Source organism: Rhinolophus sinicus, chromosome 2 (assembly GCF_057876585.1).
Source record: "Rhinolophus sinicus isolate RSI-liver-muscle chromosome 2, RSI-T2T, whole genome shotgun sequence".
Taxonomy (NCBI): Eukaryota; Metazoa; Chordata; class Mammalia; order Chiroptera; family Rhinolophidae; genus Rhinolophus; species Rhinolophus sinicus.
The window spans coordinates 178,028,637-178,149,898 of NC_142502.1; the positions used below are offsets into that span (position 1 = coordinate 178,028,637).

Below are 121,262 nucleotides of genomic sequence, written 5' to 3' on the forward strand. Positions count from 1 at the left end.
GGATGGAGCCTCCATAAAAATCCCTCGAGTATTGGGGAGCTTCATGGTTGGTGCAGGGTGCAGGGTGGAGCTCTCCAACTCTACGGGGACAGAAGCTCTTGCATTGGGGACCTGTCTGGACCTTGCACTGTGTACCTCTTCATGTGGCTGTTCCTCTATTCTTTCGTATATCCTTTATTATAACCCAGTAAACATAAGTGTTTCCTTGCATTTGAGCTATTGTAGCAAATTATCAAACATCAGGAGGGGGTTATGGGAACCCCTAATTTATAGCTGGTTTGTCCAAAGTACAGGTGATAACCTGGTACTTGCAATTAGCATCTGAAATTGGGGGTGGGGAGGGCAGGCTTGTGAGGCTGAGCTCTTAACCTGTGGGGTCTGCACTAACCCCAGCAATTAGTGTCAGAACTGAGTTAAATTGCAGGACACCTACTTGATGTCTACCGAAAACTGGAGAATTGCTTGGTGTGGAAAACCCTCACATTTGGTGTCAGTAGAGGAAACAGGAGTTAAAAAGAGCTTGAGAATAGAAATGAAACGAGTGTAGAAAATGAAACAGACTACGGCTTTTAAATAACTCATTGATACATGGAGAAGACAGTGGAGAGGCAATAAGCACATAATGTGGAATCTCCAAAGAAGAAGAGCAAGACAATGGAACGGAACAAACAGTGCAAGAAAATGTTCCTGAAGTAAAAGGCAACTTGAAATACCAGGCACTAGGAGAAACTGACACAAAATGGTCACTGTTGAGATGTGTTGAATGTTAAAAATAAACCATATGTCTTCCTCTTTCTCTTCCTCTTTCTTTTCCCTTTCCCTTCTAATCAATTCAGTCCAAACGTCACTTGGTGGCACCAAGCAAAATAGGCATGTATGTAGGGAGAGGGGGAGAGGTGCCACAGCCCCAAAAGTAGTAGTGTTGGAGCCTAAGCATAGTAAGGAGGACATCTGGATAGAAAAGTGCAATGGACAGAATGTTTGTGCCCGCCCCCCAAATTCTTATGTTGAAATCCTGACCCCCAATGTGACAGTATTTGAATATGGGGTCTTTGGGTGGTATTAGGTTATGAAAATGAAGGCTTCGTGAATGGGATTAGTGCCCTTATAAAAAGGACGTCAGAGAGCTCCTCCGTCTCTTTCCACCATGTGAGGGTACAGGAAGTTGGCTGTCTGCAATCTGAAAGCGATTCCTCCCAAGAACCCAACCGTGCTGGTACCCTGATCGCAGACTTCCAGTCTCTAGAACTGTGAGAAATAAATGTCTGTTGTTTATAAGCCATCCAGTCTATGCTACTTTGCTACTGCAGGCAGAACTAAGACAAAGAGTGATCTGTTCTGGGATGTCGGAGGCTAAGTGGGGTAGGGAGGATGCCACATAGGAAACAGCTGGCTGGTGCGGGGTGTCACAGCCCAAGTGGGGTAAGGAGAGTGCCTCTGTAGGAGGGCAGCCTGGCATGGGGTGCTGATGGGTAAGGAGGGCTTCTGCATGGTGGGGCACAGGGTGTTAGAGCCCAAGCAATGTGAGAATGACCTCAGCGCAGGACGGGGGGCAGTCCAGCGTGAACTGCTGCGGCCTGACTGTGAGCTGGGGCAGTGAGGAGCAGCCAGGGTAAAGGGCTGTGCATACTTAGCAACGGGTTATCAGGACCAATGTGTAGGTGGCAAGAAAGGCAGGCAAGGAGCCATGGGAGATAAGATGGAAGTGTAGAACACTTCCCCGAGCCCAGACTTGGGAACCAGGGTGCCGAGCCCAGCATAGCACACAGTGCTCAGCCTGACCAGGAGGCCACAGGCTGCCCAGACCATGAGCTGGCGCCAGGGCTATTCACAGGGACCAACACAACTGCAGAGGCATGATTAGGTACACGGTGCATTGCTGGTCAATCTCCCTCCCTCCTCAGCGTCCCACCCCTGGGCTTTTGCTGATACCCTTTCACTTCCATTTTTTTCCCTTTGCTCCATCACAGGACTTCAATAGAAACTGCCTCTAGTTGATCAGGGGTAAGTGATCTGAGCCACCTGCAAAAGTTAATGATTACAGCAGCCCAGGGGTGTTTGAACCAAAGGAAAGCAGGCTACTCTGAAGACCTTGGCTCTGGCCCCAGCTGCGTCTGGCACCTTAGTGACCCAGACCTATGTAAATGCAGGACAATTCAGCCCCGTTCCAAAAAGAAGAGGTTTTCATGCAAACTTCTCCTACTCACTCTCTAAAGCAGCTGGTACAGAACTAGCTGAAGAGGATTCTGCACGTAAAATGTAAACTCCAACCAATTGTAAATGGAAAGACAGTGATGTGATGTCATGTGCATATCAGCAAAGATATCAAGAGGCACTCTTTCCAGGCCAGACAGCGTGGGATGAGGGACACAGATGACAAAGCCTCAGAATTTAGGGTGAGGAAGCTATGAACAGGACCAGGACAGAGATGTTTTCGCTAATCATATCTGACTAAGGGTTTCACCACTTCCATACTATGAAGAGAGTGGATTTAATGCCAGAATGCCATTCTAGAACAGAGTCGAAACAAAAATTTCTGCGACGGTGGATACGTTCTCTATAGGCACTAATACAGCAGCACTAGTTATATGTGGCTACTGAGCACTTGAAATGAGGTTAGTGCAATTGAGGAAGTGCTTTTCTCATTTTACTTAATTTGCATGGATTAAAATATTTCCATAGGCCCATGTGGTTAGTGGCTACCATACTAGATAGTCCAGCTCTACACAGTTTGTGGTCATTGCATAATTGACTGCTGGTTTCTTGTGTTATTTTGGTAGTTTTCAGTTGTCTCAGATAATTACAAAATTATTTTTGTGTAAATATTTTTAGTTAAAGAGCCCTTCTTATTCATGTAGGTCAACTTTGCAGAGCTCTGGAGTCCTGTGTAGGCAAGTTAAATGAACTCAGCTGCTAATTGTGGTCCAGATGGAGTCCAGAGTGGGCAAAGCAAATGAGAAACCACTCCCAGAGAGAGGCATCATTGAAGCACAATAATGAACGACAGCTATCTGGGTGTTTCTTCCTGGTGTTATGAAGGGCTTTGTGAATGGGTAAAGTGCCATGTAGATGTTTCTACTGGAGAGATTTCTGCCAACGATCCCATTCCTACTTGAACCTTCTGCACAAAAGCCTATCAGACAGAGATCTGAAGAAGAGGTGGCATTGATTGTCCTCTTCAGACCAGCACCCATGGGATTTCTTATGCACGGGGAGTAACAGAGCCAGGATAGCGAAGATGGGGAAAGCGAATATATGGGGAGTGAGGGGATAGAATGGGATCAACAGGAAAGGGAAATTATCTGGTGTCTGAGGTAAGAAACCAGCAATTTCTTGGGCCCCCCTAGTAAGAATTTATTAGTGTATAAACAACAGGATCCCCGTTGAACCCCAAAGGCTCAGAAGCCTTTTGGAGTCCATAAATCTATGGGAAGATGGGGGTTTGAGGTGGGTTGACACCATAGGTCAGCAGGGCCTCTGCCCTGAAGAAGCTGGTAGAAAGTAAGGTTAGAGCTTAGAACTGCCAAGCAAGTAATGGAGGAGGGGAAGAACCAGCTTGGGGGCTCCATGGTCTGAGAAGACCAGGGAGGCTGAGGTCTGTTGGCTATGGCAGACCGAAACCAGTCCTCCCAGAACCATCTCCCACCTGTCATACCTAAGTGTCCTGCAGCTTCCGTGGGGTCCCTGTGAAGCCCCATTGCCAGCTTGTCATCACTCGTACAAGGGTGCAGACTCTGCCTGTGGCCCCATCAGCTCTCAGCAGTGGTGCTGGGAGGAAGAAGAGCAGTCTGGGACCAAAACACTTTGCTTCAGACAGTGTGTTTTACTATAAGCCTCACTGGCTGCTGTCCCCTGTGTAAAACACAAATCCTGAGTACTTCACAGGAATCCTGTAAGTATAACCCAGAAGTTCCCACTTCCCATCAACCCGCGGCTGTAAATTCAGGGAGTCAGATGTCCTGCTCTTGTTCCCACTCATCCACTCGAGGCTCCAAGTCCCTGCAAATTCCCCTCGAGTGTTTTGGGGAGATCTCAGGCAGCGCCTCATGTGTGCGCATGAACCAGACTGTCAGCGTCAGCCACCTCCTGCCCTGCTCTCCGCCAATGTGCTCTGCTCACGATGCTGCAGCAAGAGCATCTCATCTCTGCCTCATCACAAGCGCCCCCCATGAAAAGGCAATGTCTGTCCCAAGAATACTCTCTTCATGTTTCCAAAGCTGCTGACTGAGGAGGAGCCAAGGTGTTGGGCCCCAGGCAGAAATTTCCTTCATTTTGTGAAATCTTTATAGCCTGGAGTAACCTGCTTGTTTCACCCAAATGCCCAGATCTCAGCAACTTGCAGCTGCCAAATAAGGTCATTAAAAAAAAAAAAAAAGTAACCTAATTTTTAATAATGATAAGACCCTCCTTTACCTCACAGCTCCCTCTCTCTGAGCTGGAAGCCCAGTTGACAGTGCCTCCCTTTGGTATTTTGAGGCCCTCAGAAAGGCTTGCGCGGCCGGCATTTACTCTTCCTTGTCACTCACCAGCTTCCCCTGCCTGGAGGACATCCCCGGTGCCCAGACTCTGCAAACGACAACCTCTGGCCAGCCCTGCAGCAGGTCTGGGTTGTCTCGGAAGTTCCATGTACAAATGTGCTGAAAAAGACGAAGTGCTGTACTCAGAGTTCAGAGGGTTCCCAGACAGAAACTGAAAAAGCTGCAAGCCCACAAGATGCATCTCTCCTCCCCTGAGTCAGAGAACAGCCCCGCTGAAAGCATCCCCAGAGATGACCCAAAGTAGTGTCCTTATTCTACTTGTAAGGGCAGCCCCAGCCCATTGGGCTGGTCACCACCGGAACTCAGGATGGGTTGCGTGGGCCAGGCAGGGAGCACCAAATCCTGGAAACCAGATTGCATCAGCCTTTCTGTGTTCTGAGCCTCATCCAGCTATTTCGTATGTACACCCAAGTGTTTACAGGTGACTTCACCCCCTCCGGTTGCCAGAGAGAAGATAGCCATTGCAGAAGTCCCGCCACTCCCAGAGTCCTGTAGGAAATCTGAGCTGGGCCTGTGGCCGCTGTGCCTAAAAGTAAACGGGTGAGGCCAACCTGTAAGACCACAGGGTTGTCATGACCCACTGATGATTCTGTGGCTCTTCCATTGCCCTCCAGGACTTGGCACCCAGGGGACCTCTTCCAGTGTCAGACGGGCCCTGGGCTCAATGCTTCAGCGCCAGAGTCAGGGCTGAGCTCCATTAGAAACTCCCACCATAACTGGCTTATAACTTGTTCCCCTTCTATCTCTACCAGAGACCTCCTCACCCAAATACCCTGCCCTGAAGAAACATCTTTTTCCAGTTTCTGCTTCCCCACCAGGCACAGCCATCTTCCTTGCCCCCAGCATACCACAATGCCAGTGCCCAGGGCAGCTCCAGGGTGGAGAAGGGAGAGAGACTGTCAGCAGGTGGAGCTCTGGGTCCAGAGCACAGGGCAGCAGGTGATAGAGATATCCCTCCATCTCTCAGGGATTTAGCAACAGTTAGGAGGAGGGTCTGGGGGTCCTCATGACGAGGAGCAGTGACGGAAACCTCCAGAGGCTGCCCCGTGCCTCCTTGACTCACCAGCAGCCCGTGACACAGGCAGCGTTGAACCTGCTGCAGGTGGAGAGGCAGCAGATTCTGCAGGTGGAGAGGCATCCCTCCGCTGCCTCCCCCATGGAGAAAAAACAGAGGACTCTGAATTGAAGGTGGTCTGGGCCCTCTCCTGAGCCAACCTCAGCCCCTTGCTGTGGCCCTGTGGTCCATATCCCAGAAATCTCCAGGTCCTAGAACAGTCCTCAAAGGCCTAACACAGTGTTTGGCACATACTCAGTAAATATTCACCAAATGAATGGATGACTCTGAAAGTAAGGCCTGCTTATTTGTAGCTGCTGGTTTCATGGCAAAACAGCTTTGCAGCTTCCATATCCTCTGTGTATCGGCGTGATGCCCCATTCCCCTCACTGTCTCAGTCCCTGTCTTTCAGCAAGAACTCTAAGGGACTGCCGCAGTGTCCTCTCTGCTAGTCTTGCTCAGCACGGACAGAATCAGTGCTTGGGAGGCCCCCATGATTCTCATTTTTACTAGTCTGGGCAGAATCCTGCCCTCACTCCTGTCAGACTGGTTTTGAAGGCTCCATTTCACAGGGCCTGCACTTCTAGAAACATAAACACTTCACAGTGTCATCTCTCCCACTGCTCAACCTTACTTTCCCGGGGCAGCTGCCCACTCTGGTGAGGACAGAAACAGAACTAGATAGCACTCTCACTGACCATGTCTCTTCAGAGGACCTGGAGGTCATCCCTATAAAAGCTTTTTCCCAGAGACACTTAGGCAAGCTTGAGGAGCCACCTTCCCATGAGGAGTTCATTCATTCATTCCACACATATTTCTTATGTATTTACCACATATAGGAGCTGGGGTACAGCAGTGAACACAAAAAACGTCCCTGCCCTCACAGAGCTAGTGCGGGAAGACAGACCATAAACAAACAGATAATACCGTGGGCGGTGCTACGTGCCATGAAGAAAAATCCATCAAAGTAAGGGGATACAGAATGGCAGGGAAAGACGTAAGTGTGTGTGTGTTATCTAAGGAAGAGTCTTCAGAGGTCTTCCCAACAAAGTGAATTTGAGCAGAGACATGGAGGAAGTGAGGAAGTGAGCTATGTGTGACTCTGGGGGGGAAATGGTTCAGAAAGGGGAATTAAAAACACAAAGACCCTGAAGCAAGGATGCTGGTGTGTTTGAGGAACAGCTAAGTATCCACCATGATTTCAGTAAGGGTGACGGGTAGATCTGAGAGGTAGCAAGGAGTCAGATCACAAATGTCATGGCAAACATTCTAGATTTGTTCCAAGTGACGTGAGAAGGCCTTAAAAGTCTCTAAGCAGAGGAGAGACATTGTCTGACTTGAGTAATAAAAGGAACACACTGGCTCTGGGTACAGAATAGACTAGAGCTGGGCAAGGGTGGAGGCAGGGAGACAAGGCTTTGCAGTAATCCAGCTGAGGGTGGCAGTAATGGAAGTGGTAGGAAATGGATGGAATCTGGATATATTTGTTTCAAAGGCAGAGCCAACAAGGTTTTCTGATGCATTGCATGTGCAGTATTAAAGGAAGATAAAGGTCATGGATGACACCAGGGATGAGTCAGAATGTTGATCTGAGCAAACAGGAAGAATGAAGCTATCATGAAGAAATGCTTTCAGTGCTGGGATCTGGTATTTCTCTGAAGAGAAAATGAAAATCAGGAATCAAGAAAGAGATAGGCCAAGGACCCGGACACAGTAATCATAGTCCACTAAAGAGGGTGACCCTGCCAATGTGCATGCCGATGGGCATGTACATACACAGGGGCACAATGAGGTCATGCCAGTCATGTTGGGCATGTGGGTACATGCAGGTGATCCTAAGGCGTGTGTGGTGGGTGACACTACAGGTGGACATTCAGATATGCATGTACCATGAGGTACACCCAGAAGAATATCATTCAAGTTGCAGCCTGGAAGGGCAGCTACTCACCTCATTTGAACAATGTATGTACTAGATCTTGGACTTGAATAGTCCAATAAAATTCATCCAGCTCTAACATCTGTAGCAAAACCTTGAGTTTTTATTTGGGACTTTGTGTAGATAGTGAAAGGATTAGTTGAAAATGAGGAGCACATAACCCTGGAATGAGAACCACAATCAGTTTACTCTAAATTATCATAGACAATGTACTATAAATGCTGTGCAGAAGGTTCTGATCTTGGCCTTCAGTTTCTCCTCACTTGGAAGCTGGTGAAAAGCCATGAATTAGTGCAGCCAAGAGAATGAATAATAATCTCTCCCTCTTGGATTTCCTCAGTCCAAGGATTCTTCCGTGACCTCCTTTGTGGGAACCATGCTGGGACTGTCCCACATGGTGTAGTCTGCTCTAGGATGTTTACTTCTCACTTCAAACTATATGTTACTGTTCATGGTCAAGGATTCATAGGTTTTAGGGCAGCGGGGGGGGGGGGCTCAGTTGGTTGGAGCTCAGTGCTCATAACACCAACGTTGCCGGTTGGATTCCCGCATGGACCAGTGAGACAACTGAGTGAAGCGCCCTCCACAACTAGCGTGAGGACAGTGGGTTGATTTGGAGCTGCGCTGTGCCCTCCGCAACTTGACTTGGAGCTGATGGGTCCTGGAAGGGCACACTGTTCCCCAATATTCCCCAATAAAAATTAAAAAAAAATGTTTAAGGATTCATAGGTTTTGCTTATGTCTGTATTTCAAAGGAAGTTTTGCTTCTCTGTAATGCTCTATAAAATGCTGAATGTTGGCTCTACCTGTCAACCTGAGACGGCCACGTGATGCGGCAGTCCTGTCGCCCATGTCACGCTGTGCTTTCTCTCTGGGATCCTCCTCCTCAACGAGCTTCGGTGATGGAGAGACTTTGTAAAGCCCCTTTGACACACACACACACACAGGGGACCTCACACTGAGGCTGAATGAGTGGGAAACACTCTTTGTTTCCTCTTCTACACCAACTGAAGGAAAAAACTGTTTCTCCTGCTACTCTCAATACTTCACTTCTGGTCACCAAATGTAGTGACCACCCACACCAAACAATTCCCCAATTCTCTGTGGACAGCAACTGAATGTCCTACAATTCAGCTCGGTTCAGTTCTGACACTATCTCCCTGGGATTATTGTAGACCCACAAGTTAAGGGGAAGACTCATTCCCCACCCCTACTTCAGCTGCCAACACACACCCAGATTGTTCCTTGTGCTTCTAACCTATTGTCTATAAATCAGAAGTTGCCAGATTCCCACAACACCCTCTTTGGGTTCGATGATTTGCTGAAGAGGCTCACAGAACTCAGGAAAATAGTTTATTTACTAGATTATGGGTTTATTATAAAAGGATACAAGTCAGAATAGCCAGACCGAAGAGATACATAAGGCAAGGAGTGGGGGAAGGGGTACAGAGGAATTTCCTTGCCCTCTCCAGCTGTGTGACCCTCCCAGCACCCCCACCTACTCACCAATCCAAAAGTTCTCTGAACTCTGTTGTTTAGGGCTTTTATAGAGGCTTCATTATGCAGCATGTTTGATTAACTCATTGGCCATTAGTGATTAATTCAACCTCCAACACCTCTCCAGAGGTGAGGGATAGGCTGAAAGTTCCAACCCTCTAATTACCTGGTTGGTTACTCTGGCATCCAGTCCCTACCCTTATGGGCTTTCCAAATGTCACTCAGGTATGGTTGAAAAATGACTTACTATGAATAACAAACGACACCTTTATCTCTATTTTCACTGAGGGAATTCCAAAGGTTTTAACAGCTCTGCCAGGAATGGCGATGACCAAATTTATATTTCTTATTATTGTCAATGTAAGCAATGTCCAAACCTGTAGAGAATTTTTTTTACTTGATCCACTATTTATTACATATAATTGAAACACCATTCACTGAAACATAGTACTAACACTGCAGAAAAGGGGTTAAAATCAGGAAAGCATTCATTCTGTAAAAACGAACATGAAAACTGAAGAAAGTTCTTCCCTATATAAATCACATTTTTGAAGTATGCATTTTGTCCCATAAAAAGCCGATTCATTTCCAGTACCATGGCGACCTAGGAAAATATGAAATTACCATGGTTTCACGTAGGGGTCAATTTTCAAACTAGTAGACGTGGGTTCCTTTTTGTCCCTTATTCATGTTTACATTTACCAATGGTCTTACATCACCTTTTAGGATACAGCCCTGTAGAGAATTTTTATAAGATTTTACTTGAGCCAAATTGACGACAATGCTGGGAAGCAAGATCTTAAACGCTCTGGAGAATGACAGTTTGCTGTTTCTTTTATACCTTTGGAATTAAGGAGGAAGCATAAGGAAGATTTCATGAAGGTGGGAGAAAGCAAAGTACAGTATAGTTAACAAGATTATGTGCTTCCTTGAAGGTGGTTACGAATTGGAGGGGTCTGGAAAAGAGTATTATTTCTGGCCTTTCGAAGGTGTTAACTTAGTGCACAAAAGCACAAATCTTTTATTAAAGAAGTTATAGGCCTGGGGCATGACTACACACTATGATCTGGCCAGTTAGGAATGTATGACCAGAATACCCTGTGAGGTTACTTTTGGTTAGATTTCTTACAGTGCCTCTTTTTCATCCACATTATAAATCACAGTATCACAGTGAGCCTACTGCACTACTGGGAAATTTTCTATAATATTTTGTATATATTTTTCCTATGTGAATGCATCTCTAGTTTACTGACAAAATGAGAAAATATAATCTACATGTAAAAATCTCCATTCCTGGCAGTCTATAAAGTACGAGATACCAGTAGATTTTCCTCGACACCATAGACTAATGGTGATTTTTATTTTTGAATTTATGAGCATAATTTGACTCCCTGACTTACCTTCTCACAGCCTCAGAATCACCTCAATGGTATGCAAGCCAGGCTCTGGGAATTATGGAAGTGTGTGGCAAGTCTGAGGTAGTGCCGCCTCCTGGTGCGTTTTCACCTTTGCCTTAGTCAGAGACATTGGCCAGTCATGGATCTCCCTGTCTCCAGGATCTAAACTTTCTTATTTTTAAGCCAAGAAAAGCCCTACTCTCCACCATGCCCAAATGCAAGGAATACCCAGTATTTTCCTCCTGAGACCATAATAAGCTGGGAGAGCCCCACCCTATCCAGGCATGTTTACATTCAGGGAAATGCCTCCGGCTCTCCTTTAATATTCAGTGAGCTCTCTTTCAGGGGTCAATGGAACCTGTAAGATTAGGACAGCACCGGTCTCACGCATAAACATTCAGAGAAGATAAGCAAACCCACAGTTACCATAGCTTATCCAAGCTAGAACAACTGTTTCAAAACATACCACAGTCCAGATGCCTACTGTTTTATTGCCTGTCACGGGAAAACAATAGTCAAGGTTTAGCTAACAGTGGGATCTTTACTTTGTGAAGGCTTTAGGGCAAGGGAGCAACAAGCCACGTTGCTCCTTAGAATACCACCAGAATGACAGAAGGAAATGGTGGAAATGACTTTGAGACTGGAAAGAAAAGCTTTGGAGAAATGTTCTACTTGAGACTGAACATTTCACTTGGAGATCAAGGGATTATTCTATGTTACGTAAGGTCACCAGACTAAGAACATCTAAGAAAAATTTCCTCATAATTTAAAAAATGGGAAATTGATGTAAACCAAGCCTCCACAAACAGACAATTCCTTAAGAAACTGGGCTCAGTCCTGGAAGCGGCAGGGGCCTTCCGGCAGCTACGCACAAGTTGGTCAGGGCTCTTGCTTTGCTCCACTACTGAGATAGGTCTCTAAGAGACCATGCTGCTACGACAGGACAAGCCAGGAAGCAAAGTGGATATGACCATAGTTTGCCATCTTCTAGGACCCTTTTAGCTGACAGATCAAGAAAAAGCCAATGGGAGTAAAATACACCCTTGACTGGATGGCATGGGTCTTGGCAAAAAATGTTCAAGAGAATCTAGGCCCTCCAGCAAGAATTCAACTTAGTGCTGACAGCTTTTTCGTCAGGTTACAGAAAAGTGGCTTAAAACTACAGAAAAATGGCTTAAAACTATATCCAATACTCAAACTACAGCTCTAAAGGTAAGATACATTGGTCCCAGATGAATAAGAAAGCTATCAAAAAGATTTCACTTGCAACAGCTCAAAACAAAAAGAAAGTGTGCCAGATCTGCCCATGGAACCTTGAGTAGCCAGAAAAAAAAAGAAGTGGCCTTTCCACCTTTCCATTCGGCGCATGGGGAGTTGGGGGGGTGGGGGGGTGGGTTGGGAAGGAGCACATCACACAAAAGACAGAGAATAAATACTGAATTAAAACAAATCAATAGGTAAATGATGGATAAAACATAGAATGCAAACATTATAAACCCTGACAAAGCGAAAAATACTATAAGCAAAACATTAGGAAGTATGGGGAAGAGGTAGAAGGAAGTGAAAGTGCTAATTTTCATGCTTTTTAGACTCTTCCATAAGAAAAGAGAAACTCTTTTGACCAATAGTGAAGCACACAGTTTGAAAAAGTTATCCCGTCCTACTAATGATTTTTATAATTTTGTTTAACCTTTGAGAACCCTTTTATGAATCAAGCTCTCTTGCAAAGAAGAAATATACATCTGAGTAGTTTCTTTAGTTATTTCTCTTGTTAAATTCAAGTAAGACTAAATTCAACACAGTGTTTTAAAAATAGCAAGTGCAGATTGACCCTATTCCTGCTACTATCTGTGTAGTTCTCATCAAACCACTATCTGTATCTATGCATGTAACAGTGGTGTTCGCCAAATGTGGATATTAGTATTTCAGTGATATTAAAATTGGGATGACTCAAACTTTTCTGTATTTCTTGTTCTAAAAAAAAATAGTTATAAAAAGAGTTTGTAAGAAGTTTCATAAGCAATCCCAGTGGAAAAGGGGCATTTGCCTAGGGAATATTAAGATGGCATTATGCTGATACGATCTGTCTATACTGGTGGTTTTCAATGGCTACGTTTTATAAACAGTCGAGGAGCTTTCTAAAAATATCAATATCTAGGCTTCGGCTCACACCCATGAAATCAAAATCTCTGGGGTGGGGCCTGGGAGATGTTATATTTTAAATGTTTCCCCGGTGAGTCTGATATGCAAATCGGGTTAAGAACCACTTGTCTCAACAGGCCATGTAGACACATTTGTAAGATGCAACACACGTTACTGGAAAGTCGGAACACTCCTATCATACGCCTCCTCCAGCCCACAGGAGCATCCACAGGACCTGTTACTAAAGAAGAAGGGGAGAATGAATACTCTGGGTAGGATACTCCTGTGTTTCACTGAAAATAAGACCTAGCCAGACCATCAACTCTAATGCGTCTTTTGGAACAAAAATTAATATAAGACCTGGTCTTATTTTACTACAATAGAAAACCCGGTCTTATATAATTAAACAATTATATGGTATAATATAATAAATATAATATACCAGGTCTTATAAGACCTGGTCTTACATAATATAAGACCAGGTCTTATATTAATTTTTGTTCCAAAAGACACATTACAGCTGATTGTCCGGCTAGGTCTTATTTTCGGGGAAACACGGTAGCATTATTGGCAGCAGTCTGAGTTCCCTTGTGGTCATAAAAGGCCTGTCAGCAGGAACTGGGGCATCATGCTTTCTTGTTTATATCCAGGAGAGAGAGACTGGCTCAGAGAGAGATGCTCTGAGTTGACACCTCTTTGTGTCTCACTGGCTCAAAATGGATGACACATCCATTACAGAACCAGTTCCTATCAAGTCAGATGAAATTACTGTGGTTGGTTTACCAATGCTTCTTAAACTTTATTGTGTAGAGGATTGCCCAGGAATCTTGTTAAAATGCAGATTCTGAATCAGTAATTCTGGGGCCGAGATTCTGCATTTCTAACAAGCTCCCCAACGTGATTAGAGTGGTTGTCAGGCTTCAATTACAATGTCCACCTTAACGATCTAATATTTATAGTAGCTGAGGAGTGCATTCTTTCTTTGTAGGTAAATCTACAAGAGAAGCCAATTATAAAGAGAGGGTGTTTAATGAGCAAGGCCAGATTGCAAAGCATGTGTGAAGGCACAGAGTCAAGAAACTGCTCACTGGCTTAGGGAATCAGGAGCTAGAGATAGGGGGAGTCAGATCACTAAAGGGCTGGGCTTTAACCTGTGTTCTGCAGAGTACAAAACCTCTAAGAGATTTTCCATGAAAAAATAAAGTCTTCTAGAATCCAATTTGTTTGGGAAATGTTGCATACTATGTCTCTCTCTTGGATATTTACAACGCACATTTTTATTTTAAAGGTGCAAAGAAGTCTGGTAGTAGCCTTTTATCAATAGAGATAATACCTCATAGACAGAATGGGCTATATAATATGCAGAGCCCAGTGTAAAATGAAACTAAAGGGCCTCTTTTCCAAAAACTATTGACTTTCTAGATGGGGACAACAGAACAGTAAACCAATTGTGGAACCCTTCTAAAGCCTAAGGTCTGCACAGGTCACATGCCTACAAAGCTGCCCTGCTCATGGGGATACTGGAGCATTAAATGAGACCATGTATGGAAAGTGCTTTAGTGCTTGCATACTGTAAGCAGTAAATAAATAAATAACCATGTTATACACATGGCTCTTAGGACTCTCGGTTGTAACAGAAACTCACTTTATCTAGCTGAAGCAAAAAAGCAGAATTTATTATAAGGATCGAGGCATGTGTTACAGAATCCAAGGGTAGAGGCTGCCAGCAAGGAACAGGAAGAAAGGGGAAGAGAAACATTGCCAGGACTCGCCTTTTCTCTCTGAACTCCACTCTTCTCTAAGGGCTCCCTATCCACCTGGTGGGACAAGTCAGCCCAGAGATGCCTGGCTCAACAGACTTCTCAGGGGGATATTGGGGTCCCTTGGTCCCAATTCCGAATTCTGAGGGAGGGAGGGTCTCTGATGGCTCCACCTATTTTCACCTAGATTAAACAAGATTAAATAACTATATAAACTCTTCTGCTATTATCAGCCCAATGGAAGGGGAAGGATAAGGCAGGCAAAATATGTCCATCCCAGTGTCTTCCATATTTACTTGATCATGGGACATTTCTTAAAGTAATGCCTATTAGCACTAAACAGAACACACTTGGGAAATGTAGGTGTGGGTGACAGGAAGCAACAGAATGGTTGAAGAAAAGGCATGAGTGCCAGGAATCAGATTTTCATTTTAGATGGCAGTGATCACAACTAACTGAAGGGAGTGAGACTGAACACGGGAAGGCTAATTAAGGGCCTGCTACAGAAATCCAGACCTGGGAAGCAGAGGAAAAGACTGTCTCCAGAAATATTTAGGAAGTAAAAATCTGCAAGGCTTCACAAGTTGCCTTGGTGGAGAGAGGGGTATAAGAGGAAGAGACAAGGATGGTTCAAAGGACTAATTTGGGGGCACTGAATAGGTGGTGGCACCACCAACTATTGAGATAATGCAAGAATTGGTGGGTGGGAGATGTGTTCCGTTTTTAACATGCTCGGTGCCAGGAAGACTATTCAAGTGGAAATACCTAAAAACCTTAAATTTAGGCCAGAGGTAAAAGCTTGAGATAGATTTCAATGTCATATGTTTTTTGGTAATAATTAAACACTGGGGAGTTCATGCATTCAACACAATTGTTAAACACCGGACGCAGGTCTAGGCACTGGGGAACACAGCATGCACAAGACAATCAATGGTCCCTGTAGGTCCTCGTGGAGCTTACAGTCGCCCAGAAAGATAAGCAAAGATAAACAAGGCACAATGTTTCCTAAGTACAGAATGTCAGGAGAGCCGGGAGTTGTGCAAACCATGGAAAAGAAAACAAGTTGGATGCAGTGCCGGTGCCCTACCACATTACAGCTGTGTGACAGGGAGAGGCCACGAATTGGGTCTCCTGCGTGGAATGGCCACTACCAAAGCCACGGAGCCCGGCCAGGCCGGGAGCACCGGCGTGGAGTCTCCAACTGCGGAGGGGGGTGTGCTTGGCAAGGGCAGGCAGCGAGTAATGAAAATCAGTCACGAGTGAGAATCACCGGCCCAGCAGGAAAGACCCGAGTTTCCTTTGTGTTTACCCAGGCCAAGCGTTGCGGGCCGGCAATTTGCTGAGTTGGCCCTACCTGCCAGGAGGCAACGACTAGTAGAATGACAGTCCATGTAAGGAGTTCACTTTTCCACCCAAAATGCGTCTCCATCGTCTTGCTGCGAGGAGAGGGTAAGGGTGAAACCTAAAGGCCTGGATTACCATCAAGCTTCTGTGGGTACCAGCACCCCGGAAGCAGAAGGCGAGCAGTACATCGCAGTTGGGGGAGAACAATGAGCCACCCAGGAGGAAGCGGGGGGCGGGGGGGGGGGTAAGCGAATTCGGAAGTCGAGGCCCCACGCGGGAAGACAGCCAAAAGCAGCACTCGGAAACACCACGCCTGCGCCGCCCTTGTCGGGCGCGCGCTCCCGCCAGGGGCAGCCGCCGAGCCGAGAACCTGCTGCGAGCCCCCAAGGTGCAGGCGGGGGAGCACACGCCGGAGGAACGGCAGAAACGCGCGGGCGCAGAGAGCGTGCGCACGCGCAGAGCTCCCGCCGGCCGGCGCCGGGAGCGCGGGAGAAGCGTCGGAAGCCACTGAGAGGAGCCGCACGTCGGTGAGTACTTGCCCCCTCCTCCCCTTTCTCCCGGAGTGCACTGCGCGCGCCCGGTGGGCGGGGGGAGGGGAGGGGAGGGGTGGCGGCGGCGGCAGCCATGTTGTTGTGAGTCTCTGTGTCTCACCCTCGGTGCTTCGGTGGTTCGGAGGAGGAGGGGGAGGAGAAGGAGGAGGTGGGGTGGGGGGGAGGGAGGTAGGTGGAGAAAGAAGATATTGCCGCCACCGAAGGCGGAGGAGGGGAGGACGTCTAAGAGCGACGCCGCCTTGTGCCCAACGGTCGGTGTTCCCGGCTGAGGCAGCGCGGCCGCAGCAGCCCCGTAAGTCTCTCCGCGCTTGCTCCCTATCCCCGTCCTCTGGCGCCGCAGGGGCTGGCTCCTCGAGCTTTGTGTGGCGGCCTCGGCGGGAGCAGCCCGCGGGTGGGAGGGCGGACGGGGCCTGCGGGCTGCCCGGGGCCGCTGCGGCCTGGGGCCCGCTCGCACAATGCAGGGGGAGGGGTGCCGGAAGGGGGTGTGCGCCCGGCGTGGGGGGCTCTCGGCTTTCCCGCTTCCTTCCCTCCCCCACGCCACAGTCTCGCGGCGCTTCGGTTTAGGCGCGCTTGGGGTTCGTCTCCGAGCTGTCCGTCCGCCCAGCTCTTGGGTTCCGAAAGGGGGGAGAAGCCGGGTGGATCCAGAGACGCGTGCGAGTTGGAAGTGGGCGAAGAGGAAGAAGTGGGTTTATGAAAACAACCGTGGGAATTCTCGCGGGCCCGAGTGTGTCCAGGAAAAGCTTGCGGTAGACAGGTGTGGGTATGAAAGGAACAGCGACTTGGGTTCGACTTGTTAGGCGCCCTTAGTAAGGAATGTTGCGTTGCGTTGTTTTTTTGCTATTGGAACAGATTTCGGTCCTCAAAAATACGTAAATTAAAGTCAAAGAAAAGATTCGAGGTTTCAAACATTTTAGCAATAGTTTTGTATCTGAATGGGACTACATTTTTGGGAAAACAAATTGTTTTCAAGTTTTATGCCCAAACACGCTTGTAAAAAGTTAGTGCTACTTCTGAGAAGAACATAGCTAGGGAAAACCCACGTTTCTTAACTTAGCTTTTCATTCTAACAAATGTTTAAGCATGGGGGGGGGTATTGCGGACATATTAGCTGTAATGACAATCATATCAGTTAAAATCAGGACTTAGTACTTTGTGAGTTTTTAACTTGTTAAAACTGGAGACAGATTTTCTTTATAAAGGTTTTTAGAGAAATCTTTATTAGACAAAAATGTTTTTACATGCTTAAGAGAAATGTAATGCATGTAAAAGTATTGTAGGTCAACAAAACAGTTTTAATAAAGGGAGTTACCTAACGATTTTAAAAACTTGTTTACTGCTTAAAAAACTTGTTTACTGCTGAGATTCACGTTTAATAGGTGACTAAACCATGTGACCGTAGAGTATTGGAGGATGATTTAAGGAATTCTGGCTAGGAATCCTGTTAAAAGTAAAGATTGATATTTTTAATTGACTAAGTTTCTGTTCTTAGTCTTTCGATATCCTGCTTTTTAAAAATTATTTGCTTCATCTGCAGTCATCGTAAATAGTTCTCGGCATTTTCCTTACTACAAGAATGTCTGTGAAAGTCCAATTTTTGGTGAAATTAAGTTATTTAGAACTGTCTTTTGGTGTCCTCAAGTGTGGTTTTTGTACGCAAAAAACATTTACTTTTAATTAAAAACAAACAGATCGGAATCCTGGTTCTTAAAGTTTGGTATTTTTTAAGTTCATTTTTCATATTTCACAAGTCTAGCTATTTTATCTTCAAGTTAGATTTCCTATTAACAAACCTAAACATCTTCAAACAAAAGTTATGTGTAATTTTAATACAGTTTTCTTAATTTGAGTCCAAAGTTCTCTTAGATGTTCCAATACTTTAGTAAGATTTCAACTTTTTAAAAAGAAGTCTAAATTACTGCCATCAAGGTTGTCATTTTAATAGGCCAATTTTTTTAGGCATTACAAGTGTATAAACCAAATAATGCAGTCTTAACATACACTAACATTAGGATTTTGGTTCTCTTAGATCTTCAGTACTTGTTTGTAAATCTTTTCTGGTGGTGAGACAATTTGTCTTCCTGCGTAGGTACTGTCTTCCTGTGTAGGTACTTATCCTGACTGGCAGGAGTAATTATGATCACAGATTTGGGCCAGGTATGAATCCAAAGCCAATCTTCTCAGTGACCAGACTGCCTCCTTTTTATAGACACTGATAGGATCTTCATGATTTTAAGTTGTATGTGGGTTCCTGTCCCCTGAACTCAAGTTCTGCATACTTCCTAATTCAACGACCTTTAAACTTGGTGGGTTTCTAAGACAGTGTTCTGTATTTTTAAGTTTTCTTAGAACGTGGATATTTTAAACAGCCAAATGTGTCTCATGTGGCTTTGGCTTGCCTTCACAGTTTGAGGCCATTTTACTGACAGGTGTCATTAAGATAAAAATTGTACTTATAACTGGCTATATTGGTTTGTGACAGATTTCTTGATGTTTTTTCTAAGAAGGCATAAAAAATAGTCCTACTTGCTCCAATTGTCCCATCTCCTCACTCTTGCGTTTGACGAATTTGGAAGAGGAACTGATCGAGAATGGCTCAGCCCTTTTCTTTTTCTCTTTGGGAGTCTGCCCCCTGCAGAAAGCACTTTGTTCTGCTGCTTCTTGAGGCCACCAGGGATAGACTCTTCCCTTTCCGGAGGAGGAGTATGGCTACCCAGTGCTACCTGTGACTGGGTTAGGATAATTATGGGGTGTGGTGGTAAGCTCGGTTGGCCTGAGTCTAAATTATGCTTTCCAGTGTAGCTTCATCAGTAATAAAGTAGCCATTTGGATTGCCATCAGTCTAACTCCTGTGTCTCTCACTTCTGAATTCTGATTTTGGGAAATGGTTTCCTCAGACTCTGTCACTTAGATGCTAATAATTTTAGTAGTGATTTTTGTTTAGCAACATAATAGACATTTTTTATTTAAAATTTACTGCTTTTGTAATGGAAAACATGAATTTGCTGATAAATATATTTTCAAGCTTTTCTAGTGAAGCACTATAGCCTTATTACATAGGTGGATGCGTGATAAATGCTTTTTTTTCCCTCAGAGTTTCAGGTAGCAGTTTGTTGAGTGAGAGACATAAGTTTAAAAGGTTAAAATGTATACACATTTTTTTTCTTTTTTTTTATTGGGGAAGGGGAACAGGACTTTATTGGGGGAACAGTGTGTCAATCTTAGTTGCGGAGGGTGCCGTTCAGCTTCAAGTTGTTGTCCTTTTAGTCTTAGTTGTGGAGGGCGCAGCTCGGCTCCAGGTCCAGTTGCCATTATTAGTTGCAGGGGGCACAGCCCACCATCCCTTGCGGGACTCGAGGAATTGAACTGGCAACCTTGTGGTTGAGAGCCCACTGGCCCATGGGGGAATCAAACCGGCAGCCTTCAGAGTTAGGAGCATGGAGCTCCAACCACCTGAGCCACCGGGCCGGCCCCTGTATACACGTTTTAAGAAAGGAAAAAACTATTAAAATTGTAATACTCAATGTATACTGATAACAAAAAAGGAATACAAGTCATGTGTATACATTTTTTTGGCACCCCCGGTATTTTCTTTTCCTTAGTGGCGTTTTCTTCCAGTAACTCAAAAGATCCAGTTTCTTTATAAATGAAAAATTCAAGATTTGCCTAATCAGTCACCTTCCAGAGAGTCATTTTAATTCTTAATGAAATTGTGGTAAATTTTGTCTTTTGGTGACTTTTTAATGAAAAGTTATATTTTACCCTTGTATGGCTCCTTTTTATATTTCTTAAAAGTGCTTTAGAGAATTAGAAAGGATTGGTTATTCATGCATGTTGACAGTTTATGTCATAGTTTCTTTAATATATTCCACCTCTGCAAATTTAGCCACGGAAATCCCACCTGTTTTCAGTTCACGTATCAGATTTTCACTTAACTTCTTACTCTCTTACTATTTTGTCGTGGACAGATAAAAGATTTTAGAATACTGGAAAACATCCAGATGTGTATAACTTCTGTGCATATGCCAGGATTTCACTGTAGCTGTCAAGTAGAAAAACAGGGAAGAGGTGTGAAAGGAGAAGGGAGAAGAGGTAGTTGGTGTGTCAGAATACTTTGATTGCAAATTGGACAGGAAAAAAAGGCAGGCAGTATCACCTACCTAAGGTAAAGTGTATATTGGACTACAAAAATGCTTCCTGGAAGGGAGTTGGTGAAATTGACTATAAAATGGCACTACAAAACCACTTATTCAATACTTGCCTAGAAGAATAAAAGCTGCAAGTGACTGCCAGAGTACATAAAAAAAAATGGTGTGTGTGGGGGGGGGCGACGCTTTTTTACATTTTTTTTCCCTCTTATTCCTGAAAAATGAGTATGTAGAGAACCTAGTTTGGGGATAGTTCTTTGTGGACATCTTATGACGAGTAGCAAGTTCTAGATCTCAAAGTGGCGGTCTCTGATTGTAGGCACTATTTCTGAAAGTTCTTAGTGATCAGTGGGAGAGATAGTCTTAACTTGACTGTATAAGATATAACTGGTTTTCATTCAGATATTAAAGAAGGTAAATGAGTGGTAGAGGCAACATGACCCCAAATTTGTCTTTGTTAGGCAGTCAAATGAGGCAAATTGTAGGTAGAGAAAAATATGGAATGTATTGTATGATTTATTAAATACCTGAAAGAATTAAATACAGATAAAGAGCTACTTAACGTCTTTCGTTTTGGTGACCAGGTCATTTATTAACATATCTACACAGTATTTTATCAGCACTTTTAAGATAATTAAATGCAAAACATTAAGTTTTTTTAAGGTAAAACCTGAATCTTTAAAACCAATTCAACATAAACAGAATTAATATTGGAAGTTTAGAAAGAATGATAACTCCAAGTTTTGCCTGAATGTTTTTTCTTGGCTCTCCTTGCAGTTGCTTACTTGATGAAAAGTAATTGATTGCTTTTCATCAAAGGAAATTTTTTAGGTGCCTTCATTTAACCTCTAAATTATGTGACTCTTCACACTAGCAGAAATGGAGTTCTCTAGAATCTTGCCAAAGATAGCATTGTTTGCTAATATTACAAGTCTGGTTGAGAAGATATTCATGGAGTAATATTTGGTGAACATTCAGTCTGTTATTGTGGATATTTTAAATTGTATCTTTTCATGAAGCTGGACTACCAGAAATTTGCCCACATTTTTTGAGATTTGCAGGCCAATCGTGTGCCAGACTGTCCTTAGATGGTGCTAATTGATCCCTTCCTTGTTCTTTGGAAGTTTGTAGGCAAGTGGAGAGGAAGGTGATTCAACTTGTGATTGCTGTGCAGTACACCAAGTGCCCAGGGGTGCTGTTACAGAAGTGCTGTGGATTTACATAGGTAGACATTGCAGGGGTCAGGAAAGGCTTTCCACAAGAGGTAAAAAGTTCAAAAAGACTTAGGAAAGTTATTTAGACAAGAGATGGGTGAAATGGTCTTCAGCCAGAGAGATGAGTATGTTGTAGTGATCTGATGGGGATAGCAGAGCTTAAAGTGGGGGTAGGAGGAGAATTGAAGAAATATGACTGGAGAGATAGGTAGGGGTCCACCAGATTAAGGGGTTTATCTAATTTGGACAATCGCAAAAGACTTTGGAAATCCAAGATTATAATTTGGGAAGATTTAGACTATATTGTCCTGGAACCCTTACAGAATTACTGTGGAATTGTTTTCCCTGGATTGTGTTAGGAATTAGGTACGTGACTTTGCTTGAGGGACTGACTAGAAAAAGTGAGATTATAAAACCTTTCTTCTACTAAGAAAATGTCATTGACATTTTCTGTTACAACTCTGTCCTCTATAATACTCCATATAAGACATTTCTTTTAAAGCTTACTACTAGAAATAAGGTTACCTCCAAGGAATTGGTATGATTCGTTCCTATGGATAATGAGAATTGTATGTAATATACTGTATACCTTTTATTTTTGTATCTTCAGAAGTTAAACTTTGAATTTACTTACTTTGAATTTACTTACTATTTTTGTTATTCAATATTTGCATCATTTTCCAAATATTTTTGTTTTATTGTTTATATTTCCTATGAGATACTTAGTGTGCCTTCTTCCAAAATTTTTTATTTAAATACATATAAATTTCATTTAAATTATATTCAAGAATATTTCTACCACAGACACTTCTTTGGATATGTAACTTAATACTCCTTGAAACTAATATAGATTTAGCTTCTCTTTCAGACATTATAGGTGTTTGGTTTTCTGTTGTTTTCTAAACAACTTAGAATTTTTTTTAAATTTCAGTATCTTTAGGAAATTGGTTTGGTCATCTCATCTTACTTAAAGGCTTGTTCTTGAATATTTGAACTTCAAAAATCACAATTTATATTCATCACCTAAAATATTTCTCTTGCTTAATTCAAAGATTTGTACACTTCATATACTTTTTTCTTAGACTGTTCATGATAATGATAATAAACTAAATATGTAAAAACCTGTCATGTTATGGTTTTTCTTAGATGCAAGTTAAAAATATTGAAATCTGTTACGTAACTCATGCATTCATTTTTCTTTGTTTTCTTGGAAATGAAATACTGATTTTCAAAATATCTTTTGTGTTAACATATTTACAGAAGAAGGTTATGGTAGTACTTACTGGGTTAAAGGTGAGTGGTTCTAACTCCTCAGAGCATTTACTATGCTGACGACAGAGAATGAACTCCAGAATGACCACGTGCTGAGCTTGCAAAAGAACAAGTGGTTGCTGGGGAGCAGCGTATCTTAAATGTATTTAATGAGAAACCTCTTATTTCGAAGAACACTGAGTTGGTGATTAAGGAACACACTTCGGAAAATTATAAAGAAAATGTCCTTTTAAAACTGCTTTAACACCTGCTGCCTAAAATGATGTTTAGTATCTCCTCCCTGTGTCATATCATGCATCCAAATAACTTTATTTAGTTCTGTTACAACGTAATCAACACTTTAGTTATTTCTCCTTGGTGGTATGTTGATTATAATTGATAATGTGTAACAATTGAAAATTAGTGGATAGCCATTTGAGACAAGTTTTCAATTGTTGAGCATTCAACCTAGTACTAATGCGAACCAAAGATAACACAAAATCTCTTGTACTCGATTCTGTGATAAAATCTCTAAACAGTAAAGCATTTCAACTGTATTAATATAGGACCCTTTAAAAAAATAAACTTTATTTTGCTACCTTCAACAGTCCTTACTACACAGAGAAATACAAAGAGAAAGCCAACAGTATCTTCTTTCCTACCAAAGTTAGGTGATTTTTTTCATACTCTTTTTAAAAAAATAAAAATGGGATCATATGGTACATCTTAGGCAACTTGATATTTTTATTTAATATGTACCTGTTACTATGTTAGTACATACATGTTTAATTTTAATAACTTGTAATATTTAGTGTATGGCTTTTTGTTTTGCCAAGCCATTTTTCTGTTGTTGAATTTGGGTTCAGTTTCCCTTTTTTAGCCGCTATAAGCAAGCAATCCTGCAGTAAATAACATACAGTTCATTTTATCACGTTGGTGCAGTTGTTTATGCAAGGTAAAGTCCCAGAAGAGAAATTACTGGGTGAAGGGTTTTTTTATATTGATTTTTAAACAGAGAAAATGTGTTCATTCATTATGATGGGTAATTAATGCTCTTATGTTTCAATTTTGTATATTATCTCATTTAGTGTTCACAATAATCCTATGTGGGAGGCATTGTTCTCAGTTGCAAATGGAGAAACAGGATCGGAGAGTTCAAGTGGATTGAGTTTTCATTCAGCTAGTTAGGAACAAACATGAACTATATATATTCTAGGTTTTTGATTCTGGTTTCTGTTATACCATGATTACATTGTGATGAATGATACACAACTTCTTAGTTGAAAATCCATTAGGGTATTTGTGGATATATTCCTTAGCTATAGGTGCTGTGGTAATTTATAAGGGTCTCAGTCCAGTCTGCACAGGGAAGCATCACCTGAAGAGCTTTAAAAATGCTAATAGAGGCCGGCCCTGTGGCTGGCTCAGGCGCTTGGAGCTCCGTGCTCCCAACTCCGAAGGCTGCTGGTTCCATTCCCACATGGGCCAGTGGGCTCTCAACCACAAGGTTCCCAGTTCGATTCCTCGACTCCTGCAAGGGATGGTGGGCTGCACCCCCTGCAACTAATAACGGCAACTGGACCTGGAGCTGAGCTGCGCCCTCCACAACTAAGATAGAAAGGATAACAACTTGACTTGGAAAAAAGTCCTGAAAGTACACACTGTTCCCCAATAAAGTCCTGTTCCCCTTCCCCAATAAAATCTTTTAAAAAAAAATACTAATAAAAATCTATGCCTATTTCCCTGCCCAGACTAATTCCAAGCCTTGGATGGATGGGATCGGAGTATTTGTAGTTTCAAAGGTTTCTATCCGGATTCTGGTGCACTGTGGGGTTTGAGAACCAGTGACTTTAAAATAGTGGTGCTCGTATCCCTCAGGAAAGCTTTTCCAAAATGTTAGTACACTTAGTCTTCTGGGACTCAGTTAACAGGTCCTCACTATTATGTACTAAGAAAGGCATATAAGTCTGATCTGTTCCAAATCTTAATGTGTTTTACTCCAGGTGGTTAAACCTTCAGGGCACCAAACTTAGAGTTGGCTTCCCTTAGTAATTCATCTATTCACATTGCTGTTAACGCAACACAGAACTGGGGTATTGTGGCTTTCATTGGGATTTTCTGAATTCAAATCAGCGGTAGTATTGGGTAGTAGGAGTCATGAATGGCAAATTTTTAAAAACCAATTCACCTCTTATTCCCTAACCTGTTGTCAGAGAATACTTGCAAAGCAAAGAACAATTTTATGAAATACTATGAAAATTAGAAATATGTAAATCATGTTTTATCACAGTATACTGTCAAATGTATGATTTGGTTGGCTCCAATTTTTTACACCAGAAATATATCAAAGAGTAGGGCAGAACTCACTTAGATGAAATGGTTAGAAAACTAAGTGCTAAAGACATAAGTGCTATTCCTTTAAATAAGGTGATGAGAGAATATTTGTATCTACAAATTGGATTTTGCATTTTTAAAACCCAAAGTGTTACGATGGTGTGGCTAGGGACACTTAACTGTAGTAGGTATTGAATACACATGTAAATTGCTTTATAATGCCTTAAAAAATAAAAACCCTTAGAAGGTCACAAATAAGGCTAGAGTGAGAATATTTCTATTTTAAGTGATGCCTAGGTTATAAGTCATGAAACATAGTTTATGATAGGTGTATTTATGAAATATTTGTGTTCTACCATGTATAAAGCCATTGATTTCCAAACTAACTTGACTATTAATAACTATATAATGTATTTAGTGATTGTTTTTTAACACATATATACTTTTTTTTTATATTCCTATCTCCCATCCCCTGCCCTTTGGCAACCATCAGCTTGTTCTCTATATGGATCTGTTTCTGTTTTGTTTTCTTTCTTTATTTTGGGTTTTTTTAGATTCCATATATAAGTGAGATCATACGGTATTTGTCTTTATTTGTCTGACGTATTTCACTTAGCATAATATCCTCTAGGCCCATCCATGTTGTTGCAAATGGCAAGATTTCATTCTTTTTTAGTTACAGTTGACATACAATATTACTAGTTTCAGTTGTACGGCAGATTCCATTCTTATTGCTGAATAATATTCATATATGTATATATTTTAAATAGTTTCAAAAATGTAAGTAATGAGTGGGGAATATTCAAGGAGTAAAGAACTATGAAGTGTAAAATAAAAATCATGCATGCTTTTTCCCCCAAATGTGACCACCGTTAACAGTTAAGTGTCACTCTTTCTGATTGTTTTCCATGTATGCATGCATATGTACGTTTGTATCCTGTTCAAAAGTGGGATAGAAACAGACTGTTTTTTACCTTGCCGTTGTACTTCTTACATATGCATAAATACATTCATCTCATGGTTTTTGATGGGTGCATAGTTGATAATTTTATCAGTTTACCTCTTACAGTATCCTTTTTGGTCTCTCATAACTGTTAACGTTTCATTGACCAGTGACAAAATTGCATTACGTGTTTTTTCTAATTCTGATTTAGAGAAGTTTTAAAGTCTAATGGTCATATCATAGACAGTGTTATGAATATGTTGAGAAACATCAATTAAATGCCATGGAATTAAGACAGAGATTGCTTGGAGTAGGTTTCAGTGAAGAAAGTGTCGTTTGAGCTAAACTTTGAGGGATTTATAGGATTTGCACACAAAGAGATAAATGGCAAGGGCTGTCAGGGAGCTAACTGAAATGGTGTAAGCAAAAGGAAGGTTGGGGGAAAGAGCTTTTAGAGAGTTGTATAATTAACATATCAGCTGAGTGATAGTTTTCTGCTTGATTGGTTTGGAAAGGAGCTTGGAACTTTTGGAGTCTTCATTGTATCGACTCCTCTACCATATTAGTAGCTTGGACTGTTAGGGTAGGGAAATTGGCCACAATTTACTTGTAAAGTAGGAATACAATACATACTTTGCTGGATTGTAGTGAGACTTAGATATAATGTGCCTCGTGTGATCTGGCATAAAATTGAGTGCTCTTGTTCTCTTTGGGGGTGGGGTCTGATTAAAAATTCGTCTAAAGAGGTTTGTACTCATTTAGAAATCAGTTTTTAGGGGGAAATTTTCATATAGTCAAAAATAATGATTGAGGAAGTAAGTGACATTAAGTGTATACAATAGCTTGGACCCTAAGTAGGTTAACCTTGTGGAGAATTAACCCCCTTACAAGCTGCAGTATATAAATGTTTTGTTTTCGGAAAAAAAAGGTTTGTCCAAACTGTACCTCTCCTTCAAGACCCAACTTAAATACATGGCTTCACATAGTTGTCTGTCATATTGTTATATGTACTTTATTAAGCTTTTGTTAAGGACATTTCCAAACGCAGAAGGGTACACTGCACCCTTGGATATCATCCCTTTTCAACAATGTATGAAATATTCTTATCCCCATATTTTGCTTTTTAAAGTAGTATTTCAAAGCAAATTCCAGATAACATACCATGTTTTCCCAAAAATAAGACCTAGCTGGACCATCAGCTCTAATGCGTCTTTTGGAGCAAAAATTAATATAAGACCCGGTCTTATTTTTTTTCCCCTTCTTTCCGCCTCCCCCCACACACACACACACTGGTTCAAGCCGTTGTTTCTCAGTCTAGTTGTGTAGGACACAGCTCCCTGGCCCATGTATATGAGCCTTGCGCTCCCCCCGGCTGAGGTCGCCGGTCATGGGTCAGCTGCTCACGCTGGCGGCCGGCCACTCATGGCAGCACACGGCAGCCCACAGCAGCTCATGCCAACCTCCGGCTGGAGCTGTTGTTCACAATCTTAGCTATAGAGAGCGCAGCTCGCTGGCCCATGTGGGAATTGAACTGGCGACTTCGGTGTTAGGAGCATGGCACTCCAACCACTGGGCCGGCCCTACCTGGTCTTATTTTACTATACTGTAAGATGGTGTATAATGTAATGTAATGTAATATAATTAATATATATAATTAATATAATACCAGGTCTTATTAATTTTTGCTCCAAAAGACACATTAGAGTTGATTGTCCGGCCAGGTCTTATTTTCGGGGAAACAGGGTACTAGTTTAAGCATATCTTTTATTGATGAGGACTTATTTAAAAGTACAATTCTTTTGCTATTATCACAGCTAACAACATTCCTTAATATCTAATACCCATTCTATATTTAGATTTCCCTGATTTTCTCAGAAAAAGTATTTTTTGTAGTTGGTTTGTTAGAATCAGGGTTCAAACTAGGTTTACACAGTATTTTGGCATTTAAGCCTCTGTATGGTTCTCTCCTTTTAAAATTTCATGTGGATAACAGTGAGAAGAGATGATTTTCCCCCCACATTCTGGATTGGGTGATTACTTTCTTGTGTCATCTGTTGATTTTGTTCTATCATATTTCTGATTAACCAGTATTATCTAGATCTAGCAGCTTTATTAGATTGAAATTTAGTGTGTGGGTTTATTTTTTTTTTTTGAGGCAATAATTTTTCATAGGTGGTGGTGCTGTTTCATACTACATCATGCGAAATATAATGTCTGCTTCCACTTTTAGGTTGATAGCATAGTAAATAACAAAATAACGTTAATTTAGAAACACTGCTTTTGGGGTCTTATATAGCTTTGTCATTCATATGTATCTTTGACTCATTAGAGCCACTGTATCTAACCGTTTTATAAGTATGTCGTCTTTGTTTTCATCTAAGTTATTTGATCTTCTCTCAGGTGATAATCTAAAAGCATCAAAAACTGACACTGATTGAGATTGTGTAGTGTGTAGATCTTCTCTAGGAAGTATTTTGTTTTTCGAAATAAGGAAATTTCCCTAAGTGGTATTTATCAAAGTAAATCAATTGAGAGAATGACTTGTAATACAAGAGACTTTGTAAGGACTCAAAATATATGGTGATTCTCCTTTGAAAAGATTTTAAAGAAAAAAATATCTTGCATTATATTTGCATATGTGTAAGTATCTGTGTATTTATCCTTTTTTGCTTCCTTGAGAATATCCCTGAGATTTATCTTCAAAGAGCTAAAGTAGACTTGCACAGAAGTATTTGGTAAATTTTTATTTATTGTCTAAATGCTGGTGCTGAAATAACCTAATTTTTGATCTTAGAAGATTTGAGCCAGGGTCTTTGAAGAGTTCTAGTTTCTGGGAGTCTGTATACTGATAACACTGAATTTTGCCAAATTTCATTCAAAACATAAACCTTGACTTTTCCTTAATATAGTTGAGTCAATAATGCTGTTCTTTATGCTAGTAAAACAAGCATGCATAATTCCCCCCGTGAAGTGCATGGACAAACAAGTAGCAATTATCAAAAAGTATTGATGTGGATATTGGCTCAACCACTAGCTAAGTGACTTGTCCAACACCCTTGGTAAAAGTGTATGACTCAATTCATGCCCCCAGAAAAATAAATTACTAGGTGTTGATGGTGATCAGTAGAAACTTCTAATGTTAAATCTTTGAAGGCTAATGGTCTACTATAAATACTTAAACCTGGATTTAGGTTTACGTTTGTCATATGGATAAGAAAAGGCATTGCTAAACAAATTTATTTTGGCGGCAGATTTGCAAAAGTGACTTAACGTGCTGAAAAGACGAAGGTATTCTTTAGGACTTTAGCACCTGTTTGTAGTGAATACTATTAATGCTCAATGATTATGCTCATTAAAAACAGTCCAAGGAGGATGGCTACCAAGAATGTTTTATAAGTAGCTTAAGTTACTCTTTGTACTGACTTATATTTATGTGACTTACATTTTCTTGTAATTTCGTTGTTTTTGTAATTGATGCACGAGGTAGCAAACAGCCACATGGTATTGGAGCACTAATTTGGAGAAGTAGTGCCAATGGGAAGTTGCTCTCATCGTTTTATGTTGGTAAATGTCTTCAAGTGGTACAAAGTCTGAGCAAAAGCTTTGTTCATTGTCTCTTAAAATGAGCATCATGTACTCATACTAATATGTATGAAGACATTTGTAAGTAGTCACACTATACAGAGATTAGTCAATTTAATCTGAATTTACATTTCATAAAATGTAATTTTTTTCATTCAATATGGAGCATTTAGATGGCTAAGAAAGTTACTAGTCCCTTTGACCTTAGAGTTTAATTTCTATGGCCTTAAAATAAAACTAATTATGTGAAAACACAATTAGTGTCATATGGTGGGTAGACAGTGCTTTGAATACCATTTGTTATGGCTCTAAGTGGGTTTCTGCCTGACTTAGCTTCCTGTTTATGGTAGGCATATGGTGAGGGATTGGATCAGATGCTCTCTGAGAAAAGTTAGTGCTCTTAATGATACACATGTACTTACTAATGCATATTCTTGGTTCTTCACACAAACTATAAACCTTTTCAATTACATTAGTACACATGAAAACTCACAGGACTTAACCAAGTTATTTGACGTGCTTTATCTATTTTTTTCACATAATTAGTAATGCTTCTTACAGAAAAATTAGTTATTACAGCCATACTCCTTGGAGATATTTTCGGTTTGGTTCCAGACTACTGCAATATAAAGCAAGTATCACAATAAAGCAAATAGTGATCTTTTTGTTGGTAGAGGGTCTTGCCTTCAATTTGTAGAAAATACAACATCTGTGAAGCCCAATAAAGGGAAGTGCAATAAAATGAAGTATGGCTATACTGTTAGATTTTAGAATTTAATAAAACATTGTGTTTTTTTGCTAGGAAACAACTGTAACCTCAAAAAACGGTAACTTTTTAATTGCAGTTTACCTTAAGATTACACAGGGTCTTGGCCACGGAAAAGGTTCTATTACGTATCTTCTATATTAGCAAATACAAATTGTTTTTTAAAGGAAATAATATTGGGAAGTTTCATGGCTGAATAAGGCAGACAAAAATTGCAGACTCTATGCCTCAAGCCATACTGTGTGCAGTGGTGCCTGGGTTTTCGAACGTAATCCGTTCCTGAAGACCGTTCGAGTTCTGAAACGTTTGAAAACAGCCAACAGCTAGGCCTCAGGATCTTGCACTGGACTTCAGAGGTGTGTTTGAAAACCGAAGCATTTACTTCCAGATTTACGGTGTTCGTAAACTGAAATGTTCGTCAAGGGAGATGTTCGAAAACCGAGGTACTACTGTATAATATAATTCCTGGGTACATTGTAAACATAGTCACTTGGGTATTATGTAACTGGTTGCTAGATAGTCTGTTGCTTGTTAGAAGAAAAGATTGTTCTTTTTCTCCCTGAGGTCTGAAGTTGGTTGGGTAAAGTTGTTGAATTCATGACCAAATTCGTAGGTTTCCCTTGCTTTCAGATGATGCCAACATTTGTAGCTGCATTGGACATAGATTGGCATTTTGTAAAAGTTTTAGAGCCCCACTTAGTGGCACATGTGGGACCCTGCCCTTTTACTTTATTGTTCCTATAGAGGTTATTGCAGGAGAATTGAAACAGTTTATTTTTTTTCAGTCTCATTGTTTTGCCCACTTTTCCTCCATTTTCTCCCTTATGTTTGACATAAATGGTAACACCCTAACCTAAGCCTGAGTTTGAGTCTCGTTGTGTTGTGTTTTTTTGTTTGCATTAAAGTCTTTCCTTTGTAATGTACTTGGTCATTTAAAGAAAATAATAAAATCACCATTTAAATGTGAATCTGAAATCCGTATTCATTATAAAAAAGTATGTGTGTGGATAGTATAAATGAAAAAGTTGGAAGCAAAGCCCTGGTGCTTTTTTGGTTTCATCATATTTGAAAGTGGATTGTCTACATTTGAGTTTGTTTGGTTTTTTTTGTTTGTTTGTTTGTGGAGCAATCAAGACAGTAAATGCACTAGAGCAGAGGTCTGTAAACTATGGCCCACAGGCCAGCTCTGGTCCACCACTTGTTTTTGTTTGGCCCACTGTCTAGGATTGGTTTTAGGTTTTTAAATGGTTGGGGGGAAATCAAAAGAGGAATAATTTTGTAACACATGAAAAATATATGACATTCAAATTTCGTTGTTGTTTATAAAGTTTTATTAGGACATATCCATGCTCGTTCATTTTGATACTGTCTGTGGCTGCTTTTATGCTAAAAAGCCATAGTTGAAAAGTTGCACCAGACACTCACAAAGCCTAAAATGTGTACTGTCTAGCTCTTTACAGAAAAAAATTTGTTGACCCTGCACTGGGGCATGATGACCACAAACGTGAGAATTGATCCATAGAGCTAAGAAACCTCTCACATTTATCCAGAGGTTCTTTATGACCTCATCTTTTTGGACCACACAGATGAAAACCTGGAAGCAAAAAAGGGCTTCAGTAAAACGCCAGTGCTTTACTCTTGAGAACATTTCTTAAGTCTACCACTGTTTCCTTTTTTTAATTAAGAAAAATCTCTCTCCTTCCATTCATAGATTATACAGATTTATTATGGAAAGGTAATAAAATACAGATGAATGAAAAAATGTGTGTATTCTGATCATTTAAGGACTATGTGGATTTTGGTTTATTTCCTTTCAATCCTAACATTGCTATATAAGCATTTTCGTAATTACAAACTCAAATATTTTTAATAGCTACATAGTACTCCATTTTATAAATGTGGTGTATCACTTTACTATTGCAGGGGAGCTGTGCAGTTTACAATTTCAGGATCTGCAAGCAACGCTACTGCAAACATCTTTGTACATAAAGCTTTTTTATAGTTAGGTTTTATTCTTTGGATTGATTCCCAAAGTTGGGGAGACTGATTCAAGGGATATATACATCTATATATATTCATATGATGCCAAATTGCTTTCCTAAGAAAGGATTCTAATTTTAGAATGTGTAGAGGTAGTTTTCTTCTTAAAGACTATACTATGCTTGGATACCTGAGGCTACAGATTACTGCAAATTAAAAGCAACCTAATTAGAAAGGTACTAGGTTGGTGTGAAAGTAATTGTGGTTTTTGCCATTGTTTTTAACCTTTTAAACCACAATGACTTTTGCACCATTAACCTTTTAAACCGCAGTTACTTTTGCACCAACCTAATAGAAGTGGTACTGTTCAAGATCAGGTCCAGTGATATGTAACCTGAGCAAGGCAGGAGGCTGAAATAATGACAAAAGAGACAAATACTAAGAATCCTAAGAGCCTTAGAAAGTACTGTTCCTTCTAGAGTAGTCTGTAATGATGCTCTTAATGACTAGTATTTGGTGAGCACTTTTTATTAATAGCTCACAAAGCATTTCTGGATACATTTTCTCACTTAGCTTCACAACAGATAAGTAAATTAAGATTTAGGTTTTAGACAGTTTGCAAAAAGTAAAACCGTCAACTCTATTCTGAATCTAAGTCACATGTCTATTCTACCACATACATACAAAATTTGTCCATTATGCTTTCTTTAGCATAGCAGAATAATAATCTATCTTGAGCCACTTCCATCCTAAATAATAAAATCCTTATGTTTTTGGCCAGAATAGAGCAATTATCTTAAGAACAACCTGTTCTCAGGATACAGATAAGTATGATATTACAGCGAAGATTTTTATAAAGTGACTAATTGGTATGATCTTTGTACATTGAGCCCAGACTTCATGGGTTAATATCACTTAGCATATGTTTATAAATTGGATTATGAAGTCAGAATTATGTGGATACATTGTCACGCTGGTAGGATTTAAATTTGTAGCATTCATAGGAAATTAGAAGGCTGAATAAATATTAGGCGATTCCTGATAACATGTTAGTATCCTGAAGCTTTCAGATGATTGGCCATTAGATTTGGAAAACAGTTAATGTTTGGAAGAAGTTGAGGCTGGAATGGAATGGGAGATCTAGAAAATACAAGGGCAATAAAATGTCAGACTTAAGAGAAAGTGAGATCACAAATGTAAATCTAAAAAAATATGAGCCTAGAGTCTAGGGCAATATGAAGTCTTATGAAGTACTTACAGAAAAAGGAATGGACTTTGTCCAAATTTAGGGAATTTTAAAGAAACATTTAGAAATCAAAGATGGTTAAAGCAGACTACTAAGACATTAGTATGAATTGTGTCATATTAAGATTGAGAACTTTCTGTGGCTATGAAGTGGTGGGACACACTAGGACCACGATTCCTTTTGATATGAGGGGGGTATATAAATATTGAAAATACATGTATATAAAATTTTACACACACATGTGTACGTGTTGTGTGAGAAAAAATATTTTGATCTCAAACTGGGTTTTGCTTTAAAATTCAAAGTGTCATGATGGTATAGAGATATTTATTATATCGTAGGTATTGAATGTGTGTGTAAATTGGTTCATCTACATATGTTATAAAACCCAGGATACAATGTTGAAATTCTTGCTTTAAATGTGCATATGTAATTTGAAAGAAATTAAGAGGAAAAAATAGTCCTTTGTACTTATGCACATACTTCCATTTTTGGTGCTCTTCATTCCTTCCTGATGATCTGAATTTCCATCTGGTAGCATTTCCCTTTGGCCTGAGGAATTCTTTTAAAGCATTTCTTGAGGTGGAAGTCTGTTGTAACCAATTTTCTTTTTATCTAAAAATGTCTTGGTTTTAGCCTTTATTCTTGAAGAATATTTCCATCAGATAAAATTCTAGTTGGGCATTTTTTTCTTCTTTCAGCACTTTAAGGTCTAGTCCTCTATGTTCTGGTCCCCATTGCTTCCAGTGAGTGGGAAGTCAGTGGTGATTCATACCATTTTCTCTCTTTATGTAATGTTTTTCCTCTAGCTATGTTCACGATTTTCTTTTTAACTTCAGTTTTCAGTGTTTTTTATTATGACGTGCGTGGGTAGGAGTTATTTTCTTTTCCCTATTTGTCTTGCCTGGGGTTCACTGATTGTCATCTGCAAATTTTGCTTTCATCAAATTTTGGGGAATTTCTGGCTGTTGTTTCTTCAAGTATTTTTTCCAACCCATTCTCTCTTTTTTTCTTCAGATTGGAAATCTGTTGATCTGTCTTCAAATTCGCTATCTCCAATCTGCTAAGTGCATCCAGTGAAAATTTTTTAAATAGATTTTTCAGTTTTAGAATTTCCATTTGGTTATTTTTATAGTTTCGCTTTGCTGAAATTTTGTATACTTTCATTCATTAGCATATTTTTTCTTTCATCTATGATCACAGTTATAATAGTTGTTTTAAGATCTTTGCTAATTCTAACTTCTGGGTCATCTTGGGGTCTTTATTAATTGAGTTTTCCATTTCTACATATGTATAATAATTTTGGATTATGTTCCAGATTTTGTTTACGTTTGAAGATACTCTAGATTTTGTTTTATTCCTATGGAGAATGTCGGGCTTTTGTTTTCATGGGACTCAAACTCTATAAATTCTTTTGACCTCTGTGGTGAGTCAGCAGCAGACGTTTTGCTTAGTTCTTTTATAGCCTTAATTGAGCTACTTGGAGTCGTCCTACACATGTATATAGTTCAGGGATTGTCTAAAACTCTGAGCAGAATTTGGTTGCCTCCTTTATGAGACTTCCCTCCTCAGATTCCAGCAGTTCTGCTTGCACCAAACTCTGTGCTTTGGTTCTTCGGGCCTTTTAAGACTGGGGTCTCTAGGAATTTTGGCACCTCACCTCCACCCCCAGGCCTGTCCTTAGCCAAAAACAACGTTTTAAAAAACTGTGCCAGTCCTCTCTTCTAAGTGTAGGCTATCCTCCAGTTTGCTTTTTAGTTTTCCATTGCATTCAGTTGTTTCTTTATTGTTTTATTTTTGTTTATTTTGTCTGGAGTTTATATCCTTATTTGTAGGAGGGTTTGGTCTGATTGGAGCTACTCCTCCAATTACCAGGAAACATATCAGACTCATTTAAACTCTTTGAAAACAGTGATCATATTTTAACTCATTTTTTTCCTGTACAAAATCATGCACATTGAAGATGACCAGTACAAGCTTCCTGAATTAATGGAAGGACGAATGAAATGTTAACTTTGTGAGAACTGTCAACGAATCCAGCTTTTCTAGCAAGAGAAAAGAATAGCTGGTTTGCTATCCATGTATGTTTGATGTATTTGTTCATGTCTTGCCCATTTTTAAATTGGGTTGTTCTCTTTAAGTTTTTAATATATTCTGGATACAAGTCCTGTATTGGACATATGATTTGAAAATATTTTTCTCCTAGTCTGTGGTTTGTCTTTTCATTCTTTTTTTTTTTCATAGAGCATGTTTTTATTGATGAAGTCAAATTTTTAGACATCAGTTTTGCTTTTGATAGTGGTCTAAAAACTCATTACCAAACACAAGGTCACATAGCTTTTCTCTGTTTGTTTTTCTAGAAGTTTTATAATGTTAGGTGTTACATTTAGGTATATGATCCATTTTTAGTTAAAGTATAAGGTATGTGTTGAGGTTCTTTTTTTTTTTTTTTTTTTTTTTGCATATTGTCAGCTAGTTCAAGTACCATTTGATAAAAATATTGAAGCGCTTTTAATAATCTGTCTTGAATGCTTATGTACCTGGTACTGTTGTGTATTATGTTACCTAATTCAGTTTTCATAACAAGCCATGTGGCAGCTACTGCCGTTACGTTCCCATGAGGAGATTGAGGAAAAAACAGTTTAGGTTACTTGTCCAGAGTTACAGAACTACTAGCTGCTAGAACTATATTTTGAATCCAATACTGTCCCCTGGTGAGCCCCACATTTAAGAGTTTGAGCTTTATCTTTAAGGATTAAAATATGGGAGTCACGTGATCAGAGTACAATTTAGAAAGCTGACTAATTACATTTTGGATGGGAAGACAGGAGAGGATTACAGTGTTTTAGGTAAGAGATGATGGTGGTCTGAACAACCAGACAGCTGGAAAATGGCTAGTTTTCAGTGAAGTAGGATGTTGACCTTAGTGATTGGGTATTGGTGTAAGAAAGGAAAGAATTAAGTTAGACGCAGAGAAGAAAGAGTAAAGTTGGACTTTCCCGTGGTGCCTCCAAGAATGGGAGGAAGAAGATAATTGGACATTTTGAAGAAGAGAGAGATTTGGTTTATAAATAAGAGTATGGGTGTGAGGGTCCTAAGCATATACACATACTTCTCAAAGCAACGAAAGTGGATGAACTTGGTCAGGACAAAGGGTAGAAAAAAGAATGCCTTGGATGGAATAGTAACATTTATTTAAGAGTTGAGACCAATAGCAGTCTGAAGAAATCTGAGAAGATTCAACTAGACACGTAGGAAAGTTAAAAAGGAGAATTATAAGGGGCAAAGTAGCAACAGAGAACAGTATTACAAGAACGAAGAAGTGCTTTGTAATGTCAAAATACTATGGACTTTTAGAGAGAACTGACTGGGGAAAATAATAGGATTATATTTTAAGGCCCAAAACTCTGAAGCCTGTGAATTTGCTTCAGGCTTGAATGGTTTTCTCCAGTGGTACTTAAAACTAGGAGCAAAGGGCCTCTGACTCAAGAACACGTTGTCACATGAAAGATAAAAAGCAACTTAAAGTGTCAGAAATGGAGAAATAAAAATATATGCTTTAGTTTGAGGAGAAGGGAAAGGAATTATTCTTAATGTAACCTCTAAATATTATAATTACTCTCACAGTTGATTAATTTACATGTTGCTTTGAGGTAGAACTGGATAACCACTTAAATATTTGCAGTGCAATTTTTTATCATTGGTATAAGATCTATAAATAATGAAGTGCTGAGAAGTTTTGAAAATTGAAGTAATGCAAAATAATAAATTTGTAATAGGAACTGCAACATTAAAATATAAGATAACTAACTACATGTTAGTTTTTGAGCTTGCTTTCTCTATTGAGTTTCCATCTGTTCTTTGGCTCAGGAAACTAGCAGGGTTCTTTTTGGCACACAGAATAACCCAAGAATCCTTGAACCCCAGGTTTTCCCACAAATTGTAATATACATTGCTGTCATGTACTCTATTTAAGAAAACCTGTCTTCGTAGAGAAATTTATTCTTGGCCCATCTCAGCTCCTGCTAACATCATTAATAGCTTCAGTGTAATAAAAAAATAGTGGTGTAGTCTATGTTTAAATTTTCCTTTCTACTAATTTTTGGTTTTCTTTTTTAACAGGTTTGATCTGTGGATGAAATGAATCATGATTTTCAAGCTCTTGCATTAGAATCTCGGGGAATGGGAGAGGTAAATATTTATGAATACCAAGAATGTATACCTCTGTGATTATTTGAGCCATTGAGACTTTTTTAAACCATAAATCTTGAAAGTAGTGGTATGTCTTCCAAATGATGTGGGTTTTTAAAAACTCAGATTGTACAATTATGTAGTTTTGATTTTTAGGCTTATTTTAGTGAGATTATTTTTGTCTCGTTGATTTGATTGACTTGGTTAGAGAATGTGTTATATTTTGGTAATGAATCTTAATTACTTTGCTCAGAAAAGAGCCTTCCTTGATTCTGGTCCTTCTGTTTATATATGTCCGCTGTGTTCACTTTAACCACACAGTTGTTCACTATTCTCTCTTCCAAAAATCTCTCCTTGTTCACTGTTTGCTTTAAAAACTTCTAATCCTCTATAAGACTGCAGAAAAAATGTTTGCTGTCCCTTTGCTATCCACAGTAGAATTATAGTTCTTCATCTGACTTCTTCTCGATCTTTATGTATACTTTATCATATTACTGCTTACAATTTATTGTTTTATATTAGTCTCAGTAGACTGGTAGCTTTGAATGACTAGCACACAGTGGGCACTCTAAATATTTCGAATGCATTTTATCAGTCCTGTTAATCTATGACTCACTGGGGCATTCCATTTAACCTCACCATTATATAATTTAAGGCACCAAAAATACTTAGCTTACCATATACCTAATGAATATTTAGAAAATTTTAATTGATTATGAAAACCCTCGTGGTCACATCTTTATTTTTTCATGTTCTTTAGTACTATAGTATGGACTTTGATAAAAGAAAATAATGGTGAACAGACCTAAGATGTGTAATTAATTGCTTGCTCCTGGAGATTATTTTACTTTGGTAGATTAGAGACCTTCATGAGACTCACTCCATCCAATGCTGTGCTCTTCAGATGCAGAAAAAGAGTCCAGTCACTCCTTTGGGCCACAAGAGGGCACCCTGCAGCTAGCTAACCCTCCCTTTCTCCAGAACAGCGTTTTCCAAAGAGTTTGTCATTTTCAGAGGACTGATTTAAGGGTGAGTTAAGGTGCTTAAGCATTAAGTGTTGCCAAGGTAAACTTGTTAGTTCAGTGCATAAGGTAAAATTTGGGGCCCTAAGAAAAATTTGAGAGAGAATAATTTTTCATTTAAACAAAACTACAGGTTCACTGCGATGCAGTGGCTGCTCAGGCATTATTTACCCTGTGAGTGAATAAAAAGAAGCAATTGAAAAGGACGTCTGTTTTCTCCCTGCTACTTATTTTCTTTGGTCTTCAGAAAGCAGAAGAGCATGTCTTAAAAGCAGGTTCAAACTGTATTTCAGCCTAGTCTATGACAAACTTGAACTTGATTTTTTTAAGAGCAAATCCTACAGTCACACCATTACTTTAATTCTATTTAGACACCCCCCCAACACTTCACTTCCCAAATCTACATTGTGTGTATATTTACAAATTTGCTCTTTTCCCCCTCCCTTTCTAAATAGTATTTGATAAACCCAAAAACATCTTCACAGTTAAATGTGATCAGAAACAGTAATTGAAAGAGTTTAGTTATTTGGGGATGGAGGAGGGATATTTGAGGTTTTTTGAAAAGAGAGAAACTGGAATGAATAGTATGTTAAATGATCTAAGCTTAAATGTAGGCGTTCTTAATGGAAATGTCAGAAATGCAGAGTAAAAGTGGCTAGGGTTTAGACTGCCTGCTTTTTTGGCTGATAGCCACAGGCCAGTGCTTCTGTGACTTTCATCTAGTAAAAATGTATTTTTAAGTAAGCTGTTACTTACTAATTAAATTTTTTTCTTAACAGTTGACCAACTAATTCTGTTACCTCTAAGAGATAGCTAAAAAACCTACTCGGGTTTCTGTCTCTGGGTTCTCTCTCCCACAAGCCTTTCTATCTTTCCTCATCTCACAGGCAGCAGGGAACCTTCTGGGATTTCCTTCTTTGCCTGTCTCTCTCTCACCAGTCTTCTCCTCCTTTCCTGACAGGTGAGGTTTTTTTGTTTTTGTTTTATCCCAGAATTCATTCATTTTAATAAATTAAAGCAGCCTTGAGTTTCTGGCTCCTGAGTTTTCTAAAATTGCTTGTTTATTTTTTTAATATGACATCTTTTTTAAATGGATTGGCCTATTCTTGACTTTTTCTTTAAAAATAAAGTTTTCCTTATGTCTTAAGTTGTTAATAAATCTCTAATGTACAAAGCACTGAATTCATGTGTACTGCTTTTTGTAGACCATAGCTTTACTGACCCATCATCAGAAGGGCAGTCTCTCCTAGTTGTTCAGCCAGAAATAGAAAAAGATTTGAATTTATCCATTCATAAATTCATCCTTTCCTTTTTTTTTTTTTCATAACATATTTTTGTCAAAAGACCCGCCGATTTGCATTGTCATGTGGCTTAAAAAGAGCAAAGCTAATCCATAGGAGGTTGAATTCAGCTTCATTAGTATAGTGTTTTCAAACCACACTGCAGAGGCACGTAACCTATTAACGTATATATCATATATATTTTTTCAGTTTCTGTTATTTTTTATATAAGGGGAAAGAGGCCCCTACCTGAAATTCTTTAGGGAACCCAGAATTTAATTTTAAATTACTGAGTTAATGTGTTTTATTTGGGGAGTATTTCCATAGCTTAGAATTATAAATAATGTTCCCTCCTTTTCTGATACAGTAATATTTTAAAAAGGCATTAAAGAAAATAAGATCCCAGGTAGTGTGATGAAATGGAAGGCATTTGGTAGGGGAGTAAGGAGATTGTTTTCTCTGATTTCCGTCACTAATGCTATATGATGTTGAGTAAGACTGACTTCTTTGAAAATAGTAATAAGAATAACCTTTTGTATGACTGACGTACATATCTCCAGTGCTCTAACTCAAACTGAGCTGTTAGGGATAAGTGGAATGGAAACCACCTGTTTCAAATAGTGTTTAAATAGCTGATCATAGTTTTGTCTGCATAAATCCCCACCTTAATTCTATCTTAAACTTTATCCACTATAGTGAATACCCACAGTATATGGTCTGAATATCATGATAATATCTTAAACTTGAATACCTCTAATTTTTTCATTATATAATGGTGGCCTGATACTGGAAATTTTCAGAAATATTGATGAATTGGACTATGATCGAAAAGAACCATCTTCTAGGGTAGTTAAATGGAAAGAGACCTAAAAATTAAACAGATATATGTTTAAATTTTAATGCTGCTGTTTACTAACTATATACGTAACCTTGGACAATTTAACCTCTGATTCTGTTTCCTTATGCAAAATGTGACTATATAAGGCAGCTGTTCTTTATAAGTAGGGGGTCTCATGGTCCCCCTAGGACACTCACTCAGATGGACTCAAGGCAAACAGCTATAGACAAGATTTTTGTAACGAATAATGTCATACTCCTTTAAAATAACCAGCCAGTTAAATGTTGCTGGCCAGTGTGTTACTCATATTTTGTAATATTAAAGGATTCATAGTTTTTGATAGTGAAGATGCCTAATTCCTATGTGTCACTATGCGCTAGATGCTGTTCTGAGCAGTTTACTTAATGTTATTTCATTCTAGCCTTATAGAAACTCTCTTGGTAGTAGCTTTATTATTTTCCTTACTTTACCAATGAGGAAACTGAAGCTCAGAACAGTTGATTAACTGGTCGAAGACCATATAATAGTGCTTGAATGGCAATTTGAACTCATAAATGCCTTGACTATTTACAATACTGCTTCCTGTTGGAAGTGACAACATCTGATGTTTGCTGGTGATATTAAGGGATATTAGAAAAGAAGATTTGGAAAAGTGGTATGATTTGAAAAAACTTAAGTGTTGATATCTTTTATTAACAGAAAAGATGAAAGTGTGGAAAAGCCACCATTCTGGGATTTTAGGGAGTTACCTTGTGTCTTTTGTTCTTGCCACACTTGGTTATTTATTATCTATGCCTGTATTTTATGAACTTCCATTGTACAGTCACCTTGCCTTCTAATTTGCCCCGACAGTCCAGATACATATTTATCTTCATGGCATAATTATTAATAGCACCTCCTTTTTCAAAACTGTCCCAGTTTGGATGTTGTATGAGCACCTTAATTTAAAACATCATAATGTAGACATATAGCCTTTAAATCCTTGTAATTCTTAGGATTATGTTAATTTGGTTGGTTTGGTGATTTTACATAATAATTTGTAGTAGAAAAATCTGAAGTTTAAGTGTACCTTATAATGTAAATTCTAGCAGCAATTTTATTAATTTTGAGGCAGCATGCTAGGGTGTTGACTGATTTCTTTGGAGATGGAGAGGGCAAGCCATAAGTGCTTCTTTAAGGAAAGAACTAATAAAATGGTGGCCCATTGGGGGATGAGTTGGTATATCATATGCACCCAGTCGTTTCTTTGGAAGGAAGAATGAAGGCTCAGACTGACAAGAAATACTGAGTTACCTGACCTTGGTTTAGAGCGCTTGTGAATTAGGGAACCCATAGGAAGTGCTTTGGGTAATATAGTGACAGATCTTCATGATCTCTTCGCCCTTGTCTTCTGTAATATGCTTCCCCACTTCTACTAGAGTAAAAGAGTCTCCAGGGGCAAATCTCCATTTTTATTGCAGTTTCAACCAGTGTACCACTTGATCCTTTTTTTTAAAGACTGTTATCCTGAATTGTTGCCTTTCCCCATGTTTAGTTCTTTTAAGTTATTCTTGGTCACAAGCTAGTAGTTTCTCTAGAAATATTTGAAATCAGTGTCTAAATTGTCACAGAAAGCTACTAGAATGTTGATAAAGGCCTTTGTTAGAAATATTCATTTTATTAACTACTAAACTGTTTTCCTGTGCATGATGAATTAGAAATGTTTGCAAAATGAAGAGATATTCGTAGCACAGTGCTTGACAGCGAGTGGGCACACTGGATTAGTGCTAGACATAGATTCCATCCCCCACCCCCCACCCCTCACCCCCCACCCCCCAGTTCTGCAGTTTGCATTTTAAAGCAGTGATCTATGATTAAAGCACTACAGGGAACCTTATCCCAAAAGACTTTGGAATAGTCTCTTTAAAGAGATTCTGGTATTTCTAATACCTCAGAAGATTAGTTTTAGCTGTTTCTGTGACTGTGATAAATGCTTCTATTAAGTTGTTGTAATTATCTTTGATTCCTTAATTGTTTTCTTATTTTGATATTGAAACATTTTTTCCATCAAGTATGGGATAAAAGCATTTCTTTATTCTCTGGCCATTTGTCATTTTCTTCCTGAAGTAGCTTATTTATACAGTTTTCAAGGGATTAACTTGGGTTTTACTATGAATAAATGTTCAATTATTTAAATATATCAAGTACAGCGTTTTAGTATTGTATTGTCAGCTTTGTTTTTTGTTTCCATATTTACTTTTTTTTAAATAGAAGGAACAGAGATCGGATTACTGGGATCTTTGTTAGAGCACATTATTGTTTAAAATGTCTGTACTTTAAATACATATTATTTGCAGCCCAGGAAGATCTGAACATGCAAAAACTTTTCTTTTTTAAAACAGTAGAATTTAGTTTCCTTTAAAATTAAAAATAAAAAAATATCTGTAATACAGTTTTATCCTTATCCTTTTTATCAACCCCGCCATTTGTAGTCATACTCTATTGACTCACTTAAATGTCTCTCATATCCATTTTATTTTGTTTTTTGCTGCCAGTATTGTTTAAATTCTTGTCATCTTCATCCTGTTGTAATTCTCCTAACCTGATCTCTTATCTCTAGTCTAGAATACCCATTATTCTTACAATTCACAACTTGAGTTGTTTTCTAAAACACAGTGTCACTCTTGCCAACCTCTCTTGATTCCCTTTTGCTTCAATGTAATATGTAATTTCTTTAGCATGTCTTTAAGATTCCTCATAATCTGACCTAGTTAGCTTTGTCAGCATCAACTTTGACCTCCTGCGTCTGTCCTCCACCTCACACCCTGTTCTACACACTATACATTTTCTCAAGTGGTGCCTTCCACTCATACTTTCAACCCCCAGCACACACAATCTTATCTCTCAGACCCAATTTGTATGTTTCTGAACTCTCTGAAGATACGGGCACCATGCCCTTAAGGAGGCAAACAGATAATTTAGTGTGTAGTAACAGACTTATATACAGGTTTAATTATGAGCACTGAAAGACTGGGCTGAGAGGGATGGGTATCTTACAAATGCTTATTTAAAATGCCAAATGCACAGCTCAGAAAACCAGTGTATTCTTTTCAAATGAACATACCCTAGTCCACACCCTCTGAGTGTCAGGGAAAGTAGAGAGGAGAGACCTGGGTGAATATTAAAAGTATCTTTAAGAATTGGCCAAATGTATCCTTTGAGTAATTAGTGAATGATTGTATCAATACGACTTTTATGTGCTGTGTATGTTGCAATATAAGATAGAGCACAGGGTTTTAAGGTTGTTATCTCAAAAGTATTTGAGGGTCTTTTCTATGTGTCTCTTGTAGCTTCCTGATACATGGCTAGTATTCTGAACCTAGGAAAACTTGTGAAGTTCACTTCCATTGATTAAGTGCAGAATGAAAATACGTTTTCCATCAAGGAAGCTATAGGATAGAAGGTGATCCAAGGGCAGTACTTGGGAGTAAAGGAAATTCTTTTATCATTGTATAGATATTTTGTTGTATTATCTGTATTGTTAGAAATTTAGTACTAAAGTCTTTTGAAAATGTTTACAAAGAAAATCCCAGGACATTCAACCAATATTTATTTCGAAAAATTTAGGAAAGTCAGAAGTGGACTTTGATTTAATGTTTAGGTCTAGAATTATTAGAGCCAGTACTCAAACATAGGTAGGGAGTTATTTTTATTAATGAGACAAATAGGAAATAGGTCACTCTGAATTTTTATTAGCACTGATAACTAGTATATATTGGTGGTAAGTTTGCTTTCCTCTGCATATTCTTTGTAATTAGAATAAAATTTAAATGTAATATTTTTTTTCCCTCCCAAATAGCTTTTGCCTACCAAAAAGTTTTGGGAACCTGATGATTCAACAAAAGATGGACAAAAAGGCATATTTCTTGGGGATGATGAGTGGAGAGAGACTGCATGGGGAACTTCTCGTAAGTTTTTGGTGTACGCGTGAGAATTATGAATTTACCTGAATTTTTTTTAAACCCTGCCTACCTACCCCCAGACAGTAGTTGGAGAAAATTTGTGAAGATTTCGTCAGTCATTATAATGCACATTTTTTTGAATGTAAATTAACCCTTATCTAATGGTTCACTTATTGATTAGAAGTGTTTGTCATGGTAAGATTTTTTTTTTAAGAAGTTTTTTTGAAGTTAAAACTCAGATTATAAAATTCTGAATTTCCCTTAAAATAGAATACACATTAATTTAATGATAGGAATTTTCAATCTTAAATTGTGTTGGAGGACAGTGACTGATTTATCTAGTTCGAGCTCAGTCTAATTTAATTAGCCATTAGCCACACCCAGAAAGGAAGTAAACTCCCTTATTAAGGTAGAATTCCCAGAGAGAGAGCAGACTTTGTTTTTGATATCTAGAAGTAGTGCAGAGAGACTTAGGTTCAAGAAACTTTTAAGAGAAAAGGAACTGGTATACGAGTATAACTCAAAGGAGTGACCGTATTTATTGGTAAATTAAAGAGCATACATATATTCTTAAAGTAGTACTTGCTGTATTTTTTTACTATTTCTGATTAGTAAAATTTGAGAGCTATATATACACATGGAACTGTCAACATATTTTATAAGTAACTTTTCTCTTTTTATGACTTAGTTTCATGCAGCTTGCTGAAGCTATACAAAATGACCAAAGTAACATAAAAACATTTCTGGATGATAATTATCAAGTTAACCTTATATTTTTGAGTATAAATTACTAGGTATTTTCTTATTCTCCAAATCATTGAAAGATTTTAAAGTCCCTTATAATTTTAAATTTATTAAACTAAAATAATTGCCGAAAAGTTAGAAAATACTAGCAAATTTAACAATACTCTTTACATTCAAAATTCAAAAAGATTTAAAGCTTTAGTAACTACTAATTTAAACTAAAATTTCCTAACAAAAATGGGGAGTTTTTTGAGTTCAACCAATATGGTAATATGTTCTATAAACAAAGACAAATAAGGTATGATTCTTGCCCTCAAGGAATTCTTTTTTTCTAGATGTTAATTATAACCTATGCTAGATTGGACTCATAATTTAAATTATTTAGTTACTTGGACTGAGATAAATAAATACATTTTCCCCTCTAAAGGCACTTTCTCTGTTAAAAATCACATGTACTTGAACTTGGTTGATAGACATACTTTGATTTTTTTTTCCCCAGAGATTAAATGGTGAATTATTTTATTTACCAGAACCAAATATTTTTTAAAGCATTGCAAAGCATCTTTAGTACAACATGGTAATGGAGATTATATTCAAAATGGGTGATAGGGAAATATTTTTGGTATGTTATATTTTGAGGACAGCTACTTCCAGCAATAAAATATTTAAGTAACATATTTATATATTCCTGATATTTCTTCTTAATTATAAAATTTATAATTTTAGTTAATTCCTTGTACCACTCCGCCCAACTTAACTTTTAGTTGTATGGATAAAATTTTTAAGGTGATTAGTTTTTAGTAAGAGACATGATAATGAATGGAATTATTTTTTTTACTGAACAAACATTTATTGAATGTAACATGTGCAAATATGAGTAACACATTCCTGTTCTAAAGGAATTGTCATTCTAAGAAAGATTCTTTCCATGACTGCAGGAGATTATCATACACATATTTCCTTCTCAGCTGAACTGAACTACTTGTGATTGTTAATTTCATGTGTTTTCCTGGCACATCCAGGCCTTTGAACCTACTGGTTTCTCTAACTGAAAGGCTCTTTCTACCCCCACCTAACTTTTGCTCTCTTTAACTCTTACCCTTCCCTTTGGGATTCACTCTGAGACTAGGAAGGATTCCTACACCTTTTGTTCTATTCTTCTACTATAATGGATTGTTTTTATTGAAGCACTTTTACTTTATTATGATTGCCTTCTTATTAAACCTGTAATCTCTGAGGGCAGAGACTGTCTTGTTCTTGCATATGATAGACAGTAAACTAATATTTGAACTGGATGAATGGGTGAATGATCGAATAAAAAATGTGATGACTAATTTCATGGATAAAGGTACTGAAATAGAAATGTTTTAATACGGTTTAATAAAAGTATCAATCATTTGCAAATTATTACATTAATAAAATGATGACTGAGTACCTCTGTGGTAGTTCAGCAGTTGGACTAGACCTAATATTGACTGTTGTACGTGTTCAAAACATAAGCCACAGGTAGCTGACAGCTTACTGGTTCCTTTAAATAAATTTTTTGGCAAATCTATATGAATGTTGCCTCAGATGTCTCATTATATTTGTATTCCATTTGCTCCCAGATCTTAAATACACCGTTTCCTCCCCACAAAAATATGTTGTAAAGGTATTTGTACCAGATGAATAATTTTTTGTTAAACAAAAATAAATGGAAAACTTTTAAACTACACGGCATTTTAAAAGATATTCTTTTTTCTTTTTTTTTTTAAGATTTTATTGGGAAAGGGGAACAGTGCGTATTTCCAGAACTTGATTGGGGAACCAGTGTATTTTTCCCAGGACCCATCAGCTCCAAGTCAAGTTGTTGTCCTTCAGTCTTAGTTGTGGAGGTCACAGCTCAGCTCCAAGTTCAGTCGCCATTTTCAATCTAGTTGCGGGTGGTGTAGCCCACCATCCCATGCAGGAGTTGAACTGGCAGCCTTGTTGTCAAGAGCATGCGCTCTAACAAACAGCCATTCGGCTGCCCCTCTGGCAGCTCATTGTCTTCAATCTAGTTGTGCAGAGTGCAGCTCACTGGGAATCAAACTGGCAACCCTGTTACTCAGCGCTCAGGCTCTAACCAACTGAGCCATCCAGCCGCCCCTTAAAAGATATTCTTTAGGTGATACTTAGTTTTTACACTAAATAGAATTCTGTGATATTACTGTTTTTTCCAAACTTAATTTGTGTTTATAGCCGTACAGCCATGTGTTCTGCATCTGTCCGGTACATAACTGATCTTGAGAAGTGCCTCTGCCAGTTTAGGAGGAGGTATCTTTATTCTTCTGGATTTTATCTCTATAAGGTTTTTGTTTTGAATTACTATGAATCACCAAAAGAACTTAACTATTTTAAAAATTTTTTCAATTACAGTTGACATACACTAGTAGTTTCAGGTTACAACAGAGTGATTATGCATTTATATGACTTACGAAGTGATCATCCCAATATGTCTGTTACCCATCTGACACTGCGTACGTAGTCAATATTATTGACTATGTTCCCTGTGCTGTATTTTACATCCCCGTAACTATGTTTATAACTGGCAATTTGTACATCTTAGTCCCTTCACCTTTTTCACCCATCCCACTGCCCCCTCTCATCTGGCAACCATCAATTTGAAGAACTTGAACTTTAATTAAGATGCTTATAGGCAACTGAGCCCTAATGTTTCTCCATTGACCTTTTGTGGTTGTCATTTAAAAAAAAAACCTTCACGTAGGCTTTTACCTTTTTTTTTTTTTTTTTTTTTTTTTTTTACCAAATCGCTCTTTCTGTCTCTATTCTCAAGAAATGTGCCCAGGCCAGTGAGTCTCAACAGAGTGAAGAGCTTTTCATAAAGATTATAACATTCAAAATAAAACAATTACTAATTTTTCTTATTTTAGTATATTAATTTATATAAGTACATTTGGTTAGTTTAAAAGTACAAATATGTAATTGTGTTCTTTCTTCCAAACAGACCATTCAATGTCCCAGCCTATTATGGTACAGAGAAGATCTGGACAGGGTTTTCATGGAAACAGTGAAGTAAATGCAATACTGTCTCCGCGATCAGAAAGTGGAGGCCTTGGTGTGAGCATGGTAGAATATGTGCTAAGTTCTTCTCCTGCTGATAAATTGGATTCTCGATTTAGGAAGGGAACTTTTGTAAGTATTTTGAATAAAGAAATTTTTAATAATTGCTCAGTGGTTATTTAGTTATCTTTAAGTCATTTTATTTTGCTGGCCCTTTCTAAAGCTAAAGGAAATTGTGTAGCTATTGGTGCTCTTACCTTCTCTTGGCCACTTCTTGAATATATGAAACAGTAGAACCACTGGGAATATTTATACTCTTAACCATGTTACATGAATCAAACCATATTAATTAAAATACGTAATTTGCAAGGTTAAAATTGCTTACTTGTAGTACTTCATCTGAAAGTAACTGAACAAAATCATCTATGCATTAAGTGGAATTTTAATCTCATTTGTGGTGTTACTGCTTTTCCAGCACCGCTATAGTTAAGGTTGCCTTAGCCCTTCTGTTATAAATCACTGGTTTGTACTCAATTTGATACATTATTAATAGTTGACTACGAAATTAAAATAAGATTCAATGCTTTTGTTGTTTACATGCACTATAGTGTAGTTTTAGGTCACCTTATGGTGCCTTTTTTTGTGTGTTCTATTAAATATTCAGAATCAAACAGATTCTTTTTCCTCAGGGCACTAGAGATGCTGAAACAGATGGACCTGAGAAAGGAGATCAAAAAGGCAAGGCTTCTCCATTTGAGGAGGACCAAAACAGAGATCTTAAACAAGGAGATGATGATGATTCTAAAATAAATGGCAGAGGTTTGCCAAATGGAATGGATGCCGATTGCAAAGATTTTAAGTAAGATTTTAACTTTCTCAAGAAGAAAAGCATATCTCTTTAGGGATTATTGCAACTAGCTGATGTGACTGATTTAGACAATTTTCCAATTTTGGTTTATTTCCCTTTGTACCTTGTGTTAATCTGGAGACTTAATTTTTTCATAAGGAATATTAATGATTATGAGCCATTTAAAAAATAATTCATCAAAACATTCTCTCGAACAGTACATTCCATTGAAGGAGTAATGTTAGAAGCTGCTGTTACCTTTCTGCTAATATGGTAGTGTAAATTTTATTCCCCCCCCCCCCCCCCGCTAAAATTCAGTGAATGTTAGGTTTAATCTGATTTTTCTTGGTAAACTTCTTGAGGTTGCTTTTGAGCACCTTTCTGTGGTGTTTCCTCCTCTTTCTATTCCTGTATTGTATCTCCTACCCCATATTTAACTCTTTATCTTGGAAATGAGGAAACATAAGTAGCTCTTAGGATTTATGACTTATATGAATTTGTGCCAGTACTTTATACTCCTGAAATTAGGAAGAGGGGAACATATTAAAGACTTCAGAAAGTCAACTTGAAGCTCAGAATTCTATAAGTTGTATTTTTTTAGTTGTCTTTTTATGGCAATTAAATAAGTGTTTATTCTAGCCTTTGGTCTTAGATTCTGCAGTGCACATTTGTCTAAATATTAGGGAGTTGTTTCTTCATACTGATTTCCTATACTTCATACTTCAGCAGTCAGATGCTTTGGGGTCTGTACCTGAAAAGGAGCTGTTTCTTTCAGATCTTGTGAACCATGGAGTCTCAGTTCACTGAGTGTAGGTACATATGGGTGGTATACATTTATGTTTATTGCCTTTAGTTATCCAAAGCAGAGAACAATACTTCTTAAAAAGTGTCATTTGTATCTGTTCTAAGTGCAAAAAAGCATCCAAAACCAGTAAACCTCTTTTGACAAGAAATAAATTGAATGCTACTCAATTTGTTTTAGAACCGTATCCTGAGTTTACTCTTCTGTTGCCTAATCTAAGTTTTAGTTAAGGGCATGCATTTAAAACTGAGTTGATTATAAAGCCTTCAGTGTATACATTTATAATTGAAGTGTTAATACACCATTAACTATAGCAAGAAAAGAACACCACTGATAGCACAATGACTTTTTCTATTGTATCCTCTACTATTTGCTGTTATTAGTGTTGTTTTGTATGAAAGCCTATACTTCTCAATAAAATTAGCATTCTAATTTTATTTTTTTAAGTTTGGAGTATGTATTTAAATTGTTTATGCATTATTTTTGATACAGTATTGTACATTTCAGACTAATAGCTATGGCTATGTGATCCCTATGCTAGTGCCTCATTAAAATGTACATTCACTGATAAATCATCAATATATATACATTACTGGAGTGGAACTGAAAAGAATGAAAGAAGTGTATGGCAAGATGTCTTTTTTAATTGGCTGATTTTACAGAGCATCCTTTTAGTTTTATTTTTGTCTTCCCATATATTCTAAATAAAAAACAAACCTGTGGAATATTCACATGAAAAATTAGGCATAGATAAAGGGGGGGAAGGGTTTGGAATTTTTTGTAATGTTGTAAAGACAATAGTTGACTTTAATAAAGTGTAATTTCACATAAGTGGGAAACAATTTTTTTGAGTATTAATAGCTTTATAAAATGCTCTGTGTGTGTTAGCATATTAACCCAATATGAAATACCTGAAGTTAGGGGCAGAGTTACATAGGTATAACAGCTGTCATTGAAAACCCGGGCAAAGTACCACGTTTCCCCGAAAATAAGACCTAAATGGACAGTCAGATCCAAGGCGTCTTTTCGAACAAAAAGTAATGTAAGACCCAGTCTTATAGTAAAATAAGTAAAATAAGACCGGGTCTTACATTACTTTTTGCTCGAAAAGACGCCTTGGATCTGATTGTCCGGCTAGGTCTTATTTTTGGGCAAATTTAATACATTTAAGCATGAATATAATAACTCATGGTTTTTCAGAATAAGCATTTCTTATAAGAGAAAAGATAAACTATTTCTGTAAAAGAAAAGAGATTAAATGAGGATTATGTCTAGAAATAAAGTAAAAATGAAGTTTAGACCATGAGGGATGTTGATTTAAAAAAGTATCAATGCTTAAAATTTAGTCCAATATTAATAAGTTTTGGGGAAAATTAAGAAGGCTAGTTGGTAGAAAAATGTTACTTTTTAATATATAAAGTTACACTTTTCATTTATGTGCATACTTAATTTTTGATAAATGTTACACATTTTCATTTCTTTATGATGATTTCCTTAAACTGGAACAATTTGGTATCATAAAGATGGTTTTTGGAGAGCTGTCATAGAGGGTTTTCACAAATAGGTTTTTGTTGTTCTTGTTACTGGAACCACAGGTCATCTCTTCAGTCTCTTCAGTAAGGAAACTGAGGCCTGGAAGATGAAGTGATTTGCTCAAAATCATATTCAGAGTCAGGAGTTAGCTTTTTGTCTTAGTTCACTGCCTTTTTCTGTTGTATCCTACATTTTTATACCCTTAAGTCGTAATCCATAGTGATCTTTTGTAGCCAGTTTTTTTCTGAAATATTGTTAAGCAGGATATTACAGCAAAGTTATGTGCTGGTGGGCAGGACAGGAGTATGATAGGTGGGTTTTGGTTTTGAGTCTTCCCGTATTTGTCACCTATCGTCTGCTGTTCATACTTATGATTCATTTTGTCTGTAATTTGAGAAAAAAGTTTCAGATAGTCTAGGCCCAAGTTGTGATATTGGCCAATTTTCTTATCTATAAAATTGAAATATCTTTATGCTGCTCACATTAGGGAGAATATTCATTAATAATATTTTTTTAAAAATGAAACCATGTCAAGTCTTAAGAGGGGTTTAGATTAGAAAGGGAAAAAAAATGTTATAAAGTGAAATGGTTAGTGACCTGGAATGCCTAATTTGTCCTCTGTATTTTACAACCATGTGTTTTCCATGATTTTCCTACTTTCCCATTTCAGCTTTTGTCTTACTTGCTACTTTTACTCATAATGCCTTTGTTTTCTTTGTATAGTCGTACTCCTGGAAGTCGTCAAGCCTCTCCAACTGAAGTAGTTGAGCGCCTGGGCCCCAATACTAATCCCCCAGAAAGTTTGGGGCCTCTTCCTAATCCTACAGCTAATAAACCACTTGTTGAAGAATTTTCAAATCCTGAAACTCAGAATCTGGATGCCATGGAACAAGTTGGTCTGGATTCCTTACAGTTTGACTATCCTGGTAATCAGGTACCAATGGACTCTTCAGGAGCTACTGTAGGCCTTTTTGACTACAATTCCCAGCAGCAGGTAAAACGTGCTCCTCTTTTTAAAGAAGCCACTCTTCACTGTGTACTGTTGTTGCCTGACGTGCTGTGAGGCATTGGCATGAATAATAGGGGTATTCGTGAATATTTAATGTTTTATTGAATAAAATGTCCTTGTAGCTGAGAAAATGATTCAAATACGTTTAAAATATTCTATTCCAAGTTTTCTAAATAGAGATGAAATGCTTTGAGACTAATATTTGTATTAAATATTTTCCCTAATAGCTCTTTCAGAGGACTAATGCACTAACAGTTCAGCAGTTAACTGCAGCTCAGCAGCAGCAGTATGCACTGGCCGCAGCTCAGCAGCCACATATAGGTGAGTCTTTGTAAATTTGTAAGTTACCGTTTGGATTAGACTGTTGGAAAATCTTGTTCAAGTGTTTAGATGTTTTATTTTTCTTTTACTGAATGGTATTTCATTACTTCTTGAAACATCTCATTGAGATCAAAGATTAGTAGATTACATGGCAAGAGTAAAGATTTACTGGGGAAGAACTGTTTCTGATTATTACTTGTATCCTTATTTAAATGAAAATCTAGCTTGATGAAAGCTGTCAGCACCTAAGCTTTTTTCACATTGTGAAGTCTAGAGAATCAAGTGGAAATTCAAATGTAGTTATTTGTGTCCATTACCAGGTCAGAATGTTTATTTTAAAAATGGTTTAAAAATAGGTATCCCTAGAAAATTTCTTAAAATATTTTCTTCCTTACTTCATTAAGTTATTTGGTCTTTGACCTTTAGTCTTTAATGTGAATTATTACAATTACATGTTTTTTACTGCTAGCGTTCAAGCATTTGTATGTGTTGTCTGTGTTGGGTTTTTTGTTTGTTTTTTAACTTTTTGTTTTGAAATAATTATAGATCCACATGAAGTTGCATAGAGAGTACAAAGGTCCCCACTCAGTTGTCCCTAAATGGCTACATCTTACATAAATTACTGTACAGTACCAAAACCAGGAATATGACATTGATAAATGTGTATGTATAGTTTTATGTCATTTTATCACGTGTATAGATTTATTAACCATTTTATGCCTATTATTTTTGGCTAACCTTGATTTATTTCCTGGTTGGAAAAGTTGTGAATACTCTCAATATCAGAATCTGTGGAAGGGGGAATATGCTAAGTTGGTTCTCTTTCCTTAACTTTGTATTGTTCTGTGTCAATCCAGGGGCTTCCTAGGTCTTACATTTTATTTTTGTTTTTTGTGGGGTTTTTTTAGATTTTGTTGGGGAAGGGGAACAGGACATTATTGGGGAACAGTGTGTACTTCCAGGACTTTTTTCCAAGTCAAGTTGTTGTCCTTTCAATCTTAGTTGTGGAGGGTGCCGTTCAGCTTCAAGTTGTTGTCCTTTCAGTCTTCGTTGTGGAGGGCACAGCTTAGCTCCAGGTCCAGTTGCTCTTGCTAGTTGCAGGGGCGCAGCCCACCATCCCTTGCAGGAGTCGAACCGGCAACCTTGTGGTTGAGAGGACGCACTGTAACCAACTGAGCAGTCCGGGAGCTCAGCTCAAGGTGCCGTATTCAGTCTCAGTTGCAGGGGGCAGAGCCCACCGAGGAGTTGAACTGGCAACCTTGTGGTTGAGAGCCCACTGGCCCATGTGGGAATCGAACCGGCAGCCTTCGGAGTTAGGAGCATGGAGCTCTAACCACCTGAGCCACCGGGCTGGTCCTTTATTTTTGGTTTTAATCAAAGATGACCACATGTTTCTAGATGACTTCTAATACCAGCATGCACTTTGGACCTGTTTCTTTCCTCTTTTCCTCCAGCCTCTTTTATCCCTATACTTACTGCTTCCTTCTCATTCTTAGAAATGTACTGGTTCCTGTTTATTCATGGGCCAGTACAACACTTTTTATTTCATGAGTCCTTATGGTATGTTTTAGCATGTGGCAGGCTAGTACACCCATTAATCCTCTTCCTTTTTGGAGTTTTAAAATATTTGTTCTTGCTTGTGAACTTCAGAATCTGTTTATTTTACTTCCAGATGATCAGGTTAAAATTTTAAATTAACTTAGGGAAAATCAACGTCTTTATGATGTTAAATATTCTTATCCAAGATAAGTGTACATTTACTGTGTGTGTGTGTGTGTGTGTGTGTGTGTGTGTGTGTGTGTACATTTACTTTTGTTCTAGTTTGCTTTTGTGTTTATGGGAGCTTTAAAATTTTTCTCATACAGGTTTGCATATTTATTGATAAGTTCTTAGGTATTTATTTTGTTTTTTACTATCATTTTAAATGTGCCCCTATTTTTCGTTATATCTTTAAATTGGTATCTATGAAAGCTCTGGATTAGCATATATTAAATTTTATGAATGATATTTTTTAATAATTGAATTATTGTGTTCTTGGAATAAAAAAAGACTTGACTTTATCTCAGATTGGCAGTGTTTAAAAAGTTTGATAACATTTCATTTTGGCAATCGTGTGAGTAGCATTCTCATACTTGTGATAGGAGTATAAATTGGTGCAACTTTCCTGGAGGATAATACGGAAATGTGAGTCAAGAATTTAAAAATATTTGCCCATTTAAGTGAATTTTTGTAAGGCTATGATGACAGTATAGAAACCTGTGTACTTGAGTAGCAGCATTACTTATAGCAAAAGATTGTGAACCATTTAAATATAGTATATCCATAGTGAACTAGTTAAATCATGTTTCTTCTGTATAGTAGGATAGGTACTGTGCAACCATTAAAAAGAATAGGCTGGATAGGTAACTGTTGACATAGAAAGGGAACTATGGTTAGTTGGCAAGTGAAAAAAGCGTATGAAAACTATTGTAGTCTAGAATATAAAATGTGAGAGAGAGAGAGAGAAAAAGTGCATTTAAAATTTTAGATGGATATATGTATTTATACATAAGTGCATATATAAACAGATGCAAACATTTGTATATATGCATGCAAACATGTATGTATGTGTGTATATAGTATCTATATACACACACAAGCATATTATTTGGTGTCTAATATTTCTAAGTGAATCGTGAGCTTAAAATACATGTTTCTCCATTTTTTCCTTTTTTTTTTTTTTGGCAGAAGTTTCAATATATATCCATTAGGTCAGACTAATTCCTTATTTTTCAAATATTTGAAACCTTACTTCTTCATATCTGCTTTATAATGTAAGTATGGAGAGAGCTATATTCAAATCATTTCTAAAATTGAAAAAAAAAATTAGGATATAAACCAACTGTCGGTAAAGGTTACATGAGGACTTTGGCTTTCCATTTTATACCCTTCAATAGTATTTGAGTTTTTAAAGGCAATCTTTTTTAATCATAAAAATACAAATTACAAAAAAAATATGTCTTGGCTTTTAGATTTGGTAGTGGCAAATAGAACATGAATACCAATGCATCATTTGCTATTGGGGTAAGTCATGAGAGCAGAGCTAGAGGGAAATCTTGAAACCTTTGACCTAGGAAATATTTTAAGAATGTAACTGAGCGAATGATATTTTAAATAGTACAGGGTTTTATTGAGCCCTCTGTCTAAATCTTATTTCTTTTATTAAAAGCAGATTTTCCAAAAGGCCATGTTGTACCTGGGCATGACATCAGTGTTGTGGATTGTGGGCACTATTTTTTAAAATTAAATAGATTATAGAAAATAAAGAGAAAAATTAAATAGAAAATAGAGTGCATTGGAATTTCCAAGGATAAATATATTTTTTTTGAGATTTTTGTGGTGTGTATGTGTGTCTATGGACACTACTAGGTCAGTGTGAAATGTTTCATATTGTGGGTCAGTCATTATATTTGAAAGCCACTATAATATGGTTAGAAGTAAGTTTCGGAATCTTGACTTTAAGGTAAATGCTCCTTTTACCTTTTTAAAAGTTTATGTTCACTTGCTTTTATACCCATATCCTCCCCTTTGGCATCTTTTAAATTTGAATCTTTTTGAGTTCCTTTACCTTCAAACATGTTCTTTTTCATTATTTCTTTACCTTATACCTGTCTAGGTTATTTTCCAGAAGAGGCAACTTTAGCAGCACGTTTTCAAAATATTTTACTACCTAGTGGTAAAAGGTCTACACAGTGATTCCTCAGTACCAGCAATCTCTTCTCTAAGTACTGCAAATGAATATTTTTTAAACCTTTCTTAGCCTTTACTGAATCCTTAACTGGCATATATTAGACTCAGAGCTAGGCTTAAATTTACTTCTTTGCTTTTAAAACTTCATTGTTTTCCTATTTTCAGGGTAAAATCCAGGAAGCTCTTTGTGGGTCTTTGTTCTGATGATAGCTCCAGTTTTATCATACACTACAGTCCCACTCCATCCTACCTACCCCTTAAAAGCTCGTTAGATGCCCTCCTCTCATGCCCATAGCACTTATTATAGTATATTCTAATTGCCAATTTCCTTGTTTGTTTTTCTCACTAGATGGATGTGTGAGAGTGGATCATACCTGTCTTCTTCACTGTTGCACCCCTAGCTCATAGTGTGGCTTAATAAAGATTGAGGGGAGAACTGCTATTGAACAATAGTAGTTGTGGCTCTAAACAGTTATCGTGAGCCTGTTAGATGGTAGCACTATGCAGTCATTTCATATTCAGTGTTCCGTTTAATTTTCATAATAATCCTGTATGATCTATCTATTTCATAAACAAAGAACCTTATAGTCAGGTTGTGTTACATGCCCAAGATCACTCAGTTAATAAGTATTTAAACCATTATACAGACTCTTCTCCTCCACCCAAAATTCAGAGTAGAAATGTTTTTATCTAATGAAGAAAATCATGCTTTACATTTTCACTCATTATTTCTCCCCATTTTAAATACAGCTGGTGTGTTCTCAGCAGGCCTTGCTCCAGCTGCGTTTGTGCCAAATCCATATATTATTAGTGCTGCTCCTCCAGGGACTGATCCATACACTGCAGCAGGATTGGCTGCAGCAGCAACATTAGCAGGTAACTTACTGTTCGTCTTTGTTGCTTATTATGGATTTAGTTTTAATTTTGATATAAGCTTTATTTTTGTCTATTTGGACAATTTGAAGTTCCTATGACTACTGAAACATTTATCCAGAATAAGCTGAAATTTCCAGAGTTAGTTTATTTTTCAACTGTAATGCTATAAAAGAAGCCTAAGCCTGATAACTTTTTTTCCTGTACGTAATTGGTTTACATTTTAGTTTTTCAGTTTCAGAAATTTTACACTGCAAACATCAATTTTCATTCGTGTGACTGGTCCCATTACCCACAGAGGCAATGCAAAGTAATTTCTCAAAAAATTAACCGGGGGTAAATTGTAAACACCCAGGTCAGGGAGAGTGTAAGGTAAAGAGCTTCAGCAACCTTGAGAGAATGAGCCTGTAACAGTCAAGTTTATTTAGGTTAAAATGTGCAAGAAGCCAAGAGACAAAAAGATGGGATGGAGTTCGAATTTATTAAAAACTGTGAAACCCTGAAACTACCACTCAAAAACTGAAACAAACACCAAAACTATACAGTGTTACATGTCAATTGTATCATAGTAAATCAGCGGCAGGGGGCAGTTTCTAAAAATTGAAACTGTATTTATTACTTATTTAAGTAAGGGAGAGGTGAGTGCTGGTCAGGCACAGTCTTACTGAGCAAAGCAATTCGCTGAATTTGCCGATCTTCCTTAGGGTTTTGAGGGGAAGGTGGTTTTAGGTTGAGAAGATTACAGAGACAGGAATGAATTAGTCTTAGGCATGGTTTACGCTGGTTACCAAGACACGGGCAGGGTGATGTCAGCCACAGAAATGTGTTCACTGGAGTGAATCTGCTGATTGGCTGACTTTCATAACTCTAGTCGGTCACTGATTTTTTTACTTGCAGAGATAAGTTTACTGAAGTGAATTGTCACTGATTACTTAGACAATTTTAAGTCCACTTCTGGTAGTTATTTATTATCATGGCTATTGAACAGTCTTTTTCTAGGAGTTTGGGGATTTTTTTTTTTTTTTTTTTTATAAATAGGAGTTTAAGAAGTGAAAAAAATGTTAATTTCAAATTCTTGTTTGCTATCTCAGCAGACTGAAACTCATCTGTCACATTCAGTAGTTTTTGATATATATTTGCATGTGATTCCATAAGGATGTAAGATTTCCTGGTGCTATTATAGGATGTTAGTGTGTCAAGTGCTGATATATCATACAAAGAAGACAGTCATTGCCCTATGGAACTAAAAGAAGCAACTTTAGTTTTGGTCATTAGTTTTGAGGTGAGCCTTCTAGGCATTCTGGACTTCCGCTTTCTAAGACCAGTGTTATCCAGCAGAAATACACCGTATTTTGCCGTGTGTAAATGCGTACCCACATTTTTGGCCCAAACTTTCAGGGGGAAAAAAAATCTTTTAATTTTTTAATTCAAATTTTTATTTGTTTACATTTAGGACCTTGTGTTTTGTATAATATAAAGGAATTTTAGCTTTTTTTTTAACGTATTATGGTACAAGAAATTTTATGTAACAAATAATTACAGAACACAAGAACAGATACAAGGTACAAGAAATTTTATGTACTGGTAACACATTTACGATATTTACACATCATAGAAGGCCAAGAACTCCTCGTTGCAAGTTTGTCATTAAGTTAAAAAAACCAATTATCATATTCCAGGATATTATTTTGCATACGGATATCATTATTGATTTCTAGAGGTACACTTTTAACTCATAAGCATAAATAAAAGAATTAAAAACACATAGATACAGAATTAGTACTACCCATGTATAATTCGCATCCTTATTTTTCCCTCACAAATTTGGGCAAAAAGTGCACATTATACATGGCAAAATGTGGTAATGTGAGCCAGGTAACTAAATTTTTTCTTGTAGCCACGTTAAAGAAGTAAAAAAAGGTAAAATTAATACACTTGAATCAGCACGACATATCTGAAGTGTTATCATTTCAATATGTGATCAGTGTTTTAAAAATTATTGATAGATACTTTACAGTCTCTTTTTCCATGCTAAGTGTTCAGACTCCTGTGTATATTATATACTTAACAGCACATCTCAATTCAGACTCTCCATTAAATAGCCACAAGTTATTAATAGTGATTAACGGCTTCTGGCTACTGTTTTGGACAGAGGGGTTCTAGGTAGATGTCTGACTCTTGTTTTGTTTGACATTGTATCCTTCCTTCATAATCCTTTTTCATGTTTTAACAATCCTTATTGTAGGTTATGCTTAAACTATCTTTAGAAATATATTTTACCTTTAAACTTTTGAAAGTTTTAAATTTTTGTGATTCGGTCAGTTATACTGGGCTTTATTTTCTTCCAAAACAAAATGAAACCAAGAATTTGATTTTTAAAAAATATATAAATTAGATATACTAAATTCCGTATCAGTGGAATTTTAAGACATGTTTATTACATCAGTCCGGAATCGTGATATCTTACTCATTAGTTTAATGGTGGGCTTACTGTATATGATGCTGTTTACGCTGCAGGAATAAAACATTATCTTGAATGAAATAAAATAGAGCAAGAACAATTCCCTTTTTCCTGGTTTGCTTTCTTATGTCTGTTCCTCTATGCTCATATCACCAAGAGCTTTCTTGTCTTGATTCACTGGTCCCATTTTTCCTAGCCACATAAACACTGATGTTTCATTTGTTTTTGTGTGATTTTCAGTTGCCTTGTGAGAATTGTGACTAAGTCTGTTTCAAATATAAAGAATATTTTAAAATTCATAGCTTGTAATTCAAATGTACTTGTGGCAAGCTTGGTACCAGAATGTTGCCTAGTTTTATAAGTTGCAAATCAAAAGATAAGAGTGGTTTATTTTTGTAATTCTTTTCAATAGTCAGAAAGGACGTTTGTTTGTTTTTTTAAGATTTTATTGGGGAACAGTGTGTACTTCCAGGACTTTTGTTTTTTTTCAAGTCAAGTTGTTGTCCTTTCAGTCTTAGTTGTGGAGGGTGCAGCTCAGCTCCAGGTCCAGTTGCCCTTGCTAGTTGCAGGGGGCGCAGCCCACCATCCCTTGTGGGAACCGAACCAGCAGCCTTGTGGTTGAGAGGTTGAGAGGATGCGCTCCAACCAACTGAGCCATCCGGGAGCTCAGCGGCAGCTCAGCTCAAGGTGCCGTGTTCAATTTTAGTTGCAGGGGGCGCTGCCTGCCATCCCTTGCAGGAGTCAAGGAATCGAACTGGCAACCTTGTGGTTGAGATCCCACGCTCCAACCAACTGAGCCATCCGGGAGGCAACTCAGCTCAAGATGCCATGTTCAATTTTAGTTGCAGGGGGCACTGCCCACCATCCCTTGTGGGACTCAAGGAATTGAACTGGCAACCTTGTGGTTGAGAGACCACTGGGAATCAAACCGGCAGCCTTTGGAGTTAGAAGCATGAAGCTTCTAACCTCCTGAGCCACCGAGCCGGCCAGAAAATATTTTTTTAAGAGAAGTGATGAATAGGGAGTCTTAACAGTTTTATGGTGTCTGATGTTTTCTTGAATATGTTATCTGTTTGCCAGTACATCAAATCCGTAAGCTGGCATTCAGTAAATGTGGAATGGAATTTAGTCGAGTGTCCTGTCAGTTCATTGGTCCTCTTGAGTTTAGCTTCATATGTCTCCATTAAGGCCACTGCTGTTGCTCCTGAATATTCACTCTCATTTAATAATACCTTTCTCCCAAATAGAATAGGAAAATATTAGAAAGGGTATATACATGTAGCAAGTGTAAGTGGATAAAGGATTTAAGGACATCTGCTCTAAGACCTAGGCACTGTCGCTTTTTATGATTTAGTGATAACTGACCTCATTTATCTCTAAAATGTGACTTTTTTCTTTTTTCTTTCTCTTTTTTGGGGGTTGGGGTGGGGTGTGGGGTTTAGGTCCGGCAGTGGTTCCACCTCAGTATTATGGTGTTCCGTGGGGGGTGTATCCAGCCAATTTATTTCAGCAACAAGCTGCAGCTGCGGCAAACAACACAGCAAATCAGCAAGCTGCCTCACAAGCTCAGCCTGGACAGCAACAGGTATAGGCCCACCTTCATTCAGTTAATACCTGAAGCATTTTTGAAATTCTGTGAGCTCTTTGCATTCAAGCTCTGTGTCTTTTCTCATTTTATTTTCTTCAATATGTAACACAGTACCTAGCGTATATAGTTTATATAAGTATTAAGTATGTGGTTGTTTTTCCCCTAATCGTTAGTATGTGAATTTAAAGATTTGGGTGTATTCCATGTCTACATTTCTGTTCTTGAAACTGCCTTGGAATCTAGCAATTTTTAATTTTCTTTTCATCATTTCTTACAGTGTGCTAATAACACTCCTATCAAAGTAATTGTCACTTCAGTTTTCTTCTGGATATTTAAATTACTGTTTTAAATATGAATATATTTCTGACCAGAAAAAGGAGATTAGTGGGTATTTTTTAAGCACAAAAGATGAAATATTTTCACTAAAGATTAGATTTATTTAATTTCTTAAAACAAAATGCCAAAAAAAGATCACAAAGATTTTTTTTTTTAAATTTCAGCTACTTTTCTAAAACTATTTTGATAAATGTCAAAGCTATTGATAAACGATTGAAAATTCTGGTTGTCAACTTTTCAATCATTTATCAGTTGAAACTTTGATTGATAAATGATTAAGTTCCAAAGAAGCAACTTAATGAGAAGTATAGTGTTACTTACTTGGCAGTTTAATTTTATTCTAAATTTCCTTTAATATAGTTTAATACTATATTGATGTTCTAGTAAAGCTATCCTTTGGCTCAGATTATTAGATTATTAGATTATTAATAGTCCTTATAGATTATTACCACAGCATCATTTAATAAATTATTATTTTTTAAAAATTTATTGGGGTGACAATTGTTAGTAAAATTAATAAATTATTTTTTTAATCTAAAATTTTTATCTTCGGGCAAACATAAAAATATCCCACTACCTGAATAGTACCCGTGTGTGGTGCTTTCTTATAGGACGGTCCTACAATGACTCCCCTTGTCCTGCTTTGTGAAATTAATGTACATTATACTTGTATATAACCACTACACAGCTGTGTGTTACAGAGTAGTAAAACTTGACCAGCCTTAAAAGTTTTCACCTTGTTTTGATATAATCTTGTGTGTTTTTTCACCTTAAGGTTTTACCCTAAAAAGCAACTTTTACTCACTTTTATTAAAGCTTCTAAATTCTGGAAACATGGTTCACTTAGATGTTTTCACTCTGTACCATAATCTCCTAACAGACTAACTAAATAATCATAGTTACTTCCTTAAGCTTCCTATGTTTCAGTTTTCAGCCTTAGAAAATAATAAAACCTAAATTTTTTGTCTTCATCTAAGATTTTGCCGTTTTACCTCACACATACAATAAAATCTCTTTTTTAAAATACTACTTTGGTAAGTTAAGGAATATAAATACTAGAAATAATTTTTCCAAAAGACCTTTTAGAACTGTCATGTTGCTTAATAAATTGTTCTAAGATATCAAGAGCCAGTGATTGTGTTTTTTATGTTAAGTATTTTGTATTTTTTCATGCTAAATCAACATTTCATTGCATGTAAATATGTTCAAAGAATATCCAGAGGCTATTTGTGATATATGCAAAGTTGTCCAAGATTAATTTATTTGTTATTTTGTAATCTCATTTTTTTAAGGAAATTGTTTGTCTTTTCTAGGTTCTCCGTGCTGGAACAGGTCAGCGCCCTCTTACTCCTAACCAGGGCCAGCAAGGGCAACAAGCAGAGTCACTTGCAGCAGCAAATCCAACTTTGGCTTTTGGTCAGGGTCTTGCTACCGGCATGCCAGGTATATAGTTGGTTAACTGTAGAAATTTGAATAGATTTAAAATGTTAAATATAGACTGTCACACTGAAGAGTGAAAAAAAATCAAGAGAAATCTCCTTAAACCTACCTTGTAATAAATTATTTAGATTTCAGATGCGAGAGTTGAAATTAATACTGTTTGTGAGACTTATTGACAGGGATGGAAAATATGTATTAGAATTTTCAACACAGCCATTTTTTTCTCTCTTTATGGCATAAAGTGTAGCATCTTTCCAGCTGAATGTAGCACAGAATTCTCAATGCAGTCTTCAAGAAATAAAACCAGTTGGTTAGATATGGCATGTAAGACGAAACCTATTGGCCATTCCTGCCGTATAAGAATATTGGTTAATATTGAGAAGTTTGTATCTAATCTTTTCCACTTTGAACATTGTTCAGTCTTGTTTAGCCCATTTTTAGTATTTCAAACTACTGGTATTTATAACTTAATAGCAATAGTGTCTTAATATGCCTATGAAAGCCTAATATAGAGAAAATTTAAAAATCTACCCATTGCCACAGTACAACTTCTATATTTATTTATTTATTTATTTATTTATTTAAGATTTTATTGGGGAAGGGGAACAGGACTTTATTGGGGAACAGTGTGTACTTCCAGGCCTTTTTTTTTTTCCCCCAAGTTAAGTTGTTGTCTTTTCAATCTTAGTTGTGGAGGGTGCTGTTCAGCTTCAAGTTGTCCTTTCAGTCTTAGTTGTGGAGGGCGCAGCTCCAGGTCCAGTTGCCGTTGCTAGTTGCAGGGGGCACAGCCCACCATCCCTTGCAGGAGTCGAACCGGCAACCTTGTGGTTGAGAGGACACACTCCAACAACCAACTGAGCCGTCCGGGAGCTCAGCGGCAACTCAACTCAAGGTGCCGTGTTCTATCTTAGTTGCAGTGGGGGGAGCCCACCATCCCTTACAGGACTCAAGGAGTTGAACCGTCAGCCTTGTGGTTGAGAGCCCACTGGCCCATGTGGGAATGGAACCAGCAGCCTTCGGAGTTAGGAGCATGGAACTCTAACCACCTGAGCCACCAGGCCGGCCCTCCACAGTACAACTTTTAGAAAGGGCCAACAAAATACATTTTGTGGAGCAGATTTTTATGAAACTAGATACAAAACTACTACTTTAATAATGGAAAGAGGAAAGTATTTTTCTTAAGCCAATAAAAACAGCACTTGTTAGGTTTTTAAAGTGAGATTTAAAGACTACATTTGAATATCAGTAGATAATGCGTCACTTCTTGTTCTACTCCTTCATTCACTCCACTCCTGAAGACTCTTTACTGAAATGTGAGGTCCAGTTTCCATTTAACACGTTGCGTACGGCGGGGTTTAAATCCCTCATACCCCTCTGTTCCGGCAGGTTTTTGAAAGAAACTACTTTAAAATGCACTCTTCTCTTTAAAGCGTAAATGCTTCTATGTCACTTATTATTTTTCTATGGAATTTTTTAGGATTTACTCACCTATGATGTTAGTAATCCCTCCTGGTGTGATACTGCAGAAAGCAGCTTCCTTTGTGCAGTGGGACACGGCAAAAATTGCATATGTACCGAGTTTCACTTCTCACTTTTTTTGATTCGCACACTTTACACACCCGTGTGTGATACTTTTTCTTTCCCCTTGCCACTATGGGCTCCAGATGATGCGTGGCCAAATCTCCCGAGAGCCTGGCCGGATTGTCTTCCTTGGGGGCCCGCTGCGTAGGCACTTTCACAGCTGGTTCCCTATCGCCACTAGTCTCACCTTCCTGTCTTGGCCTCTCACTGCTCTCTGCCCAACCTTTTGAAATTCTCGTTATGCGTCCTTAACGCATCGCTCAGAAAAAACGAAGATTCTCGTGCTCCGTGCGCAGCAACGTGTTAATTGTCGTTAAATACTCTATTTAGATCATTTAGGAAATGTTTTGAGTGTATTGAGAAAGATCCTGACTTACATGATTGAGGGTTTCTTTCATGTGTTAAGTGCTGGTAAATACTTCTCTGTGTTTTAAGGATTTCTATACCAATTACATTGATTTTGTTTTCTCTGAAATTCTAAGGTGTGAGTTTGTCATCTTGTCTTGTCTACCGGATAAAGAGAATATGTTAATACTGCTATTCCTGAAGTACAAACCGTAATAGAAAGGGGGCATTCTCATTATTTTCTTTTTTTTACCCCAGCTATATATACTGGCTTCACTCAAGCTACTGTTCTGGAGCCATTGTGGATTAGATGCCCTGACAAAAGCAGCCCTTTAAGAGTTGGACCGTGAAGCTGAAGTTGTAGGCACATGGAGGGACATGGAGACAGGGCTAAAAAGAACTGAGCCAGGCGTTTATGAAAGCCATGGCTAAGACTTCTCTGGGCTCCTGTTGGGTTTTAGCTACAGGTCAAAAGGGGAGAAGAGTTCTGGAGTACAACAGCCCTGCCATGATAGATTCAAGTAGGACCTTGATTTCAGAGAGTGCTTCTGGCCTATGTGTATTTGCTACTGTCCGTAACTATTGCTAACCTTTTTAGGCTCTTTGTGCTGGTCCTGTTATTCATTTCTTATAAATGCCTTTCTTTATATTCAGTTCATGTTCCTAAGAACATCAAGGTATTTTGCTGTTAATTTTATCAACTTTGGTCTTCTCAAAATTTATTTCTGTATTCACTTCTTCCCATTCTAAGAGCTCTTTATTGCTTCTTTTGTTGTTTTATTCAACAGTGAACTCTATGCTGGTGACCCTAAAAGAAAGCCACCTTTATACTATATTTGTCTAAAAACAATTGACTGTATGTTTAGAATGATAATATTAAAAACAGGTGCAACTTTTAGGGAAAAAACAGATTATTTTACGTAACCTTCTGAGCCACAACCTTTAGTCCCTTTATAAATATAAATGTTTAAAAACTATTCTCTTAAAAGAGGCCTTACTAGAATTAGTAACTTTTATGCCTAAGTGACTTGTTGAATGTCCAGATGATTCCCTCACTCTAAAACTTGCTCTAATGTGTTCTTTACTTCATTCTGCTCAGGACTAGGATGAAATAATTCTCACTTTTCCTGTTCAAATTGTTTCATAGTTCTAAAGCTTAATGTACTAATAGAAACACTAATTTGAGGAAATTGATGTTTCAACTCTTACATAGTCCTAACTTTTCCACCTTTTATTCTTTAGCTCTCATCCATCGCATCCCTGGTCCTCATACTATATTGATTATAGACTTTTAATCCTTCTGCTTGATCCTATATACCATCTGTTGTTCTTTAGTGTTGTATGTTCAGTCTTTTTTCCTCTGCCATCTCCTTCCCTACAAACACTCCTGATCTGCCTCATCCTAAAAACCTGTCTCTGCCGTGCTCCTCTCTTAGACTGCTTGTCAAAACTTTCATTCTACCCCACACTTCTTTTAAGCCCTGCCATGATTCTTTACAGTAGCTCTAATACTAACTCAATCACGATTATGTGCTCCTCTCCCCTGTCCTTATTTTTCTCAATTCTTTGTTGTATTTCACCCTATTGACTATATTCACCTCTCTGCAACTCCTCTCTACTGTCACTTCTGTGATATTTCACAAACTCCTGGCTTTCCTACCTTTCTCATTGCTTTTCACCAGTGAGTCTGCGAATAAATATTAGAATTAGAATTTGTTAAGGTTTTTGGATATAAAAATTAATTTAAAAACCTTCTGTTAACAGTATAATGTTTGAAAATGAAAGACTTTAAATATTATTTACAGTAGTAGCAAATATTTAGGAATAAATCTAGCCAAAAGTATGCATAATTTCTGTGGGAAACAGCTTTGTTTAGATATTAAAATACTTCTAAATAAACAGATACCGTTGGACAACTCAGTATTTTGAACATGTCAGTTCTCCCCGTATTAACTTGTAGTTTCAATGCATTTGCAATAAAAAATCGTAAAAGATTCTTTCTGTTATTTTGACAGCTCATAATAAAATTTAATGAAACCTCAATGGACCGAAATTAGCCAAAACATTCTTAAAGAAAAAATAAGTGTGAGGACTTCCTCTGTTCTGATTTAGAGTAATAATGCTTGCTTTAAAGCTGCACTTAAATTACTGCATGGGGATAAACATACCAGTGCAACAGAATAGACCCCCAAAAGTAAGATCCCCAGAAGAAATGGACACCTAATTAATAGCAAAGGAAACAGTACAAAGTAGTAGGAAAGAAGGACTTGTTTTATAAATAAAATGAAATATAGTTAGTTTACTCTTGAACAACACAGGGATTAGGTGTGTGACCATCTGTCCATTCAAAAGTCCCAAGTGTAACTTAAATCAGCCCTCCAGCATACATGATTCCCACCCGCGTATCGAAAATACCAAAAAAGTTGGTTGTTTGGGAAACAAAATGAAATTGAACCCTGCCCTACCTTGTGTTCTATAATCAACTCCATTTGGCCTTTAGACTTAAATGTGAAAAGTGGAATTTTTAAAACTATTAGAAGATAATACAATGAAATTGTGTTAGTGAAAGTAAAGGAAATAATAAATTTGACCCCATTACCTCAGAAGTTGCCATAAAGAGGATTGAAGGGCAGGCTAAGAGCAGAAGAAGATACTTGCAATACATTAAAACAGTGAAAGACTTGAACCCAGAATACATAAAGAATTATAAATCAATCAATAAGAAAAGGCAGCCCAATAGGAAAATGGGTGAAAGAGACTTGAACAGTTGTTTCCTAAGAGGAAATCCAAATGCCCAGTTAACATATGAAAAGATGCTCAACCTCCTTAGTTATGGAGAAAGAAAATTAAAACCACAACAAATACTAACGCAAATCTTCCAGATTGACCAAATATTTAAGTCTGACAACATCAAGTATTATTAGTTATGGAGCAGTAGGAACTCTAATACCAAGGTGGTAAGAGTATAAATTTGCACAACCACTTTGGAAGCAATTTGGCATTATTTACCGAAGTTGAAAATAATAAGCATACCGAATGACTCAGGGTGTCAACTCTGTGTAGATACATATGTTAGATTAGGGAAATATGTACACATACGCTCCAGGGTATATGTACAAAAATGTTTATAGCAGTACTGCTGGCAGTGGCCCCAAACGGAACAGTGTACAAGGTATGATTGAAAAATATGGTGAATGTTTAAGAAAATATTTACTACAGTAAAAGACACATTGCCATTAATCCCCCTCAAAATACTTCCCCTCACTCCAAACACACTTATCCCACACTTGCCATTTTCTGAAGTAGTGCTGGAAGTCCTTTTTCGTGAGTGTCTTTACTTTATCCTCCATTGTGACAATGTTCTGTGTCACACATTGCTTCTGGTACAGCAACTTCTGTCAAAAACATTACGGTATGTCTTCATCCACCATTTTCACCAGATCTGGTACCATGCAACTTCTGGCTCTTTCCCAAAGTCAGAATGACCACGCAAGGTAAACATTTTGAATTGATTCAGGACATTGAAGCAGCCACAACAGGGCAGCTAAAGACACGAAAGAACTTCCAGAACTGCTTCAGAAAGTGGCAAGAATGATGGGATAAGTGTGTTCAAAGCGAGAGGGATTAATGGCAGTGTGTCTTGTACTGTAATAACTTTTAAACATTCACCATGTTTTTTGACCACACCTCGTAAATATTGAACAGATGCATTTTGGTGTTCATCCAGTGAGGTCCTGTAGTAATAGAACTGGAAACTAGAAAAATCTACATACAACCATATGCATGAAGCATACATAAAACATTTTAAATAATCCAAGCCAAATGATTTTTAGAAGGAGGTATTTATGGGTAGTGAAATAGTGTGTAACTCTAAGGGAAAGAAGATTGTGGTAGAGCAGGAACATAGAGGTAGAGTACGGGCAGTTTTCTCTGTCTTGACTTGGATGGTGGTTATACTTATTTGTTACAGTCATTATACTTTTTTGTACGCTGTTTCATAGTAACAAATTTTTACACACAAAACTCATGCTCTGCTAGTACGTTTTCTGGTTAAGAAAAAAATTACTCTGTTAAGAAAAAAATTACTCTCAATAACCCTTTTCTCTAGCTTCCCTCTGGTCCCTTTTGCAACAAAACTCCTCAAAAGCATTGTCTATACTTGTTGTGGTTCTTCCATTCTTTACTGAACTTGTCAGTTATGCTTTCTTCTCTTACTGGAATGACGTCCTGTGATGCTAACTCCATTGGTGGGTTCTCAACTCCTAATGGCTTTTAGCAGCATTTGACATTGTTGATCACTCAATCTTCACTGAAATTCTTTTTTATTTGATCTTAAAGAGACCACGTTGTTCCAATTTTCTTTCTTCCTTCCTGGCTATTCCTTCTAAGTCTCTTCCCTGGATCCTCCTCGCTCCAACTTCTTAATATGAAGTAAGCACCCTCAGTTTATAGACTCCCTTTTTATTTTCTTAGTGACTTCATCCTGTCAACCATCTTTATGGTGACAACTCCCAGATTTGTAACTCCAGCCTGGACCTCTCTCCTAGACTTTAGAGTTGTGTATCCTATTTGACATATCCAGTTGGATACCTAATAATCATCTCAAATTTATCACTCCATGAGTTCATTCCATAAGGCAAGGGCTTGGAAGCTCTGCGTTCCCTCCTAGGTTTTGCCCTATGCATCTCTTCATTTGGCTGGTCCTCCTATTTTATGTCCATTAAAATAAAGCTAATTGTAAAACAATTACTGTTACTTAATTAAAAACCTTTGCACATGAAAGTGTTGGTCTTAGCGTTTAAACTTAAAAGTATCAAAGGTTGCCAGCACGTTTTTGTAAATGGTTAGACTATTGAGCCTGAATCCTTGTTCACTGTTTAAGGCAGCCTTTTCCAACCTGAGTTCTGGGAGAGAACTAAGCCCTATTGCCTTAAAGTGTCCCACTATATGTAGTTAACTTCTCTCCCATGAATCTGCGGTGGTACTCATTATGTACCATTCTTCGGAGAATTGGCAAAATAGTCACTTTACTGTTCAAAATAGTCATTTTCTGTTCTGTGGTTCAGATGAGGAATCCCCACTGAGAAAGACTGCCAAGAACTAAACACTCTCCTATAGTTCAGAATAATGCAGATTGTCACTTGCCTTGTGTTCAGAGCTATAAAAAAAAATAACGTCTGCATGATTTTTATTCAAACTCTAGCTTGAAAACCTTTATAAATAGACTGTTACCTTATGATTTTATGGTATCTGTTTTATATAATGATTCAAGTTTTTAAAGGGATACCTACAAAGGAAAATCTAAGGGAATGCTGCTAATGAGTCACTTGGTTTAGAACTTAATTAAAATTGCACAATAAACATTTCTTTATAATGTTCTATCTTACTTCCCTTCGTCTTTCTATCCATCCTTCTCTCAGAACTGACTAAATGGAAATGTTTTTTTAATACCAGCTCTTGTTAGCTTATAATTTGTTTATCAGGGAAGATAAGATACTTGGTCATTTTGTGGTCCGTAAGTGAAAGGCGTCTCTGTTAAAATGTACTCTCTATTACCTTTTCATGTATTTAGTAATACCTTCTCAAATGTGTTTGCTTTTCATACGGTAACTATTAATATTTACGGGTTTTATATTAATAGTATACAATAGCTGTGTTTTCTGATTGATAAAAACACAAATGCAGGGGAAAATAAACTGCGTATTTTCTATAATAAATGTTTTCATTAGTAAACATTTATTTTAATATTATCCAGGCTATCAAGTACTAGCTCCAACTGCCTATTATGATCAGACTGGTGCCTTAGTGGTTGGCCCCGGAGCAAGAACTGGCCTAGGAGCTCCAGTTCGATTAATGGCTCCAACACCTGTTTTAATTAGTTCAGCAGCAGCACAAGCTGGTAAGTGTAACTGGTATTTGAGATATTTCAAAGATAGAGAATCATTTTCTGAGTAGTTTTCAGAATTATCTGAAATTTATTTTGCAGCAGCGGCAGCAGCAGCAGGAGGAACTGCAAATAGTCTTACAGGCAGCACAAATGGTCTATTTCGGCCAATTGGCACTCAGCCACCACAGCAGCAACAGCAGCAGCAGCAGCCAAGCAGTAATCTGCAGTCTAATTCATTTTACGGGAGCACGTCTTTGACTAATAGCTCCCAGAGCAGTTCTTTATTTTCTCACGGACCTGGCCAACCTGGAAGTACATCTCTTGGCTTTGGAAGCAGTAGCTCTTTGGGTGCTGCTATAGGCTCAGCCCTCAGTGGATTTGGTTCATCAGGTAAGTTTCTTTTTAAGATAAGTGTATTCTGCTAAGTGGAAATGAGGTATATATATATATATATGTTTTTAATATTAAGATAGGCAATAATAAATAGCTTAGGCAATAATAAATAGTGTAGAAAGGACAAGATTAAAATACTGGCTTACTGGTTTAATTTTGTAGAAGAAAAATTGTTGCCTCCCACAAATCTTTAAACATCTATGAATGTTGAACTCATTTCAAGCAGCCTATCCTTTTCTCGAATACACATTTTCTCCTGGCTTTAAGAATTGTATTATTGTAATTTTTGTTTTAGTAAGGTTTGTTTGGAGCAATATATTTTATGCTAATTACTAGCGCTTCCTTATTCTCTACATAATATTAATGTTTGAGGAAGTAAATATTTTTGCCATCTTAAATTTCTGGTGTTTTAAAATCATAATTTATGTACTTATCAGAGGGTTTATTCTTACTAAATGCTAGTGGTTCATTATGGTCTTTTTTATTTGGTATAATATATAAAAATAAAATATAATGAAATGTTCTAAACAGAGCCCCTAAGAAACTACCAGCATGCTTATCTTTAATTTAGATTAAATAATTTAGCCTTTATCACCAAAGATTGATTTAAAAGGATGTTTTTTTCCCCACATCCTAGTTTTATATATAATACTTAAGTAATCCAAATGTTAAATAGCTTCACAAATAGTGCACCCACACAAACTGACTTTGTAACTGAGGAAGAACTAAGTGAAATCAGAGGAGGCCACTGTAGACAACAGCTTGTATTATTCTCTGAGGTTTTCACAGCAGTCAGGAAACATTAGGGGAAAAACGGCTTACCCTCGTTCTTTGGTACAATTGGCAGCCTTTTCTTCATGAAGGGCAGGGCTAGGAAAATCTCTGAATGGACGACTCAAGAGATTTTCTATTTCTGTAATGTCCTGGAGTCTTTAATATCTGCTTCTCATCTATTTTCCTACCACATTAAGTTATTCTCTGGTGTGGAAAATGGCAAAACTAACATAGGTTGTTATTAATATGCTCGCCAGTTTTCTAAGGAAATGTCTTCTAAACATTTAATATTTATAAGAGGACTGGTCTAGAATAGCTATAAACTTTAGATGCAGAATGCTTTTTTGTTATAATGAAATGCAATAGGGAAATACCATACTTGCCTACCAAAATTACCTAAAGGATGGACACAAAACTTCTAAGGGAAAAATCTAGTGAACATAGAGACTGTTCAGTCTTTTTTATTTAATTTTCCTACTTGCATTTTTCCCATTCCTTTCGGAGTTTAGTATTTTTATCTCCAGTCCAAGAACTCCCATAAGACTCATTTTTTGTTTCTAACACTATTAACAAGCATTTTCCCCAAATCCTAAATATGCTGAAAAAAATCAAAGAACATATAACCTGAAAAAAAAAAAAACGAAAAACTTTGTGGAAATAGTGTCTGAACTATAGATTATAGACCCTAAATAATCCAGGGGGGTGAAAAAGAGCTTTGATAAACCTTGTGTTCTCTTTTCTAATAAAATATGTCACTGATGATCTGGTGTAGATTTCTAGGCCCGCTTACCCAATTCTTTGAAATTCCCATTTGTCTTAGTTTTGAAGAGCTTTTCCCCGCATTCAGGAACTGATTGGCATGAACATTTTGTTTTCTACAAATGTCCCCTGTACATGCCTCTTTCCCCAAAACTCATCTTCTTCATGCCTCCCTTATTTAGAAGCATTGCTTACTCAATTCTGATTTCCAGTCTGGGGTACCTCTGTTTCACCTCGCTTCAGAGGATATTAACAGTTGCCAGCCCTGAATGCCAGTAAATAGTCGATCATCTTCTACCTCCTCTTGGACATTTTGTGAGAATTCATTCAAGTGCTACACGTATGTACTCTTTCAACAAATCTGCCATTGCCGTTTCACATTCTGGCAGTTCCATGCCTATAAGAAATCTAAGTGTACTGTGGTGATGTGCACATTTACACACACAGTTATATACACAGTCATCCTCTCACCTATATCATGAAATTATTAATGCTTAACAGTGTTAAATACCCTAGTTTATAACACACTGGACTAGGAAGCTTAGCCATTGTATATAGTAATTAAGTCATCCTGTCATGGTGACCCCATTATTTAGAAAGTGCTGTTACAATTAAAAGTTTGTAATTTAACATTTTATACACAGTTGACAAATGATTAGTGACTCCATTGTCTGTCTAGCTTCTTAGTTATTTTAGATAGACTTCGTTTCATATTTCATAGTCATACTGTTGCAAATAATTTAGACATATAGTAAAATTTAAGGAGCCAGTTTGTTTATGTAAAAGTAAAGCTATTTCTGAATTACTTTTAAATGTTTGGCTTGGCTTTTCCTTTTTTTTGGAGGAAAATAACATTGCATGTGTGAAAACTATGGTTTATTTGCCAGGAAAATGATAGTGCTACTGCTCTCATTCCAGAGCTGTTGTCTTTTTCTCTGTCAGTTAAATTATATCTTTAATAAATAGTCCTTAAAATGTAGCCATGTCTCAGAAACTCACTTTGACAGTGTCCTTTTAAATTAGCGTAGTTAATGTCGCATACATTGACAATTTTGCCAGAACCAACGCAAGAGCAGCTATTTACTACATTAGTGTCTATATTTGTTTTTGCTATTAAAATGCACATAGTTACGTAGTATTTCCCTATTATAGGATTTCTTAAGATGAAAAATTTTCAATAAAACATGATCAGTCTTTCAAAAACTGCACTGGCTGGTATAAAAGGTTGAATAGTGTTACAATATTTTGCCTAATACAGTAGCGTGAGCCTGGTATTTTTCCTTTATAGAATTTTGAATTTGGCAAAAACCAATGCGATTAAGTTTCCTATCTATATTATAAGCTTAACTTGGTCTACCCATCATGTGCTCTGCTTAATTTTTCTCTCTAATCCATACCCTATGGCCTACTTAAAATTGACTTGCAATTAGAAAACCAAGACCTAATAGAAATCTAAAATTATTTTGAAACAAATCTCCATATTGGTCCGAATATACAACATGTCCTTTAAAACGTGGCAGGTTAAGAAAACTAATATGAAATTCCCTTAGATGTAAAAGGCATTTGGTTTTAAAAGGCAGTGTTTAGAAATAGGGAAGAAGTGTACTTGGAAATATGAACTCTAAATGAGACTTCAGAATTGGGAGTTTGGGACAACTCTTTTAAACACTTGGTAAAGAATTTGATTATCCAGATGTGTGTTAACAGCCAGATGTTGGATTGCTCTTCTGAGCATGCATGTGCATAGCTACATGGTAATGTGATACTATTATTGTTTTATGGTTTTGTGGAGTACAAAAGAAAAAAGAGACTAGAAAGTTAATAGTTGAATTTGGAATGAAGTAAAAAGAATTCAGTATGTAGTACAATAAGGGATGTGATGTAAAATAATTATAATCTTAAAAAAGGCTGATCAGTCTTCATTCTTGAGTAAGGGTCTAATGAGGCCAGTAATAAAAATCTTAGGAATGGAAGACCCTGAGGGGTAAGTGAAAGCTTGCTTTTGGTGTGATAATAGTAATGAGAGCTATTTTCTAAAAAAAAGTTGTGTGTTTTTTTCACATATATTTTGTAATTTAGTTGTTGAAGGATAAAAAGGATGTATAGTGTGAAAAGTACTGAGGAATAAGCTGCCATCTATGTATTTCACAACTGACTAATATTCGGGCCAATATGGGCTTATAAGTACTACTGTATGGTTTGAACACAAGGTAGAAGCCAAATGTGAAGGGTGAGGGAAACTTATCAATATCCTATTTATCAATATAATCTTTCCTTGGCATAGAGTTGAAGTCTAAGAAACTGGTTCCAGAGATTAGGACACTACCAAAATTTAACCTTGTTGGAATTTACTCTCTAGCATATCGTAAAGCAGACAACTTATGATTCCAGGGTTTATAAATCATACCAGGGTATTAAAGCACAGTAATCATATGTGTCAGTGGTAAATATGTGTGGAATAATGAACATATGACTGCTCTGTTAAGTATTTGGTTACTTTATTGGGGTGCATTTATACCCTTTTATGATTAGTAAGTTAGTATATATAGTTATCACAGTAATTATCTTCTCCATAATGTTTCTAAAAATAATTATTGTGATCACTTCTGTTATTTCCCAGCAAGAGTTGGGGATAGGTTTCATTCAGTTAACACTGTATGTAATTAGGGTTTTTTTTATTTCTTCTTCAGTTGGCAGTTCTGCAAGTAGTAGTGCCACAAGGAGAGAGTCTCTATCTACTAGCTCTGACTTGTACAAAAGATCTAGTAGCAGCCTAGCAGCCATAGGGCAACCATTTTACAATAGTCTGGGATTTTCCTCCTCTCCAAGTCCAATAGGCATGCCTCTGCCAAGCCAAACTCCAGGACATTCACTTACGCCACCGCCATCACTTTCATCACATGGATCCTCATCCAGTTTGCATTTAGGTAAAAAAAACAACCAAAACCCTTTTTATTTGTATGTGTACATGTAAGTGTGTTTGTGTGTGTGTTTATAATATATGTAAAATATTTAATGTTGGATAAAACATGCCAAATTGCTTTTGCTTTTAGATATTAGCCTTTTGAAAAAGTTCTACTGTTGTGAAAATTTAAAGTGAGGGTCTAATGTACATACAGTAAGGTAAAGACCCCTATTGTATCTTATGTTCCTTTTATGAAATACAGCGGTGTGTTTTTTCTTGTCTGTGCTTTTGATTTGTGTGTGTTTTAGATCATCTGAAAAGTCAACTATACATGATAGTGAAAGAAATTGCACTATCAAAAGTTTTTCCACACCAAAAGGGAAACATTAATCACATATTTATCTAACTTTAAATAATTTAGTTTAGTACAATGGTGTTAGCTTTGGCCTTTGAATGCCTGCCCAATTTATCAAAAGATTATAAATTTAGTATGTTTGTGAGTTAGAGAATCTTAAGGGTTTGGTCCATATATTTTATTTTTAAATATGCTGTTTAAGAAAAAAAATGGTTTAGGCTTGTACCCTTGAACTTGGAGCATTTAAAAACTTTGTTTATGTCTGAATATTAAAATTGCCCCCACCCTAAGATTTTTGAATTAGTGATTATCTTTTTCCCTCTCCGGAGAGCATTCATGTAGTTAACAGTATATTTTGAAGGCTTTTGGATATCAGAGGCTGTGTGTGAATCCCTGAAAGTATTTTATTAAAATTAGATTTTAGATTTTTGTAATTCTAGTTACCTCAACTAAAACTAAAAGAGTGGGATTCTGTTGCTGATTTCTGTGTGCTTGGAAAGATTTAAATCAGCTTGCTATTTAAAAAGTAATGTTACTATTGTAAGCAGATACAAGTTAGTAATTCTGTTTGACCTCCTCTCCCCCCATCATAAGGGTATAGCTATATTTTCCTAAACCTCAGTATTCAGTAAATGTCCATGTAACAAAGGTATCTTTTGCAGTAATTGTCATTTAGAATTATGTCATTGCAAAGTGGGCTAGATTCCTTTTTTAACGACTGGTCCTCCACCCCAAATTCTGGGCATTTCCTCTTTTAGGTATATTGAATATATATAACCAATTAATTTATTCAGGTGGGGTCCTATGATCTGCTTTGCAGCAGTATTTGTGTAAACTTAGCAGTTTTTAGTCTAGCACCTTCCTTCATTGATCGTCTTTTCTCAGTGCAGGAGCCACTCGATTTCTATTGTTTCTGTTCAGACCTACTTCCACCACCCCCATATAAGACATGCCTCTGAAACTTTGAATTGGACACAAACATTTGAAACATAACAAACCTAAGAATAGACCTTTCATAATAGTTTTATGTTTTATTTGTTAAGATTATATTTGTCATGTCTTGTCATTTTTTCATAGGTAAGTTTGAGATCAGATTCCTGTCAGTTGTTACTGCTTTTGTTGTGTTTCAGAGCCTGTATAAATGGCATTAATTATTCTACATATATTGCTTAGAAATTGGATTATAAATGACTATATATGTGTGTGTGCGTATATATATATATGTATACATACATATATATAGATATATATATATATATGCAGTGTTAGACTATGAAGAATCCATCTGTGTAGATACTTAAGGAAGGAATTCTAGTCAGTTATGAGAAATAATCATCACTTGGGCCAGCAGTTCTACATTATCCTCATATCTTTGTACCCATAGTTAAACTCTTTAGTTTAGCTTCAGCTTGAAACCTGGTATGTCAGTGCATCTCTGGTTGGAATTATCTGTAGATTATTTTCTTTTGTGATCTCTAGTTTCCTTTAGCTTCAATTGTAGTATAACTGGCAGTGTTAGTGACAAGGCATAGATCCTGCTGAGTTGAAAATAATTTAGTAAATTTCATAAATTTGCTCTTTGTATAGTGTTCATGGAAATAATCCTTTGCTTTCCTATGATTCAATCATGATGCAAGATACATGCTCTTATCTAAAAAAATGTTTTAAATCGTATATCCTTGAAGTAGATTTCTTGGTGAATCAAGTTATCAAGGTTATGATTTATAAAATACCTATGGAGATGAATTTGCATATCCATTTAAAAAATAATTTTACTGAGCTCACAGAGGAGTACAATATCATGAGAGAGAGATAAGTTCTCAGTTTCGTTGGAATTAGTTCCAACTTATTTTCTTGTGAGATTTAAGATATGTAATCATAGTTATTGATAGGCCTTGATATCTACATTCTGAAGTATTGGATAAAATGTATTAACTTTTTTTTTCCTACCAGTTTTCCGTTTGCTCATGCTACTTATTTGATTCACAGAAAAAGCCTAATTGCAACATTGCTTGCTTCTGGCTTTCCAAAAAAGGTGTTTCATTTTTAAAATAGTTATTTGATTAACATAAGTAATTTTAGAAGAATGAGTAGTAGTCCCTTTTTAATTAAAGAACAAATGTTTCAGTTGATAGGTTTTGATTTTTTAATTTTTGTAAACTCTAATTTTTTGTTAGGATTTGCAATCTTGTTTTAATATATTGAAGTCAGGAACATGAAAAAATAATTTTATTCTTCCATTTTCTTGTATGAAATGTCTAAAAGAGATGCCCTTTTTTAAAAGCAATTATAACCACAATATTATTATCATACCTTTTAAAATTAATGATTTCTCATTACTGTAACGTACCTGTTTGACTCAAATGTCTTTTCACAGTTGTGTTGTTTGAATCAAGGTCCAGATAAGGTCCATACATGGCATTTGTTTGACAATATCTTTTAATAGGAAACTATTTCCCCTTCGTCTTTTTTTTTCTTTCCACGTATTTGTTGAAGAAACTTTGTCCTGTTGAATTTCCCACATTCTTGATTTTGCTTATTGCTTCTTCATGGTAATGTTTTACATGTTCCTCTGTTTTCTGTATTTTCTGTAAAATGGAATTAAAATCTAGAGGCTTGGTCTGGTTGGTGTTTGGTTTGTTGTTTTCAGCAAGATGTGGTTCTGAAAAAAAAAAAAAAAAAAAAAAAAAAAAAAAAAAAAGATGTGGTTCTGTACTTTCTGTTGCACCTTATCAGGAGCCATGTTTCTGGTTGTCTCCATTGTAAGGTTGTCAGATAGGTCATTGCCTAAATATTTCTTCAAAGGTTGCAGAACGGTGATGATACTCTTCTGTCATTCCTTCTGAATTTATTAGTTGGAACTTTTCTATAAAAAAGAACTTTTGCTCATCAATTGTGAGGTTACCCTGAAACATAGTTCATATAGAAGTTAGGATAATGGCTTGATTTCTTTCCTTTATGTTCTGTGAGACTGAATTGATGCCCTAGCAACTTCTAAAGGTGACTCATGTTTTTAAAATCATCATTGTTACCTGTAAATTGATGGATTTTAGGATAGTTGATATGTTTCATTTCATTGCAGTCTGAGAGACATCAATTTTATACCTTTTTTTAATTGTAAAATTTTTCTATGTCCATTTGGAGAGCCCCTGCAGATTGGCTGCCATCTTGACTTCAACTCTTTAAAAGCAGCACTTAAATTACTGGGGGTAAGAGAAACAGGTGTGAAAAGAACAAGGCAAGGACTTGAATGGTTTTTGTCTTGAAATGCAAAGAACAGCGTCAGATTTTGAGCATCAGGTTCATCATTGAATACTAAGTGAATTGTTTTCTCATGTTACATTGATCTGTAGAGATGGAAAAATATCTTCCACCTGCAGTTGTTTCTTTAATCATTCTCTCTGATACAAGTCAGCATCTTATTTCAGGATACTTCGCTCCCTGTAAAAGAATATTAAATATTTCCAGAATTGTTTTATTCTTCTACCTGGAGCTAGCTAACTCTTTCTTTCATTGTTTCCTTTCTTTTTCTTCTTTTAGTAAACCTTTAAAATACATTAGTGATTTCTGATTTATTCTGCTCTTTATACTCATGGTAATTAGATATGGAACTTACTGTGTATAAAGCAGTATTCTGTATTTTTAACTTAGGACATATCAAACTAACGGATTTTTCTCTTGTACTTTTTCAATTTTGAACTGTTTTTTTTTTTTCCTAAAAGGTTACCAAAAAGTAATGCAAGCTTTGAACTTGGTGAAATTAGTTTATTGAAAGGTGGCTATCAGTGCTGAGGATTCATTAATGTCATATATTCAGTAATCAAATAGTACTTTAGCTTGCTATGGATTCGGAATCTTTTTCTCTGAATCACAGCAAGTTTTATATTAAGTATAGGCAGGATAACAGTAAGTTTTAGGATCACTTTTTCCTGTTAAGTAGTAGTTACATGTGTTAAAATTGCTGACCTTCGGCAGATTTAGTCAGATGCTTCTCAGAGTGAAATGTTTAAGAATCAAAACAAGTATGGTCAAATTGGTTGTAAGGCTATATGTCCAGTTTTTCTGAGTTTCATATATGGTCCTTAGAGCAGAAAACTGTATAATTTTTTGAAGCTTTCATTGAAGGTACTATTATCCTTTAAGTAATAAATTCCGTATAACTAAATAGCATGTGATAGTTTCTAAAGCACCTTCACGTTCATCATTTCATTTCATCCTAATTGTTAACGTAAACTGGCTGAGTGATATGCCCATTAAAGATGAGAAAATTATAGGTCATATGAGCCCAAGAGACTTGCCAATACAAGTGACAGAATTGAGGCTAGAACACAGTTCTGACTCCCGATACTGTCCTTGCTTTCTGTTAGTGCTATTCTGTAATGAACTGAACAATTTTACAAAGTGTATAATAGCAGTATTCTAATCAGCCTCTCAGAAACTGTTTATCTCACAATGGCATAGGTTATGTTTTTTAAAGTTGTATTTAAGATTACCAGACTTCCAGATCCGTTTCTCAATTTGTTATTCTTGAGATTTATAGAAAAGTTCTTGTCCAGACTCTTTTTTTTTTTTTTTAAGGAAGGCACAACTCACAGTGGCCAATGCAGGAATCGAACCAGCAACCTTGGTGTTATTAACACCACACTCTAACCAACTGAGTTAACCAGCCACCTCTGTCTAGACATTTTTAAAGTCCAGATATATTATCTACTCCATGAAATCAGAAGGTGTTAATCATAAGACAGGCGTCTCAGGGATTGTCTATAGGACAGCATATCCAGCCTTCAACAGAATATCATTTACAGGTTTTCGTGGTGGTGTAAATTTAAGCTCTGCTTCAATGCTTTGTTGTGTCTAAGTCATTTATTGATGAATATGAAATATGTTGTGAAGAATTTCTAAAATTACTGTATGGAAGGGTTTGTTTTATGTTTTGTTTTGTACACAAATTTATTGATCTTAGTTCTACTTTGGGGTCACAATGATTAATTTTCACTCTTACAGTTTACTCATTCTTTAATGACATCTGTGATTTTGTGGTTCTAATGACTGAGAATGTTTTCACCAGTTAATTCAGTTAAACTAATCTCAGGACTAGAAAATACTTGATAATCTGATTCAGTAGTTCAGAATCACTTGCGGTGCTTGTTTAAAATACCTAGTATGAGGTGGTGAACAATTTGGAAATGTGTGGCAACAGTTTTTGCTTGTCACAAAGATTGTGGGATTCTATTGACATTAAAGAGTCTATTAATACTTAGCAGCCAGATACAAACTTTTCATAGCAGAAAAAGTATTAGCTCACTGAAATTTCTAGTAGCACCCACATAGAGACACCTTGGAAAGAAATAATTCATAATTTACTCTAGTTAACGCTTTTAACTCAATTCCTGGATCCCTTGTGTGTTCATAGGAGCCTTTGACCTTGTCCCTCATCATTTCCCTAACGCGTTTTTTTTTCCCTCCTACCTACTTTACTTCCATTGACCTGAACTCTGCTTGCCATCAAATATTTTAAATTTTTGAGGAAAAGCTTACAGGATGAAAGAAAATAGAACAGTCTGATCTTTTTTTGTATGTTTTTAAAGCTTTTTTCCCTTGATGCATATTTTGTAAATCAAAGCTTGTTCTTTCTTTAATTTTTCTGACTAATTTTGTGTATCATTACTTACTGTCATTTTATAGCTTTCCCTTTTATTCATTGTTCCTACCTTTCTTTCACATTTATATTTCAGCTCCTCACTCAGTTGTTTTTCTACCTTTGTCTTCTTAGTGAGATAACAAATAATGTGCCTTAAAAATTCTTTTAATCTACCAAGAATTCAGCTAGAATTTACATCATTGCACTATTGTTACAGTAAGTAATGTACATTAAGTAAACATAGGACCAAATAGCTCCTAAAATATAAGCAGATGTTTCATGAGAGATTTGCAGCTTTAGCGAAATAACCTTTAAAAATGAAAGCAGCATGTTTCTCGTGGGGTAACATTCAAAATTGACTTGTATCTTACATGTTGAGAATATTTTCAACATATGCAAGGCTTTTTTTTTGTATAATGTACCCAGAAATAAGTCCAGTAGAGGAAGGGCAAGATCTTTACACTGTGAGCTATAAAATATAAAACACTGACAGGTTAAAGAAGACAAATAGAAAGACATACCATGATGGTGGGTTGAAAGACTCAGTACTATAAAGATACCAACTTTCTTCTGGATTTAGCAAAATCTCAATAAGAATTTTTTTTAGGCTTTTTAAAGATATTGACAGGCTGATTTGAACAGTAAATGGAAAAACAGCTAAAAATGGTCAACACAGTCTTGAAGGTATTATATAGTCAGAGAATGTAATAACTTAGTATAAAGCTACAGTAATTAAAATTGTGGTGTTGGCACAAGGATAGGTAAACAGACCAGTGGAATAGAATGAACTTCCAGAAATAGACCTGCTCATTTAGTTACCTGATTTGTGGCCAAGGTGCCACTCTTGTATATTTCGGAAGGGTGGTCTTCTCAGTGAGTTGGACTGGAGCAATTGAGTATCCAAACGAGAGAAGTGAACTTTGACTCCTCTTTTATATTACATGCATACACACAGACGCCCACAAACACAATTTTTATTCTTAAATTAAGTAACTTGCGTAATAGTCATGAAGTTACTAAGGAACAAAAATATTGAGGCCAGGTCCATCTGACTTGTTCTAAGATATAACACTACTTCTCGAAGAATGCTTTTCATTTCTGTCTCATGTCTATCTGATGTCAGTATATTGGCATCGTAATGGTTTATCACTTGCTAACAATTGATCTTTAATCCAAATTAAATATCTTTTACCTCAAGGGTCTCTTAAAATATTCTTTTACTAATTTTTAAATTAAAACTGATCAGATAAAGACCTTGTTTATGTTTTTAAAAATAGCATAGTATAGTAAGCTTAATATACAGAGGGTGCCAAAAAATGTATACACATTTTAAGAAAGAAAAAAAACTTATTAAAATTATGCTAATGGTAACCACTTTGAGCACCTTTTGTAATTGCAGAAGTCAGACGTGACTTGTATTCATCTTTTGCTATTGGTATATATTGAGTATTAACATTTTAATATAGTTTTTTCCTTTCTTAAAATGTGTATACATTTTTTTGGCACCCTCTGTTTATTGATACTAATCCTTATTTTATGTTTATCTTTTGTGTGTAGTTTTATTGGCCTCCATTTCAGAATTTTTGTGTCTGATCAGAATTTTTGCTATAAAGTTATTCAACAAATATTGAATTACTTACATGGCAGACTCTCTGCTTGACAGGAGAGCCATTGAGGGAAAAAACCACCATTCCTACCCACCATCAAGTTTGTAGTTTTGTGGTGAATACAGACAAGTAAATCAGCAGTTACAATATACTGATTGTGATGCTATTGCCTTATTGCACTTTATTTGATAATTTCATTTTCTGAAAATACAGTGGTTCTTTCCATTACAGTTCTTTTTCCTTCACGGTTTTTTTGTACCAAATTTACCACAGACTGGATTACATGGAGTTGCTTCTGGGTTTATTGTCCCCACTACATTAAAGCAAGAAAACTCAGACCTTTCTTCAACGCTTTAAGAGCTCAACAAATGTTTGTATAAATGAATTTAAGTGGTTTTGTTTCTTTATCCTTTATTGATGAATATATTCTTGGACAGTGGCTACTTTCTTGTTCAAAAAGTTACTTTACCTCCTACATAGATTTCTACATTAAAGCATTATTTGACTCTTCCCATGTGTTCTTAATCATTGTGTTAGGATCATACTCGTTAGAATATTGTACTTTGAAAAGTTTTATGACAGTCAATTGTGGAGTTTTTATTTTTGCATGTGTGTGCTTTGTTTGGGGGGAGGTTGGAGGTGGAGGGTACGTTTTTTCTGGGTTAAGTGCTGCTTTCACAGCACCTTCCCAATTCAGCCCTCTTCCCACCATCATAACAACCCCATCAGGGGAGAAAAATGAATGTGCCTATAATGTTTATGTAGGATCAACATTATTCTCAATATTCATAATTTATGAAACAAACTTTAAGATTGCATAAATCCTTCTTAGTAATAATGATTTAAGAGAAAAATCTCAGCTCCTACAGTTTCCCTTCACCCCAATCAAGAAAGACAGCTGGCCATGAAATCTCAGGAATATTCAAAAGGAAATGCAGACATAGCCTGATTATTAACTGTCACTAAAAGTATTAACCAAAGAAAGGAATTCAGGTCAAATCTGAAAGGGTGATTTGATACATGCAGGGAAATACTTGTGCCCCTGTTTTCATATTAGGCAGCCAGTAAAGTTCAGCCCACTACTTAACTCCTTTTTGGGGGGGTTGGTAGTTTTTAAAGTGTCTTCATGTTCCATAATCACAGAGGTAGGTAGTTTTCACTAAAGATAAAAGATTCAGGCGATTTTTGAAGCCATATAAAACTTAACCTTTTTGATAGAATAATAGAAATTGGCAATGTGAGTCATAGAAATGATATAATACTTGCCTTAGAACTATAATGCATATGTTAAAATCTCAGTCTGTTTCAGTGCTCTTTGATGAGTGAGGGAAGATTATTAAATATCTTCTGTACAAATGGTCTCCCCCTTCCCTGTATATTTTTTTTCCGCCTTCTTTCCACCTGCTCCCCCACGCCCCTTACACACACTCCAGTTCAAGCCGTTGTTTCTCTGTTTAGTTGTGTAGGACACAGCTCCCTGGCCCGTGCTGGTATTATGAGCCTTGCGCTCCCCCCCAGTCCCCCACAGGTTGCCAGTTGTAGATCAGCCACTGCCGGCCACTCATGGCAGCATACTGCAGCCCACGGCCACTCATGCTGGCTGCTGGCCACTCACACTGTTCACCGGCCACTTGTGGCAGCCCACGCCGACCTCCAGCTGCTCACATAGCCCAGCCCCAGGCAGAGCCGTTGTTCACAATCTTAGCTGTAGAGGGCACAGTTCACTGTCCCATGTGGGAATTGAACCAGCGACATCGGCGTTAGCATGGCGCACCAACCACCTGAGCCATTGGGCCAGCCCACCTGTATATTTTTTAAAAGGCTAAAAAGTAAGATTACTTAATTGCTTTTAGAAAAAAAATTACAAGCAATAGAAATGGAAACATTTTTATTTGGTTTGTAGTTTGCATCTAATGTTTACATATTGTCATAAAATGTGCAAATTTAAGGTAGCACACTTGACATGTTTATGCTTTTTGCTTTTTATATTATCCTATTAAAATCATGTAGAAAACTTTTAACTAGGATCACATTGGTTTTTTAACTCATTCTTTCCCCAATAAAATTTTTGTGTCTTTATGTGGCAAATACATAGTTCATAATCAGAAAAGTTTTACGTAGTTTATTCCCCATGTAACCTCAAGCATATCCCAGATTTAAGAATGGCATATAGCATTAAATGCTATTCATGAGTTGTAACAGTTTAACTGAAAGCTTGAAGTGAATTATTCAGACATAATAGTAAAAAGGAAAAGCCTCAGTCTAATTATTAACTGCATCCTTGAATAAGGTTTTTAGCTTCTCTAAGCCTATTGTTTCATAAGTAAAATGGAGGTATCTTTGTCTCATAGGGTTGTTAAGAGAATAGTATGTGTATTAGTTTTTGGCGCTGCTGTAATCAATTATTACAACTAGGTGGTTTAAAACAAGAAATTGATGGTTGCACAGTTCCGAAGGCCAGAAGTGAATTCCAGGTGTCGGCCAGGGCCATGCTCCCTATGAAAGCCATAGAGGGCAATCCTTGGCTTGTAGATGCATCACTCCAATCTCTACCTCCACCATTACATGGCATTCTTCTTATGTGTCTCTGTCCTGATTTTTCTCTTGAAAGGACACCAGTTTAATGAGAGCCCAACCTAATCCAATGTGACTTCATTTTAACTTGATTACATCTGCAAAGGCCCTATTTCCAAGTAAAGTCAAATTCACAAGAACCAAGAGTTAAGACTTGAACATACCTTTTGTGGAAATACAGTTCAACCCAGTATATACTCTTTCCTCTGGTCTCCCAAAATTCATGTTTAGCCCACATGCAAAATACATTCACCCCATCCCAGCATCCCCAAGAGCTTCAATCCATTCTACGTCAACTCAAAGTCCCAAATCTCATTCTAAACCAGGTGAGACTATATATGGCATGTCCTGGGTCAAAATTCCTCTCCATGTACAGTAGTGGGACAGCCATCGGATAGACATTCCCCTTCCAAAAGGGAGAAATTGGAAGGAATAAAGGGGTTACTGGTCCCAAGCAAGTCTGAAACCCAGCGGGGAAATTTCATTTGGGTTCAGGGCCTGAGAAGAATCATCTCTGGCCAAATACTCTGTCCTCTGGATCTGCTGGGGCAGTAGTAGCCACCCCCACCCCCCGGCCTCTGCGTGTGTGGCTCTGCCCCTCAGAGTCATTCTTCATTTTGTCCCGTTCCATCCCTTTCAGTGCAGACTGGCAGTGTTTTCTGTTGATAATAAAATTCTCAAAAACGTTGGTCTTCCATTAATACCAGGGAGATATCCAGCCACATTCATTGGCTCTGTTTGCTCAGAACTCTATCTGGATAAGGCAAGACTTCTTCAGATCTTCAAGTGTTTTTTTCTTTGGCTAAACAGTTCTTTCTTCAGATTCTTTTCTCTCTACGTTACCGTAAGGAACTAGGAGAAACAGCCCACACCTTTAACACTTTGCTTGGAAATTTCATCTGAATATCCCAGTTTATCCCATACATGTTCTGCTTTCCACCCAACATAACACATTTCAGCCAGGTTTTCTGCCACTTTATAACAAGGATTGCCTTTCCTACAGTTTCAAAAACATTTCTCATTTTCCTTCAGAGACCTCAATTGGAGTATCTTTGGCACTCATTTCTACCAGCATTGATCACGGTGATGCATGTATTCTCTAAGACAATAGAAGCTTCCTTTTTCGTGCTCCTCAATCTGTCTGGGGCCTCACCAGAACTGCCTTTAATATCCATGTTTCTACCAAATATCTCTTCAGGGCAATCGAGGCTTTTTCTGTTACGCACCTCAGAATTGTAACCTCTACCCATTTCCCAATTCCAAAGTCACTTCCACATTTTTACATATTTGTTACAGTAGCTCTCCACTCTCAGTACTAAAATCTACATTAGTTTTCTAGGGCTGCTGTGGCAAATTACCACAGCTGAGTGATTTAAAACAAAAGACAGACTTGGGGAGACAGTTCAGCATAGTACTGAATTTTATGCAGGGTTTACTGTCTCCTTGTCCGATAAAGAATGCTCAATAAACAGTAGCTGCCTATTTAAAACAGTTCCTGTGTACAGGAAAGCAATGAGACTGTATTAATGTGCAGGTACTAGGTTGCCTCTTTGTTTCTCAACAAAAGAATACGTGCATTGATCCTCAGTGGCTAGCGTATAGTATCAACTTTGAGTACTAAGTCATTAAATGGACTTCATAAAGTAGGCAAAACTGATTATGTTGAACACATAAAACCTATTTAAAATGAGATGACAGAACTCAGGACAATGGTCTGACCAACGTTGTCCTTTGAAAAATTTTAGCTTTTAATATTAGAAATGTGAAATCAGTATCCCCAAGTAATTAGTGTGCATGTTGAGAAGCACTGCTCTGAAGTCTTTCCAACAAAGTCTAGCAACATACAGATAAATGTACTAATAAGTCACGTTATCCAAGGCTGTTAAGAGTCTACTCTAAATATTCCATATACTTCTGAAAACTGATCAGAGAAAAAATACTAAACTAAAAGTACTAAGTGGCTCTCTGCCTACTCCCAACTAACTAGTCGTCTTCCATTATCATATTATTTCTCTCTTTTTTTTAATTGGGGAATATTGGGGAACTGTGTGTTTTTCTAGGACCCATCAGCTCCAAGTCAAGTCGTCGTTTTCAATCTAGTGGAGGGTGCAGCTCACTGGCCCATGTGGAAATTGAACAGGCGACATTGGTATTATGAGCACTGCGCTTTAACCAACTTAGCCAACCGGCCGCCCCTCATATTATCATTTCTTGACCTTTCTAGAACCTTCTGAAATGGACTCTGCCCAATAGCCTATATGTAGTTGTATTCTTCTCAGGACCCAAAATCTACTTGGATTATGATGTTTACTTGAGAATAGTAGTTAACCTGCTGTAAAGTGAAATCTTAAATTATTTTGATTATAAGTCGTTAGCTTTCAGATTTTTCTACCAGAATCACCTTCAGATATATTGGGGGTTTTTTTTTAATAAAAATTATGCACTGAGGGTAAGTCAGTAGGTCTTATATAAGATTCAGGAATCTGTACTTTTAAAAGAATTCACAAATCTGATAGACACATTGAGAAGCTACTATTCCATATCCTAGGTGGGTGGAGAATAATGAAAAGTAAAGACTAACCAGGTTCGTTTATTGTGGTTGTTTCAGTTGTCACATTGTTTTTCTCCCCTGTGTTTTTTTCCAAAGTATTTTAAAATCTTTGATTTCTGGTATTTAGTAGGGAAGGATTCTAAAGCAATAGACTTCTCCAGGAAATTAATGAAAATTTACAAAATCATATTATTTCTACTAGGATAATTGTGAGGTGTTTGCCTTCCCTTCACTTTCATGAATGAACTTGAAAGATACCTATGTAAAAATACATAGGTGGTACCTCGGTTTTCTAACGTAATCTATTCCAGAAGACTGTTTGAGTTCTGAAACATTAGTTTCCCCATAGAAAATAATGCAAAGTGGATTAACCCATTCCAGACATTTAAAATCAACCCCTAAAACTGCAAATTTAGCATACATTTTACTATCTAATGATACCATAGATCCAGTTCATAAACTGAAATGTTCGTCAGCGGAGACGTTCAAAAACCGAAGTACCACTGTAGTGTATAAGCAGCAGCCCAGTATTGTATGATAAGCTCTGGCCTAAGACTAGTTGCATGTCACAGCACTTGAGGGCCATAGTGACTTCATTTGTGAAATTGTAGTACAGATCTTTGTGTCCCATACATTCTCATTCAGATAGTGATTAAAAAGTGGTAAATGATAGAGGGATGTCACTGATGAAAGGACTATTATCCCTTTAACACATTTGGTTCAGAATGCTTCTGTTTTTAGACTAGTAGCAGTGGTATGAATATATATTACCTTTGTATATGTTTGTCTTTAACAAATTTTGGAATAATTTCAGACTTAGAGGGAAGTTGTAACATTGATCCAAAAACTTCCAGCATACTCTTTACCGATATACTCTGAATGTTATTTTACTACAGTTGCTTTATCATTTTTTACCCTCTCCTCTCTTCCTCTGCCCTTACACCCAGTTTTTCCCCTAATACTTTTAAAAGAAGTTGCAGACATAATGTCCCTTAGTCATAAATACATCTGTATGTTTCCTGAAAACAAGGGCATGCTTTTATATAATCACAATTATTAAAGTCAGGACGTTAACAATAATATAATACTATCAAATGACCTCAATGTTTTTGAAGATTATAGGCCAGTTGTTTTGTAGAATGTCCCGGAGTCCCCAAGTAGGTTTTGGATGCCATGTTTTCAGTGTTTAGGCAACCAAATTAAATTGGGTTTTAAATGCTTCTTAATTTGTAAAGAAAGTAAAGGAAATATCCTGCCCTAAATGAAGTTTTTTTGTAATTGAAAATACTAATTAGCCTTCTAGAACTGAAATTTCGAGATTTCTTTTTTTAAACACAAGGCAGTTTAACATATTAAGTTGTCAGAGTGCATCAGGAGTTGGTGTTAATATTAGGTTGGTGCAAAAGTAATTGCGGCTTAAAAAGTTAAAAATAATTGCAAAAACTGCAATTACTTTTGCATCAACCTAACAATAGACGCTAATAGGATGTAATTAAAGACTGTCAAGACATGGGAGAAACTTCTCTTGGATATTGATAGAACTACCTGGACGGTACCAAATAAAATTGGCATAGTCATTTCCTGGGTAAGTATGTATTTTGAATTTGGTGTTGAAAATCTTCAGTGCCTTAAGGATAAATAAGTAGAATTAGGTCTTATGTTTGAGGTAATGGCAAGCAACGGTACAGAGCTAGTAATAAAAGAGGGAGAAGTGAATGATTAGGGTACAGCTAGGACATTTGTGTGAGAAATAGGTTTGGAATAATGACATGAAAATTAGGCTGAAGAATTTAGAGGATGCACTAGCAGGATGCTGTAGGTTTTTGGTGTAAAGGTTACCATCAAAGTGGCTTTTGAACTGGAAAAGATAATTGTTTGTAAAACTGAATTGCAGTGATAAGCGAAGCACCCCTATCCTACAAAAAGATTAAAGAATTGTTAGCGACTCGAAAGGCTAGTGATCAGTTTTTGTTGTGAACAATTAATGGAACTGTATACATAAATAGGGACTAGTAGGGTTAATAGTGAGGAAATCGAGAAAGTATTAAGACACTGAATTCTTTCACTTTTAGATCATACATGAGCACTGAGTTAGTTATGTAGAACTTGAATGAACATGAGAATTTGATGTTAGTGATTTTGGTGTATAAAATGGCTCGTTAAATTACACACTTTTAAGGAAACATATTGCAGAACTGGCCCTCAGGCTGTTGATGTTACATAAAATATTCTGAATATCATTGTGTACTTACTGTCTGTCAGACATGGTATTAGGCACCAGGTTTCTGCCATGTAGGTGAATGTAATTTTATGGTGCTTACGTTGGAAAAGGGGCTGAGGATTCGTATAAATAATATGTGTAATCTACTGGATGATGGGAAATTCAATGAAGAAAATAAAGCTAGGGCAGTGGGGACTGAAAGTCAAAGAGGAATGTCCTAACCAGTTCACTCCAGGATGATAACACTTCCTGCTCCTTGTACCTATAACTTTTTGGCCTTTAACACCTCTGTATAACTTTGCACTGACAGTGTGTCCTGTGTACCTGGACTGTACATGCAGCACTACTTTACATAGAGACAGCATGCAGTAGCTTAAAGCTGATGGTGGATTTTGTTTATCTGAACTACTAAATCTGCATTTTGCAGTTTTCTATACATTTTCTTTTTTAAAAGGACACTGTCAAGTACTTCTAAATGATTATTTGTAGTAAGAACAATTTCTTGCTTGTATTTATTTTTGTTTCTATTGACTACCCTTTAGTATTGTTTGGAATGGGATATAAGTTAAAGAGGATTTTTATTGATTTGTCTTAAATGATCAGTATTACAGCGCTAGGAATAATAAATGCTATTTATTACTACCATTTATCTGTAAAATAATATTTTATGGAGAGTATATTTTAAATAAAACATTCTAAAATAGTATGTAACTTGTATTATCTAATATTGTAGGGTTTTTTAACTTCAAAAAATAATCAGTATGTTAACTAAGAAATGATTTTTTTTTACATAGATGTATGTATGACTTAAGGCATTTTTTGTATATTCCAAAAAAGTACAGATTTAGCCCTCAGTGTTCATTAACACTATGAGTAAATAGTCAAACTGTTTCATTGGCTTAAAATCTGAGTTTGCTAGCTATTTGTAACTTGCTTGTTAATGTAACTGAAAGTTTTATTTGGTTTCAGTATTCTGGTATTGATATTAGTATTTAATGACACTAGTTATAATTATCTTTTAAAGTATGCTAAGAATAAATACAGGTTTTATGTATGATATTACATGTTATAATTATGTTGTAAACTAAATTGCCAAGAACAAATACAGGTTTACTCTTCTCATGTTTTCTAGTCTCTTTTTTGCCCCGTATCCTATAGCCACACATACGTTAAGTAAATGTGTGAGATTTCCCCTCCAATTTTAATTTCCTGTTATAACATATAGGAATTAGTGAGTGAATATTTCTTTACTGATTGAAGTTTTAGTTTATTAACTTTTATTTGAGGAATGATTTTGTCAAAAATATTTGCTGACCACGCCTGCTTTGTTGTAGGAGGACTGACAAATGGTAGTGGTCGGTATATTTCTGCAGCGCCTGGAGCAGAAGCAAAATACCGAAGTGCTTCAAGCACTTCCAGTCTCTTTAGCTCCAGCAGCCAGCTCTTTCCTCCTTCTCGGCTTCGGTATAATAGGTCTGATATTATGCCTTCTGGCCGAAGTAGATTATTGGAAGATTTCAGAAACAACCGTTTCCCAAACCTTCAACTTAGAGACTTGATTGGACACATAGTTGAGTTTTCTCAAGACCAGCATGGTTCTAGGTAAGTGATGATTTTTGCTACTTGCCACTGCATTTTTGTTTTGAAAATTGCTACTGGTAAGACCCTAAATTTCTCCTGACTAGAATCATTTGATCTGCATAGAAGTTGGAAGCTTTTAAAAAATAAATACACAATATGGATTATATTTTTCCTTTCATATTAGGATAAGTGATAAAAATACAGATTTAAATTTATTTTTTCTGATTTTCCGGTTTTCTCTGATGAGAATTTTTTATAATGAAAATATAGCAGTCCCTTTTTATTGGATTATTTCTATTACATTGACTCTGAAAACATTTAACTTCTTTAAATTTTCTGAAAATACTGTGAATTTCATTTCTGGACTTTAAGCATCCCTCGTTTAAAAAAAATTAAAAAACTTTAAATGCTTTTGTTTTTCTTTATAGATTCGTATTCAATGTGACTTAGCTTATATTGAAACATTCACTTGTGTTATAGAAAAATTTGATGGCTTTGTTCATGAAATACAATACATGTACTGTAATGCTTGAGGTATATGGGAATTAGTGTCAGAATACAGCACGGAAAGGAAAGTAGTAATAGAATTCTAACACATTTATCAAATTGAGATATTTTCTCTTTTTATAGTTTAAAGATAAACCTGAAATTTTAAAAAAATAGTCTTTGATTAGATAGTTGCATATAAATTTAATCTCCCTATAGATAAAAATTTCTTAAGAGTAGCAAGTGATCCTTGTATCACTCACGAGGGCTAGGATGTTAGGACTTTATTTGCGTTTGATGAATTTTATTTCTAAGAATTTCTTTTATTCTAAAAAAATATTTAGTAATATTGTTTGTATATTATGAAAAAGACATGAATTATATTGCCACCCCCGCTTTTTTTCATTTCCATTCACATGAAATACCTTTTTCCATCCCTTTACTGTAAGTCTGTGTGTGTCTTTCTATCTGAAATGGGTCTCTTATAGACATAAGTGTGGGTCTTGTTTTCTCATCCATTCAGCTACTCTGTGTCTTTTGATTTGAGCATTTAATCCATTTACATTTAAAGTGATTATTGATAGATACATAGTTATTGCTTTTTTATATGTTATGTTCCTGCCACCCACCTCCCAACCCCCTCCCCACTTCCCTCTTTCTTCTTAAAGAAATCCCTTCAACATTTCTTGTAATACTGGTTTGGTTGTGATGAACTCCTTTAGCTTTTTTTTGGGGGGGGGGGCGGTCTGGGAACCTCTTTGTCTCCTTCAATTCTAAATGATGGCCTTGCTGGGTAGCCTTATCTTGGTTGTAGGTCCTTGCTTTTCATCACTTTGAATTTTTCGTGCCAGTCAGTCCCTTCTGGCCTGCAAAGTTTCTGTTGAGAAATCAGCTGACTGTGTTATGAGAGCTCCCTTGTAGTTAACTAACTGCTTTTCTCTTGCTGCTTTTAAGATTCTCTCTTGAATAACCAGTAAACTGTAATTTTCTTTTTCATTAATTATAATGCAACCAGAACTAACTTAAGAATTAAACATCTATGTCCAGATTTTTTTGCCAGTCTAATTAGTAGTTATTTTAAGTTAAGATGTTAGAAAAGAAATGCTTCGTAACTTTTGTTCTTTTTGTTTTACATTGGCTGTCCACAGTATAAAATGTGTTAGTACTATTTCTGGAAATAATTTTATTCGTGGGCATACATGTAGGGTTGGAGGTATGCAACACTCAAGTCCGATACAGATTTTGCAGAAGCTTATTTCCAATGGACTGTCGTGGCATATAAATTTTTTCCCACATAGGTTCATACAACAAAAGCTAGAGAGAGCTACTCCAGCTGAACGACAGATGGTATTTAATGAAATTCTGCAAGCAGCATATCAATTAATGACAGATGTTTTTGGCAACTATGTTATACAGAAGTTTTTCGAGGTAAGCATCCATACATGTTTGCATATCCAACTATATGGTTAATGCTTAGAAAAACTCTGAAAGTTGGGTAAGAATCATTTTCACATAAAAATATATGAGCTTGGGAGAAAATACTTGTAAATCATATATCTGATAAAGGTTTTATATCTACAATATTTAAAGAGCAGCTAAAACTTAACAAAAGACAACAGCAAAAGTACTTGAATAGACATTTTTCCATAGAAGATATACAAATGGCCAATAAGCACATGAAAAGAAGCTCAACATCCTTACTTATTAGGGAAACACAAATCAAAACCCCAGTGAGGTTCTGCTTTACATCTACTGGGATGACGATAATAAAAAAAAAAGGAAAATAACAAACGTTGGTAGAGAGGTGAAGAAGGTGGAACCCGTATACATTGTTGGTGGGAATGTATAATGGTATAGCTGCTGTGAATAACAGTTTGGCAGTTCCTCAAAAAACTAAATATGAAATTACCATACAATCCAGCAATTCTGCTCCTAGGTATATTCCCAGAAGAACTGAAAATGGATTCAAGCACCATGTGTTCATTTCAGCATTATGCAGAATAGCCAGAAAGTAGAAAACAACCCAAATGTCCAGCAGATGAGCAAATAACATGTTGTATATGCATAGAATAGACTTGTTATTCAGCCGCAAGAAGGAATGAAGTTCTGATACATGCTACAACATGGATGAATCTTAAGTAAAATAAACCAGATACAAAAGAACAAATACCAGGCTCCACTTACAGGAAATACCTAGAATAGGCAAATTCAGGGCGACAGAAAGTAGATTAGAGTTTACTGGGGTATGGGGGAAAGGGAATAGGGAGTTACGGTTTTTAATGCATTTGGGCCAATGGAAGAGATTTAGAAACATTGTGTTTGATGGCACAACAGTGTGAATATAATTAATGCCACTGAATTATACACTTAAAAATGGTTAAAATGACATATTTTATGGTATATATTTATCACAAAAAGTTTTTAAAGTATAGTTGACATACAGTATTATATTAGTTTCAGGTATACAACAGTGATCCAACATTTATATACCTTATGAATCACAAAAACATTTGTAAAAAAATTTTAAAAATATATGAGCCTACTTTCAATGGGAAGGTTAATATTATTCACGATTAATATCTGAAAATATAAAGCACTGGGAGTCTTAAGTGAAGCAATGAATAATAGTATCGTCTTTATTTGGATGTTAGGTGTCATTATTTTGTAATTTACCTGATTTTTAGTTTATAATTAAACATCTGTTTTGCAGCTTGTTATGTCAGAATGTAGTTGAGAATTCCATAGTTTGTATGGCTCAGAAGTTCATTATATTAGTACCATGACTTAGCCCGCCAGAGTAATACGGCTATCATTTCAAGCATCTCTGTCTGTAGCTTAATTAGCTTTTAACTAAATGTTTCCTCCCTGTGTAATTACCAAAGGTGATATTTTTCAGTAGGCTGCAAACAGTGGGTTATTCAAATTTAACAAAGTGAAATTATGGTCACTTTTTATTAATATCATTTTCTTCTCTGTTAGTTTGGGAGTTTGGATCAAAAATTAGCACTGGCTACCCGTATTCGTGGTCATGTTCTACCCTTAGCCTTGCAGATGTATGGCTGCCGTGTTATTCAGAAAGCATTAGAGTCTATTTCATCTGACCAGCAGGTAATTGTAAGTTAAGACAAAATTTTTGTATTTTATTGAATTTTTAAATTACTTTATTCTTTTTTGTCTTACAATAATCTTAAGAGTAAAATATTAGTTTGTTTTTGCTATCACTTGCTTATTTGGTCTTCTGTCATATCAGGAATACATTTTACTGTTGCCAATATTTATTTGGATGGTACTAACATTTCTATCATAAGAATGAAATTTAAAAAATCGATTACATTTCTGTGCCAGTTAAAAACATAAACTTTTTAAAAATCTTGCTCAACAGGAAAAGTAACCTAAGAATGCTCTTAATGAGATTTGTAGTTCTTTAAGAGAGAGAAAAAATAATACATATAAATTAAATGGGAAATATACCATGTTCTTAGATGGAAAAGTCTAATTATTTTAAGTTAAAAAAGAATTAATGCAATTCAAATCACATACTCAATGGGAATTTTTCTTATAACAGATCAAAATAATTTTTTAAATTCCTTGAAGTGAACAAAATATTAAGGAGAGTAGGGGATGAGGATAAATGCTGATACACATTTTTAAAATAAACTGAAGCATCATTCATATGAGATTAAATTAGCTCTTAAAATGAAATTCGTAACCGCAAACAGATATCATTTTGTATATAATTGGTTTAAGTATTACAACGAAACATAAGCGTAAGGAAGTAATTACTTCTTAAAAGATATTCTTGATTAGTAATTTTGGAAAGCGATCAGCTTTTACTTTCAACCCACATACATACAATAAAGTAAATTCCAGAGTTAAAAACAATAATATGGATAGATGGATGTGTGCATGTATGCATTAATCAGACCATTCAAAATCTATGAGAAAATAACATTTCCCTAGAGGTAATCCTGAGTTTTAGAATAATTAAAGATGTATTATTGTACAACGGAGAAAAATCAATAAATTAGGTTATATAGAAGCTTAGAACTTCCCTGCCATAAGTCTCAAACTGATACAGATACTTTAAAGATATTTTAAATGTATTTAATATTTGAAAATATAAGGCACTGGGAGTAAGTCTTAGATGAACCAGTTAATGAATAGTGGTATTATATTCTCTGTTTGGATTCTTAAGTACATTTTATTTTGTAATTTAGTTCATATTTAGTTTATAACGAAACATCTGTTGTATCTTGACTTAGCAGGATTCCTCTACAATTGTTAGAATATAGTTGAGAGTTCTTTAGGTGAGAGAGATTTTAAATGTGAATACCTTTGCACTACTGTGTATTCCTTTCTTCACAGTACTATTTCCTATAGCACTATTAGGTACACAGATTATTGAGTGGCTACCTATATTTACCCCAAAGGATTAAGGTGTTTGTTTAACAAATTCTTATAAATTTCCCCCCCTTTCTTCCGCCTCCTCCCCCATTCTGGTTCAAGCGTTGTTTCTCAGTCTAGTTATGAAGGACACAGCTCCTTGGCCCATGCTGCTATTATCAGCCTTGCGCCCACCCCCCCCACACACACACACCCCTACCCCCGCTGAGGCAGTTGGTCGCGTCACCAGTCATTGGTTGGCAGCTCTTGGCTGCCGGCCGCTCAAGGCAGCACACAGTAGCCCACGGCAGCTCACCCAACCTCCGGCTGCTCATGGCAGCCCAGCTCTAGGGAGAGCTGTTGTTCACAATCTTAGCTGTAGAGGGCGCATCACGCTGGCCCATGTGGGAATGGAACCAGCGACCTTGGCATTAGGAACATGGCGCTCCAACCATCTGAGCCACCGGGTGGCCCAAATTCTTATAAATTTATAAGAAAAAATATTAAGAGCATTAGCTAAAAAAAATAGCAGTAAGTGAACTTTACTATAAATAAGTTTAACCTTAGTAATCAAATATAAATTGAAAGGGATCATTTTTGCCCATTAAATGAGCAAAAACCTAAAATCTCCCGAGAATCTATTCCTGAAGAAGGTATCAAATGATAAATAAAAGCTATATTGAAGCAAATTCTTTATTTTAAGATCATTAAAAAGAAATAAAAGTGTCCAAAAATAATTTCTTCCCATAATTGAGATAATATGTGAAAATCACATATCCGATAAGTGCTCATTAACTCCTTACTTGATAGACTCATGCAGTCATGTAAAATAATTATTTGTGGGGAGGGGAGGTACTAAGTAGAGAAAAAGTGCTGAATGAGTTATATTAGTTGTCAGCTGAGAAAGTTGAGTGGAAGATACACACAGTGAAGATATAGTAGTTTAGATATGGCAGATTCATCGCTAGGTTATATTTCAGCCAGTATAGTTTACATTATAATCTTGCTTTAGTAATTCTCACCTTCACTGGCTTCTACTAATTACACTTTGGGGGGACTTTAAACTTCGATATATAAAAAATTGCAAACAAAACTTTTAGTATACTTTTGTTCACGTCTCAGGATTTTTAGTACTGTTAACATCTTTTGATGAAGCAATTGTTTAAATATCATCTTCTCTTTTGCAGAGTGAGATGGTGAAGGAGCTAGATGGTCATGTACTCAAATGTGTGAAAGATCAGAATGGGAACCATGTTGTACAAAAGTGTATTGAGTGTGTTCAGCCACAATCACTACAATTTATCATCGATGCTTTCAAAGGACAAGTAAGCTTGATTTTTGGCTTCTAACTAGTTATAAGAGCATTATTTTAGAGTTTGCATGTTAAAACATTTTTCATAAGTCACAACATAATACCCATTACTTTCAAACAAAAATAGAGAAAATAGAGAATGTGCATTAATTTCTGCCTCTTTTGTAGTTAGTCTATAGATAGCTTAATTTTTTTTGAAGCTCAAAGTGTAGAAATACAAGTTTAATTGCATTATTTTACACCCAGTATTTTCCACATTTCCTGGGGGAGAGAGAGGAGGAAGACTTAAGACTGTATAATAAAAGAAAGTAAATAGTAATTAGTAACTAATACATAGTAATTAATCTTAATTACAGTGTGCATTACCCCACCCCACAGTCTGTTTCTTCTCATTAGAACAGGCCCTCCATCTTCTTGTTAGATTCTTTTTAATTAAAATATGTTAGCTCCTAAATGGAGTCCCCCACTGCCTCATCTTTGCCAATGTGGTGGTGGTGGTCATACTAAATGTGAATCCCCACCCTTCTGTTTTAAATTAATTGAGCATATCATCAAAAACCTGTCTCTCTCATAGAGCTTTCCAAAAATGTCTGAGAATGGAAATTAAATTCTTGCAATTGTTTTAAGGTTTTTGTACTCTCAACTCATCCTTACGGCTGCAGAGTGATCCAGCGCATCCTTGAGCACTGCACTGCGGAGCAGACCGTACCTATCTTAGAAGAACTCCACCAACACACAGAGCAGTTGGTCCAGGTATAAACGCCCTAATGATTTGAAATGTTTACACGTATATTTTTGAAAATGTTCTGTTGTGTGTTTTTTTATTTTAATTTTTAGGAAATAAAATTTCTTTAAATTAACACACTATAGAGACACACAGTGAGACAAAAGACTAGTGTATTCTCCTGACAACACCACTCGATTTTAGAAAAATGATTAACATCTTTTTATAAAGAATAGTCATTGTTGTTAAGGAATGACGTAAGAAAAGTAATTTTTAAATATCTGTACTTAGGATCAGTATGGCAATTATGTTATTCAGCATGTACTGGAACATGGTCGACCTGAAGACAAGAGCAAAATTGTTTCTGAAATCAGAGGAAAAGTCCTAGCCCTGAGTCAACACAAATTTGCCAGGTATTGCGATACTTTCTAATTCCAAGGGTCAGTTCTTTCAATTCTTTGGCTTTTATTAGTAAGCACAGAAATGCATTATAGAATATAACATTGGAATACGATCTTTTCTTTAGTAGAGTCAAAAAGCACATACAGAATGTTGCTTTTATTCTTAAAGAGTCTACATGACAAATTGGTTTGCCCATATATTGTTTTTGAAATCTGTATTTAGAGAATTATTTGTCTCCTAGAGCTGTGAGTAAAATGCAAGTTTAATTTATTTAGTTTATGTTTGTGAAAGTCTCAGACCTAATTGATGACCTAGTTTTTCCTTTTTTAAATTGTGAGTTTAATTATAATTTTAAGAGGCCTGTAATTAAGCTTGTGGATGTCCAATATGGGTTCTGTGATACTAATTTGTTTTTAAATTAATTGTAAGAGAATTACAAGAGAACCTCATCTTGATTCTGCTGTCTTCCGATGTGTTGAGCAAGTTCTTTGAAAAGCCAAGAAGATTTTGCTGTGAAGAAAAAAATAGGAATATAATTTCTTGTGTATGTACTTTAATTTTTAGCAATGTAGTAGAAAAGTGTGTTACTCATGCCTCCCGTGCTGAGAGAGCTTTACTGATCGATGAAGTTTGCTGCCAGAATGATGGTCCTCACAGTGCCTTATACACCATGATGAAGGACCAGTACGCCAACTATGTGGTTCAGAAGATGATTGACATGGCTGAACCTGCTCAGAGAAAGATTATCATGCACAAGGTAATGCATTTTGTAGCACTTAAAACAGATGATTCAATTTGTGTGACTTGAGGCTGCCTGCATATTTAATTTCCCTAGGCTTTAATTTCCTCGTGTGTGTTACAACTTGGGGGGAGGGAATCTAAAATCAGTGGTAACGTTTGGCAGTTGTAGATATGGTGTACCCTTTTATTAAATTCTTAAGGTAATCTCAATGAAATCACATTCATTTCTCATCTATCTACCTTTTTATTGTTTTGAATGAACCCCACTTCATCGTTAGGTATGGTCCTTTTAATGTATTGTTGCGTTTGACATTTATCTACCTTTAAATTGTTCTTCCCTCCCGATCTTAGTTAGGTATACTGGATTTGCATATTACATGGGTTGAACATTGATTTTAAAATCAATTAGATTTTCTCACTAACCTAATACATTTTCCAAAGAGAGAACGTATGTTGATTTAATTGGTTTTTTAAATCAGTTAAACTGTTTTTCACGCTATCCTCCTCCTAGAATCTAATGATTCTTTAAGAAATCATTAATTTCCACAGGAAAACTTAATGTTAAAAAGAACACTTGAGGAAATAGTATTTAAATACTCAATCTTTTTCTAAATTATTCATTTACAAAATGGGGCAAAGTATATAACCTCTTTGGACCTCTCCTTATATAAAGAGAAAGTGACCTTTTAAGATCATAGAAGTATTTTTGGCCTTCTGATTTTTAAAATTCTTCAACTAGATTTATTAATTTTCTACCATTTTCAGAATTCAGTATTTCTGCCTAAAAATATACATTTACAGAGAATTTTTAATCTTATTTTTAACTATATTATTTATTCAACCAATGTCGTATTTATGACATTTGCGTTATTTCTAATTGTTTTATATTATCAGTAATGCTTTATATGAATGTCTTTGAATAATTGTGTTGTTTTTAAATTTTTTGGGGGGGAATATTGGGGAACAGTGTGCTTTGCCAGGACCCATCAGCTCCATGCCAAGTCGTTGTCCCCAATCTAGCTGTGGAGGGCACAGCTCACTGGCCCATGTGGGAATCGAACCGGCGACCTTAGTGTTATGAGCACTGTGCTCTAACCACTGAGCAAACCAGCTGCCCACCGGCAGCTCAGCTCCAAGCTCAAGCTGTTGTTTTTCAGTCTAGTGGAGGGTGCAGCTCACTGGCCCATGTGGAAATCGAACCAGCAGCGAAGTCGAACCACTGGGGAAATCGACCCCAGTATTCTGAGCACTGCACTCCAACCACTGAGCCAACCGGCCACTGCTACATAATTGTTTTTGTAGGTTCAATTTTTAAATGGTGGAATTGCTGGTGCTGCAAAGTAGATAAAACATTTCATATTTTAATATATACTGCCAAATTACTCTCATAAAACCTTATACAGGTTTGCACATCTATTTATTCAGTATATAAAAAGAGTGCCTGTTTTATTTTACTGTTATCTCGTAACTACCAGTTACCATTTGGCATGATTCTTTTGATTTACATTTTAAAAACTATTAGGGAGATCTTAAATGTATTATCCATCACACATCTGATTACTTGTTCATGTTTTTTGCTTCAGTTTGTATTGAATTTTTGTTCAAATATCTTAAGTTATAAAATCTCCTGGCAGCACATGGTAGCCCACGGCAGCTCACGCCAACCTCCAGCTGCTCACAGCAGCCCAGCTCCAGGGAGAGCCGCTGTTCACAATCTTAACTGTAGAGGGCACAGCTCACTGACCCATGTGGGAATCGAACCATGTGGGAATCAAACCAGTGACCTCGGTGTTAGGAGCATGGCGCTCTAACCACCTGAGCCACCAGGCCAGCCCAACTTTACAAAAATTTAATAGTTCACTAGTGATAACTTTGCTGCTATGTTTGGAGCCTCTCTCCTGTTTGTATGTATAGTAGTTTACGAGTAATGGTTTGTTCATTCATTGAACAATTTTGAGAGAAGTCTGGAGAGATTGCTTGGAACAGAACTGCTTTTGCAAACAACTTTCTTTGGATTTGAATTTGATTATTTGCGTAAATCACTGAGATTTGAAGGTGCTTTTTAAGAAAGCAGAAACAAAAATAACTTAAGATTTCCTAAGCAGATTGTTTATTTTTCAGATTCGACCTCACATTACTACTTTGCGCAAATACACATATGGGAAGCATATACTGGCGAAGTTGGAAAAATATTATTTGAAAAATAGCCCAGATCTAGGACCTATTGGAGGACCACCAAATGGAATGCTGTAAAGGAAAAAGAAGAAAGACGATACAATCATGTGAAAAGCACGTTTCTTTTGTGAATTATCAAAACACAACTCAGCTATGAATATTCAAAATTTTTTTTAAAGCAAAACTATTTATTGACTTTATTCATCCATTTGTAAATTTTTTAAGGTTCTTGTGTATATTTGGGGGGTGGGGTGGTGAATTATAAATTATATTCCACCCTTAGTGGAGACCTATCAGATTGGATTGCTGGCAAAGCACAGAATGCCTGTATATGATGTAACTGTGTCAAAAAAAGCTGTCACATATTTTGTAAATTTTTACCTTGTAAAGTCACAAAAATAGTTTTTAAAGGAAAAAGTACAGTATTCTTTTAATAAACTGGCTTGCAGTCTGGTAGGTCTTCAGACCCCATAGCACAACAGGTTTATAGAGATGTATATAGAAATACAGTCTTTTTTTTTTTTTTTTTTTTTTTCGGTCCTTTGTGTGAAGCCTTTTATAACAGGTTAACAATCAACTACATGAATATTATTAACATTTTAAAAAGAAAGTTAAGTTGTATTTTGGTAATTCACAAACTATCATGCATATAAAACCCAGCAAGTAAGACAAGAATTAAATGATTTGAGATGAAAAGATCTTAGGTTATTTGCAGTGGATGTGGTTTTAATACACACTGTACAGAAGTATTGTATATACTTACATATGTAATTGTTGTAAGAGGTAGAAAAAACAATCATGGTGACACTTCCATCCAGTTAGGTGCACTAAATGGAAAGTTAAGCTCCGTTTTAACTTTTCAGTTTGGTTTGCAATGAGAAAGAGTGGAAATTTGTATATTGTTTTGCTTATAGAATTATAAGGACATGTTGAGGAAGTAAGTGTTGAGCTTTATTTTGCTTTTTCATAGTAGATTCAGAAAGTAGGAACCAGATAGAGGTGAAAAGGGGGCCACTGAAAAGTGAATTTGATAGCTCAACATTTAGGCATGATTACATATTCAGATAGCTTTTTTTGCTTCTTATAAATATATGCATTGTGTGTGTAGTAATAGCTGTAAGTTTACACTTTGAAAGCAAATCTTGTTTCAATGTTTATTATAAAAGCCTTGCTAATTTAGTAGTGATGCTTTCCTTGGTTGTACAGGTGTACATTTGTAAACCATCATGCTGTAAATGGAATTTGTTTTATCTCTTTGGGAAACATTTGCATTTTAGTGTACATTTACGTCCCTGCCCTCTTTGACCTGGCATATAGTGTTGTATAATGTAAATTTATTTCTCCAAATCAAGAGTGATTTTTTAAAAAAATTTTTTATCTTTCTATGGTTTCAGAAGTATGAACCAGCTTTCTTTTTATTATGTGAGAAACATTTTGTTTTATAACACAGTTGACTCTGTCGATATGGACATGCTAGGATTTGGATCACTTGCAAGAAGTCAGGGTATTGTGCACAATAGAAAGTATTGGACTGAGATATTTGGTTACCATGGAGGCCAATGCTTTTTCCATCTTATTAAATGTGATGTGACTTTTTTCTTTGTACAGAAGAGTACTGTATTTTTGGATAGCCTACTCCCAAGTAAGAGCAAATCTGTATGATAACATTTTTTTCTCTGGACATAAGACATAACAGTGACATGATGTACATTTACAAGCGGCCTTATGTACATTTCCCAACAATCTTTTTAAGGCAAAATTGTGACCATATGTGTATAATTAAAATCGTTTTTAATCCTTTGCCTATGAAAATATTTTGGAAAAAAACTTGCTTTGTATATTCAGTTTCTGAAAGATAAAGAAAGTGCTTTGTATTTTGTTGAAGTCAGTATTTTGTATAAAACATTTATGTTGACCCACTTATGTTTAGTGCTGAAAACTAATGAACCATGCTATCTGTTTAGATCGAACATGTAAGGGGTTTTTTATTAGAAGTCTGCAGAAGAAAAGTAATCTTCTGAGCACAATATTGAATATAAAGGTTTTATCACTTAGCTGTTCATATCATGAACCTGAAAATGATGGCATAAAGTTTGGGGTGCCAGGCATACTTTTTCACATTTAATGTTGAGTTACTCTAGTTTTCTAACCCAGCATTCCATCTTGAGGCCATTAAATCCGACCACTTGTCACTGTCCCTTCTCATAGTCACACTGGTGCATCAGCATGTCCCAGTCCAGTCACAGAGGCAGTGCTCCCCACGCCACCCCGTACAGCGCTGCTCTCTCCTACCTTTCCCTACTTTGTTTGGCTAGCCTCAGAGTGTCTTGGCCCCGGGTTGAACTTTTGTTCCCATTATCAGCTCATGGTTTTAAGATCAGAGTTGTCCTTGTTGGAGATTGGCAGTGACTTTCCTGGATTTGCACAATTGAATTCCTGGTTTTCCTTTATCTTTACCCTCTGTTGGCACAGGCAGTTACCTTTGCAAATTTAGAAAGTCCTAGAGACTAGCACATTGGGAAAGTGAGTCCTCTTCTTGGGGTCCTCATGGTCCCATATGTCCTAATGTTGACAACCCAATTTCCCAGTACTTTGGGGTCTAGTCTGGAAAAGATATGTTACTGTAGAAATTTTATGGTCTGCGATTTTTGGTGCCCACCTCTGATTCCACCATTTAATAAGTTGGCATGGAGTTTTGATAAAATTAGAAAATGGCATTTCAGAATAAAGAAACTTAACTGGGCAGAACCACTTGGGCTTTACTCTTGAGTCTCCTTTTGACATGGATTGTTTCTGGACCAGTTTGTCTAAGTCCTGGCTCGTATTGGTTCATATGAAATAATGTTATCTTCACTTCTTTGTATATTATGTATAAATTAGAAAATGAAAAATGTGTGAATAACATTGTATGAAATAAAACTGGTCTTGTGTTTTTCTCTAGATAAATACCCCTTTGTACTTCAGTTATAATTCAGGTTGCCCATTGACGTTTACTCCGACTTACGGAAAACAAAAATACTCTTTCTTACCACATGGACACTAGTCTGCGGCCACTGATCAATCTGATGGTATTAATCCTCCTCTTTTTTTTTTTTTTTGGTGGAATCTTGGGGAGCAGTGTGTTTTTCCAGGGCCCATCAGCTCCAAGTCCAGTTGCCGTTTTCAATCTTTAGTTGCAGGGGGCACAGCCCACTATCCCATGTGGGAATTGAACCAGCAACCTTGTTAAGAGCTGAGTTTGCGCCCTAACCAACTGAGCCGTCCAGCCGCCCAATCCTGTCTTCTCATTAATTTCAGTATCTCTGTCTAAATACGTAGAGGGATTACACACTTCATAGGATGAAACTTAGCTTGTTTCCTTACCGATAAAATTATTTCTTCAAGGTTTTGAGGATCAAGTTAAATCATTTACCTTTACCCATAGGTGTTTGTTTCCTTTCCACATGCACTGCGGGAGATGGTGTCTAAAGGAAAGTACAGCCTGGGCTCAGGCATGGATTTCAAGCTTTCCTCATAAACCTTGTGAGCCTTGGTGTGAATCACGTCTGAGCTCGTGGTGGAGCTGAAAGCACAGGCTTCAGCTTTACCATAGGATAGTGCAGTGTAAAAGGCCTCACTGGTTTTAAGAATTGAGAATATATGAAGATACGTGGGCGGGGCAGCCGGATGGCTCAGTTGGTTAGAGCGTGAGCTCTGAACAACAGGGTTGCCGGTTCGATTCCCACATGGGCCAGTGAACTGCGCCCTCCACAACTAAATGGAAGATAGTGAGCTGCCACAGGGATGGCTGGATGGCTCCGTTGGTTAGAGCGTGAGCGCTCAACAAGGCTAATGGTTCAATTCCCGCATGGGATGGTGGGCTGTGCCTCTTGCAACTAAAGACTGAAAACGGCGACTGGACTTGGAGCTGAGCTGCGCCCTCTGCAACTAGATTGAAGCTGATGGGCCCTGGAGAATCTGTTCCCCAGCATTCCCCAATAAAAATAAGATAACCTAGAACCTAATTCGTAACCAGTGTTAATACTGTTTGTACTTTCCTATGCTTTCTAGAGCTATTTAAAAGCCATACAGATCATGTGATAGGATTCAAAATGGAAATTACATAGAGCTAAATGGGAAAAGGAATTTTTGTCATACACAGTTTATCCCCAATTTTAATTTTATCTTGGTTTGGTTCTAATTCTGAGCTGAAAGCAACCTTTCTGGAATTGACCTACCCTACTTTATCGCGATGAAAATAAAAGGTCCTCAAAAGGAAATAAATACCACATCCTCTCGTTCTCACCAACCTAAAGACAACCGTTTCCTGAAGCCACCTGGATGGTATTTGTTCTATTAATATTTGCTCTCATGACAGTGGTTTCTCAGAAAAATTAAGGTGATGGGCGGTGGGGAGTTAGGGGGAGGGTAGAGGAACCCCTGAGGAACAGTATTCACTGTCTACCTTACCTAACTTAAAAGGACCGGACTTAACATACCTGAGGGTTTGGATGCTCTAGACGTGCAGTAAATTCATCTGTGAACACAGGTGAGGGTGCGTAGAGTGCTGTGGCACCGTGCCCCTCCCTACGTGCCCCTACCGGGCTGCAGTGTGCTGGGAAAGCATTGCTGGAGGGAAGGAGGGCGGCAGTGGAGCCTAGGTTGGGCCCTGAGGGGTGTGGGCTGTGTGGTGTTAGCGAATTGACCCTGTAGACCTTGAAGTTACCTACCTGTAAAGGAGGAGTAATATGACCCCACAGAACATTGGGTCCGAGGGGTACGTGATGCTAAGAACCTAACTACAGGATAGGTCATACAGGAAGCTTAAATTTAGATCATTTTTTAATGAGCTTCCTTCCCTTCAGATCCTGTAGACAATTTCTCGCTTTTATGTTCCAGTCAGAGTTTTTTTCCTAAATATTTACCAGGAACTTAAATGAAATTGCCCTGTGGGTATTCTATTTGATAGTTTAAGAAAGAAGTTGGCTAGATTAATAATTCAAATTTTCTTGAGCATCAGAGTGTAATGGGTCAGTTTGGACTCTGGAATTAAATTGCCCAGGTTCCAAACCCTTAAAGCTTTTACATCATTAGGCAAACAGTTTTATCTTTGAAGCCTTAGTTTCCTCGTGGTGTAGGTAAGGGAAATGATACCCATCTCCTGAAATGGTGAGGATTAAATGCATATTATGTGACATGCAGCGGCAGTGAGTATTCAGCGACGCCTGCCACAGTTAACTAAAGGTTTTTGTTCTTTAAGTTTGCCCACATAACAGCCTCAGAACATTTAGAGCTCATTTATTTTTCTGCTAATGAGCTCTTGATTAAAGTGCAGATAAATTTCCACTAAGTAGAAAAACTGTTGAAGATACAATTATGTAACTTGAAGCATTTTAATATTTTTTTCTTGGTACTGACACAAGTGATAGCTTTGCCTTGAGGTGTACGGCTCCCAGAATGGAGACGGCACGGAAATCAAAGCTGATGTGGAGATATCACACACACACACATACACACGAAACTCAAGAAGTGGCTGAGATTTTGTGGAAGTCATATACTCTGGTCCGGGACCATCAGTCGGTCTCTGCCATTCCTCACACCCAGACCTTGCATCATTTTCACTGAGCAGTTTGCAAACCCTCTTTTCTGTGCTTCTGCTTTAGAAAAAGGAGAGGTCTGCCAACAAATTGATGTTTTGCAGAGTGCTTGATTTAAAGAGCCACCCTGGACCATTGATAGGTGTCTGCTTCGAGAGGTGAGCCATAGTGCTACCAGTAGCCAGGTGAAAAAAAGCACTCTGTGTGGGTCCATCCATCTAGTGCATGGTGTGAGGTCCTCCTGGAGGAAGCTACAGCCATCATTCCTCATTTCTGCCAGTTTGGCTTATAGAAAGGAAAGGGCTGAATTGAGAACATGTGGGCCTGTTGACCTAAACATTTCCACTCAGCATCTACCTGCACTACCAAAGCCTCCACAAAGCAGTCGGTATTTAGAGATCAGAAACCCAGAGGTCTCACCCAACGACAGGAACCCACCGTGAGAGTCTGAAGCTACGGAATGCTGTCCAGTAAGTGACTCCTGGACATGGCCATCCGACTGCCAGGCAAGTCAAGGGCTGCTTGGGATCACGTGTGCTTTCCCACTTCAGAAAGCACTTCAGGAGCAGTGTTGGTGCCCATGCAGCTGAGTACGAGGCTCCCTTCAAGTTCAGGACCACGTCTTCCCCGAGTACCCAGAACCTGGGTCATGACCAGACAGAGCTTACGGAAACAAGGGTAACATAGGTGGAGCAGAGGGGAGTGAGAGAATTTTTTTATTGAGATACAATTGACATAACATTCTATTAGTTTCAGGTGTGCAACATGATTTGCTATGTACAGCAACATGATCACTACAATATGTCTAGTTAATATCCATCATCACACCGAGTTACGAAAAAATTTTTGATGAGAACTTTTAAGAGCTCTTAAATTTCAAATACCCAATACAGTATTGTTAACTATAGTCGCCATGCTGTACATGACATCTCTGTTTTTAGGGCAGTGAAACTATGCTGTATGATACTGTAAAGGTGGATGCATGACATACATTTGTCCAAACCCATAGAACCGTACAATGAGAACCCGAATGGTAACTGTGGACTTTAGTTAATAATAGTGGAGGTTCATGAGTTGTATCAGATGCACCGCCCAGTGTAAGGTTTTAACAGAGGCAGGAGCGGGGAGGGAAGGAGAGCACATGGGAGAGCTGTACTTTCTCCTCGATTTTCCTGTAAACCCAAACTAAGAAAAAGTCTGTCATTAGAAAAGGGTGGGGAGGAAAGAAAACCCCTCTTTACACAGCACCTGGTTCATGGTGGGCTTTTAGTAGACGTGAGTTCTGAACGAGCACCTGTCCCCTTTCTTCCACTGTCCTGGATCACACTGTGTGTGTGTGTGTTCGTTCAGGCATCTGCTTGACACTCTCAGTGACCACCTTGGCGTTGAAGGCCCTTTGCCATCTGCCACAGCTCTCACCTGTGTCCTAAGCACTAAGGGGACATCATTACTCACAAGGGTCCAGATGGCCCTGGCTCTTTCACACCGGGGCCAGCAGAGCCCTCCTCTACCTGGAGCAGCCTTTCCCACTTGCTCCGCCGCCAGTCAAACTGTTACTCAGTAGCTGGGGTTTCTGCCTGGGTGTCACCTCTTCAGAAAGCCTGCCCTGCCCCTTACCCCCAATCCCAGTGCCAGAGTCTCCTGGCTCCTGAACCACCCCATTATAGGACCGTAAAACTGCATGACTGGGCTGCCTCCCCCATCAGCCGCGAGCTGTGCCAGGACCAGGCTGGGAAGGGGCACTCAATGCAATATTAAAAGCCCACGTGGAAATTGGCCTTTGGGAGACCAATTTAGCAGAGTTCTCAGAATCTCCACCAGGGCAGCCAGTCCACTTCCATCCCCAGAAAGATTTGTATGCTGCGTGGAGTCTCCATGAGAATGGTGGGCAGCATTGTGTATGACAGCCAAGTATTTGAACACAACACCCATCAGACGGGGAATGGTTCAATAAATCAAGGAATAGCCAAACCGTGGTATCTCAACAACAGTCAACAAGTCTGAGTCTGGTTATAGATGCTGACATTTCTACTAAGACAGTGTGTGAAGTCAAAAAGGCAAGTTGCAGAAGATTTAAAAGACAGACACACAAGCATATGTTTGTGTAAGTACCATTTATGTGTATACATGCATAAGAAAAAGGTCTGAATAAACCTCACAAAACTAGGGAGAGGAGTGGAGGGGGGAAGAGATAGGAAAGAATGGGGGGGAGGGGGACTTTTATTTTTTCCTCCATTTACCTCTGTCTTGCTTGAATTTTTAATAGCATAAATATATTCTTGTATTACTTGTATTTTTAAGAATGAAATGGATCTCTGTATGTTGATTTGGAAATACGCCCAATATATATGTATTGTTAAATATTAGCACACACGTGAAATTTTGTATGCGTAGGAAAAACATCTGGAAGGCTCCATAACAAACTTTTAGCAGTGGTCACCCCTGAGGAGTGGGCTAGGGAAAAGAACTTTCACGTTTTATGTTATTTGCTTTGGCACTTTCTGAATTTCGTATGACAAACAAGCATGAAATTTGTAAAACAACAGCAAAGCCTATTTCCTACGGAAGGGTTTGATGAATGACCAACTAAAGGATTGAATGATCAACGAGGTGTGTAAAGTAAGAGACCCTGTGGCAGGAGGCTTAGGCCCTCCCTCCCAGCCCATCTCCTCAGCAAAGCAGGCTGTCCGACGTGCGGGGGGTCCAGGCCTTCCTGGCCAGGCCAGAAGTTCAGGAAAATTGTCTTCTCCTCAGAGAGGGCTGCCACCACTGTGGGTGCAGGACCACCACCCAGAGTTGGTGTTCACAGCCTTCAGGACCCCACCCAGCCCACCTTTCCAACACAAGCCCCATTTTCTGGTTTCCAATAAAGCTGGCGCTTTCCATCATCTCCCACTTTGCTCCCATGGTGTCCTCTGCCCTTAGGGCCCTTCCCTTTCCACTCCACCTAGACAAGCCCTACTGTCATTTGAGGCTGCCACCTTCTCAGGGGCATCCTCTGAACTTGCCCTGCCTGACTGCCTGGCTCCTAGAGGGTCCAGTGTTTTGAATGAGTGTCTGCCTGAATGTCTGTCTCCTCCAGTGGCCCCCACAGCCTGGTCCTGACATTTAGAGAAACGATTTTTGAGCTTCACTAACGCTCCATACCACCATTCCAAAAGGAGGATGAGAAAATAACCAAGCGTGGGACCCATGAGCGCTCACAGGGTTTCCCGGTCAACAGCAGGTGTTTTCCCTGATTAGGCCTAAGAAGCATGTTCATTGGGAGACTGGGTACTCATGACATACACACGTGGAAACATCGGGTCCAGGGACAGAGTTCTGGTTCCCACAGTGTGGTCCCCAGGGATTTTCAGCGGGTAGGGGTGAGACCTAAGGAAGGTAAGCTGTGCAACTTAAGGACAGTCCCTTCCAGCCTCCATAGAGGTCAGCTTTGGTCCCGAAATCAAGAAATAAGCACTGACTGGAAAGTACAGAATGCTCACTAAGTGCTTTGCTTACATTACCTCATTTTACCCTCCTAACAACTGTATGAGGAAGGTACTATTAGTATACCCATTTTATAGATGAAGAAACTGAGGCTTAGAGAGGTTGTATGACTTGTCTGGGAAGGCAGGGCCATAGTTCAAATCTAGAAATGCACAGTCTGATGTCAGACCCAGCATACATAACAGCTGACTGCAGGGGCTCTGGAACTCAGACCATCCCCCAACCCCTCAGGGCCCAAGAGGTGGGGATGAGCTAGAAATGCACACACTTCATGACTCGTGGCTTCAGCTGATCCTTGTCATGAGGGGATGTGGGTCCAGCATTACTAGCTCTTCTTATTTTGCTAGAAAATCAGAAATCTGGATTCTTACGTGCGTTTAACTTACAGAAATCACAAGCCAAATGCATCCCTGGGGGCTATCGGTTTGCAACCTCTGCCTAATACATACTCTGTAATAGAATCAGAGTCACCTTCTAGCTGTGGAGTGAATTTGTGTATGTAACCTCCCGGTGAGACTCACCAGTGTGTGTGTGTGTGTGTGTGTGTGTGTGTGTGTGTGTGTGTGTGTTCGACCTACACACAGGGTACCTGCACCTACATGACACCATGCCCTCTACAGCTTGGCTGCTGTGAGCACAGGAATCCCTTCAGAGCCCACCCCAGAGTCTCCTCTGGGGAACTTCAGCGTGCTTAACTTCTCTAATGATTATTTCTATTTACCTGGTCTGGTGCCAGGTAAAGTGCTAAGTGTTGTTGCACTATTTCATTTCTTCTTCACAACAGTCTGAGTCCAGAATGCTTAAGGAACTTGCCCCAGGTCGAATGGGGAGAGGGCTGTAAAGCTGAGGTTCAAACCCAAGTCTATCTGCCTCTCCCAGTTCCACCGTCACACCTTCAGCTTCATTAATGTGCAGGTAGCATTTACCTGTGTGCCGGGCGGCACCGTGCTGGCCCTTCAGAGTGCTTATCTCCTTTAATCCTCACAACAACTCTCTGAGGTAGGTACTGGTGTTTCCCCAATTCATAGAGGAACAAATCTAAGCAGAGAGTTAAGTTACTTGCTCAAGGTCACCGTAGTGCTAAGAATTTGCAGGAAGAAGTTGCACACAGTTGCTCGCTGAGAGAGTGAAGAGGATGAGAGAGACCCAGCCTGCAGCCTCCCTGCTCCCCTGTTCTGACAGCATCACATCAGCCATTCTCCAACACGGGCTGAGTCAGACAGAGCCCGGGGCTTCTCAGACCCCAGGTCCTGGGGACTGGCTGGTCAGGAAAACGCAGCCTCACCCTAGGAAGTGGCTCAGTGTGAATGGACCTGATTACACCAGGTAGGGTGTGGCTGGCATGGGCACACATGCCTCCAAGACAGCTTCCTGTCCAAGCCTCTACCAAAGGCTGCTCAGAGGTGACCCAGACCTGAGTCAGGAGCCACAGGGGGAGTTCCCTGCATGACTTGTGTAAAGTGCTGCCACAGCCCCAGTGGCCACCGCACATCTGGCCTCCCAACGCTAGCTATTAACATAAACCAGATGGAAAGATCTACCACTGATTTTCAAAGTCGCACAGTTCCTCTCCCTCATCCATCTCCGAGCCTTACTGCATTTCACCTCCTCCGTATTTTCCAATCCTGTCCCTTCCCTCATCTCCTCATCTTCACTGCCACCCCCTCAGGGCTGGCTAGATCCTCTCTCTCTATTGGCTTGCCCTATGTACCCACCTGCAGCCTCCCTCCCTGCAGTGGCAGAGAGGATCTTTCTAACGTGCAAACCTGATCGAGTCCCGCCTCTGCTCTGAAACGTCGGTGGCTTCTCTTGCCCTGGCCTGTCAGTGGCACACAAAGCCACACTGCTGTCTTCATGTGACCCAGCTCTCGCCAGAGGGCCCGTGCTCTGGCCCATCCAGGCCACTGCAGACTCCTTCTTGTTCCTGAACCTTCTGAAGCTTTTTCTGCTTCTCTCCTGGGTTCCCCCCCTCCCCCGGAATGGACTCTCTGCTTTACCAGCCTGTGGTTGGCTGAATACTGGCCCCCTAAATAGCCAAGTCCACATCCTTGGGACACGTGACTGTTACCTTCTATGGCAAAAACGTCGGGAGAGAGGGGTCTTTGCAGCTGTGCAGCTGTGATTTCGTTAAGCGTTTTTAGACGGGGAGATTTTCCTGGGTTCACCAGGTGGGCCCTAAGTGCCATCCCCCATATCCTTCTAAGAGGGAGGCAGAGGGGTTTTATTACACGGAAGAGAGGGCAATGTGAAGATGGAGCACAAGAGATCTGAAGATTAGTGTGATGTGGCCACAAGCCAGGAAATGCTGGCAGCCACCAGAAGTTGGAAGAGGTTGAGGAACAGATTCTCCTTCAGAGCGTCCGGAGTGAGCAGGCCTGCTGATACCTTGATTTCTGCCCAGTGAAACGGATTTGGGACTTCTGGCCTTTGGAGCAGTAAGAAAATAAATCTGTGTTATTTTAAACCACCAAATTTGTAGTAATTTGTTACAGGAGCCACAGGAAATGAATACACTGCCAAAATCCTTTTTCTTCATCTAAGGAAGGTTCTAATGGCTTCTCCGCATGCCCCCAACCCCACTCTCATCTTTGGAAGCTTTTCTGTGTATTCCAAATTAGTTGTTTCCTCCAGCTGCAGGTAAACAGGCTGGTGTGGCACACACTTCTTTGTTTTATAATGATTGTTTATATCTGTTTCTCCCCAAAGAGTGTGACCTCCTTGAACATGAGAACCTTATGTTTTCCCTTTTGCATCTCTAGCATCCAGGCAGGGGCTGGTCCTGGTAGGTTCCCCCAGCAGCTGTCACACTGCTGCATTGCCCAATTCAAGGGACACCATTCAGGCTGGGTGCTGCTGGATGTGAGTTCCTAGAGCACAATTCCAAGGACAATTTACCTGGAAGGCACTGGGAGCATTGTGTCCTGGAGTTGGGCAACACAGCAGCTCTGGACACAGTTATCAAAGGAAGGAAGTATACTCCACCACCCTCCAAAAAAAAAAAAAAAAAAAAAAAGCTATCCTAGGATGATGGTCGGCATCAGGTGATAAGCACAGTCTCCCAAGGGGACCACTTTGGGAGGTAAATACTCTGATTTGGATGTGTAAATTCCAATCATATTTACAAAGGATATATTTATTCTCTCTCCCTTGCTGACATTCTAGTAAATATTAGAGGCAACTAAGAGGACGAGGGAAACTATACATGAGAAATAGAGAGAGTGCAGGGGTGAGGCAAGGTGTGAGAATGGGAACTGAGAGCAGGATGTAAAGTCCAGTACACTTGCCATTACCCCATCACCGGTGGTTTCGGAGCTACCTGAGCACAAAAGTGAAAACAGAACACTGGTAGTTATAGTTCTCAACGTCTATGAGAACAAACAGATTAGTTGCTTAAAAGAAACAAAGAAACTTCCTAGACCCTTAGTTCTGTCTCACAGTGGAGGCAAACACAGCCCCACAGCAGGCGGGCAGAGGCTCCCTGTGGAGCCCCATGGAGGTAGGGGCCATGCTGCCTACCTGCACCCCGCAAGAGCCGTCCCGAGGAAAATGAGAGGAACAGAGCGCTTGCATGGGCTTCAGAATCTGGAAACACCTTCTGTCTCAAACAAGATCCTTCTTGGTTTTTTGGCACAGAGGTTAGGTCCCTTCAGTCACTTATTGGCGCCATCTTCAGAGACATTCTTCTCTCCTTCCTCCCCAGGCAAAACTGTCCTCCTGGCTCTGTCTTGGTCATGTGCAGAAGACTGACTTGATCAGTGTATTGTTAGAAATAGATTTGGTGGCATGGGGTAGAAAATCTAGGATAACGGTGTCTGAAGCAAAACAGAAGTCTTTCTCCATCACGCACATGTGGGTGCGCAGTCCGGACTGCTGTGCTGCTTCAGGGGCCAGTGTGGGGACAGAGCCAGGAGTGCCGTTTCCAGGCTCTCGGCCTCACATGGAAAAGTGCTGGCTCAGGTAGTAAATACCCATCAACCGTGATTGGATGGCCCTCAGCTGTGGCTAGTTGGCCGTCAGCTGTAACCAGTGAGCCATTGGCCACTAATATAACTGCTGTGGCTACGCTAGCAGCAAATGGGGGCTAGCAAGAAGATGGTGGCTGAGCTGGCAAGAGTGGATTGCAGCTAGCAAGTGGGGTTGGTTGGCAGAGAGAAGTGGACAGCAGGTTGCAGATAGTGTGGCTCCTGCTTCCTGTGTCTCCAAACCAGCCGCCAGCGAGAGTATGGTGGTGTGACTCCCCTATCTATGGCTCCATGAGGGTGTTCCTTTTTGGCCTCACCATATCCTAAGTTCTTATGTGGGGAGCAGGAGCAGAGATCCCGCAAGAGTCCCTGCATGACAGCCAGGAACCCACATTCCTTCTAACCTGGTCCTCGGCTATGCATGGCCTGTGTTCCCAAGTTCACTTCACGGTCCAAGATGACTGCTCCAGCTGCAGCCATTCCATCTGCATTCCTCCTCCAGGAGGGAAGAGAAAAAGGGAAGGAAAGGGCATGACACTTCCTTGAAGTTACATACACTACTTCTGCGGCTCAACTCTGCCCATTGGCAAAACCCTGATCATGTGGCTACACAACACCGTAAAAGTTGTGAGGAAAGGTAATCTTTATTTCGAGTGGCCACGAGCCCAGCCAAAATTTAGGAGTTGTTTTACTGCAAAAGGGGAGGGGAAAAGATGAGGGAAGCAGCCGGTAGTGCCTGCCCATGCAGTCAGCTGCAAAAGGCTTTGGCAAAAATTTCATAATGGGAGGGCCACTCAAAATCAAATCATTTTCCTTGCATCAGATTGGCAAAATATAAAAGGCCCAATAAATGCCAAGTCACATAGAGGTTGTAGAAAAATGGGAACTCTCACGTCAGCCACTGCAAGTGTAAATTGCTGTTAAGTCCTTTGGAAAGCAATTTGTTTAGAGAAATTGCTTAAAGCAATGCTTAAGAAAGCTACAGATATTTATACTATAACCCAGGAGCTCTATTCACTTCTAGACAAAGTCTCACATGCACTCAAGGACAAAGGTACAAAAATTGACAGCAGCACTATGTGTAATATTGAAAAACTGGAAACAACCAAATGTCCAGGGATTAATAAACTGGGTTATGCATGCATTGAATTATAATACAGCAATTAAGTTAAATGACCCAGAGCCACATGTATCAATATGGATGAATCTCAAAACATAAGTTGAAAAGAAAATTGAATCTGTAATATTTAATTAAAAATGAAGAAAAAGAAAAGAGACATCATGTTAACTTTTGATAAACTAGGTGGAAGTCGCACAGGTGTTTATTACATTTTCTTTTTTTTTAGGATTGCAATTGAGGGTTTTTTTGCAGTTTGGGGGGTAAATTATGCATAAAATTTACCATTTTAACCATTTAAGCGTGTAGTTCAGTGCTATTAAGTACATTTACATTATTGTGCAACTATCACCACCATCAAGATCCAGGGCTTTTTCATTTTCCCAAACTAAAACTCCCTATTTATATCCATTAATGCCTCATTTCCCCCTCTTTCCAGTCCCTGGCAACTACCATTCTACCTTCTGTCTCTGTGAGCTTGACTTCTCTGACCTCACATAAGTGGAATCACACAGTATTTGTCCTTTTGTGACTGGTTTATTTCACTTAGCATAAAGTCTTCAAGGTTTATCAGTGTTGTTCCGTGATAGGATTTCCTTCCTTTTTAGGGCTGAATGATGTCCCATGGTATGTACAGACCACGTTTCGTTCATCCATTCATCTGTCAACGGACACTTGGGTTGCTTCCACCTTCTGCCTATTGTGAATACTGCTGTGAACACGATGTACACATACATGCTCAAGTCCCTGTTTTCAATTCCTTTGGGTCTATATCCAGAAGTGGAATTGCTCGCTCATACGGTAATTCTAGTTTTAATTTTTTGAGGAACATTATTCTTTATCATGTGTTTGAAATGGTTCACAGTAAAACAATTAACTACCTTTTAAAGTGCTTCATGATGGGAAGAAGTTGGGTGAAACAAGCTGTGTTTTGTATCATCTTGAAGTAGAATGCTTTTATATGCCTCTGATACTCCTTAAGAAGTCAAAATATTTAGTGGGTGTAGCAGTGGCTCCCTCACATCTAAGCGCCTAGAAGTTTAATCTACACCCACACCGGTACTCAAGATGCCCTGGCCAGTGATGGCTTTATGATGGCATAGGACCCACTTCAGATCAGTGAGATGGGAAAAGAAGTGTGTGTGTGTGTGTGTAGGGGGCTCCTTCAGGAAACTATTTCCTTACTCCTAAGACACTAGGAGAACGTGGCCTTGGTTTTGGACATGGCTGTTAGTTGTGATGGCAGGAAGCAATACCGGCAAGTGCCCTCAACCTGAGGGTGGAGCCACACAGGGGATGGCAGAGCTGAAAAGTGGGAGGGGCTTCCAGTGTTGAGGAGGTTTGGGTGGTATAGTGGGTAATGCAGGTACAGGTACATGCAGTAATTGTCCTATTATTTAAGCTGTTTGAAGGGAAGCTATTAATTAAGGTTGAAAGCATCTTTATTGATTCAGAAAAGAACTGCCAATGTAAAAAATTAAACAAGTTATATATTTTCATTATTAACACTGAAGACTACAGAGTAAAGTTAAAAGTTCTCCTTCACTGTCCCTCCCCATCCTATTTTCCTCTGCTAGAGCTTTTTTTTAATTACATACATATAGAGTCTATATACATTACACACGTTTTTTGTTTTAAGAAATTTTGGGCCATACTATATGTAGATCACTCTAACTTGCTTTTTTTTTTTTTTTTTTTTTTTTTTTTTTTACCTGTGTTTTGAAAAACATTTCATGTCAGGACTGAACCATCATCTACCTCATTTTAAAAAGGTGTTGCATAGTATTCCACCATACTAGAATACTCACATTTATTTCACTTTTACTTCATTGATTATCATTTAAACATGCCTCTTTGGACACCGGTGAAAAGACTTTTGAAGAGTACATTCACTGAAGCAGAATCCCTGAGTTAAAAGGATAAGTGTATTTTAAGTTTTGATAGATGTTGACTAGCCCAGAGAAAGCCTGTGGAGTTTAGGTGCCTAAATATCAAAGGGGCAACCTGTGCCCAAGGTCCCCGCCTACACGGCTGCTGGCCTCTTCCACCTGCTCTCCTCCAGGTGCCACCCCAGTGGCAATGGCATGCATTTTTCCTGGAATGAAGCCCTGTGTGTCCATGGGAAGAATAAGAAAAATGAGGGGAGGAGACACTGGCCCTGCCTTCTGGGAAAAGGAAGCAACGTTCAAGGCAGTTAGTGATTCACCAGGGATAATACTGAAAATATTAAATAACCTGTGTTAGGTATATAAATCAGGACGGTGGCCTTGACTTAGAGGCCCAGATGGGAGGCTAGAGGCCCCTGCTCAGCCAGACATTAACCCTTTAGTTGTTAGATCTAACAGTCTGGGGGTCCCAAGGAAGAAAGTGATTAATGCAGACAGGACTGGCCATATTAGTGCATACGGGCTGATGTCCGGGTGCCATTCCAAGGGGCTGTAAGGATCTGCAGAGTGGGACCCCAAGAAAGCTTCTAGGAGGAAGAGACTTTCTAGCAGAATTTGGGCTGGGAGCAAAAGCAAGCAGCCAGGGGTCAGCTGCGTGAAGGCAAGCCCTGAGGCTCTACTTCCCTTCTATGTGTAGTGTCTTCCTTTGGGCCCCTCCTTTTCCTAATCTGCCCAAAGAAATACACATTGACCTGGGGCACATTTACTCAGTCTGAAAAAAACACTACACTGGTGATTTTTATCACATGAAAATACTCCATCAAACCCTTCTTGACTTCAATTTTGTTTTGTGCAGTAGAGAAAGACAAGATTCCAAACTGACCTATTTTTCCTCCGTATTGGGTTGAAAGGAACTTCAGACAGTGGAGCCAGTCTCTGGGACACACACTCATGGCCTTTCACCACAGAACGTTTTAACCGGCCAGAACTCCCTGAGGTCCGGAACGGCCCTGTCTACTACTACCATGTTGTTGGACGATCCGATAAACCAAGGCAGTCAGGGACCCCACATCAAGCCCCAAGAACCCTGATAAGGCTCTATCATCCCCCATAGATCAGGAAAAACAGAGACCCAAAAAGGGAGAGCTGCCTGAGGTCAAATAGGTATTCAGTAGGGGCAAAACCAGAGTTGAGGGCTGTTTGTGGGGCATCACTTTAGTGCCCTGATGGAGGAGTGTGGCTTGACATGGGGACACAGGAGACTACGGGGTGGGTGGGGGAGGGGCGCACAGCCAATTGTCCCTGCCTGCATAACTCAGGACCCAGGAATGTTTAATTCGTTTAAAGAGAAACACTGGAGACTGTCTGAGAGAGGTCAAGAAGCCTCAGGAGACCTTCTTGGTTCCCAGTTCAGGCCATGGGAGGCCGGTCCTTCCCTGCCTCTGTAGGATGGGTGGGGAAGACGCCATCTTTGGCCTCTAGGTTCGAAGGTCGTTTGGCACCATCTGTCTTGCCTACTTCATTGCAGGTAGGGCCACGTGGTTTTCCCCCTCTTCTTTCAAGGCTGTTTGCTCTACACCCACAGGTCTTCCATCGCCTTCTGCACGGTGCCTGACTGGTGCTGTAAACACTGAGGTCCAGGGTCTCATGGAATCACGAAGAAGCAGGAACTCAAGGGGTTCTTCTTAAATCTGAAGGCCAGAGGTCACCTGGGAACAAAGCCGTTTATTTTTCCTTTTAGCTCAGAGTATGAAGAGAGAGGGCATTGTCTTCCACAGAAAGACGCTGAAAACTCCTTTTTTTACAGCCTCTCCTGAGCGTGTCCTGCTGTTTAAAGTAAGGCCCGGGTTTCCAGCACTTTGTGGAGTGCCGGCATAACGTGAGCGCCATGTGGGAACCTGTGCTAGGGAGGGAGGGCGCAGAGATTCCCATCCGGAGGCGGGGGGAGGGATCCATCGGTTTAAGGACCCATCACCTCGGGGCCCGTACAGTCGCCGAAAGTATTCCCGTGGGGGATCTGGAAGTCCAACTCACCTGGAGGGCGCTTGGTGTCCACGCCCAGAGGGCGCTGCAGACTGGAGCCCACAGTGGAGGACCAACCACCTCCCTTCCCGCCCGGCTCCGGGACCGCGCTTCAATGCCTTGGGGCAGGGCGGAG

At 38.0% G+C, this 121,262-nt stretch overlaps 1 protein-coding gene across 12 annotated transcripts; it reads left to right on the forward strand.

Moving 5' to 3' along the window:
• The first annotated feature begins 16,044 nt into the window (after window positions 1-16,044).
• Window positions 16,045-105,993, forward strand: PUM2 (pumilio RNA binding family member 2). 12 transcript variants are annotated; one of them, XM_074331733.2, is made up of 23 exons: window positions 16,391-16,511; window positions 37,803-37,871; window positions 38,776-38,900; window positions 39,781-39,854; window positions 44,850-44,958; window positions 48,683-48,870; window positions 49,428-49,597; window positions 52,644-52,914; window positions 53,157-53,250; window positions 57,730-57,855; window positions 61,756-61,898; window positions 63,551-63,680; window positions 71,359-71,502; window positions 71,590-71,880; window positions 76,107-76,343; window positions 92,605-92,872; window positions 94,636-94,765; window positions 96,317-96,451; window positions 98,908-99,045; window positions 99,660-99,785; window positions 100,048-100,169; window positions 100,723-100,915; window positions 103,021-105,993. In XM_074331733.2, exons 6-23 carry the CDS (start codon window positions 48,691-48,693, stop codon window positions 103,150-103,152), a joined length of 3,030 nt encoding a protein of 1,009 aa, XP_074187834.1. In that variant the 5' UTR covers window positions 16,391-16,511; window positions 37,803-37,871; window positions 38,776-38,900; window positions 39,781-39,854; window positions 44,850-44,958; window positions 48,683-48,690; the 3' UTR covers window positions 103,153-105,993. The 12 variants fall into 12 exon arrangements, with proteins under 12 accessions (XP_074187831.1, XP_019611434.1, XP_019611110.1 ...); XM_074331730.2 differs by lacking the exons at window positions 16,391-16,511; window positions 38,776-38,900; window positions 39,781-39,854 and adding an exon at window positions 16,045-16,195; XM_019755551.3 differs by lacking the exons at window positions 38,776-38,900; window positions 39,781-39,854 and having other exon boundaries at window positions 16,262-16,511.
• Window positions 105,994-121,262: the final 15,269 nt, after the last annotated feature.

Excerpts from the sequence above, each read along its gene's own strand:
- PUM2 (XM_074331735.2), top strand. The coding sequence starts at position 38,760 with ATGCTGTGCTCTTCAGATGCAGAAAAAGAGTCCAGTCACTCCTTTGGG. Across the intron at positions 63,681-71,358 it reads TCTTGCTACCGGCATGCCAG|GCTATCAAGTACTAGCTCCA; the intron begins GTATATAGTTGG and ends AATATTATCCAG. Across the intron at positions 71,503-71,589 it reads TTCAGCAGCAGCACAAGCTG|CAGCGGCAGCAGCAGCAGGA; the intron begins GTAAGTGTAACT and ends TTTATTTTGCAG.